The sequence below is a fragment of the Alligator mississippiensis genome, chromosome 15, assembly GCF_030867095.1.
Source record: "Alligator mississippiensis isolate rAllMis1 chromosome 15, rAllMis1, whole genome shotgun sequence".
Classification (NCBI taxonomy): Eukaryota; Metazoa; Chordata; order Crocodylia; family Alligatoridae; genus Alligator; species Alligator mississippiensis.
The window spans coordinates 10,481,616-10,622,573 of record NC_081838.1 but is presented as its reverse complement, the minus strand read 5'-3'; the positions used below and the strand labels follow the sequence as shown (position 1 = coordinate 10,622,573).

Genomic DNA, 140,958 nt, shown 5'->3' with positions numbered 1-140,958 from the left:
GCAGCATAGGAGAACCTGGTCAACCCAGGACCTGCAGAGTCACAGCACGCTCAGTGGAGGGATGCAGGCCAGGGGCAGAGGGAGCCAAGGGGGTGCTTTCCAGTCTCTTCCCCACACAAATGGGCCCCAGCATCAAGTTAACTCTAACATCAAGTCTATGAAATGATGAAACTCCTCCCCAAGTGGGAGGAGTACAGGAGGGTGGCCAGCAGCTCTGCAGGGCCCCTTTTATCTTTAGTGGGATTGACCCTGACCCTTTAGTACAGGGGTGTCCAACCTTTTTGAACGTGGGGCCGGATCACAAACTTTTTATCACCCAGTGGGCCGGCGAGCCATATTCAAAGACCTCACAGGAAGCGGTATCACATCAGAAAGAGATGTCACGTGACCTTTGACGCCAATGAAGTTGCAGTAAAATGACAATGAAATGGGTCTGGAAATGTGGTTTAAAATCCAAAATAAAAACAATGTAAAAGCAAGAATGAAATAATACCAAACACTTGACTAAAAATAAACACTTTCGCTTCTACTCACTTCTCAATGAATGAAAGAAGCATAATGCAAGTCGACAGATCAAATGTGGAAAAGAGATCAGCCAGAGTGGAAACTAATCAAAGCAACCAAATATGGGCATTTTTGAGAATAATCTTCAAGATTTACTTTTACTGGGGGACATGGGGGACATTGTTACAACAGGAATGATTCAGGCAAAAAAAAAGACAGGTTTTGCCTTTCGTTGGACATAAGTCGAGCAGTTCCTCAACAACATAGGATTGTTTGGTTCCTCCTCGTGCAGAGATTGCCAGTTGAGCTGTATCACTCACCTCTGTGCTTTCGTCAACCCCCAAGCTGCAAAACTGACAGGCAGGCACTGAGTCTTTTCATCAGTGAATCGTGAATGTTTGATGCCATGTCGTCTACTCCTCTAGCAACTGTCTGATGCGAAAGGCTGATATTCTCCACCATTGACTGTTTATCAGGGAATACCTCGGATGTAAATATGCCCAAGCAATCTTTCACAAATTCTCCATCAGACAGTGGTTTCCCTCTCTTAGCTATTGCCTCGGATATCAAGAAACTAAATTAATTTTTAGTCACAGAAAAACTAGTTTGGCAGAGACAGGTGAAGTTACAAACAACTCACCAGTTCAAAATCACCGTTTGATTACTATGTAATAATACTGTGGTATCAATATGGACCCTCACCCATCAGGTATAGTCATAATATGTAAGGTACAGCCTGACATGTGCAGGTGCTGCCATCATACGCCAAGTGCAACCTCAAATGCCGATGGGGAGTCAGGGCAGGACTTAGTAGTTAGTTAGGGGTCAGAAGGGACCTGAATAGATCATCTAGTCTAACCCCCCAAGTGGGACTTAACCCACTCCTTAACGTACATCTTGAATTTTGATTTCAACCAAGCTAGAACTCTGCCAGCCTGCAGAGAGCTCTTTGCACAACAGCAAAATCCATGGGTTTCTCCAGGAAAATGAGAAATCCACAGTTTCCTCTGGCAAAAGGAAATGTCCATGATTTTCTCCATTTTTCCTTGGGAAACGGAAAACCCGGATCCCAGCTGATCAGTTAATGTTTCAATGGGACAACCTGTTTCCATCTATCAAACCCTGTTCCTGTTCAGAGAGAGTTCCCTCTAAACTCTCCGCAGGGCCCTTAGGCTGCCAGCCTCCAACATTTTCCTCTCCATCCCAGCATGCTCAAGGTCTCACTGACTTCCCTAACCAAGGTGGATATATTTTGAAAAGCTCTCTTCGCAGTACAAGGGGGCTACATGCAAAACAGGGAAGGAGAGTGGACACCTTGGCTAGGTACAGATATTCAAAAAGCCCAAGGCGGAATTAATCTAAGTTATGTGGTTTTCTGTAAGTGGCAACATTTACATTGGTAGCCAAAAGAACACACATTTGCCCTTTGGTTGGGGGGCCAATCTTAAACCTGGTTCTGCCATTTTTACTTGTCTATGCATGCCAAACTTTTGTTCTGTTCTAAGTATAAACTGTTTTATTATGCTGAATTTCTGTTCTGTTATGGGCATACACTGGTTTCCAATCACTTACACTGGTACGAGTGTAATGTCTGTATTGTGTTGCTGGCCTTTTTCTGCTCTATATCCTTGCTGTTCTCTTTTGAGAGTAGATTGCACAGTTGAGTAGATGCGGAAGAGCTCTGCCTCCTTGAACAGTCCCAATCAGTTCCTTTGTGCAGGGGCTGAAGTGGGCAAGCAATCAACAAAAGTGATTTCCCTTGCTAAAAATCTGTTAGAGGGCTGTAGTTTCTCACTGGTTTCAGCTCCAGCCAAAATTTTTCCACCGCTATCATGAGAATGGGCAACTCTGAGTATCTGAACCAAAAGAGATTGTGGCATTAAAAGGTAGGAATGTACCTAATGAAAAAGACAGGAGAAAATAAACAAGAAAGGAGAAAGAACTGAAAATGCCTGAGTATGTTGTCCCTGGGCCCACCCAAGGTACTTTTCTGAAATCCAATAGGAATTAGTGTATCATTAAAAAAAAAATTAACAAAAATAATCTAAACTATTTCTACATAGGGTGACCATATATCCTGGATTGACTGAGACAGTCCCACATGTTATAGGCTGTCTCAGTGTCCCAGCCACTGGAGAAAACTTAAGCAAAAGTACCAGATTGATGGGAATCTGGGAGCTGGGGGGTTGTGTGTGTGTGCATGTATGTGCATGTGTGTGCTTCCAAGCACATATGTGTTGCAGCACACAGAGCCAAAGCAGCTGTTGGGATGTGCTGGGAAGCATGGTACTTTTGTCACTGGAGCAAAGGGCTGTGGGCTGGGGTGGGGACTGGGGTGCTGGCCAGGCTGGGGATGCTGCATGTGCTCTGTCTGGATGTAGAGCGCCTCTGGGCTGGGCTCCTCTTGCCTCCCGCCCAGCCCAGCTCTGGCACCCGTGTGCCCCACAGACCCGGCCCGGCCCCAAGGTACCTCCAGCTCTGCACAGGAACTTACCTGGTGCCTCCATCCACCATGCATGTGGGCAGGGCACAGGCCATGCTGCAGCTCCCCTGCTGCACACCAGGGGCAAGGGGCAGAGCCAGAGGAGAAGTCGCAGGTGCTGTCCCCAGCTTGTCCAGTCAGGTGCGGCTGGGGCAGCCCCGCGCCGCGCAGCCCTCGGGGCAGTGGAGGCAGGACCCGGATCATGTGGTGAGTCTGGCTCTGTGGGGATAAGCAGCTCCCCTCCCCTCACTGCCGGCCAGGGCCCGCAAGCCAGCCCTGCCTGCCTTGCCTCGCCACCGCCACCGTGGAGCACGGGGCAGGCGACAGGACTCCTCCCTCGCCTGTCCCAAGCGAGGGACCTCAGGCCAAAGAAAACGGCTTGGTGGGCAGCGTGTTGGACAAGCCTCTTTTAGTAGAAGAGTATGGGAACAAGGTCTTTGATTTGAGAGTGAAATAGTCTCACTGATCATTTCATTCCATTCACACCCCCCCTTAAACAAACTTCAGTGCAACAAGCTCAGTCCCTGACCGAGGTGGTTGGAGGGGCCAGAGGTACTGGGGGGAGTCTTCATTCCTCCTTTCCTCTTCCCATCACTGCTCCTGTTCCTGAGGGGCGACAAGGCGTGCGCATCAGCCTGGCCCTCTCTGATGCCAAAGCTGTGGGTGACCAGGCCCCAGCAACAGAGGGTTGGGGAAGGTGGGGCAGCAAATGCAGCAAGTCACCTGCACCAACAAAGTCACTTTCCGCTCTTCCAGTTTTGTCTTCCTGCTCTTCCAGATCTACGGTCCGGTCTCCTTGCACCTCTAGCTCAGGGGAGGAGCGAGGGGGGTGGTGAAAGGGGCAGCAGGTACAGTCAAGGGCTGGGCTCTGAGAGTAGGTGAGACCTGAGTGTGCTTGTGTTGCTGGAGGAAAGGCCAGAGGCTGCAGGAGGCACAGGGGTCCAGGGACAGGGTTGTTACTGGAACAGTGGAGATGGCAAGGTGTATGGGAAGATGTACCTCTGCTTCGCCACCTCCCTGCCTTTCCATCCCTCCTCCTCCACTTCCAATGCTTCATAACCTTGCTCTCCTGCTTCCAAAGACAGTCATGGGCCTGCTCTTCTACTCCACCTTTTACTCCATCCTCTACCCGCCGGCCTCGTCTCCCTGCTCTTCCACATCCATGGCAATCGCTATCACTGCCACGCAGCCAGGTTCCCAGGGCTCTGCTAGCAAATGGCTTTCCCCACTGGCAGCTGGCAGGTTTGGACTTGCAGGTCTGCACTCTGGATGAGCCTCAGCATCCTCTTCCCAGGAACCCGGAGGAGCCTTGGTTTCAGCCATGCAAGCCAGCCTGGGAATTTGTTAGTCTATAAGGTGCCACTGCCTTTTGCCTGACTTCAGACAAGCACTGCTGACAACCTCTCTGATATCACAGAAGCATAGAAAGGGCAGAGAGGGACCTCAAGTGCTGTGGGAGGTGGGAAGGGGTAAGATGGGTCAAAGTTTGGGCTCAGGGGGTGTTACCAAGCAAGAGGGGACCATGCCGGTCTCAACTGCAACCTCTGGTGCTGTGACAACGCTGGCTAAGCTGAGTCGGTATTAATTGCTCAGAAGGCCTGTGTAACACAACACCTTTACCGACTGTTCAGGGCTTGGTTTGAGTAGTGACATTGCATATGTGTTCAGCAAATCAGGATTTGAAATGGCAACAGGTCTCACCAATCGTTTCACTCTATTCACACCACCCCTTACACAAAATTTAGTATAACAAGCTCAGTCCCTAATGGAGCTGGTTGGTGGAGGGGCCACAGGTACTGAGGGGAGTCTTCCCTCCACCATTCTTCTTCCCATCACTGCTCCTGTTCCTGAGAAGGGGACAAGGGGTGCTCATCACCCTGGGCTGCTTTGGACGCAGGAGCTGCAGGTGACCAGGCCCCCAGCAACACAAAGCTGCTCGGTGGGGACTCATGAAGTTGTTCCCACTGAGGGAACAAATGCAACAACTCACCTGCGCCAGCACAGTCATATCCGGCTCCCCCAGCTTTGGCTCCCTGCTATTCCACCTCCACAATCCGGTCTCCTTGCACCTCTAGCTCAGGGGAGGAGCGAGGGGGTGGTGAAAGGGGCAGCAGGTACAGTCAAGGGCTGGGCTCGGAGAATAGGTGAGACCTGAGTGTGCTTGCACTGCTGGGGGAAGGGGCCAGAGGCTGCGGGAGGCACAGGAGCCCAAGGGAGGGGTTGTTACTGGAACAGTGGAGATGGCGAGGTGTATGGGAAGATGTACCTCTGCTTCGCCACCTCCCTGCCTTGGCATCCCTCCTCCTCCACTTCCAGTCCTTCGTAACCTTGCTCTCCTGCTTCCAAAGACAGTCATGGGCCTGCTCTTCTACTCCACCTTTTACTCCATCCTCTACCCGCCGACCTCGTCTCCCTGCTCTTCCACATCCATGGCAATCGCTATCACTGTCACGCAGCCGGGTTCCCAGTGCTCTGCCAGCAAATGGCTTTCCCCACTGGCAGCTGGCAGGTTTGGACTTGCAGGTCTGTGCTATGGATGAGCCTCAGCATCCTCTTGCCAGGAACCCGGAGGAGCCTTGGTTTCCGCCATGCAAGCCAGCCTGGGAAATACAGGAAGATAGGACCTGTTGGTAGCCTGACAACAGCTCCTCCTGCAGGCACCCACCTCCTGTGGCTCAGGACCAGTTACCAATTAGCAATGCTGCTTCCCCTTGGCTGCTCCGAGGGCACTCCCCACCCCCTGGGCTCAGAGAGCTGCCATCCAGCCTCCTCACCACCTCTTCACTCTCCTCTGCACCCCGAGCCAAACTCTGCACCCCAACAGCCTTACTTCCCTGGAGGCAGATTAATGCACAGGCCCATGGGTCCCAGGACCAAGAAACCCTGCCAATCAGGGGCCCCCTGGGTTGCCAGGGGCAGCACGGCCCGTGCAGGCATCCTGCCTGCAAGCATCTCGGGTGGGTAGCACATGCCTCCTGCCCTCTGGTCGGGCCAGGGCCAGGGCAGGTGCAAGGCTCCCTGTGGGCAATGGCTGCTTTCTGGAGCCATCTGCAGCCAGGAGACCTCATGGGTAGCCCCACTCCCCCTCCTCCCTCATCTGTGGGTAGTTGCCGGCTCCAGCGCCGCTGGGATAGGACAGGGTGGGACAGTCGGTGCCATAGCGTGGCATGGGACCCACATCTCCCCCCAGGCCAACCCCAGCTCCAGCCCCGGCTCACAGCACTGGGGGACCGCAGCCCTGGCTGCATGATGACCGCTGCATGGAGAGGCCAGGCCGGGGCCACCTTCATCTCAGCGGTGCTCGTGGACACATGGATGAGGCCAGGCGGGCCCAGCCCCAGCCCTCTCATGGGGGCAGAGGGAACCTGCCCTCACCTGGTGGGGGGCCTCCAATTTTCTGTTGGCTCAGGGCCCCGTTACATTTTACTCTGCCACTGGCGCAGACCCAGACAGTGCCCAGCCTACAGACAGAGATGTCACACATGCCTGACACTAGGGGTAAATCATTTGGCCAGAGTCTGTCTGTGTGTTCCAGGAAAGAAACAAGTTGGATGGCAACTTGGGTACCAGCAACCATGAGATGACTGAGTTCAGGATCCTGAGGCAAGAAAGGATGGAGAGCAGCAGAGTATGGACCCTGGACTTAAGAATCGCAGACTTTGACTCCATCAGGGAACTGACGGGCCAGATTCCCTGGGAAGCCAGACCGAGGGGGAGAGGAGTCCAGGACAGCTGCCTGTACTTTAAAGAAACCTCACTGAGGATGCATGAACAAACCATCCCGATCTGCAGGAAGACTAGCAAGTATGGCCGAGGGCAGCTTGGCTTACCAGGGAGCTCTTCAGGAACCTAAAACACAAAAAGGAAGCTTACGTGTGGAAACTTGGACAAATAATTAGGGAGGAGTATAAGAGTATGCTTCAGGCATACAGGGATGAAATCATGGGGCAGGAATGTGCATTTCCCTGGGGACAAATAACAGCATATCATTTTTTCTGGCATGGGTTTTTTAGACACCGGGATTTCCCGGTATCTAATTTTGGCTCTGCACTGCCAATATTCAACACCGCAAAGGGAATCACAAGTCCCATGTGCATTTCGTGGTACCTGAAAAAGCTTTGAGGGGCCGCAGACCACATGTTCCCACTTGTGGGGATGCAGCCAAGAAGGCCAAAAGACAACTGGAGTTCCAGCTAGCAAGAGGTGTGAAGGGTAAATCAGAAGAAGTGGGGGTGCCTTACTGAATGGGAAAGGCAACCTAGTGACAGCTGATGCAGAAAACGCTGAAGTACTCAATGCCTTTTTCACCTCAGTCTTCACAGGCAAGGTCAGCTCCCACACTAATGCACCCGGCAGCAGAGAACAGCTGGAGTCAGGCCACAGCTGGAGTACTGCATCCAGTTTTGAGCACTGCACTTCAGGAGGGATGTGGATGGCCTGGAAGGGGTTCAGAGGAGGGCCACTGGTCTGATTAAAGGCCTACAGAAAAAACCCTATGTGGACCCATTGGGAGACATGAACCTCTTCAGCTTCTGCAAAGGGAGGCTGAGAGGTGATCTCATGGCCGCCTACAAATTCATTGCAGGGGCCAGCAAGAAATAGGGCATACAATGTTTACCAGGGTGCCTGTCGGGGTAACTAGAAATAACAGCCACAAACTGGAAGAGAACAAATTCAGATTGGAGATCAGGAAAAAATTCTTTATGATGAGAGTTGCCAAAATATGGAATATGCTTCCAAGGGAGGTGGCGCTGTCCCCTTCCTTGGAGGTATTTAAAAGGAGATTGGACAGACACCTGGCTGGGGTCAGCTGACCCCGGCACTCATTCCTGCCCAGGGCAGGGGGCCAGACTCAGTGATCTAACAGGTCCCTTCCGACCCTAACAACTATGAAACAGGTTAACAACTATTCAGAAAAGCTGGACAGTATAAGTCCATGTGGCTGAATGGGATGCACCCAAAGGTGCTGAGGGTGTTGGCTGATGGGATTGCAGAGCCAGTAGGCATCATCTTTGAAAACTCATGATGATCGGGAGACATCCCAGACAATTGGAAAAGGGAAATCTTAGTGCCCATCTTCAAGAAAGAAAAGAAGGAGGATCCAGGGAACTACAGACTACAGCCTCACCTCAGTCCCAAGAAAAATCATGGAGCAGGTCCTCAAGCAATCCATTTCTAAGCACTTGGAGAAGAAGGTGATTAGGAACAGTCAGCATGGATTCGCCAAGGGCCTATGAATGCCTGGCCAACCTGACTGCCTTCTACAATGAGATGACTGGCTCTGTGGATGAGGGAAGAGCACTGGACATGATACACCTTGATTCAGCAAGGCTTTTGATATGGTCTCTCACAACATTCATGCAAGCAAGCTAGGAAGAAGGGGTAGATGAAGGACTATAAGGTAGATACAATACTGGCTTGATTGTCGGGCTCAGAAGTTAGTAGTCAATGGCCTGATGTTTAGCTGGCAGCCAGTGTCAAGTGGAGTGCCCCAGGGGTCAGTCCTAGGGCTAGTTTTGCTCAATACCATCATCAATGACCTGGAAGATGGTATAGAGTGAGCCCTCAGCAAGTGTGCAGATGACACCAAGCTGGGGGGAGTAGTGGATGCACTGGAGGGGAGGGCTAGGACTCAGAGAGACCTTGACACATTGGAGGATTGGACCAAAAGAAATCTCATGAGGTTCAGTAAGGACAAGTGCAAAGTCCGGCACTTAGGACAGAACAATCCCATGCACCGGTGCAGCATGGGGGTGACTGGCTGGGCAGCAGCTCTGCAGAAAAGCACCTGCGGGTTACAGTGGACAAGAAGCTGAATATAAGCCAAAAGCGTGCGCTTGTTGCCAAGGCTAACAGCATCCTGGGCTGCATTAGTAGGAGCACTGCCAGCAAATTGAGGGAAGTGATTATTTCCCTCTATTTAGCCTTAGTGAAGTCACATTTGTAGTATTTATGTCCAGTTTTGCACCCCTTCTCCTCCCCCCCCCCACTACAGAAAGGATACAGACAAATTGGACAGAGTCCAGTGGAGGGAAATGAAAATGTTTGGGGCTGGGGCAAATGATGTATGAGAAGAGACTGAAGTAACTGGGCATATTTAGTCTGTAGAAGAGAAAACTGAGGGGGGATTTAATAGCAACCTTCAGCTACCAGAAGGGGGTTCCAAAGAAGATGAAGCTGGACACCTTCTCAGTGGTGGCAAATGACAGAGCATGGGGCAATGGTCTCAAGTTGCAGCAAGGGAAGTTTAGGTTGGATATTAGGAAGAATTTTCTCCCTAGGAGGGTAGGAAAGCACTGGAACAGGTTACCCAGAGAGGTTGTGGAGTCTCCATCCTTGGAGGCTTTTAGGACCTGGCTAGACAAAGCCTTGGGTGAGCTGATATAGTTGGGGCTGGTCCTGCTTTGAGCAAGGGGTTGGACCAGATGTGACCTCCTGAGGTCCTTTGCAACCCTCATTTTCTGCTTCTACCCCCACATTTCACTGCAGAAGGGACTAGCAGCACAGTCCATGGAAAAAGCTGCAACTACAATGTCTGTAGAGAAGAGGATTTCTTGCTAGGGATTTGCAAGAGGCAGACATCCCCAGGGACGGGACCCCTTCACTGAACACAACTGGAGATTTCATTACTTATATATTAGGTACTGTCGCATGGGTGAACGTAATTTCAGAGTTTACCATGAAGAGTTTAAATGGAAAATCTCCCCAGAGAGTTCAGGCAGGTAAACATTAAACCATACATTACAGACCTTACGGGAAAGTCTGGGCCTCTGAATTTGTTAGTCTATAAGGTGCCACTGCCTTTTGCCTGACTTCAGACAAGCACTGCTGACAACCTCTCTGATATCACAGAAGCATAGAAAGGGCAGAGAGGGACCTCAAGTGCTGTAGGGGGTGGGAAGGGGTAAGATGGGTCAAAGTTTGGGCTCAGGGGGGTGTTACCAAGCAAGAGGAGACCATGCCGGTCTCAACTGCAACCTCTGGTGCTGTGACAACGCTGGCTAAGCTCAGAAGGCCTGTGTAACACAACACCTTTACCGACTGTTCAGGGCTTGGTTTGAGTAGTGACATTGCTTATGTGTTCAACAAATCAGGATTTGAAATGGCAACAGGTCTCACCAATCGTTTCACTCTATTCACCCCACCCCTTACACAAAACTTAGTGTAACAAGCTCAGTCCCTAATGGAGCTGGTTGGTGGAGGGGCCACAGGAACTGGGGGGAGACTTCCCTCTACCTTTCTTCTTCCCATCACTGCTCCTGTTCCTGAGAAGGGGACAAGGGGTGCTCATCACCCTGGGCTGCTTTGGACGCAGGAGCTGCAGGTGACCAGGCCCCCAGCAACACAAAGCTGCTCGGTGGGGACTCATGAAGTTGTTCCCACTGAGGGAACAAATGCAACAACTCACCTGCGCCAGCACAGTCACAACCGGCTCCCCCAGCTTTGGCTCCCTGCTCTTCCACATCCACAGTCTGGTCTCCTTGCACCTCTAGCTCAGGGGAGGAGAGAGGGGGTGGTGAAAGGGGCAGCAGGTACAGTCAAGGGCTGGGCTCTGAGAATAGGTGAGACCTGAGTTTGCTTGTGCTGCTGGAGGAAGGGGCTGCGGGAGGCACAGGAGCCCAAGGGAGGGGTTGTTACTGGAACAGTGGAGATGGCGAGGTGTATGGGAAGATGTACCTCTGCTTCGCCACCTCCCTGCCTTGGCATCCCTCCTCCACTTCCAGCATGTCATAACCTTGCTCAGTCATGGGCCTGCTCCTCTACGGCATCTTGTACTGCATCCTCTACCCGCTGGCCTTGTCTCCCTGCTCCTCCACATCCATGGCAATCGCTATCACTGCCACGCAGCAGAGTTCCCAGCACTCTGCCAGCAAGTGGCTTTCCCCGCTGGCAGGTTCAGATTTGCAGGTCTGCGCTCTGGATGAGTCTCGTCCTCTTCCCAGGATCTTGGAGGAGCCTTGGTTTCAGCCATGCAGGCCAGCCTGGAAAGTACAGGAAGAGAGGAGCTGCAGGACCCTGGCAATAACTCCTTCTGCAGGCTGATCTCAGGATCAGCTCCCAATTAGCAATGCTGCTACCCCTTGGCTGCTCGGTGGAGAGTCCTCGTCCCCTTGTCACTCTCCTCTGCACCCCCTGAGCCAAACTCTGCCCCCCGACACCCTTGCTCCCCCCATGCCTTTTCCCCTTCTTGCACCTTGGACACCTTCCCTGCTGCACCTCACAGTGCATGTCCCGGCAGGGGACTGCCTGCCCCCTGCACCGCATGGCTCATCTTGTTGGCAGGGAGGGGAGGCAACAGCCATTTTGAGGAAGGGCCAAAGCTGTGAAATGTCTGCCTAGGGACAGGAGGGGAAAGTAAACCACCTCAAGTGCCTGGGGTCAGAATATAGTCGCAGGATTCGGAAATGTCGCTGCTCCTCCGCCTGCCCCAGCACCGTCTAGCGTGCCGCTGATCTCGTGGCCAGTCTCTTCTGGGCATCCTCCCCAGCCTGGCACGAGCACGCTAACCTGCTGCGGGTAAAACGGGGATGGGAGCACTTGCTGCTGCAAAGATGTTAAATGCACGTGATAGATCCAAGGAAAATGCCTCCAGCCTGCAGCTGCAGAGGAAAGCGCAAGCACCCACAGGATTCACCAGCTTGACAGTGGGCTAAACTTCCTTCCTGGCCCCAAACGTGGGGGCCGATCTGACCCTGAGTGTTACACTCAGTTGCAATTAAGAGGTGGCATGGATGCATGAATTGATTGTCAAGGCTATTCCTCAGACCCCAAATTTATGAATCCCTTAAGAAATGCTGTGCAAAACTCTCAACGGTTTGCAAACGTACCTGGTGCACCGACTCGGCTGGCCAGGCATTGTCACCGCAGTCACAGCGTCTTCTTTGCTGGCTTCCCAAGTGTTAAGCTTCTTCTGTAGCTGGTTATGTGTCCTATTCTTGCATGTGATTGACTAGCCTTCACTTCTGGGGGTGTCACAAGTTCTGGCCAATCCCCTCCACAAGCAGCTATCCCCCTGTTACTTTGTTACCCACAGTCTGTCTTTCAACTCTCCCTCTCATTGCTAGGTCACTTATGTAGGTCATCTAGGTAGGTCACCGCCATGCTGCTGTGTCCTTGCCCCATGTCTGGTGATGCCCTGGCCTGCACTGAGCGGTGGGACGGGACGGTCTAACCAGGATGCCTTGGTTTCAGCTGCAGCAGGAGTAAAGGCACGGCCCAAAGTCTTCCACCTTGGCTGCAAACACTAACCAATGCTGCTGAGAAAGGCAAAATATGGCAACAGAAAGAGGGAAAAAAAATTCTTCCCAGCCCCATGTGGCAACTAGCAAAGCCCGGAAGCAAGAGAAAAACCAAACCCCTCCATTGTGCTCTGCAGCCTGGGGGCAGCAAACCAATCCACACATCGCACTCCTCTTGCTTTCCCCTCCATAAACGTGTCCTCGCCCTTTAATCTTCTGTCCCTAAGAAAGCTGCAGAGCTGTTGCATGCTCTTCCTGCTGAGTTTTGTCCTCTCCAATATCTCCGCCTGCTCTGTGCTGCGGACTTATCCACCCTTGCAACAAAGCCATTACAAAACTATCATCTTCACCCGGTGACAATGCCCACCCCATACCATGAAGTCATGGGGAACCAGTCAGGGAGAAGTCTCTGGGCCCTGTTGCCAGGCCCAAGCTGTCTTCTGCCCCTGGGGTGAAAAGGGCATAGAGGTGTCCTGCCTATCAGACTATTTACAGCCAAGCCTGCTCAGGCTTATGTTCACTTAGGGCCTTTGTATGCACAGGTTATTTTTTCTGCTCCTTGTTTGGGGGACTATTTGATGTTCTTTTTACAGCTTTACAGCTTCATAACTCAGGGCGGTCTTCGGTCTGACAGCCGGCGGTGAAACTCGGCGTCTGGTGCTGGGGCTGCTGCGCTGCTCCGGACAGCTGGTGTTTGAGTTTGCTCAGAAAATAGAAAAAAATCAGGGGCCGCCACTCATGCTTGGGCGGCTGGGCGCCAAAGGACAATCAACTAATTACGTGGGACAAATAAAAAGAAAACAAGGTGTGCACGTGAGGGTCAAAGGGCCAAAACAAGTGCTCCCCCAGGGGACAGTGAGCAGAGCACCCCAGGCAGCACCCACCAGCTGACAAATTGCGGGAGCTCACCGGCGGCTACTGCCCAGTGGTACTGTGCTTGAAGACGGGCGCAAAGGACACCGAGGAAAAACGCCCCGAGGTGACCGGGAGCCTTCCCGGCCAGAGCCTCCCGCCTGGATAGCCAGATGACCAGCTTGGCCAGAGCCAGGAGGAGGTTAACCAGGAGGTCCCGGGCCTTGGTGGGGCGACGGATGGGGTGTGCATAAACTAAAAGTTGTGGACACGCTGGGTAGAGAAAGGAGGTCCAGATGAGTTTAAAAACGAAAGCAGGGAAACTTGGACAGGAATCCACATGGCAGAAGCAGCAGGTTTGAGAAAAGTAAAAGATGTAGGATGCTGCAGGGAATGGGGATGACTCTCCGAGGGTTGAAGTAGCATTCGGCAAAGTTAGCAGAGCAGGAGAGAGAAAAAAAAAGGAGTCCAAAGAAATAATACAGGCAGTGCCGCACTGGAAATCTGAAGTCTTGCTGGCAGTGCAGGAAGCTGTGCAGACACAGGATAAGTTACCAGAAGTGCAGGAACAGAACAAAAAGTTAGAAACAGCAGGCGAAAATTTGAAACAAGCTAAAGTGCTGCCCCCCCCCCAGCGTAAATCTGGAAAGACAACACCACACTCCAAGTGTTAACACAGCACTCAGAGCGTGGAGGCAGAAATGGAAGAAGGTGGCTCGAGCAAAATTAGAAGAAGGAACCTGGGATGATTGGGATTGGGACATATGGAGTGACCCAGACCAACCACCTCCGAATGCCTCATGGAAAAGACCTAGCGCCCTGCAACCACCACCGTACGAAAGCCAGGTTTCAACTACGCCCACACCAAACCTAGAACAATATCCATAAAGACAGGGGAGATAAAAAAACAGCTAGAAGAGGACGGTCCTGAGGAATCCACCCCTAATCACAACATCAATGACTCCCCTAGTTCTGATGCAATTCTCCATGGGATAGATGAGGGAGATCTCTGCATAAAAGAAACGGTGCAGTGACTGCAGCCACAAAATTCCCAGGGTTTACCCCCATCAAATCAGAGGGGGCACAATACAAAAATGGACAGGACAAGTAGACCTGCATCAGGACTTGATGCATTAAAGATTAATAAGATAACTGCTTTAACAAGCGCTGTAGAGCCCCACCGTCAGAGAACTGCAATGACTTTCTGATGTGGATACACAAGTGTTCTCAGTTACTGCAAGCAGTAGGTATCCCCCTGCATCTTGGGGCCAGAAGACTCCTACAGCCTGCTGGAGATCACTTAGAGCATCTTCCTCAGCTGGGCACAGTCATCCTCAGTCTCTTCCTGCTGGAAGCTGGCAGTGCCCCATGTCCACCAGAGAAGTGGTGGCTCTTTCTCCCTCTTAAGATCCTTTTCATGAGTCTGCATCTCATCCCCTTGCCCATCCATCCTGCAAAGGCTTCTGTCCTGGTAGATGCACCCCACACAGCCCTTGGCTCAAAGCGTGGCCGAGTCCTTCCCCAGCCCAATCTGCACCTGAGGAGAGAAGGTCTCAGGGCAGACCAAGAGCCAAGGACCCAGGGCAGACAGGGAGAAGGTCCCAGGATGGACAGAGAAAAGGAAAGGTCCCAGCGAGGACAGAGTAAGGTCTGAGTGAGGACAGAGAGACCTGGAGTGGCACACTGAAAACTTGGTTTTGAAGCAGTCTGGTGTGCTTTCGGAGAGGTGGCGGTGCTATGGATCACTGGGGAAGCCAGGGACTGCGAAGAGCCGGGGTGTCAATCCAGAGGCTGCCCCTTGTCAAGCTCTGCTGGGGCTGGCTGCAGGGGGTCCTCTCAGGAGAGGGAGACCGAATATGGCTGCTTCCTGGGGGGTCCCTAGGAAGAGCTTTTCTGTCCTCTGAATAGGGGCAGACTGATCCTTCCTCCCTTTTCTGTGACACAGAGCAATGAGGCCAGTAGGACAGACTGTGCAGGGAAGTGGTAGTATCACCGGTACTGGAGGTTTTCAAGAGGCGGCTGGATAAGCATTGGAGAGGGAGGGTATAAGAATCAGACTCCTGCATTCATGCAGGTGCTGTGCCAGGTGGCCATTGCTAGCTTTTATTTGTATAAAAAAAATCCTTAGAGCGTAGCATTGCAATCAAAGCTATGCAGCAGGGTCCAGCACTGGCATCTGACCGCAGCGATTGCAGTCTCTCACTCCGTGAAGTGTCACTTAATGCTGAAGTTCTGCACGCTCGCACCCACGTATATCCCCATCCTCCTCCTGCATGAGTCTCACCGCAATTGTTTCCTTATACCCTGTATAACCTCCAGTCTTCAGATTCTTCCATTCTCGGGGCTATGCTCCCGAACCACTCTAGTTTTTTTCACTTTGATGTACAACAATTGCTTATAACAGACCACACCAAATCTCTTGGCTTTTCCCATGAGCTTAAACCTGCTTGTCAAGTATAGTTGTTCCTTTATTTCTGCGTGAACGACAAGAAAACCATGAGCCAAATCAATGCTGTCCCCTCCCATGATTTATAATCAGGTCCCTTGAGGTCCCCATGTTCCTACTCTGGGAAGTCTTTAAAAAAGGGGCTGTCAAAAGTTTTGATGGTTCCTTGCAAACCTGTCGCACCCAGGGCAGCCAGCATCCCAAGGTTTCTGTATCTCCTGGACATGACTCCATCCATGGAGAAACTCTCTTGTCCTTAGGAGTTTGGGTTGTACCCATGTTGATCTAAGGACATAGGCAGACAAGCTTATCCTTAGGATGCATTCTTTCATGCATCTTTGACTGCTAATTTCCCATGTCTTCTTCACCGTGCCTTTTCTTTGTAGCAATTGGGTAGCTGGCCTGATCTGAGGGCTGCAAAGCTTTAGACCAAAGCCTCTGGCCTAGGTTGCCTGGGACCTGCACGGCCTCATTTATTTGGTGCTCCAGCACCTTCTGCTAGCATCCTTCCCGTGTCACATTCTGCAGTATGAAATACCTGCCCATATTAGCCAGAAACTTCTGCTTTGCGTTGCCCCTCCACAGATGTCTGCTAGCACCCCTCACTTTCCCCAGAGGAGCCTGCTAACGGAGCGTCCTGTTCTAGCTTGGGCTCTCTGCTCCGTTCCCCTTCCCTAACCCTTCCATTCATTTCCAGACTGTATGGAAATAAAAGTGAATCAAGTATTGCACAGGCCTTTGTACCTTCTAATTGTAATGTCTGTCTGCACCCTGAGAAGATGGGTGTCTCCATGGCCTGGAGACGTAACACCACTGGGTTTGGGGCTTCCCTGTGATTTGCTGAACAATACTTTTTTATTATTGTTTCGACCAGTTTTCCAGGAACAGAGGTGAGGATCACTGGTCTGTAGTTCTGTGTCCCCTCTTTTAAATATGGGAGCCACTTGGCAACCCTCCAGTCCTCTGGTACAGAGGTTGTTTTTCCTGCCCTATCTGCTGCTCTGCTTTCTGCTCCCTGCCCTTTCTGCCACTGAGCTGTGCCCCTCCAGAATCTGCTGTGCGCCATACATGAAGGCTGCCTGTGCTGCAGATTGGCCACCCTGCTCCAGGACCTCACTCACTGCTAGGCCTGCTGGGCTGGATGTTCACCCCCTCCCACCCCACCTCCCCTGCTGCCAGGGTCAAGGCCACGACACTTTGGCACCTGAGAGGTAATGGTTTTCTCTCCCTGGAGTGCTTGGCGCTGTGCTTGTGGACACCTTTGACCCACAGCAGTTATAGGCTGGTTCCTGGTCAGGAAGTTCAGGAAACAGTGCAATTGTCCCATGCATCTGCACCCAACCCAGTCCCTTCTTGTGGGACAGTCTGAGGTGTCTGAGGTGTGACGACTGGCTTGGATGCTTTGGCTTTGCAGTTTGCTGATGAGAAGTCACTCTTGGACACATGAAATCACTGAGTGATGAACATGGCTGTGAGCACGTGCAGGCCCTTGGATCCTTCTCTGCCCAGATTGAGCTGGGAGAAACATGCCATCCCCAGCCTGTAAGGCGGGCTAGCTAGGGCAGGTGGGCTGGGATCCGCCAGGCAGGGGGTGTGATGGAGCGTGCTTCCAGCAGCAAGAAGCCAGCAGGGAGCCCAGGCCCATGGCCATGTGGGGGAAGCCTAGGAGCAGGACCGAGGTAGCTCTGTGGCTTCACGGTAGCGGGGCAATCACCAAGCTCCTTTTCCTTACAGTTGCATGCTCTCAGGTTTGTCAGTGGACCAGATTGGTCCCTTCCAGGACCAAACATCGGCCACTTGGCTGCTTGCTGGACATGTGAAACTTGAATACTCTGAGCCTGTTGCCCACTGGAGTGCAGCTCTTCTCCGGGTTTTGGCTGTTTCTCCTCTTCGCCCTGTCTGACTGTGATAGGCCCTAGGGCCACCCTCCCCCCCAGCACTGAAAGAGTACAGCTTGGGCCCTTCTTGGGGAAGCCCAGAGCATGTGGAGCTTGGCATGCTGGGCAAGAGATGCTGAAGCCAGCTGAAAGAAAGCAACAAAATTGGGGCAGGGCTGCACATCTTGGGTGCTCACGGGGCCCCCGAATCTCTGGCTGCATGGACCCCAGCTCTCAGGGAGTTGGCGGACTATGTAGTGGGCTGTGACAGGGCAGGGGCTCCCAGGCTGACCCTGGCAGGTGCTGGGGAGTTGGGGTGCTCAGCACATAGGTCCCAACATGTTACCGTGAGATGGCCAATGTGTGAAACAAGCTGGTGGTCCTAGGAGATAAGCCTGCAGATCCCTGAACTAGGAACCACTGTGGGACTGAACAGAGCCCAGATATCAAACGCTGTTCCCTTCCCAGTCAGAACTGGACCAGTTAGTGAGGGGTGAGGGTCATCTCCCACATACACATCAGCCTCCAGACCTGCGTCCAACACAAACACCCACAGCACTTCTGTGCTGAACTTTTGAAGGAGGCTCTGGGGTGGGAATGACCAGAATGGCACAAATTGCACCGGAGGATTTCCCCTCCGTGGACACGTTAAACACGGATGATTCACAGCTGGGGAACTGTGCTGGTTATCACACAATCATAGAAAATGAGGGATGGACGGGACCTCAGGAGGTCACATCTACTCCAACCTCCTGCTCCAAGCAGGACCAGCCCCAACTACATCATCACAGCCTGTGGCAGAAAGCCACCTTTGTTTCTCCCCCAAATCTCTGCTCTGTGACAATTTGATTAGGATGGGCCCAGCAGAGGATACACACCTTACCCTATCTCTTTAGGTAACCTGAGCTGGATACATTCCTGAGGGAGGGGGAAACCTGCTCCCTCTGCCTATGACTGGCATTACATACCTGGGTGAGGGGCTTCCTTCCTGGTGGGCTAGAGTCTGCCCAGCAACTAGTGATGTATTTCAAATTGGTTGGCTGACAGCCAACAGGTGCTGGCCTCCACTGGACCAGGTAAATGAGGTCACAAGGGCTATATAAGTGAAGGACTGCCAGGAGGAGGGGGCAGCAGCCATGAGGGAGACTCAGAGACAGAGAAGAGCTGCACCATCTGAAACTTGCTCTCAGTCTCAAAACTCATGATCAAGGAACTGCCTGCCTCCAGAGGGGATCTCCAACAGCCTCTGGATGATACTTGTGAGTAAGCTACCTGAGATCTAACTAGATATATAGCTTGCAGTAACTCAGATGCATGATCAAAGGCTACCCCAGCCAGGGGAGTTTGCTCTATGGGATTTCTCTGATATTGCTCTACCCTGTACCCTATTCCAACCCTACCCTCTGTAACCAATAAAGTCCTCCTTTGTACCTAGTGTGGGAGACTTATTGGGAGCGGGTCTAGATTATGCCTTGGGTTCCCCTTGGTTCGGCTAAGGGAGACCGCTACTTGTGCTTCTGACTGAGGGAAGCATCCCAACTTCTTGAAGTGAATCAAGTACCCTTGAGGGCTACTAGGCCTGTGTTTCCCAGGGTGCGCAGAGCCAGAATCAGCCCAGAGCCCTGGGTGGTGGCAGTGGACCCCCCAGGCTAGCGGGTGTGCTCCAGGAAGGGGGTCGGCCAGATGTGAGGCACCCCCAGGGAGGCACTCGGAGCCTGGAAGGTGGTCAGGTGCAGTGTGGTGGGTGGCTCAACTCAGGAGCACCCCTACTGGCCCGCCACACAGCCAAGGCTGGGTCTTAAATAAATACCTCCAAGGATGGAGATTTCACCACCTAACCGAATGTTACTCTGCAGTAACGTCTCTACGGGATGCTTTTCCAGAAGTGAATTTCCCTTTGTAGAGCTGCCCTAATGCCCCATGGATAGTGAGCCTCTGTATAGCAACAGGTTCAAGGAGCTTTTCCACCACATCCTCTCTTCAGCCCCCTTCCTATCCTCTGGATACAAGAACAACCACCTTTTGGGCAAATGCCAGCCAAACCTTGGCAAGCTGCTTGTAGCTGAAGCTCAGAGCTTGATGGGGTAGTGACTGTGAAAAAAATACATCCCAGTCCTCTCTTTGGGTTTGTTGTTTTCCACCTTTTTATTTCTCTCTCTGCCCATGTGTCTATCAACCTGGTTGCAAGGAGGGGAGGATTCCCTCTTCATGTGTCCAGGTCCATGGTGTAACCTTCCCACCACTTACCTGGAGGGGCAACCCTAAGGCAGTGCTCACTCCTCAAGGTGAGGGCTGATGTTTTTCAAACTGACTGGGCAGCATCAGTGGTGCTTAGAAAATACCTGATTTTTGGTTGGGTCCAGGTGATGAGGTCAGAAAGGTTATTTAAAGGGTCCCTCTGTCTTAGGAGGGAGAGACAGCTTCCGATCACTGAATCAAGCTATGGGCCTCCAGAAGGATCTGGTTGTAGATGTGAGTAACTTACCTGAAACCTAGCTAGGAACGTAGATTTAAGCGCTCTAGTCACGTATCAAAAAGCTAACCAGCCTATACTGTTTTGCTCAAGGTGGTTTTCTTTCTATATTCTGTTGTTTCGTATCCCTTCCTCACCCTATCCCTTTCTGATCAATAAATCTAGCTGATCTAGCCTCACTGTGTGTGTTTAAGAGGGGAGGGACCTGCCTTGTTAGCTCACTTCCTTCAGCTAGCTAAGGCAGGCTCAGTTTTTTTACTTTCCTCCTGTACTGGAGGCTGCTTATGAAGGCTTCAGACTGATGGAAGCACCCCAAAATCCCACAGTGGGTTAGGCGACCCCAAAGTCTACAGGGTCTGTGTACCCAGGGCAGCACAGAGCCCTAATAAAGACCCAAGCCCAGGTGGTGGCAGCGGTTACCCCAGGCTTGCGAGTGGGATCCAGGGAGGGGGCTGGCTGGAAGGAGGCACCCCAGGGGAAACACTCAAAGTGTGTTTTTTGGTTGGGCGTATTGAGGTGGGTGGCTCATCACAGGAGTGTCCCCTAGTGGTCTGCCACAGTGACTGTGCCTTGTCCTTTTTTGGAGAAGATAAGTTGGGTACCTGCTGCCCTGTCCACAGGTAGGAGTCCCTGGGAAAGACCCCTTCTGCTTCAGCTCCAGGTTGGCTTGGCTACAGGCACAGAGGGGTGCAAGGCTTAAGCTGAGGCCTGGGATGGAGGCATCATATTCCCAATGCTGCTGTGGGGAGCAGCCATGCACTGGTGCTGTTATGGTGCTGCATTGCCTTTGGCTTATAAACCCCAGCCTGCCAGGCCAGTTCTCCACAGGGAGCGTGTCCAGATGTAAGTGTGTGTAGCCTGCTCATTGTGCCGGCAGAGCTGTGCCCTGGTGCCTTGTGCTCATGTAGCCGATTCCCTTCCCATGCACAAATTACCTATCCCAGCATAAGCACGTGTATAGCAGTTTAACTGTACCAGACCGAGGGGCCAGGCCAGTTGTGCAGGACGGTGCAGTCAGAGTGGTACAGTTTGTATATGTACCCCATGCTGACCTGGCTCTAACCAGAATCGCCCTCACTGGCGGTTTCAGGAAGAGGAGGGATAAGCATGTGTCTGGGATGGTTTCAGACCTCCAAGGCCTGCATTTGGGCAGCGGGTTGGACCAGATAACTGCTGACGTCTCTTCAAACCCTGGGGTTCTGTGACACTCATCACTGATGTACAGAGATTCATAGATTCATAGACACTAGGGCTGGAAAGGACCTCGGAAGATCATCGAATCCAGCCCCCTGCCCAAAGGACAGGAAGTCAGCTGGGGTCACAGGATCCCAGCAAGATAGACATCCAAATGTCTCTTGAAGGGGTTCAAAACAGGTGCTTGAACCACCTCCAGTGGCAGTCTATTCCAAACCTTGGGGGCTCAGACAGTAAAGAAGTTCTTCCTTATGTCCAGCCTGAAACGGTCATGGAGGAGTTTGTGACCGTTCGATCTTGTCATCCCTTGGGGTGCTCTGGTGAACAGACGTTCCCCCAGATCCTGATAAGCACCCCTGATAAACTTATAGGTGGCCACCAGATCACCCCTGAGCCTGCGCTTTTCCAGACTGAAGAGTCCCATAAAGAAGAACTGTATCGGATTTGCTCGTCACTACGCAAAGATCAATACAGCTCTCTGTACGGATATATCAAGGGTAAGCCAGCCCCTTTCATCTGGGCCTGCTGACATTGAGCCTATAGCACAGGAACGGAGTACCAGAAACCTCACCCACAAAGCACAATACCCAGAACGTCAAGAACGTGTAAAAAAATGCCTCAAGGATTGAGGGTCATACCCAGACAGTGGTGATGGACAGGTCGGTATTGACCTGGAAGGATGTGGGCAGTGGGGTCCCGCAGGGCTCAGTCCTTGGACCGATACTCTTCAATGTCTTCATCAGTGACTTGGACGAGGGAGTGAAGTGTACTCTGTCCAAGTTTGCAGATGATACAAAACTGTGGGGAGAAGTGGACACGCCGGAGGGCAGGGAACAGTTGCAGGCAGACCTGGACAGGTTGGACAAATGGGCAGGAAACAACAGAATGCAGTTTAACAAGGAGAAATGCAAAGTGCTGCACCTAGGGAGGAAAAATGTCCAGCATACCTACTGCCTAGGAAATGACCTGCTCGGCAGCACGGAAGCGGAAAGGGATCTCGGAGTCATAAAGGACTCCAAGATGAACATGAGTCGGCAGTGTGACGAGGTCATCAGCAAAGCTAACGGCACTTTATCGTGCATTAGTAGATGCATGACAAACAGAACCATGGAAGTGATACTTCCCCTCTATCGGGCACTGGTCAGACCGCAGTTGGAATACTGTGTCCAGTTTTGGGCACCTCACTTTAGGAGGGATGTGGATAACCTGGAGAGGGTCCAGAGAAGAGCCATTCGTATGGTTAAGGACTTGCAGGCCAAGCCATACAAGGAGAGACTGGGGCATCTGGACCTCTTCAGCCTCCGCCAGAGAAGGTTGAGAGGCGAACTTGTGGCTGCCTATAAGTTCATCACGGGGGCACAGAAGGGAATTGGTGAGGCTCTACTCACCATAGTGCCCCCGGGGGTTACAAGAAATAATGGCCATAAGCTAGCAGAGAGCAGATTTAGACTGGACATTAGGAAGAACTTCACAGTTGGAGTGGCCAAAATCTGGAATGGGCTCCCAAGGGATGTCGTGCTCTCCCCTACCCTGGGGGTCTTCAAGAGGAGGTTAGATGAGTATCTAGCTGGGGTCATCTAGACCCAACACTCTTTCCTGCCTATGCAGGGGGTCGGACTCAATGATCTATTGAGGTCCCTTCTGACCCTAACATCTATGAATCTATAAGGCAGACAAGAGCGCTGCCCATACCCATCACTGCAAGACAGGGAAGTACTGGTAGCTTGTTCAAATAGCTGCAGTTGCGGCCAGTGTCTCAAAGGGGAAAAAAACCCAGTAGCATTCAGGAGGGAAAAAATCCTTCCTGATCCGAGCTGGCAACCAGCAAACCCTGGGGCCCGGGAGTATCAGATGCCTCCGACACAACACAACCCGTGTCTTATCTCCATTGGGTGTTTGCACTGAGATAACTTGCTGCATGGAAAAACACCTCTTTGTGTGGTGAAGGCAGGCAGGGTGGCAGGAGTGAAAAGCACAGTTCTGTCCCTAAATGTGTGGTGCCTTATGTCAACTGAGAGTGCTGCTGCTTTGGTTAAACCGTACCACCATCTGCGAGGATGCCGTTCATTCACCATAGCTTTGGCTTGATTCTTTAGCAAGTACAACCTTAGCAAGGTCATTTCTGATACAAGTCTAGTTCTAATAGGATGAAGCTCCTCCACATATAGTGTCACAGTGGTTGAGCTATAGTATTTTGAAGAGCAATTTAAACTGGTGCAACCAGGGGTTTATAATCCTTTTTATTCGTTATTGATTTTCAAAAGCAACACAAATGCTAGAAATATATATATATATCAACTGCACGTCAGCCCTGAACTGCAGACATGTAGTCATCATCAGGAATCAATAAAGGGAAAAAAAGGAGCTTCCCTGGCAGTGTGCAAACTTGGGCCGGCGCAGCCCCGGCTGCGCAGCCAATTGTCGCCTGCCCTCTCAGCGGTGCATGCACAGAAGCATTACGGACAGACAGACAGACACGCAGACAGACAGACTAAAGCCTTTTATTATATTAGAATTGTCAAAGCAATTACCCCAGCAAAATGTGACTCTCTTCCATACCAGCTGCACCATCTCCCCATACCACGGTTTGACCTTTAGAGATGTCCCATTTTTCCTATGCCATTCTATAATCCTGCATTTCACTAGTAAAGCCTGCTATAACAGTGCAGTCTGGGGAGGTTTCCATTTGAACTCCTTAGATATATACCTAAAGATTGTACATGCTTGCCGTAAGCCTTGGCGTTGCATTCAAAATCATATTAACTGGTCATAATTTCTTTCGAAAAAGAACTGATAATAGAGTATGACCAAAATACATGACTGAGCATGTTCCTGGGATGGTAATTTATTCAATTAATATCTTATACCAGTAAGAATGCATAGTTTATTAGGCCAAGGATTTGTGACATAATCCTTATCTATAGATTTAATTTTTCTTAGTATTTTTTTCTGTATCCCATTTTATGTTTTTTTGTAGAAGAATAGGATATTACATACCCTCATAAGAAAATTGTAGTAGTTTCCCATATCCACACAGAGGAGGCAGTAGGCTCATAAGATCATAGGAAAGTCAGGTTGGAAGGAACCCCACCAGGTCATCTAGTCCAGCTCCCTGCTCAAGGCAGGATCATCCCTGACTATCCCAGCCAAGCCTCTCTCTAACCTGCTCTTGAAAACTGCCAGCAATGGAGACTCCACAATTTCTCTGGGTCTCCTGTTCCTCTGCTTGACCAGCCTCATAGTCAGAAAATTCCTCCTATTTCCAACCTAAATTTCCCCTGCTGAAGCTTAAGGCCATTGCTCCTGGTCTTGCCCCAAACAGTCACAGAGAAAAGCCTATCATTATCCTCTCTGTAATCACCCTTCAGGTATTTGAAGACTCTTATCAGATCTCCTCTCAGTCATCTTTTCTCCAGACCTATAACCTTCGTTCTTTTGGCCTTTCTTCACAAGTCTTGCCTTCCAGGGCTCTAATAATTTCTGTCATTCTGAGCTAGACTCTTTCTAAACTGTCCACATCCTTGTTAAAGCATGGTGCCCAAAATTGGATACCAGGACTCAAGGTGAGGCCCCACTAGTGCTGAACAAAGCAGAAAAATCACTTGCAAGTGACTCTCCTGTGAATACAACCCAGGATGCTGTTGGCTTTCTTTTTTTGCAAGAGCACATGGGTGGCTCATATGCAGCTTACGGTCCTCTGTAACCCCTCAGGCCCTTCTCTGCTGCACTACAGCCCGGACACTCGCTCCCCAGGCTGTCAGTGCAGCCTTGCTGAATCTCATCTGATTGCCTGTGCTTCATTTCTGCAGCTTCTTCAGGTCATCCTGGACCTAGCCCTGCTGTCCGGAGTATCTGCAGTTCCTGCATACTCTCTTCAGACCCTCACTCAGAGGCCTCCATCTCTGCAAACCAGGGGCTCCTTGATCTCCATGGTTTTTTGATAGCCCTTGACAAAGGAGGGGAGGGAGAGTTTCTCTCAGCTGCTCCACCTTGTGTGGGTTGGGGCATGGGCTTGAAGCTATTGCAAGCCATTCACCCTCCCAGCTTCACCCTGGCCGGGGCGAGGGGCCAGAAGCACTGTCAGGGAGAGGCAGGTTGGGGTGGGGGGCAAGTGACTGTGCAGGACTGAGCTCAGTGTACTGGCTTGCCAGACACCCGCACACATGTACACCCCGCATGCACATGCAACGGGGCCAGACAACAGCACGGAGCAAATCAGTCCCTCTCCCCTGGCATCAGCAGAGCCAGGACTGAGCTGTGTAAATCAGGGTTGATCAACACTCAAGAGCATGACCCCCACAAGAGACCCTTTAAGCCCCAGGAGGTACTGATTTGGGGCAGGTCCTGCCCCCAGGTGCTGGATGTTTCCCTATGGTGCTGCAGCCACCCTCTTGGGCAGTGCCAGTGACTGAATGGTGCCCTAAGCCCAGAGGCCAGGGCCAGTGCCCAGAGCACACTGCAGGGTTACTCCGGAGTGGCTTGCCACGTGGCTGCACTGTCTTGGGATAACACTTACCCCTGTCCGAGCAGCTCAGCTTGCCTGGGCTCGTGGCGGGCGATTGACTGACCATCTTCCCCAGGCAGTACCCTCATTGCAGACAAGCTCTTCCTCTCCTTCCCTCCCAGTCTGATTCTGTCACTGCCACCATGACCAGTTTAACCAGCATTCATGGCCCAGGTAGGACGCTTGGCCCAGATCCCCTTTCAACAGCAGACCACAGAGCTGGGTTAGGATCTGCCTGATGGAGCAGAGAGGAGGATGGACAGGTGGGGCTGGGATTGCGGGAAGCAGCCGGGCATGGGGGTCGCAGGTCCTGAACTGGCTGTTTGCAAGTGGAGAGGGAGGCTGGTGGGTCCAGACCCTGGTGCTAGGCTGGGGGACATCTCACCCCCACATTGGCCAGACAACAAGGTGGAGTAAATCAGTCGTCCCTCTATCTGCTTCATGACAGGGACACCCTTTGCATTGTGTATATCCAGCGCTTTGCTCACAGGGCCCCGATCCCTGACCTGGAGCTCGCAGTGGCTCCCCCTGAGCAACCTGCCATGGCACTGACATGGTGACATGGATTTTGAAGCAGCTCTTCAGCATCCCCCTTTCCTCCTCCCCCCACCCCGCTGCCTGTTCTCTGTATTTAATCAATATTTATTCAGTTATCAGGGCCTCCCGGATACAAGTGCTGGAGACTGCCCAGATCACAAAGCAGCGGGAGAGAAAAAAGCCTAGAACAAAGCAGGCCCCACGCAGCACCCTTCTGGCAGCGTGTAGCTGGAGTACGGTGCCGAGGCAGGCTGGGGTCAGGATTGGACCCTGCTGTGTCCTGCAGGTGCCCTGGCTTTGTGGTGTCCGGCTCCGTCTGTTTGCAGGGGAGGGTTGATGAGGCGCCTCGCTGATAATAAATCCTGCACAGAGACTTAGATGTGGGGGGAGAACGGGGTATTGCTGCCTCTGCCCCGGTGGAGCTTTGCATCTTCCCCCAGCTCTTCGACCCAAGCACCAGGCAGGAGGTGGGTGGCCTTGGGGAGTCGTAGCTGGTGCAGTTAAATAAGGGGTGAAGCCCTCCATCCCTTTCCTTACTGCTTCCCTACTTTCAAATGAGCTGTTTCGGGGGCCAGGACAGGGTATGGGGAAACTGAGTCACTGAGAGACAGAGCCAAAGCCAGGATCAAGGTGCTTGAGGATCAAATGCCATCTTGGGTGCCCTTAGCTCTGCTCCATCCCGGCCCTGGAGGTGCCCGACTCCCCTGATCCCCATGATCGGGGGGGGGGGCACTCAGAAGTGCCCCCTCCCCCAATACCTGTCCCTCCCCTGCCTACAATCCATGAGCATGGAGACTGAGCCTGGCTCTATAGCCTAGTGGTTGGGGTTGTTTGCAGGAGCAAGGAGAGGCTTGGCCTCCAGCCCCAGCTCTACAAATGCCTCCTGCTGTGTAAATGCATGAAGCATCCCGGGATCAGGACCAGGGCTCCAGTCTCCCCTCCCCACCCCAAACCCCAAGCAGCCTCCAGAGCCAGGCTAGTCACCCGGCTGACTTGGCTCTGAGGCCCAGCTCTTCTCATAGCCCCGGTGGCCCCAGGGATCCTGTCCGGAGGGGACTGGCCCTAGACAGGGAGGGAAAGGGAGTCTGCTCTTGCTCTGCAGGAAGGAGAAGCTCCCCCATGGCTACTGCTCCTCCTGGGAGAGGTAACAACAGGGCCTGCCCCACTCTGCTGTGCCCCCACCCCTGCCCTGCCCTGCCCTCGCAGGGGTCAGAGCGGACCGCAGGATCGGGGCCCAAGCTGTTTGGTGCCACAGCTCTAGCCCCTTCCCTCCCCCACTCCAGTGTGGGCTGTGGGGCTGGGAGCTTAGTGCCGGCCCCCCCCGCCACCACTCAGGTTGTTTTCCTGCAGTGGCACAAGCAAACACGCACGCACGCCCAGGACAGGCAGTGCCTGGCAGACGGGTTCAGCCTCCGCAGACATCGGCTGCCGGACCGGCTGGGACGGGGACGCTGGGTCCTGGGCATGTGGCAGTGACCGGAGCCCCGGGGGGAGCAGGGATGGGAAGCCACCGCATCCGGCAGGGGTGAGTGGTTGGGAACTGCTCCTACTCTGGGGAGCGGCGTGTCGGGGAACGACAGCCAAGGGGAACTTGCAGCCTGATCCTGCTTCAGCTGCCCCCACAAGCGGCAGAGGTTCATTGCAGGGAAGGGACTCACGCCCCATCCCACCACGGGTTGGGGATAGAAACCAGGCGTCGGGAGCCCCTTGCCACATGCCCACCCCAGAGCCAGGGGCTCCTTCCTACCTGGGTGTAACATCCGGACTCAGCTCAGGGGACAGCAGTAACTAACGGGAGGGATTTTCCCCACCAAGTGCTACGTTCTGGGTACTTCTCTGCATTCTGCTCTCTCCCCTTCTGGCAGGGGAGATGCTGCCATGGGTTTCCTTGGGCGAGCAGAGGATTCACAGCTAAAGGGTGTGTGTGGTGAGGCTGGGCCCCACACCACAGCTGGCAGCATAAATCAGCAGAGGGATTTCCCCCACTCAATCAGGGGTGGGATCTGCTCCTTCCCGGCCTCTGCACTGAGGGCCCTGGGAGCCTGGCTGCTCCCACCACCATGGCAGCCTTCTTCCTGCAGGGGTAAACCCACTGCCCTCCTCTTCCAGTTGTGTGGGGCAGGGATTAAAGTGACCACAGGGTAAGCAGATGGGGATGGGGCCTGTGATGTGGAAGAAACCCCCCCAACCCTCCCCACCACTCAGCACTGGGGGATTGTGAAGGGCCTTGCAAATGAGGTCAGTGCCCTGCTTTGAAAAAGGGAAACTGAGGCACATGTTCATCCACAGGCAGGAGCAGCATGGAGGACAGTGTAACCACTCCCCTCCCGAAGCCAAGAATAAAACCCAGGCATCTCGGCTCCCAGCCCTCCCTGCTCTGACCACTAGATCCCATTCCTTTCCTGGTTCCCAGCTCCCTTGCTCCAACAGCTGCAAGCCTCTTCCAGATCTGGCAGGTGGACCCTGGAGTCCTACCCCTGCTGCATCCTTGCTCAACAAGACCCGAAGTGGCACAGCCCCGCTTGCGAGGGGCACAGGCATATCAGACACCTCTGCCCCTAAATCTCCCCCTGGGAGCACCCCAGAGCTACACCAGGCTTTCTTATGCCCTGTTTCTTCCCTGTTCAACATGACTGTGAGCCCTGCTGCGCACCACCCCAGAGGTGGCTGCATTTTGAGGCTGAGCAAGGCTGCCTGAGGACAAGAGGGGCAGAGATTGCTTGCAGGCTGGGTGGGGCAGGGGTGGGGACGGGGACAAGGGATGTCCTTTATATCACTGAGGGACTCGGGCAGCTCTGGACTCACAGCCCAGGCCTCCAGGGTCAGGGGAAGAGCAGGGCAGCCGGGCTGTGTAAGCCAGACTATCAGTGAGCAATGGGTGGGAGCAAAACCAGCATACCAGGGCAGGGATCTGACCCTGGGTTTTGTGCCGGCACCCTCGGTACCGGGCTGGGGACCCATGGGTGGCTCTGCCCTGTGGGCCTGCATGGAGCTTGCCATCACTTCTCACTTTCCCATCCTGCAGCAGCCCAGGCGCAGCCAGGCCATGATGAGATCCCATGGACCCCCGCTTCTGCGGCATGGCTACCCCTGCCAATGTGTCCTGCAGACCGCAGTGCCCTGGCGGGGCTGACACCAGCGCTCCAGGGCCGAGCACAACCTACTTCGTGGTGGAGAGTGTGGCAGGGCTGCTGGCCATCGCAGGCAACGCCTTCATCTGTGCCGCCATCCTGCGGGACAGAAAGCTCCGTGCTGTGGTCACCTACCACTTCCTGGCGTCATTGGCTGCAGCCGATGCACTGGTGGGGGCCGTGGCCATCCCCTGCGCCCAGCTGTCGGCCGCAGGACTGCCACAGGGCCAGCCCCGGCTCTGCCTACTCATGCTGTGCACCCTGCTGGGGCTCACTCAGGCCTCGGTCTTCGGGCTGCTGGGTGTGGCCGTGGAGCGCTACGTGGCCATCCTGCAGCCCCTGCAGTACCCGGCGGTACTGAGCCCCCGCAATGCTCGCTGGGGCATTGCCGCCTCCTGGAGCCTGGCCATGGCCCTCGGGCTCCTGCCCCTGCTGGGCTGGCACAAGCCTCTGCTGCCTGATGGGCGCTGCCTCTTCAACGCCATCATCGAGGACACCTACATGGTCTACTTCAACTTCCTGGCCTGCATGCTGCTGCCACTGGTCGTCATGCTGGGGCTCTATGCCCGCATTTTCCTGGCCGCCCGCCGCCACATCCGCCAGGTGGCAGTGCGGGGGGTACCCGGGGGCGGGCGGGGCCGGGTGCTGCGCCGGGAGCTGCATGTGGCGGCCTCGCTCTTCCTGGTGCTGTGCTGTTTTGCACTGTGCTGGCTGCCCCTGCACGTGCTCAACACTATGACACTATTCTGCCCCTCCTGCCCCCTCCCTGGTCACCTGGTACTGGCTGCCATCGCGCTGTCCCATGCCAACTCGGCCCTCAACCCTGTGCTGTACGTCCTGCGCCTGCGCGCCTTCCGCCAGGCCTTTGAGGCTGCCTTGGCCTGCAGCTGGGCCCCCCCGGGCAGGGCCCTCTCCATGGGGCTGGTGCCTTCCAGTGGGCAGGGCCTAGGCAGCAGGAATGACTTGCTGCCTGGGAAGTGAGGGGAAGTGGGGCTAAGCCTGTCCTGGGGACCCCGGGAGGCTCTGCAGAGCTCGGTGGTCCTGCCACATCCCAGCGACGGGCCTTGGGAATCGGGGAATGGAGATTCACCAGCAGTGACCTGGAGTGGAGCTGGAAATGGACCCCAGGAGGCCTATGCCCCTTCCCAGGCCAGCTCTGGGAATGGAGTCCAGTGCCCCTCCTGTCTCCATGCATTAAAGGTAACACCTGCTGCATTTGGAGCTGCCTCTTCCTTGCAGGGAGATTTATGGTGGGGAAGCGGGTTGGCAGAGAGGCACTGGGGTACGAGCACGCGTGTGTGTGTGTGTGTGTGTGTGTGTGTGTGTGTGTGTGTGTGTGTGTGTGTTTGCACGTGTGTGTGGACATGTGCACACTTCTGTGGCCCAAACGCCCTGTGCACGGGTTGTACCAGGATCTGCGTGTGCCCATGCCCCATGCGACGGGCTGGTCAGTGCTTCCCTCTCACCTCTATGATGGGGCTTGGGGGAGGCAAGGGATGGCTCTTTTCTGTCTGCACAAGAGGTGGGAAGGGAGGCTCCAGTGGATCTTAATGCCCAGACCCTTGCCAGGCTCTGTGTTAATTGGGCACCCACTGCACATGCAATGCTCATTCCCCTACATCCAGGGATGCTGCGGTGCCTCCAGTGTACTGTGCTCCTGCATCTCCCTACCCCTCCCCTCCACGCTCCCCTGGCCTGAGCCCTGGGACCCTGATAGCACCCACTGTGGAGCTGGGGTCCAGGCCAGGACTCCTGCCCCAAGCCCTAACACCATGCCAGCTCATGGAGGGGGCACTGGCTGAGCCCCTGGGGGTGGCAGAGGGGCTTTGGGGAGGAAACCTGGCAGGGGCTGGGATAGGAGCCAGGGGGAAAGAAAGGGCTGGGGGAGGGGTCACAGGGATGGAAAGGAGGAGGTGTCCCTCCCATGCCCACAAGTTGGGCCCCTCCAACTCTCCCCGTGCCCAGCGCTTGGATTGTACTGCAGGGCTAGGCAGTGGGTACCAAGGCCTTGGACCACCCAGCCACGTGTCATGGACCAGGTTACAGGTAGGATGGAGTGGGGGGACTAGGGACAGGCCAGCCCTCTGCCCCCTCTCCCACCAGGAACCTGCCCCTGCCCTGCACTGCAGCAGTCCTGTCTACCATGCAATGAGTTTGACCAGTCTCAGCCCAGCAGGGCAGATGGAGACCTAAGTTGCGGCCAGGGGCACCGACTGCCAGGAGCCCCCATACACGTTGCTGGGAGATCCTGAGAAGAGCCCTACAGCCCAGAGCAGTGGGAACGGAGAGGACCACGCTCAGTGGCAGGAGAATGAAGCAGAGCTCCATCGCCAGCCTGGAAAGCTGGAGCAAGATCCTGGGGGGGCTGCTATGACAGACAGAGGAGTCCTGGGTGCCCAAGCAGGGAGTAGGGGCACAGCTGAGCCTGCAGTCCCCAGGTCTCAGCGCAGGGTGGAGGGTTCTGGCTCTCCCAGGCTCCTGGGCATTGCTGGTTGCCACATAGGGCCAGGAAGCAATTTCCCCACCTCCTGGTGCTGCCAGTGTTGGAGATTTTCACCTCTCTCAGCAGTGTTGGGTGTTGACTGCAGCCCAGGGACTTGGACTTGGACTGGGTGGTGTTGATTTTCCTGCTAGGACTAAACCCAGAGGTGTTGGTTAGAGGGATCAGAAAGGGACCCAGTCACGTGGAATTGGACTGGAGGTGTTCCTCTGCAGCGGGGGCACGGTACTCTGCTTGGGGTCTCCTGAATGTATTTAATAATGATGTCCTGTCCTTTCATGGGGTGATTCAAACCAGGAGTCTGCAGCGTAGGCCCTATGGGCCACATCCAGCCCACAAAGAGCTTCAGTCTGGCCTGCGACAGTCTGATTCAGTTGGCGATGGAGGCAATTTAAAGAGGCTGTGTTCAAGCAGTCACCTAAAGCCTCCTGCTCTGGGCCCTTGCTGTGGTGTGCACAAAGCAATAAAACGTGACTCCGTTTAGACTTCAGGACAGGCAGGACTTGCCCTGGATGAATCCATGCTGGCTGGATTTGATCCCCTTGTCTCTTCCAGGTGCTTACAGACAAGAGTGAGCTCCGGCTTCCTCTTGGGTGACAGAAATGACCTCAAATCCTGCTGGAGTGGCAGGGGCAGGATTCCTCCCATGGTAGGAGATCACAGGAGTCTCCAAGGGCCAGGCAGCCCCTCCTCTCTGAATGACAGGCAGGTGCCTAGAGCAGAGGTATCTCCCTGTCCTGCTCCTGACAGCAAAAGCAAAAGCCTGGCTGAGCTCAGCATCCAAGCTGCTGCCCAGTGGCTCTGGGAGCAGGTCTAAGGTCCCCCTGTGCCCACCTCAGCACAGCTTAGCTGCTCCCCAAGACCTTCAGGCAGTTCTTGGACCCAGAGTATTGCTGTCCCTGGAGGGGTTCTCCTCCTTCTGCCCATCTCCCCCAGTCATGGTCCCTCAGACTCTCTTCTATTCCTCGCTCTTTCCTTTCTCTTTGGTGCTTACAGCACAGGGCAGGAAGGCATCAGGCTCCTATTCTGGACGAGGGGGCTTACAGCCTGGGTCTCTTGCTTCTCTGATGAGTGCCCAAAGCCACTGGGCTGAAACAGGGCAGGGCCCCCCTGTCGTGGCTTCGGCTGGCTGTGACATATTGCTCTGGGATGCCCAGCCAGAGCTGTCTGGATGTGGTGGTCCCCCTTGCTGGGTGATGGGGCTGTGGGGCAGGGCCTGCCAGGGGGTCTGTGCCTCTACCTGCAGGGAGGTGCAGGTGCGGGGGTGCCTCCGAGCAGCAGCAGGAGCTGATCAGGCAGACCCCTCACCCTTGTCACTCAACAAGGGGTGGAGGGCAGCTCTGCTTGCTGTGCCCCCTTTCACTGGCACTGGGGTTGTTCGGGGCACCTGTGCGAGTGTCAGAAACATTAAAGGGAGAACCAGGCAGTGCTGTGTGGGGCTGGGGCTCTAGTTGTGCCCAGGACTTTCAGTGCTTTCAGGAGCACTGATTTCCTACCCTGGCAGCCCCTGCCAGCATCCTCCTTGTCCTGGTTGCTGCTGGTGGAGGTGGGGACAAGAGCTGCCTGCAAGCCTCCCTGACAGCTCATTTCTGGGTGCGAAGCCAGGGAGCCAGCTGCTCTCCCTGTTTCCTTCCTCTCGGCTGGATGAAGTTGTTGCTGTTTAAACTATAACCACTCTGTCTGAAACCAGCCATTTTTGTGGCAGATCAGCCAGACAAATTCATTTAACCCTAGCAGGTTATGTGTCGTGGCACCCCCCACACTCTCCTCCCCTGCGTATACCCCACAACCCATGTGATGACTGCAGTGACCAAATGCTACGGAGGAAGGCAAAACCCCCTGCAGTCCATACCAATCTGGCCATGGGGCCAAATTCCTTCCTAACCCCAGCTATAGTGATTGGTCTGACCATGAGCAGAGGGGAAAGACCCTTTGGCCAGGAACCTCCAGCTTTGGTCCCAGCAGGAGCATTGGCACAGCCCAGTCAAAATCCCCAGCCTTGGCTGTAGCCAGCACCCAACGCCCCAAGGAAGACTTAAAAACACCCTGACACGTGGAGCAGAAAAGGGAGGGGGAGCAACCAGCAAAGCCCAGAAGCCTTGGAAATCCCCAGAGTAGGACGATGTAAAGTGCTCGTCCACCTCCAGCGAACAGCAGTCTCCCCTACCTTTAACAATCAGCTCATGCTAACTAGCGAGGAGCATCCTGATGACTCTGAAACTCATGCTAAGCTGGGGACTGCTTACAAAAGTTAAAATACAAAATACCGATGCTTACTGCATAGTGTAAGAGGATGCGAGTTCACAGCTAGGCCATCTGAGAAGAAATAATGAGGTATCCCTTCCAGCTTATCTTACTATATTCATGACGATTTCAAGCAGGCTCCTAGATGTAACCATGTGAAATGTTTATCCTTGTTTAATTAGTATGGTAAATATTTCTCTTGCAACTAACTCATGTTATGTACTGGAAGAGTCATTCTCCATATGTGATAGAGGTCTCCTCCTGATTGATTTCTGTTCTGTCTAGTGGTTCCCTTGGTTTTCCAAGGATGCTCCCCAAAACCTTGTGTTTTTCTGGGTTGTTAATCAGTTCCTTGATATGTTCTAAACTTAGAAATGGATAACCTCGTTTCACCGGAGAAGGTCATTCATTCAAATTGGAACTTTCTGATAACCAATAATGAGCAGTTTGATTACAGGATTTTCCGGTCAAATACTGCTTGGGACTCGCTCTTGATTTACACAACTTCAAGAATGCTTTGAAGATGCTGAACCAAGGGTATAAAAAAAAAGTGGAACAGCTAACAGGATGTACTTCAGGACTGAAAGATCTCTCTGACAAGAACTGCTGCTGCGCCCCAGCCATCTCAAGAAGCCGGAAGAAACAGCTTATCTCTCTTGTCGCCTGTTTGGTGGGAAATCATCACTGTATAGCTAATCAGTGGACTTTGCTTTGCACTCATTTGACTTTGAATACTTGCAGTAAATAAAGCCTCTCTAGTCACTCATCGAATGAGGTGTCGTGTCAATCCCTTAGGCTAGTGCAGAATCCTAGGTTTTTTATTTGCTGACACATCCCCCATTGTTTCATTATCCAGCTAAATTCCTGTAAGAGGGGATGTTCACTGCCACAACTGGAAGATGTGATTTTTTGCAACATCAACCATTTGCTCTGTTTTAGAGCCCTGTTCCATTAATGGCTAAGAGCAAATGGCTGTAAACTACATCTCTGAAATTAAAAAAGCAACTACTTCTATCAGTGTGTTCCAGTTCCAGCATGTTCTCCTTCCCTGGGCACAAATATGACCAACAAAGCTCTCAGGGGGTGCATCTATATGTGAGATTTACTGTGCAATAGGCTAACTTGCTGCACAGTAAAGCGTTACTATCTACACATGTGCGGCAATTATGCCAGTGTAGACAAACATACTGTGCTGTTGGATAGTCCTGTCAGATACAAGTATTATCTGATGGCAGGGTAAATTATTGCGCTTAAATGCACATGTAGACGGTTGTGTCCAGATCAATTTACTCCAGCTCACACTGCACTGGAGTTTAAATAATCGCATTAATTGCACATGTAGACATGCCCAGGGAGTATCAATAGGCTTTTTTTTTCTCTGTTTAACTTGAAGCACCACCTAAAACATCATGTCCAATAAATCAAATTACTACTGCTGCTGTTTAAATATGTGCTTTATGTCTACAGCTTGTGGCGTACCAAATCTGACTGCTAATGCAAAAGGATGAAGGTTTATTTCCAGACTAATCTTTGACACATTAAAAGGTAAACTAGGATCTGTTCTATTCCAAAATGCTGTGAATTGCCACATATACAAAAATCTGTGGATTATGTCTGGCAGAAAACAGACCCATCACAAAACTAAGTTATTCTGGATGGTACCCAAATGTGGTGGCCAAAACCAGAGGGGTTTCTATCAAGAGCAATAAATATATGCTCTTGGAGACATTCAGGCCATTGTTTAGCAGTTAAGGTTAGCTAATGCAAAGCTTGCAAGTTTGCAACCTGCAAGTGGAATTTGTCTGTCACAATTTAACCACAGTATTGAATCTAACTGTTTGCACTGATCGTGGGCCCCAAAAATGAACAAACTACAAGATTAGCTGATCTGACAGGTTTTTTAAAGGTCAGCCATAACAAGATCTGACCACCTAATATAATTAGCACATTCCTAGGAATCCAAGGAATAAAAAACTAAGGGGTTGAGCTTGGGCAGGTAATGCTAATTTCAAGCCTTAAAGTAATGTGGTGTAATTTGCTTATTGGGTGAACCTGAGTTTGGCTGGTAAATTTTCATGATAATTTCTAAAACCCTTTGATCCCATAGGGTAACAGCTATAGGGCAAGATTGTGAGTGGCTTTAAAGCCAACAGATTAGAATAAGATAAGGCATAAAGGAACATGCATGTCAAGTGACCAGTTAGAAGGACGGGACAGAAGGACCATCACTGTACCAAGTCTGGACCCCAGACTCCCAGTGTGAGTGAGGACTGGATCCTGATAAGGGACCTTCCCGGTGACCCCTTAGACAGCATTGATTGGGGACGCCTGACTTCGCTGGAACAACTTGGTGCGCACCTGGCATAGAGGGACTGCCAATAAGTTGCCAACCCCATGTGGGAACTCTTGTCATTCTGCCTATCTGTTATTATCATTCACTATTTGCTTTTTATTACTGTACTATCTGTTTGTCGCATTAACCTTTCTGTTAACTGTTGTATGCTAAGCTATAAGTAAATTTCCCTATACTTCACTCCCGACTCACCTCCTTGATCCCAAACCCAGAAGCCTAACATCTGATACTCTCATAGCGCCTAGCCGGCCTGAGACACCCAAGGTCAGCAATACTGAAGCATGGAACGAAATGAGATGAGTAGAACACGTAAGGACTGTGGCAGTTTCACTCGCATCTCAGCAGTCAGTGGTCTCTCTTGAACTCCTGCACTGAACTGCCTCTGAAAAATCTCGTTTCTGACTGGCTCAGGGGACTAGACCTCTAAACTCGCTCCTGCTCTGGAACATGAAGCATAGGAGAGATCTCAAGTTAGTTCTGACTCAGGCTGCAGTCCTGCAAGGATTTATACAGTCTTAATGTTATGCACCGTGAGTAGTGCTACTACTCACAGCAAAGATGAACTTGAACATCATTGAAGGTTGGGGGCAAAGCCCTTCAGAATGACTGTGGTGGTTCAGAGACCTTGTTAGACTTGTGGACCCCCCATTAAACTCAAGACACCCTCTGAACATGCCTGATTTCAGTCGTCATGCTTTTTTTTTTACTACAAAAACGTCAGACAGCCATTCTTCTGTTGGAGAGAACTCAGAATGCCCACAACAGGGCTGAATATTTTTAACACTATGGAGTCCTATTGGAAACCTCTGCGCTTAATTTGGGAAGCATATTTGCACACCTAACAGTGCTAACATTGCGTGGCATCCTGTGGCACCCTTGAAAGGATCTCAAGGCACCCAGGATGCCACAGCACCCTAGTCGAGAATCATTGCTGTAAGGCCATAAGCTGAGTGGCTTGAATTGAGATTCGTTGCCCATGAGCATTGAACCTTATCACCCTGTGTATCAGAGTACAGCTCAATGAATATTCACCTCAAGAGAAATGGAAATGGGCATGGGCAAGGAGTCTTAGGTGATCCTTTGCAAACCAATGGGGGCAGGAAGCCCATCCCAATGATGGAGGAGTGGAGGGTACAGGGGAAGTGGGATCTGTCTCTCAACACAAGTCGTTATCTGGGATGAGTCATTAGCAGGATGCTGTCCCTTATCTGTCCCTTATCTTGAATGATTTGTGTATCCACAATATGCCAAGAATATTCCAAACTTTCTAGGTGACATGATTGCACCCCATGCAGCTCACAGGCTAATAGAAACTTTCCTTTGAATTCAAAGCAGCAGAAGACTGAAATGCTCCTCAGACAACAAGTGTCTCCAGCTTTCTGGAATGTCAGAGCACTTGCACACGTGACAGGGGTTTATTTCTCAGAGCTTCAGTCTATGCCCCCTAAATTGAAATGACGGGTTTTAATTTTTCCGTCACTGTGTACACGCAATCGCTCGGAAATCTCATAAAATGCTCAGCGCGCTGTTCACCATAAATTACTGCAGGAGGTGTCACATAACAACCTACCCCGTTGATCTTTTCTTGCTAAATTGCAGCAGGGGGTACTGAAACTGCCGCTGCCCACATGGAGCCCCACGCCCACCCCTAGGCACTGGCCCAGCTGGAGGGGAGGAGGTGCTCATTGCCCACCCCTGATGCCCATGGCCAGGCTGCCAACAACTGTGAGAAAACCCTTTGCCCCGGCACAGACTGACACCTCCTCCCTCCCCACCACCACAAAGCAAAGGAAAACCTTTAGAATTCAGCCATCTCCAGCTACCCTTCTTTCCTTTCCCACTCCCACTGCAGACAATGTACTTATGAGACAGACAGAACTGCTGCAACAATTTATTTTATTTTATTTATAGAAACACTCAAGGGTAACAGTTAACAGCTGAACATTTTAGCATAGTGGCCTACAGAGCACCCTTTTCATCTGCAGCCACCAAAATGTTTGCAGCCAGGCAATTCTGCACAATAGCTCCCTGACCACTGTTTTCTTGCTGATCTAAGGGGGCACCATGCATTGCCTGGCCACTTCTGTGTCTGGCCAATGCCTCCTTCACTTCCAGCAATTCCTCAGGCCAGGAGTCACTGAAAATCACCCCCTTGGTCTCGCTAATATTGTGGAGTATGCAGGTTGCCACAATGAAAGCGGTAATGTTTTCTGGCTCCACCTCGAGCCTGTAGTTCAGTGATCTCCATTGTGCTTCCAGATGCCCAAAGGTATATTCAACAGTCATATGGCATTTGCTGAGGTGGTAATTGTGGCATGCACATTAAGGGACGCTACTATGCAAAGCCACCTACCTTACTCTACCAGGCCCAAAACCTTGCTTTGGGAGTCTTCCTTGGGGAGCCTACAGCTGGCTGTCCCACTTCCTGGAGAACATCCGCAAGCCTGGGGTAACGCTGCCACCACCCAGACACTGGTCTCTTTGCAGGGCTCTTTGCAGCCCGGGGCGCACAGATCCTGTGAACCTTGGGGGTGCTTTGCTCACAGTAATATTTCTGGGTGCTTCTTTTAGCCTGAAGCATCCCAAGATTACAGAGATTGGATGCAGTGATCCTTTTAAGATGCGACTGGCCTAAACGTAAATCCTAACTCCTGGCAGGTATCCAAGTTTTTACTTAGACAAAATCACCAGGCAGCAGCCTGCAGTATTTGCTTGTAGCTTGCAAAATGCCTGCCAGAAGAATGAGAACCCTCCCCCCCCCGATTCCCCTGGGAATTTTATCTGGCCAGGTCACCAGATTGACCAGTCTGAACCAAGAAAAAAACAAGGAGAGAGAGGGGTCACTTGGGATAGTGAGGGTCAGAGAGAGGGGTAGGGGATTGCTTCACAGCAATTGAATGAGGACTTTTGCCACTCAGTAATTTGTCCTCCATATGGCTTCATGAGCCAGGGCAGGAAGGGGTAAGCTGTATCCGCTATGAAAAGCAGGGCATGGAGCCACCCTGGATCAGTACATCGGGGACCACAGGTGCATATTGTCCTTTCTCCATCATGCCAGGCTGCGGGCAGTTTTGAAAGACATGTGCATCATGAGTGCTGCCTGCCCAGCCTGTATAAATGTTAGTGAAGCATCCTTAGTGATCAGCTATAGCTCAGAAGATCACCGAGGCAAATCCCTGCCTGTTGATGACAACCATCTCTCTTGGGATGGGGATAGGACCAGGAGAGATGCACACATGCAGTTAGGGAGCCCCATTGCCTTGAAGCCTTCAACAACTTCCCTGGGGTTATGGAGGCAGATGGAAGTTGTTCACCGCAACATCCTGCAGCACTTGGCATACCTCATGTACTGCCTTCCCGGCCATGCAGGATGAAGGGTTTCTACAAATACATTAGCCACAAGATAAAGGTTAGGGAAAGTGTGGGCCCATTACTGAATGGGGGAGGCAACCTAGTGACAGCTGATGGGGAAAAGGCTGAAGTGCTCAGTGCCTTTTTCAGCTCAGTCTTCACAGGAAAAATCAGCTCTCAAACTACTGCAGTGGGCAGCATGGTTTGGGGAGAAGGTGAGCAGTCCTCGGTGCAGGTTAGGGACTATTTAGATAAGCTAAATAATGATTGCAGAGCTGCTGGTCATTATCTTTAAAAACTCATGGTGATCAGGGGAGGTCCTGGATGATAGGAAAAGGGCAAATATAGTGCCCATCTTTAAGAAAGGGAAGAAGGAGGATCCAGGGAACTACAGAGAAGTCAGCCTCACCTCAGTCCTGGGAAAAATAAGGGAGCAGGTCCTCAAGGAATCCATTTCTTGGAGGAGAAGAACGTGATTAGGACCAGTCAGCATGGATGCACCAAGGCAAGTCATGCCTGACCGACCTGATTGCCCAGGAAAGGCCGTCTCCCAGAGTGCTGAAACGTGCATGTTTGCATCATTTTGCATCACAGACCATAAGTGTCTATCAGTTAAACAAGCCTAGGTGGTCAGACAGCTCACGGGTGGATCCAGAGGCAAACACTTCCATATCTTTGCCCTTGCTGCCAAACTAGGGGGCAGGGGGAAGGCGTGAGCAGCAGCAGTGCTCACCCTGGGTTTCAGAGCCATGCAAAGGTCATGGTTCTGCAGGACCCATCTGATGAGCTGGTGGGCTGAGAGGGCTGTGCAGCACCTGCACGATGACAAAGTGAGGTGCAAGCAACCTAGATCCACCCCAGGACAGGTCTGGCAACTGAACCGCTCACTTTAAATTTCTCTGGGACTGGCTTGAAAGAAGCACTCCCAGGAAAGTAACCGACTCGCATTCACTAGTGCGTTGGCCAGTGTCCCGGTACAGTCAATAGCCGGCAGAAACTCTGGAAAAGTTCCTGTTCACTTTTTCATCCTGGATGCACAGAACGCCAATCTACTTGAGTGTGGATTTCACAGACTGTTGCTGATTGATGAGTTGAAAAGAGTAGAGGGTGGTCTTGTACTACTTGTAGAGATCTCACAGGACACAAAGATAAGGCCCATGGACACGCCATTGCTACAACAGTGGCTATGAAGAGATAAATCCTGTTTTACACCTCTGGAAGGCCTTCCTGGGACAAGCTCAGAGCACTCTACAAACGTGAATAAAGCCACACAAAGCCCTGTGATGTCATCCCACCCACTTCATTAGTAACAGCATCCTACCCACTTAAAATCTTCATTGAGAAGGATCTCAAAGCTCTACAGAAACACCCAGAGACTGAGCAGCTGAGTAACAAACAGCACTATTACATAGATGTTGTGAGGCGGAAGCACACCACATCCGCTGGATGACGATTGGAGTTTCAGGTGAACAGGAAGCCCACCTGGGATGTAGAGAGATCACCCCTCTCTTCCACGCAGTGTGAGGGGACCCCCGATAACACCGAGCAGACAGACCTTTAATAGTGCAACTCCTCTAGAGAGTCAGGGTTGAATTCTCCACTGTTTTTACCCCAGTACAACTATGGACCCTGCTGGAATTTCACGTACAAAACCCAGTAGAGTTCAGGACAGGATTATGCCTGGTTTATATGAGTTTTCTACACTGAGGAGTGCAATTTTTTTTTTTAGTTGAATCAGTACAATCCCTAACCTTGGCAATAGCTGTATTGATAAAACGTGTACTGATGATACACATTTGATATACATGTACTGTATAAGCCCAGTTCATTCCTATAAGCTCTACCAGCAGAAGAGATCTTTGCCGCATGCTAACTGCACCCATAACTCAGGTGCTGTATTGACTGGATAGATGGTACCATTTGCCAATATGCAGAATTAAATTAAGATTGGAGTGAAGTTGTAGGCATGATGGTTCAGGAAATAGCAAGAGCCAAGGCTTTTAATGTGATATCTTGTGATGCTGGACTATCTGTAGAGCTGGGAGAGCTGTTGGACAAGTTTGTGGACTGAAAAAGAGCACCTCATGCCTGAACCTTGCCAAATAGCTCTCCATACTATATAACTGGTCCATAAAAGATATCATCAGAAAGCCTTGTCTTTCTTTAGTTCGAGTAGCATTTACCCAACTGTGTGCACCAACCCTAGGGACTGCCATGTCCAGCAGCAAAGCACCTTCATCCTTCTGCCACTTTGAAGGTACCATATAGACAAACTGTCTCAGAGATGGCAAAGGTGCCCCTCTCACCTGCCTTCTCCCTGACTACAGACTGACACAGCTAACTGCTCCATCTGCCAGTTTTTTAAACTTTTTCTCTGCTGCCATTCTGGCAACAAGGGGCAGCACAGGGACACAGCAGTGGAGGAGTGGGCCAGCTGCTTCATTCAGACCCCTTGCATGATTCACAAGATAAACCCAGAGATTTGTGAGTTTATAGATGGTTACAAGGTCCCCCCTCAGCCTTCTCTTGTGAAGGCTGAACAGGTTCAGGTCCCGTAACCTCTCATTGCAGGGTCTGCCCTGCTGTCCCTGGATCGTGCAGGTGGCCCTCCTCTGGACCCTCTCCATGTTGTCCACATCCCTCCTGAAGTGCGGCGCCCAGACCAGGACACAGTACTCCAGCTGTGGCCTGACCAGTGTCGTGTAGAGGGGGAGGATCACCTCCTTGGCCCTGCTTGAGATGCACCTGTGGATGCACGATAAGGTCTGGTTAGCCCTGCCGACCGTGACCTCGCATTGTCGGCCCATGTTCATCTTGGGATCAATGATGACTCCAAGATCCCTTTCTGCCTCCGTGCTCTCAAGAAGGGAGTTTCCCATCTTACAAGTGTGCTGCTGGTTACTACTGCCCAAGTGCAGCACCCTGCACTTTTCAGTATTGAAATGCATCCTGTTTTTGTTAGCCCACCCCTGCAACCTATCCAGGTCTTTCTGCAGTTTTCCCTCCCTACTAGCATGCCCACCTCACCCCAAATTTTGGTATCATCAGCAAATTTGAACAGGTTGCTTTTCACCCCTTCGTCCAAATCGCTGATAAATTGAACAGCGTGGGCCCAAGGACCGAGCCCTGGGGGACTGCACTGCCCATTTCCCCCAGGTTGAATATGACCCATCCACCACCACCCTCTGAGTACGACCCTTCAGCCAATTCACAATCCATCTGACCGTGTAGGCATCGATGCCACAGTCACCTAGTTTTTTAATGAGGATGGGGTGGTCGACAGTGTCAAAGGCCTTGCTGAAGTCCAGAAAGACTACATCCATGGCAACACCTGCACCCAATGCTTTTGCGACCTGATCGTAAAAGGCAATCAGGTTGGTCTGACATGACCTGCCCCTAATGAAACCGTGCTGGTTGCCCCTGAGCATCATCCCCGATGCCGGCTCGTCACAGATGTGCTCCTTGATGATCTTCTCAAAGAGTTTCCCCAGGAAACTCTTCACTGCATCATCTTGCCTTAAACCACTAAGGGTCTAAGGTGGCAGGACCTCTGGGTATCCACTGCATACACAGGGAAGGTCAAGGGCTCACACACCCATTCTTAGTTTAACGTTCAGGCTAGTGACATTCTTTAAATCAGACCCTGTGGGACCTTACCATGAAGAGACAGCTTCTGCAGTGTTAGGAGGAAGATCTCACCATTTTCCAGTATCTCCTTGTGCATCTCATCAATCGTCTTTGCCTCCCTATTCCCACCTACCTACTTCATCATCCCAGCCAAGGAGGTGCAGGTGCTCTCTCCTCTCTTCCCAAACTTCTCCTGAGTTAGAAAATTTCCTCCTCTCTGAAGAAAATGTGGCTTCTGAAATGCTGGCTTCTGCAGACAGCCCTGCAGAAAGAAACAGCATTGCTAGACAGGCAGAGAAGTGGGAGCTGGCAGGAGCAGGGGCAGGACGGTTGGGACTGTCTCCAGCATCCCATTGTTGCTAAAGGACATGTCATAAAGGGAGTCCCATCCCTCTCGCTGGTGCTGCCCCAGCCTGGAGCAGGCAGTTGTTACAACGGCAGCATCAAGCAAGCTCTCTCCTTAGGGATGGATTTAAATATATCGTTCAGCATCTTGGAAACAAGGGTAAATTTGTATTTTCTTTCTCACTATGATCAGGTGAGTGCCCATAGCCTCCAGTTAACGTAATTTTAAGAACTGGCAGAGACATAATCTGTTTCTCACTTCTTGTGCTTCTTCATGTTCTCCAACCATGGATAGTGAAAACAGGCCCCATTTTCTCCTGAGAGCGGTGATGCGGCTGCCCAGCCGTGCACTCCTGGGTTCAGGTTTTACAGCATGCAATGGGGATTCCTCCCAGTTGAAATACTCCCTTTGTACAGATCCCCGTAACTGAAGTCTAGTTCAGCCAAGGCCATGATACTCCCCAAGCTCTTCAGCCAAAAATGAAAAGCACGTAATAAAGCAATGATTGCCTTGGGTTCCTCTTAGGAACACCCGAGCTATTGAAAAAAAGTCTTGGCCTGGACTTTCAGGAGCAACTAGTGATTTTAGGCCTCCACTTCTTCATGCCAACCTGGGGTACTGAGGAAGAGCCTAGTTTGCCAGGAAATACAGAGCCTTTGTCTTCTTACTCAAGCTCCACCAAGTCATTTGGAAATTGGGACATCGAAAGGCAACCCAAGTCACTCAACATCTGTGAAAGCTCAGATTTAAAGTTGTACATAGCCACCCAGCAAATCAGCAGTGGCACCAGGAGCGTCCCCTCCATAAAAGCCTCCAAAGGACGAAAGTATAGAAGAAATCAGGGGAAATATTTTCAGTCTTAACTTTCCCACTTGGAGCATTTGGAACCTGTTAGCAGGGGACCCCTTCCCCTATTACTTGGAGCAATTGGGGCTTGCAAGGAGACTGGCTGCAAAGAGCTGTGCTACCTGCACCTGCTGCCAGTAGAACAGGGGGTGGCTGAGCAGGGGGTTAGCAGCACCTGGGCCCTATTAACAGCAAGGCAAGCCCCGTGACCAGAGTGGGGGGAGAAGCAAGGACCATATAAGCCTGAGCCTGAAGCTCAAAGCTCAGACCCTGACAGCAGAAGGAGCTGTACAGTAGAGGTGTGGCATATGAATCATAGAAAATAAGGGTGGGAAGGGACCTCCGGAGGTCACATCTAGTCCAACTCCCTGATCAAAGCAGGACCAGCCCCAAATACATCATCCCAGCCAAGGCTTTGTCTGTCCGTGTCTTAAAAACTTTCAAGGATGGAGAAGTGGTGCGTTTTATTTCTGTTGCTTTTGGGGTTTATATTACACCAGAGGATCAGATTGTGGTGGTTGGGAAGAACTGGAGCCACATGGCAAGGTGCCTAGAAGACTCTGGGTTTCAAGCCCTGCAAAGGGCAGCTTTTAATACCCAAAAATCATCAGGCAAGTCAGTAGCATGCTGTTCTTTGCTGAGACTGTGAAACATTGAAATACAGATGGTGCCATCTAGTGGGTTTTCCAGTTTGTTGTCATGCTCTGCTAATTAAGCTCTTTTCCTGAACTCCTTGGGCTGGGCACAGATGCACGGGACAACGGCACCGTTCCCCAAACTCCCTGACTGGGAACCAGCTGATAACTGCTGAGGGTCAGAGGTGTGCACAAGCACAGCGCTGAATGCTTCAGGGAGAACAGCCACCTCTCAGACGCTGAAGTGCCGTGGCCTTGATCCTGGTGGCATCGGGGGGTGGGGAAGTGAGCATCCAGCCCAGCAGCCCTGGCAGTAAGTGAGGCCCTGGAGCAGGTGGCCAACCTGCAGCAGAGGTGCCACGAGTGGCACCGGCAGCCTCTGTGTAGCACGCACAGCAGATTTTGGAGGGGCAGGCAACTCAGGGGCAGAAAGGGCAGGGAGCAGAAAGCAGAGCAGCAGATAGTATGGAGGCTGTTTTTCCTGCCCCAGAGGCCTGGAGGGTTGCCATGTGACTCCCACATTTCAGAGAGGCTCTAGAGGGGACACGAGGAACTACAGACCACTGATCCAAACCTCTGTTCCTGGGAATCTGATAGAAAAAGTCATAATAAAGTATTGTTCAGCAAACTACTGGGAAGCCCCAATCCCATTGCTGTTAAGGCTCCAGGCCATGAGGACACCCTTTTTCTCAGGGTGTGGACAGACACCACAATTAGAAGGCACAAAGGCAAATGAAGCACTTTTTATTCACTTTTATATTCAAGCCTTCTGCATACAAGTGGAAGGGTCAGGGAAGGGGAACGGAAGAGGCTGCTGCTTTAGCGGGCTCTGCTCGGGAAGGTGAGGGAGAATAAGAGATGCTATGTGGAGGGGCAAAGCAATGCAGAAGCTTCTGGCTAATATGGGCAGGTATTTGATATGGGACACGGGAAGGATGCTAGCAGAAGGTGCTGGAGCACCAAAGAAATGAAGCTGTGCAGGTCCCAGGCAATCTGGACCAGAGGCTTTGGTCTAAAGCTTTGCAACCCTCAGATCAGGCCAGCTACCCAATTGCTACAAAGAAAAGGCACGGTGAAGAAGACATGGGAAATCAGCAGTCAAAGATGCATGTGTAAAAGTGCCCAGAAGTACTAGATTTAATGCGCATTACCCAAAATGCATTAATAAATGTATAGACATGCCCACTGTTCCTCAGCTTCCCTTTGTGCAAAACTGAAATAATGATACTGACCTTCCTCCATAAAACACGTGGGAATTTACTGGTTACCTAAAATGATCACTGGGATCCAGAGATGATGTTTCATGTTTCCCACCAGGTCCTGAATAAAGGAAAGATTATTCAGGCTGGAAGACAAGACAGGCAGGCTGGGCAAGATGTTGTGGTCATGTCCCTGCCCATTACACCAGACCTCCTTCCTTCTTTCCGCCTCGTGGCTTACTACCATGTGGGGCAGAAGGAGGTTGTGGTTGACTCAGTCTGGGTAGACATCAAGGACACCTGCATGGGAATGGTGGGTTGAGCCTTGCTCTATGTTATCAGTGCTTAGATAACATGAGGAATTCTGCTTGAGAGAGGAGAGCTGGTTTCCAGGCAAAGAAATGGCTTTGAAAGTGGAGTCGGGACTTGCAAAAAGCTGTCCTTGCAGAGGGCCAGGGTGAAGCAGCTAGTGCTCCACACATCACCACCCCAACCTGCCCTGCTCTAACTCTCTCACGTGGAAAGCATTGAGAGAGCATCGTGCAGAATAATAGGATCATAGGAAAGTAAGATAATCTAGTCCAGCTCCCTGCTTAAGGCAGGATCATCCCTGACTAAACCATCCCAGCCAAATGTCTGTCCAAGCGACTCTTGAAAGTGTTCAGGGATGGAGATTCCACAGTTTCTCTAGGTAGCTTGCTCTAGTGCTTGACCACCCTCATAGCCAGAAACTTCCTCCTAATTTCCAACTTAAATTTTCTCTGATGAAGCTTGAGGCTGTTGCTCCTAGTCCTGTCTCCCATGACCACAGATAAAAGCTTGTTTTGGGCACCAGCTGAGTGCCAGCCAGCCAAGTAATCCTGAGGCAGGCTGAGTACTACATGCTGCCCGTAGGTGGTGGGGATATCCACCTGGAATTGTCTAGAGATGCAGATGCCTGGTGTTTCTACCAGTGTGCCTTAATTGCAGCATCATGCGCCAGGGTATTTCATGTGTCACCTTCATACTGAATTGGAGCGGCCTTCCCCGGTGCACACACTGCATGGCGTCTTCTCCACACATGGACTTGTGTAAAGGCAAATGACACTGGTGAATGCATCATGCCTTTGCACCCCATGGGGCACAGCGGCCCCCAACACTTCTCTAAAAGAAGTAGGTCTCAAGCAACTGGCTGCAGAAAGCCAGAGCTCAGCAGCTGGTGCCTATTTCTGCATGGGCTTAACCAAAACTGTGCAGCCCAACGCTCTGAGCTCTAGGAGAAATCCAGCCCCTGAGCCTTTTTCTTTAAGGGGACCAGCCGAACTGGGCCGATCTCAAGTCTGTAGATTTGCCCATCCTCATTCTGACATCTCTGCATGGCAGCAGCAGGACACCAAAAACACTGCAGTCAGCTGGGAGTGCAGGGAAGAGAAGCGGGACTAGATCTGGAAACATATTGAAGTACCAGTGATTAGTAATGCCCTTGAGGATTATTGTTACTAGGGGGCCCAGGCATGGGCACCCATTGAAAGCCCACAAATACATAAAGCTCTGGCCCACGGTCTCCCTTCTTTTAGCCACCTCTAAGTGCAGCACCACCATGCATGGCTGCAGATGCCCCCTCCCTGCACCATTGCCTCTGCTCCCCAGCACTAGCAGCAGCCAAGGCCTGAGCTGCAATACTTGCCCCTTGCCCCGGCTCAAAGACCGAGGTGGCATGGCTAAGCTGCGAGGGCACTGGGCGAGGGGCCAGGAGTCTGGCAGCCCCTGCTCAGCAGTGCCGTGGTCTTGTGGCAGAGGCCCCATGATGCTGGCGGGTCACACGAGCCTCTCTGCATCCCAGTTCCTTGCATCTGAAGTGCCCTGCCGAGCCCTGGCAGAGCGCAGAGAGCAGCGGGGCCTGTGCGTGCGCGGCTCACTGGGCCGCCCTGGCCGAGTGTGAGGGCAACCTCAGGAGCCAATGGGCTCTCAGAACTCAAATGACCTGTGAGGAGGCAGAGGCTGAGGATTGGCTGAGAGGGCTCTGATGTCATAATGGTGACATAATGGTAACACTATGACATCAGAGCCCTCTCAGCCAATCCTCAGCCTCTGTCTCCACATAAGCCATTTGTGTTTTAAGAGCCAGGTGTCCCCCAGGGGGAGGCAGGCCGAGGCAGCCAGTGTGCGGAGGGTGCGAGGTAGACCCATTACAGGGACAGATCCTGTTCCCAGGGGAGCTGGAGCTGGGAGACCCACTGGGCCGCGCGGGACCAGCACTGCAGGGAGAAGGAGCCATCCCCTGGGGAAGGGAGCAGCAGGGGCCAGAGAAGAGCGATGGGGCTGGAGGGAGCTGGGGCAGAGGACCTGGAGCTGGAAGGATGGTGGGACTGGAGCCTGGAGCAGATGCTGGGGAAGGAGTGGATGCAAACAGGGCTCTTGCTCAATGACCTGAGGTGCTGAGCACCCTCAGACCCACGGGTTTGCTCAGGGCAGGGGCAGGCAATTATTTTGGGTGGAGGGCCACTTAACGAGTTTTGGTGAGCCATGGGTAGCCCCGCCCCTTGGCAGTTGCCCCGCCCCCTTGTCCCTATTGTGGGAGCAGAAGTCCCACTCCTAACCCCTGACCTTTGCCACCAGAAGTTCCTCCCCTTGCCCCCCCGCTCCCTATACTCCTTTTGCAGTGGGGAAGGGGGGTTGCCGTCTTGGAACCAGAAAAAAACCAGATCATACACTAGAAGTCAAACACCGACTAGAACATGTTTTAATTTTATTCCAAAAAATATTTTTGTCCTTGTTTGCATTCGCATACTGTATATAGAGGTGATTGCATAAGAACTCAAAAATAAATTCTTAGTTTTGTATATTGTGTGGTATGTGTATGTGTGGTGTAGGTGTATGGTGGGTGTGGGTGCAGGTGTATATGGGGTGTGTGTGTGCATGCCTGTATGGTAGGTGTGCGCATGTATGGTGGGTGTGTGTGTATGCATGTATGGTGGGTGTGTGCATGTATGTGGTGTAGTTTGTGAGGTGTGAGTGGTGGGTGTGTATGGGGGTGTGATTGTGCATCTCCCCATGTTATAGAAGAGTCCCAACATCTCAGCTCTACGCAGCAGGAGAATCGCTTTCTCAATAGGTGACTCCTGCTTAAAGCAATTGTAGACGCACATGAACAGACTAAAACCAACTGCTGATGAGGGAGGATGGTCTTGTAATAAAAGCAATGAACAAGGATTTGGGGTTGGGTTTCCGATCTCTCACCAGTTGCCTGTACAACCTTAGGAAAGCACTGCCTCTCAGCTCCCCACTGAAGTTCACTTAGGATGGGGAGATGCTCAGACCTTGTACAGCGAGGGGGGCCACGGAAGCAATGACAGAGGTTGCTTGTATTTCACCCATGGTATAAGTGCACAGGAACGGAACAAATCCAGAGCTGGGCAAATGTACTAGCAGCTTGTGTTCATCGTTCCCTAAGCCGCACCTGCACTATGCCATTCCCAAAACAGCTGCCTGTCTAGCAGTGTGCCCAAACCCTCCGAGCAAAAAATGGTGTAACTGAGCCCTTCCTTAAATGCAAGCTTTTATCTACATTATGAAGTTCATGACAAGGCACTTGCCCTCTGGTCAGCTTTGATTTTGCATTTTAACAATGTCACTTAGCTTGGCCTATGGATGCCTTGACTTGCCTCCCAGGGGATCCTGCCCACCAGTTCCCTAACTTTGTTGCAGAACTTTTCTGAAGACAAGTGTCTTTATTCTGCTGCTCCCCTTCCTCCCTCCCCTCGGGATCTTGAATGCTTATCATTTTGTGGTCGCTGTCACCCACGTTACCTTCCAGCTTCACATTCTCAACCCATTCCTCCCAGTTTGGGAGCAGTAAGTCAAGAAGAGCTTCCCCCCAGTTGGCCTCTCTACCCAGAATCTGCTGGGCTGCTGGTGCCCTGATGTGTTTCCCTCCCAGCAGATGCCCAAGTAATTAGAGATCCCCACTAGAGCCAGGTCCTATGATTTGGAAGTTTCCATGAATTGTTTAAAGGCTCTGTCCACCTCTTCCTCCTGGTTTGGGGGCTTGTAGCCAACATCCACCATGACAACCCAGCTGCTTCTCTCCTTTCTCCTCTGCTGCTTTTAGGCTGCCTGGAGTTAAGCAGCTACCAGGAGAGCTCAGAGCAGGGCTCTTCTCTGTTCGCTTGCTTGATCATTTGCTTTGTTGCACAAGCCTCCACGCTCTGCAAAGCCTCTGAAAGATGAGAGGCAGCCAAGGGGGGAAGGCTGGAAGAACCGCTGGAAGACAGTTAAGTGCTAACTTATTTAACTTGCTTTGTGTGTTTGCATCGCTAACAAGCCTGGGGTGGCCTCTGGGTATTATCCACTAGCCTGACTGCAGCAGAGGCAAGGGCCCTGAACAGTGAGTCCTTGGCCAAAGCCAGCAGCAAAAGTAAAACCGGTCAGCTCAACTAGCTTGACCAAACGTATCCTGCTGCGATCTGCCCAGACTCTGCCCATAGCAGCCTACAGAGGCCACAAAAGCCCTGAAAGCAGTGCCATTACTTGTTTTGTATGTCCAGCTTTCCCATGTATGCTGCCTTGCTTCTGTAGGCTAAAAGCAGTCGGCTTTCCAGGGTGTCCCAGGGGGACACAGAGGTCCCAGAACCCCCTCTTATGGTGGGACCCGAGGCTGGGGTGAGCTCCCAGAAGAATAAAAACAAAAGCCCTAAGAACGGGGCTTACTTACCTTCAACAGGAAAAGCTGCACCACACCGAGAAAAGCCGCTGACACGGTTCATCAGCCACTGTTATTTGCAGCTGGGAGCGGCACCAGCAGATGACGACATCATCAAAAACCACTGCCCAGTGGATTTAAAAGCCGGTGGTGGGGAAACAGCAGGGGTAACAGCTAAGCTTGGGACAGGAGACAAAGCTGCTTCCCGGGCTACTGGGTTGCAGAAGCAGCAGGGGACTGGATGGGGACTCACCAGAGGGGTCCCAGCTCCCCTGAAGGATAAATGCCCAGCTTGGCAGGGCAGCTGGGCCAAGGAGGACGGCATTGAGGGATCCCAATGACCACAGATGCTGGAGCTGTGAGTGGAGCAGGCTGAAGCCCGAACTCCTGCTGTTCCTTTTCTTTTCTTTGTTTTTCTGTTTTCTGTTAGTACCCTGAAGGGCACCAGAGCTGAACCAGGGAAGGCATCCCCAATTGACCCACAGAGTCAAGAAGAGGCGTGGAGGCAGCCCCATCTAACGTGATGTCCCAAAGATAAGGCTCAAGCAGACATTGGGACAAGACCGGTCCCACACCCGTAGACATCTGGGACAAAGAAAAACACTGAGGGTCGGGCGAAAGGGGGCAAAAGCAGGAGCTAACATCAAAGAGACAAGCTGGCGATCCATCACCTGGTCTTCCTGAAGGCTGGCATATGGCTGGGGTGTAGGGGAGGTGGTGCCCCAAGAACACCCGCAAGGGGCAGCGCCTGGTCCACGAGTTGCTGCAAGGGAGAGTCCCACTATTGAAAGGAAGATCAAGTCATGGCAGGTGAGTGTCGGGGCCTCCCTCGGGATTGAACGCAGCCCAACACCCAAGTCTCGGGGATATGCCCTGAGGCCTGAACTGGGCATGCGCTCTAAGGCTGCTAGAGAGCACCTATACCAAACCAGGCGGGTGCACAGGGGAAGAGGATGATTTTGTCAACCTGAAGGAAGAGTTCTAGTCCAATCCTTAAGCAGTCCTAGTCTGACTTGTAGTAAGAATCAAAGCTTTATAAAAACTGCTGTTTTTTAAACCACTCATGAGGCAGGGAGATGCAGGTTTTTGAAGAGGTGGGGAACAAGGATGAAGTGGCTCTTATGGGAGGGCACTCTTTTGAACGGGCTGGTGTGCACTATGGTGGGGAAAGTGTTTGTAGCTTGGGAAATTGCCTTTCCTTCCCCTACATCTGTAACACACTGGCAGGAAACTTACTTCTGTATTCGGGTACAGATCCTCTAATGGATCTACAATGGGCTCCACCTCCAGGGACAACCAAAGTGGCTCTTAACGGCCACCCTATGCCTGTTCTCCTACTCTGGTTTCCCCTCGCTGGCCTCCTCTCTCACCTGTCACATCCAGGCAATGTGATTCATAGGTTTGGGAGCCTGTCTTCAAGTACCTGGAGTCTGGCTTTTAGTGCCTTGCTGTGTGCTGCTCGTCATCACTTAGCAGCCATCTGCCACTATGATACTATGATCTAGTTCATCCTCACATCCTAATAGGAATAGGCCTCTTTCACTCTTGTCTTGACCTCCTGGACCTTCCAGGTTTTGGTTCCCCTCACTAAGGCTTTTGGCCCTAGCTGCCCACCGAGTCCAGGACCCTGGTAGAGCTCTGTAGGGGCCTTAGCTCCTCACAGTGCAGATCGTCTCCAAGGCACCCCCCACTTCTCTGCCCCCCTCTATTTCTGGGGACTTGGTTCAGGTGTCAGCCCCTCAGCCTCAGCTCCTCCTGTGCCTGCCTTTGGAGCACCAGCCCCTCTAGCTCTCCTCCTTCTGCCAGTCCCAGACCAGCTGTTTTTTGGGGCACCTACCCCTCCAGGCCCTTGCTTCTACCCATCTGCCCTTTGCAGGGCTTAAAACCCAGAGTGCCCTAGGCACCTTGTCATGTGGCCTCCAGTTCTTCCCAACCACCACAATCCTGTCCTCTGGTGTAACATGAACCCCAAACACCAATGGAAGCAAAACATACCACTTCTCCATCCTTGGAGATTTTTAAGACCTGACTAGACAAAGCCTTGGCTGGGAGGATCTAGTTGGAGCCGGTCCTGTTTTGAGCAGGGGGTTGGACTAGATGTGACCTCCTGAGCTCCCTTCCCACCCTCATTTGCTATGATCTTTTCATATGCCACAACCTACAAAACTCCTTCTGCTGTGAGGGCTTAAGCCTTGATCCCTAGGATCAGGCTTATATGGCCCCAGGATCAGGTTTATATGGCCCTTGCTTCTTTCCCTTCTGGTCACCTGACTTGCCTTGCTGTTAATAGGGCCCAGGTGCTGCTAATTCCCTACTGTTCTACTGGTAGCAGGTGCAGGTAGCATGGCTCTTTGCAGCTGGTTTCCTTGCAAGCCCCAATTGCTCCAAGTAATAGGGGAAGGGGTCCCCTGCTAACAGGTTCCAAATGCTCCAAGTGGGAAAGTTAAGACTGAAAATATTTCCCCTGATTTCTTCTATACTTTCGTCCTTTGGAGGCTTTTATGGAGGGGGAACTCCAAACTGTCCCTGGCGCTGCTACTGACTTGCTGTGTGACCATGTACAAATTTAAATCCAAGCTTTCTCAGATGATGAGTGACTTCGGTCGCCTTTAGGTGTCCCAATTTCCAAATGCCTTAGCAGAGCTCAAGTTAGAAGACAGAGGCTCAGTATCTCCTGGCAAACCAGACTCCTCCTCAGTACCCCAGGTTGGCATGAAGAAATGGAGGCCTAAAATCACTAGTTGCTCCTGAAAGTCCAGGCCAAGACTTTTTTTCAATAGCTCTGGTGTTCCTAAGAGGAACCCAAGGAAATCATTGCTTTATTAAGTGCTTTTCATTTTTGGCTGAAGACCTTAGGGAGTATCATGGCCTTGGCTGAACTAGACTTCAGCTACAGGAGTGTATACAAAGGGAGTATTTCAGCTGGGAGGAATCCCCATGATGTTCTGCAGAACTCAAGGCTTTAACAAACTGAAAAGCAGTAGACATATTTTTCTGCAACCTTTCTTAACTCATTTCTTTTAGGGTTTGTCCCTATAAACCCAGGAATGTAGGACTGTACAGCTGCAGCACAGCTTTCAGGCCTGTTTTCACCATTTGCGATAGGAAAATGTGAAGAACCACAAGAAGCGAAAGGCAGATTATATATCTATTCCCAGTGTTTAAAACTGCATTAACTGGAGGCTACGGGCACTCACTTGATCATAGCGAGAAAGGAAATATGGATAGACCTACATTTCCAAGATGCTGAACGATATATTAAAATCCATCCCTAAGGAGAGAGCTTGCTTGATGCTGCCGTTGTAACAACTGCCTGCTCCAGGCTGGGGCAGCACCAGCGAGAGGGATGGGACTCCCTTTATGACACGTCCTTTAGCAACAATGGGATCCTGGAGACAGTCCCAACCATCGTGCCCCTGCCAGGTCCCACTTCTCTGCCTGTCTAGCAATGGTGGCAGCTGTTTCTTTCTGCAGGGCTGTCTGCAGAAGCCAACTTCTCAGAAGCCAAATTTTCTTCAGAGGGGAGGAAATTTTCTAACTCAGGAGAAGTTTGGGAAGAGAGGAGAGATCAGCTGCACCTCCTTGGGGTAGGTGGAAAGGAGGCAAAGATGCTTGATGAGATGTACAAGGAGATACTGGAAAATGGTTAGATCTTCCTCCTAATGCTGTGGAAACTATCTCTTCATGGTAAGGTCCCACTGGGTCTGATCTAAAGAATTTAACTGGCCTGAACGTTAAACTAAGAATGGGTGAGTGAGCCCTTGGCCTTCCCTGTGTATACAGGGTCTCCATGAAGTCCTTGTGCACTTTTAAACTTTAATAACTTGCGTTGTAGGTATGATGGAAACAATCTGTGAATGGCATTTAGAGCAAATTTATTAAAACTTTTAGGACAACTAGAGTATACAATGCTAGACTTCACAAGTAATAATGAATTTATTCTTAAATAAGATGGAGCTCCGTGCCACTATGCTCTGAATGTACAACAGTTCCTAAATGATGTTTTCCAAGAAAAGTGGATAGGCAGAGGTGGACCAATTGCTTGGCCATCTTGTTCACCTGACCTGTCGCCATTGGACTTCTTTTTATGGGGACATGTTAAAAGCGTAGTTTACTTGTCAAAACCATGTTGTTTGGTGGAACGTAGGGCTAGGATCACCAATGCAGTTAGTGCAGTAACTCAGGAGCAACTGGGAAATGTTTTCAAGGAGTTGGAAGATTGGATTGAGCACTGTATCATGATGGATGGTGGTTATGTTAAAGTCTAGCATGGTATACTCTAGTTGTCCTAAACCTTTAATAAACTTTCTTTTAAATGTCCTTTACAGATTGTTTCTATCATACCTACAACCTAGGTTTTATTAAAGTTTTTAAAAGTGCACAAGGACTTTATGAAGACCCTGTATAGTGGAAACCCAGAGATCCTGCCACCTTAGTCCCTTTAGTGGTTTAAGGCAGAGAAGCTGCAGCGAGGACTCCTGGGTTCTGTTCCTAAATCTTCCATCCACCTCCTGTGCAGCTTTTGGAGAAAAGTCACTGGATTTCTGTTTGAAATCTCCAGGTGTATCTTGTGAATTGTGTGAGGGGTTTGCATAGCTAGCAGCACTGCTATTGAGCAGCACCCTAGTTACCAAGCACTAGTCTAGATTATGCCTTTAGCAGCAGCAGCAACAAGTGCAAATGAGAAAGTGGCCCACTCGTCCACTGCTGTGTCCATCCACTGTCTCTCGTTGCCAGAATGGCAGGAGAGGGAACGTCTAGGAAACTGGTGGATGGAGCAGTTAGCTGTGTCAGTCTGTAGTTGGGAGAAGGCAGGGGAGAGGGGCATCTTTGCTGTCTCTGATTCAGTTTGTCTATATGGTACCTTCAAAGTGGCAGAAGGATGAAGGTGCTGTGTTGCTGGACATGTCAGTCCCCAGGGCTGGTGCGCACAGTTGGATATATGCCACTTGAACTAGAGAGAGGCAAGACTTTTTGGTGATTTATTTTTTAAGGATTGGTGATATAGTTTGGAGAGCTGTTGGGCAAGGTACGGGCATGAGGTCCCCTTTCTCAGTCCACAAAGTTGTCCAACAGCTCTCCCAGCTCCACAGCTGGTTCAATGTCGCAGGTTATCACATTAAAAGCCTTGGCCCTTGCCATTTCCTGGACCATCATGGCTACAACCTCACTCCAACCCTACTTTAACTCTACTTATTTGCAAATGGTACCATCTATCCAGTCGATGCAGCACCTGAGTTGTGACTGCATTTGGCACGTGGCAAAGATCTCTTCTGCTGGTAGAGCTTTCAAGGCGTATTATTAGGCACCTTTCTATCAATACAGCTGTTGTCCATGCTAGAGATTGCACTGATTCAACCGGGGGGGGATTGCACTCAGTGAAATACCGAGTCGTGTCAAAAAAACCCACTTGCAAACCAAGTGTAATCCTGTCTTGTGCTCTATTGGGTTTTGTATGTGAAATTCCAGCAGGGTCCATAGTTGCACTGGTGTAAACCCAGTGGAGAATTCAACCCTGAATCTCTAGAGGAGTTGCAGTATTAAAGTTATGACTACTTGAGGTTATTGGGCCCAGCTCGCACTGCATGGAAGAGGGGAGGATCTCTCTACAGCCCTAGTTTTGCTTCCGGGTTACCTGAAACTCCTTCCATCATCCAGTGGATGTGTTCTTCCCCACTCACCCCCCGCAACATCTGTGTAATATTGCTGTTTGTTAGTCAGCTGCTGAATCTCAGGCTTTCTGTAGAGCTTTGAGATCCTTCTCAATGAAGATTTTAAATGGGTAGGCTGCTGTTACTAATTAAGTGGGCAGGATGACATCACAGGGTTTTATGTGGCTTCTTTATTCATGTTTGTAGGCAGACAAGGTTTTTATGGGTAAATGCAGTATCTTTTATTAGACCAACTAAATAGTTGGGAAAATTTGTTCTTTGCAAGCTTTTGGGCACAAACACCCATCTTCAGGCATGGGGAGAATCTGCTGGTGTAATGTGTATAGAATAGAAGCTAATATGCAAAATGCAGGTCTGTGAAAATGCAAATGCATGGCAGTAAGCATCAGAAGCTATGGGAGACAATAGGTGAGAGACAGGTAGGTGGGGCAGGGGAAGGGGGGAATATTCAACCAGTGATAGATTGTAGCTGGAAAAATACAGACAAGTTACCTGGCATTATCACGTGGCAGCCAGGTGCCATAAATCCAATGTCTATATTTAGTCCATGATTTTTTGTATCCAGTAGAGTTATGAAGTGAAGTTCGTAGGCTCGTCTATGAAAGGTGTTCTGTAAATTCCCTTTGACGATTAGAACTGAGAGATTGGAGAGCGTGGTCATCTTGTGAGAAGTGTGCACCCCCACACAGCTCATTGGGTATTTTTGTCTTTGATCTATTTTTTTGGTGTGCATTCATTCTGGTACACGGTTATTGTTTGGTTTCTCCTACATATTTTCCATCGGGGCATTTGGTGCACTGGATGAGCTTCATTACATTTCTGGAAGTGCAGGTGTAAGATCCAGGAATGGTGATGGTTTTGTCATGGGGTGTAGCTATCGTGGGGGTGGTGGAGATGTGTTGGCAGGCTTTAATATTTCTTGTCCTGGCATGGTCTGGATCCATTCAGTGTGCTTTGGGCCAGAGGAAGTTTGCTTCTTGTGATGAGGTTGGCAAGGTTTGGTGCTTGTTCAAAGGCTAGGATGGGTGGTTCTGGAAAGATCTCTTTCAAGATTTGGGTCTTCTAGTATGGGTTGCAATTTTTTGAGAATTTTCTGTATAGGTTCTGGGGAAGGATGGTATGTCATAACTAATAATGCACGATTTGTGGAGATTTTCTTTTTTTGTATTGCAGCAATTCTTTACGTGGTATCCGGGTGGCTCTTTCAAAAGTGCAATCTATCTCTGGAGGAGTGTCCTTGTTGAGTGAAAACCCTCTTGAGGTGTGCAAGGTGACGGTCCCGGGTATTCTCCTCAGTGCAAATTCGGTGGTATCGGAGAGCTTGGCTGTATATCACAGCTTCCTTTGTGTATTTAGGGTGATTGCTGGTTCTGTGTATGTATATATGTTGGTCCATTGGTTTCTTGTGTATGGTGGTTTGTATTTTACCATTCTGGATATTGATCGTAGTGTCTAAAAAGGAAATGTTGCTGTTGGAGTATTCAAGAGACAGTCTGATGGAGGGATGATGATTATTGAATTTGTGATGCAAGTCGATCAGAAACTGCAGCTTTTCAGTCCAAATAATGAAGAATTCATCTATATATCTTGGGTATAGCATGGGTTTGGTGCTCTGAGCTTTGCCAAGGAAAGTGTTCCAGGGGTGCAAAACAGAATTAATCTCCCCATAGCTATTGTTTTAGGGCTGCAGTGTTCATGGGCCTTGTCCTTGTGTCCTGTGACTTGATTTCCAAGTGGAGTCCCAGTCATTGCCCTGAACTTGATGACTATATCTCCAAGAGCTCTTGGACAACTGAGGGAGTGCAAGATTGGTGAGTTGAAAAGAGTAGAGGATGGACTCCCATATACAATCAGCAACAGTCTGTGAAATCCACACTCAAGTAGATTGGCGTTCTGTGCATCCAGGATGAAAAAGTGAACAGGAACTTTTCCAGAGTTCCTGCCGGCTATTGACAGCACCGGGACGCTGGCCAACGCACTATTGAATGCGAGTTGGTTACATTCCCAGGAGTGCTTCTTTCAAGCCAGCCCCAGAGAAGGTTACTGTGAGCAGTTCAGCTGGCTCCTTCAGACTGCCAGACCTGTCCTGGGGTGGATCTAGGTTGCTTGCACCTCACTTTGTCATCGTGCAGGTGCTGCACAGCCCTCTCAGCCCACCAGCTCATCAGGTGGGTCCTGCAGAAGCATGACTTTTGCATGGCTCTGAAACCCAGGGTGAGCACTGCTGCTGCTCACGCCTTCCCCCTGCCCCCTAGTTTGGCAGCAAGGGCAAAGATATGAAAGTGTTCACCTCTGGATCCACCTGTGAGCTGTCCGACCACCTGGGTTTGTTTAAGTGTTAGACACTTACAGTCTGTGATGCAAAATGCTGCAAGCAGGAAAGCCCTGCACGTTTCAGCACTCTTTACTGGGGGGCTTTTGAACTTCTGCTCTGCATCCTGCTGCTGCTGCCAATCATGGGATAGTTGCAGGTCCTTCCTCTCCCTCCTTTCTGACTAACTTCTGCTGTGAGGCTGACAGAGCAGTGCCTGTCAGTCCTGGCTGCAAGGCAGCTGGGGATCTACCTGGAGTGAGCAATGAGTCTTGCATTGCACTCTTGTTACTTTGTCCTCCCATCCTGCTTATCACACGCATTGCATTTAAACTTGGCAGCTTCCTTAAGTTCAGCACCGTGTTGGAGATGGGTACAGGGAGACGGCTCCTGAAGCAAAAGGCTTACCCAAGTCATGTGGATGGGAGAGGTGTTCTCCCTTTTTGACAGATGGGAATGGAGTCATGGAAAGACCAAGGCCTCGTCTGCACTAGAAAGCCTTTGCTCTTGTTGCTGCACTGACAAAACCCTCTGAATGTAGATGCCGTTGTGCTGGCCAAAAATCTCCTTTTGCAAGAAGGATTTTGCCAGGGTCACTGTGGTAAAGCTGCTTGTAATACTGGCGGCCAGAACTGGGAGGATGCTGCCCCAGTATGACACTGCTGTGGGCTTATATGGAGCACCATTAACAATTTACTGGGATCAGGGGCAGCTTTTTTTTTTTGTCCATCTGTGGCTGTTCTGGCATTTGGTAGCTACGTGATAAGCTCTGTTTTGTGGCTTGTCTAGGACATGAGGTAGCTTGAAGCTCTGTTATAAGACGCATTGCCCCACAAACCAACATGGTCAGCTGGACAAAACTTTCTAATGTACTCTGCCCCTGGGCTCAGATCCTCAAATGTCGTTAGAGCTGTAGTTCCCACTGCAATCGGAGTTCATGCATAGCGGTTTTGTAGGGTCTGGCCTCAAGTGACTTGCCTGGGAACACAGAAGAAGTCTGTGACACAGTCTGAAGCGGATCTGCCAAGTCCCCGACCAGTGTGTTTTTTCCTGAGTTCTGCCTACCGTGTCTTGTTATACGCTCTCTGGGCCGTGAGCCTTCGCAAAGGATGAACGTGAATGAAACAGAGCTTTGTACCAGGATTTTTGAGCAGCAACAGCAGCAGGGTTTTGTTTTACAAGTAGGAAGTGTTGCCTTTTCAGTTGTCTGTGGAGTCACCCGTGTTGCCAGTTGGCATTGCAGAGGCCTGAGATTTCAAGCCTGGGTAACTTCCCAAAAGCCCCACTGAACAATTTCAAGAGGAACTAGTTTTGGACAGAACGCTGCCCAGTCCCGTGACCAGAACTCTGTTTCCAAGGTAGGTACATCTGCCTCCCCTCCAGTTTGCTGAGCTGCTCATTAAGCTCAGCTTTCAGTTTGCTGCAGATGCATTAAGGTTTAACCCCTTGTAGGCAGAGCTGTTAAGGGAGACCATCTCCCTGTGTCTGGGAGTATTAAGCAGAGCGCTGAGAGAAGGTCTGCAGTTTTCTGGCATGTGTGCTGCATGGGAGACAGTCTCCATGAGTCCAGTCCCCTATAGACCTGTCAGCCCCCTATACAGTCCTGCCCCCCACCCCTTACAGATTTGCTAATTGGATTCTGCACTACCACAGCACTCATTTGGCATCAGTTATTTTTAAACTGAATGATCTCGTGACAGCCTTTGGATGTTTCAGTTCAGTTTTACTTGGTAACACAACCACAACTTGGAGCTGTTCTTGCATCACATAAATCCTGCTTGTTCCTTCTAGTAAGGCCTCTGGTATATAACTTGTATAGACCACTAGACAAGGAGGAAGTTCTGGATGAGGCTTTCTTCAAACAGCTAGCAGAAGACTCCCGATCATAGGCCCTGGTTCTTATGGGGGACTTCAATCACCCTGACATCTGCTGGGAGGGCAATACAGCAGTGTGCAGGCAATCCAGGTAGGTTTTGGAGAGTATTGGGGACAACTTTCTGGTGCAAATGCTGGAGCGGGCACCTAGGGGCCATGCTTTTCTTGACCTGCTGCTCACAAACAGGGAAGAATTGGTGGGAATGTAGGAGTGGATGACAACTTGGGCAGCAGTGATCATGAAATGTGTGAGTTCAGGATCCTGAGGAAAGGAAAGAAGGATGGAGAGCAGCAGAGTAAGGACTTTGCACTTCGGAAAAGCAGACTTCGACTCACTCAGGGAGCTCACGGGTGGGCTTCTCTGGGAAGCCAGACTGAGGGAGAGGAGTCCAGGAGAGCTGGCTGTACTTTAAAGAAGCCTGACCTGAGAGTGCAGGAACAAACCATCCCGATGTGCAGGAAGACTAGTAAGTATGGCAGAAGACCAGCTTGCTTAGCAGGGAACTCTTCAGTCAACTACATCACAAAAAAGAAGCTTATAAGAAGTTGGACAAATAACTGGGGAAGAATATAAGAGCATTGCTTGGGCATGCAGGCATGAAGTCAGGAAGGCCAAAGCACAATTGGAGTTGCAGCTAGCAAGGGATGGGGAGGGTAACAAGAAGGGTTTCTACAACTATCTCAGTAGCAAGAGGAGGACCAGGGAAAGTGTGGGGCCCTTACTGGATCGGGGAGGCAACCTTGTGGCAGAGGATGCAGAAAATGCTGAAGTGCTTGATGCCTTTTGCCTCAGTCTTCACAGGCAAGGTCAGCTCCCAGACTACTGCCCTGGGCAGCACAGTTTGGGGAGGAGGTGAGCAGCCCTCAGTGGTGAAAGAAGAGGTTAGGGAATACTTATAAAAGCTGGACAGTACAAGTCCATGGGGCTGGCTTGGGATGTACCCAAGGGTGCTGAGGGAGTTGGCTGATGTGATTGCAGAGCCATTGGCCCTTATCTTGGAAAACTCATGGCAATCAGGAGAGGTCCTGGATGATTGGAAAAGGACAAACATCATGCCCATATTTAAGAAAGGGAAGAAGGTGGATCCAGGGAATTAGAGATCAGTCAGCTTTACCTCAGTCCCTGGAAAAATCATGGAGCAGGTCCTCAAGAAATCCATTTCTAAGCACTTGGAGGAGAAGAAGGTGATTAGGAACAGTCGGCATGGATTCACCAGGGGCAAGTCATGCCTGACCAACCTGATTGCCTTCTTTGAGATGACTGGCTCTTTGAATGTGGGGAGACTGGTGGATATGGAGTACCTTGGGGTTTTGGGGGGTTTTTTTAAGCAAGAATTTGATACGGTCTCCCACGGCGTTCTCGCAGGCAAGCTAAGGAAACATGGGCTGAATGAATGGACTGTAAGGTGGAGAGAGAACTGGCTGGAGCATCGGGCTCTGAGAGTAGTAATCAATGGCTTGATGTCTAGTTGGCAGCTGGGATCAAGTGCAGTGCCACAGGGGTCGATCCTGGGGCTGGCTCTGTTCAAGATCTTCATTTAATGACCTGGAAGATGGCACAGATCGCACCCTCAGGAAGTCTGCAGATGATACCAAGCTGGGGGGAGTAGTAAAAACACTGGAGGGTAGGGCCAGGATTCAGAGTGACTTCAACAAATTAGAGGACTGGGCCAAAAGACATCTCCTGAGGTTCAACAAGGACAAGTGCAAAGTCCTGCACTTAGGATGGAGCAATCCCATGCACCGGTGCAGGCTGGGGGCTGACTGGCTGGGCAGCAGCTCTGCAGAAAAGGACCTGGGGCTTACGGGTGAATATGAGCCAACAGTGTGCCCTTGTTGCCAAGAAGGCTAATAATGAAGTACTGGGCTGCACTGATAGGTGAGTTGCCAGTAGATCCAGGGAAGTGATTTTTTTTTCCCTCGCCCCCACCTCCCCACCTATTCAGCACTGTCCAGTTTTGGGCCCCCACTACAGGAAGGATGTGGACAAATTGCAGAGAGTCCAGTGGTGGAAAAGAAAAATGGCTTGGGTGCTGGGGCACAAGACTTATGAGGAGAGACTGAGGGAAGTGGGCTTATTTAGTCAAGAGAAGAGAAGACTGAGAGGGGATTGAACAGCAGCCTTTGGCTTCCTGAAGGTGGGTTTGAAAGAAGATGAAGCTGGACTGGTCTCAGTGGGGGCAAATGACAGAACAAGGAGCAGTAGTCTGAAGTTGCAGTCAGGGAAGTTAAAGGTAGATATTAAGAAGAATTTTCTCACTCGGAGGGTGGTGAAGCACTGGAACAGGTTACCCAGAGGCAGTGAAATCTCCATCTTTGGAGGCTTTTAAGACCTGGCTTGACAAACCTTGGCCGGGACGATGTAGTTGGGGCTGGTCCTGCTCTGAGCAGGGGGTTGGACTAGATGTGACCTCCTGGGTCCCTTCCAGCCCTCACTTGATGATTCTCTGATCCTGCTGGGACAGCCTCTGGTTTTGAGACCTGGCTCTTCTTAGTCGCTGGCTTTCCTGTGATCCCTAGTGCACTTTGATCCCCTCGGACTATTCCTTTCTCTCTGTCCTCCCCGGGACTCTTTCTGCACTACCCAGCCCTCTTAAGGCCTCTCTCTTTCTCCTCAGGCCCAGTCAGCCACCCTTGTAACAAAACCATTACAAAACTACGGTTCACCCAGTGACAACGCTCTCACCATACCATGAAACATGAAGTCATGGGGAACCAGGGAGGGAGATGTCTCTGGACCCCACTGCAAGGCCCAGACTGCCCTCTGCCCCTGGGGTGAAAAGGGCATCGAGGTGTCCTGCCTATCAGACTAGTTGCAGCCAAGACCACTTGCACTAGTGTCCACTTAGGCACTTATGGGCAATCCTATTCCACCTTGCTAGAGTCCCTGGAAAACCAATAATGAATCTCTTTTGTAATGTGCTTTCATCTGAGCTTTAAGACTGAGTCACCAGAAAAGGTGAGGAGGAGGAGACGCATCCATCTTGACCATTAAAGGCTTTCTGGGACTTGAGCAGAGTGGGATAATTTTTAGGCACCGCATTGTGGGACCCAGGGGGTCCAGAACAGGTGGAACAGCAGTGTGAGGCTATGGGTTAAATTATCAGGGGCAGATGATAGGTGCTGAAACCAAGCTATTTATTGCGGTGAATCTACATCGCAACATATGAAACCGTAATGAATCCTTTGAATCGGCAGCCTTATCTTTTCAGAAGGACTGGCCCACGCATATTCTACTAGCATCAAGCAGACTGATTGACAGGTTTAAATACAGATTAGGAACCAGATCTTCAACCTATCTGCCCACACTTGTAATCCCAGAGCTCTGGGTGATCTTGGAGACTGGTGCACAAGAGGCAGGAGAAAGGGCACTGGTATCCCTGTGACCAAAGCAAGGGCTTTGACATGGGGGAGCCATCCAAGTCTCAGAGCCCTGTTATGCAAGGTGCTGCGCAGAGGGCACAAACAGTGATGGCAGCACTGAAAGCTGCAAAGCTTGGGAACAACTCAGTCCAATTTTAGGACATAAAGAGCATTAGGAACTAAGGAACATGGGGCTGGAAGGGCCTCCTGGGCCAGTGAGTCCAGTCCCTTGCATTGGCAGGCAGCTGTGAATCCAACGACTGATCACTCCTTTACCTTCCTGCCCTCAGTTACAAGGAGGAACAGCAGCAGCTTGGCACACATCATAGCCAGGGAGACCAAGGCACTGCCAGTGTCCTGCCACTACCACAGCAGGGAAGGAGTTGGGTCACTCACGCTCAGAAGGCCGTAGGACAAGGACCGTCCCCCATGCTGCAGAACAAGGTGCACTCAAGCAGAGTGACCCTGAGCAGAAGAGCAAGGCCCTCTAGCCTGGACCCTCTGGGATCCACTTTATTGTCTTTTCATTTTTGCCCCCAACAAGCCAGAAAACACCCCTGGCCAAACCATTCCCAGAAAATGAAGGGAAGTTCCAGCCCAGCCCATGTAACCTTAACTCTGCCCCCCGGAGCTGGACTCACCCCCAGGAGTGGTTGGCGATGGTGGGGCAGTCCTGAGCTCTGAGGCAGAGACGGACGCATGAGTTTATTGAGGATCCCCCTGTTTTCTCGGGTCCCTCTGCATAATCCAAGGCTAGGCGCACACAGTAGGGGCTCCTGCCTCCCAGGGCTTATTCTTGCTCGTGCCATACCAGAGGTAGGGTTATTTCAGAGAGGAAAGACCACTCCAAGGAAAGCAGCATTGCCTCTAGCTCCTCTAAGTGTCATCAGTTTCTAGAAACTACAGGTTTTATTTCTCTCTGAATCACAGTAGAGTAAGAGTGATGTTGTAGCTGTGATGGTCCAGAAGTTAGGTGAGGGGCAAGGATTTCTTAGAGAGAAATCGATTTTTGGACCAGCTGTGTAGTTGGGATAAGGTTATACAAGCTTTCTTGCAGTTAAAAGCTATCTAACTTTATCCCAAGTATGTAGTTGATTCAATAAAAAAAAAAAAAAATCACTCTAGGAAATCCTTAGCTGAAGCATGTCGGGTCCTAGTTTCTGGGGGCTACAATAAACTAAGAGCCATTGTACAGAAGGAGCAAGGCTGATTCCCCGCATGTACAGACTGTAGCTGATCTGTATCAGCTGAATCCGCCTGCTTGAGCAAACGATGGACTGTGGGCTGAACTCCTCTTTGTGCTTATTGAATGATTGGAAAAATCCCCTTAGAGAGCGTGTCTTCGCTCCAGCTCTGGTGGGCACTGCAAAGCCTCACACTTCCCCCATTTCCTTCCTCCCTGGAGCATGGGTATAAAATCACCCCCTGTGTCCCCTCCCCAGCCAAAGGCACTCATCACCTCTCCTCGGGGTTGGCCACTCTCACCCAAATTCCCACTGGGAACACAACCCCCCCTCGGACCTGGGGGTTTCCTGCCCTCTCTGATAGCAGCAGCTTCTCCTTGCTTTGGAGGGAACCTGGCTTCCTGAGTCAGCCCTGCAGGAGGTTCGGGGGTGCCCACCCCACAGGCAGCCATGCCCCATGCTTGCCCTGCACCCCTGGGCTGGGGGCCCTGCATGCTGCTCCGTGGGCTGTTTCTGCACTGTGTGTTAGGCACTTGTTGGCTAAAGAGAAATGCCCCTGGAGCAGGGCTGGGAGCGCAGGGTGCTCCTCTCCCAGCTCGGCCATGGGGCTGGGAGGGCAGCAGTTCGGCCCCTGATGCCCAGAAGGGTCTCCTCTAGGCAGGTATAGCAGGGCTAGCGACTGTGCAGGCCAAGACACAGGCACCAAACAAAACAGAGATGTCAAGCGGCTGTGTGGTTGCTGGAGCAGGGGCTGCCTGCGCTGCTGCTTTGCAGTTTAGGCTTTGTCTGCACCTGACCAGGCTCTCTGGTCTCATGGAGGGAAGCACCAGGCAGAGTCCCTGGTTGGGAGCTCATGCCAGGCAAGTGCAAATGAGGAATTAACAATGGGGTGGGAGTGAGGGAGATGAGCAGCTGGAAGAAACCTCCATAGGGACTGGTGGATTTTCCTGCTGTGCAGTTAATCCTGCTTGCCTTTCTGACAGGCCTGCTCCATGTGTACAGAAGTGACAGCTCTGTGCAAGGGTCTGGGCTGTTATGCTGGAGATGGGACTGGCCGTTCTGACCTCAGCAGCCGTGAACCTATATGCATCCAGTGCTTGCAGCTTACAGCGATCTTGAACTTCCTTGTGCACTGCCATGCGTACAGGGTGGAGCGAACTGCAGGAGCAGGTGGGCAGAGCTGTCTCAGCAAGAGGAAGAGAGGGACGGACGTGCCCGTGCGAGTGCTGAGTTCTGCAGCCTGGGCCAGCGGCGGGTTCGCGGCACAGGGCTGTCTTCTTGTCAGGGACGCTGTCACAGTCAGGCCTCCTGCATCCTCACAGCAGCTCCACTGCCAGCCCTGTCCCTGCATGTGGCAGCCACGTGTTCTCCTGTAAAACTGTGCCACAAGGTACTCTGTGCGTGCAGACCAGCTCTGCCCTGGAGCACTGGCCTGTGCTCCCAAGCCTGGCCTGCACCTGATAATGCTCCTGGGCACGTGCTTCCAGAGTCAGGGCCCACGTGGCTCGTGAGCTCTGCCTCATCCTGCTCCTGCTCTGCCTAGCGATGTGTCCCGTGCCTCTTGCAGGTACCAAGGAGCCCCAGCTGGCTGCACCCATGCAGAGACCCAGAGGAGAGGGGAGACATCAGGTCCTTTGGGCAGCGCTGCAGAGGCCACAGTAACAGCTGGGCTGCCCCTGGAAGGAGCGGTCAACTGGTCTTGAAACTGTCAGCCACATGGGCAGATGAGCTAGCTCAATATGGAGTATCACAGATGCCCTGTGAGCCCATCACACCAGGACGTGACAGTCAGTTGTGGGGACGACGGAGCCCAGGGGCTGCAGAGAAGCAGCAAGAGACCAAACTGACTGTGTACAGGGCTCTGGTTTAGGGGTTAAGTCCCTGGCTTAGAGCCATTGATCCTCCTGCCCCAGTGTCCCAGAGCCATGGAGACCTCCAGGTGAGCCCCTGCATGGTGGGGCTGGAGCCTTTGCACCGGGGGCCGCTCTCCCCAGCCACAGCAGGGGCGCTGCCCCAGCCACATCTGAGCCACTGGGGGTGGCTGGGACACACGCATGCCTGTCACCCCATCCTTTCCCACCCCTCAGCAACAGCTGCCAAAGACACCCCCAGGGGCGCAGGGAGGCCAGTGGGGATCTGCTGGGGTCAGCTCAGCACGAGGCTCTCTCGGAGGGGAAGTGAGTGGGCTTTCTTTGTGCTCCCTCCACCTCTCGACAGAGCCCGTGCAAGGGTGGAGCTGGCCGGGCTCCTGAGCTATGAGGCTTTGTGCCAACGTCCCACCGAGGGGGTGGAGTGCTTCCCCTCTGGGTGTTTCGTTCAGGCTCCCTGCAGAGCCGGGTAGCGTCGTCCTGCAGCTCTTCTGCAAGGCGAGGAGTTCAGCTGCACTGCCTTGCTCGCACCCAGGGCAGTGATTCCCGGTGAAGGCCCAGGCTCCCTGCTGGCCCAAGCACAGTCGCTGCATCTATTGCACTCGGGGCACTCTTTCAGTCGCACGCACTCACATTTTCCAGCTATTTTCCCCAAACCCCATGGCTAGAAGTTGTCTTTAAAAAATAGTGGGTGGTGAGAGCATGTCCTTGACCTCCTGTGCCCTCCCAGCCTGGCCCCACGGGGCCTGTGCTCCAGCATGGAGCTGCCCAGTGTGCCCGCTCTGGGAGCACTGGGCATGAATTCACGCTCCCTCTCATGGTTCGGTTATTTTATTCTTCCCCTTTTCTCTGAAGGGTTGTAACATCCCAGGGATGTTGCAGCAGGGTGTCGAGGCAGCAGTGGCTCACAGCAGGCTCAGGGCCCCTGCACCCGTTCCTCTCTGGCAGGCAGCTTTGGGGGAACTGAGGGCCTCGGTCTGAAAGGCTGGAGAGCCGGAGTCCACTACTTAGAGCAGCTTGGGTGAGGAGACAGGCTTAGGCACAGCATTTCCTGGGCGTAGCCTCGCTGGAGCGTTCAGCAACGTATGCTGCTCACACAAAGGCTTTGCCAAAGCATTGGCCAGAGCAGGTCTCACCAGCAAACCTGACCGATGCATGAACACGTCACTTAAACAACACTTGGCAGGCTCACATGCCAAGACATGGGAGGGGAAGATGATGGTACAAGGTAGGATTATCCAGTACCAGGGTAATAAGGCTGGAGCGGGAACACCCAGGTCAGACGGTGCAAACAAGCCCACGGCACAGGACGGCACAAGATGCTCTAGATACAGAGGGAACACAACACGTCATTTGTTTTCATCGGTGCATAATAGGAGAATTGGAAAGCCGGGAAATGTTGTAGCAGCTTGGAGGAGCCTGCGTGGTGGTTTGCTGGACACACAAGTCCAGATGTCTTAGCTCTTGGTCTGATGCACTTGTTCGGCCAAAAGGTGTTAGGGCCGTGCTTGTAGACAATAAACCCAGCGAATCTTTGCCACCGAACCGAGCCTGTGGTCATTCTTTAAGACACGATGAGTGTTGGGATCCTTTGGCTCTGATTTTTTGGCACTGCAGTTCCTGAGACTTCAACACAGTAACACCTGATGAGGGCAACAGCAAGGACGACAGTGATAACCCCAGACTACACTGGTGACCCCGACCGCTGATTCGGTGAGTGGCAAACTGCCCTCTCGTAGGGTCACAACCTGTGATGGCAGAGAAGTAGGAGCTAAGGAATCCCCTTCTCCCCTCCTCATTATTCCTCCAGAGTTTGATGAATTGTTTGAAAAAGAGAATGGGGAAACTTGGACAGGCATTCACAAAGTGATGACAGAAGCAGCAGGTTTGAAAAATAGTAAAAGTAAGAAATGTAGGATGCTGCAGGGAAAGGGGATGGCTCTCTGGCGGCTGAAGCAGCAGTCTGCAAAGTTAGCAGAGCAGGAGAGAGAAAAAAGGAGTCCAAAGAAATAATACAGGCAGTGGAAATCTCCAGCCCTGCTGGCAGTGCAGGAAGCTGTGCAGACACATAAGTTACCAGAAGTGAACAAAAAAGTTAGAAATAGCCGCTGAAAATTTTAAACAAACTAAAGTGCCACCCCCCAGTGTAAATCTTGAAATACAACTGCACACGCCAAGTGTTTACGTAACACCTGGACTGTGGGGGCAGAAAAAGATGGAAAAAGATGGCTTTACACAATTAAAAGAAGAAACCTGGGATGATTGGGATTGGGGCATATGGACTGACCCAGACCAACCACCCCTAGATGCCACGTGGATAGGAGCTACTGCCCCACATCCACCACCATATGAAAGCCACTACGCCGTGCACCAAACCTAGAACAATATCCATAAAGACAGCTGGCCACTTCCACTTTTGCCGCTGGCTTTGGCTAAGGACCCTGGGCCCTTAGATAATACCCCGAGGTCACCCAGGGCTTGTTAGAAATGCAAAATGAGCAAACAAAGTTAAAGAAATAAATTGTCACTTAGCTCTTGGCTGTCTTCCTGTGGCTTTTCCCAGGCTTCACCTTCTGGTTGCCTCTTATCTTCCAGAGGCCTTGAAGAGCCTGCAGGCATGTGCCGGCAAAGCAAACAAAATACAAACAAGCGAGTGAACAGAGAAGCCCCACTCTCAGCCCCTCCAGTAGCTGCTTAACTCCTGGTAGCCCCAGGCTCGCAGCAGCCTGCTCCCTGCCAATGCATCCGCCCCTGAGGCTGCTTTAAGCTTCTTTTATTTTCCCCCTGCTGGTCTAGGTGGCTGGCTCATCCTCATTTCGCCATACCTGTGATAGCTCCCTTGCTGGGAAGCTCACTGTGTCCCAGAACCTGGATCTTCAGCCTTTGGTGAGTCCTTCCAGCTCTGCGGTGGGTGTGGGGAAGTGCTCTCAGGGTGTGGGGCTGTTCGGGCACCCCAACACCCATCCTAACAGGGCCCGGCCCAGTTACACACCTCTCACTTCTGGGTGCCAATCTGCCTTTCCTCCAGGTTGATGAGTCTGCCTCTTCACCCTTGTCTGAGAAAAAAATTGGCTTTGTGGTGTACACTCCCTGGCAGATGTGCTATAGAATAATTAAAAATGTTGGAAGCTTAGACTCCAGCACATTAGCCTCAGCTTTTCCAACTTTATTTAACTGTTCAATGGTGCATGATCCATCACCACTGTAAATGTATGGCCTGCCAGACAGTAATGGAAATTTTCTATTGCCCACTTCATTGCTAGGACTTCTTTCTCAATTCCAGCTGTGCGTTTCCAACTAAGGTTGGCCACTGGATGTTCCCCCATCACCTCTGGCTGGAACAACACTGCACCCAGTGCCATATTAGAGGCATCTATATATAATATAAATGGTTTGGTGAAGTCTGGCATGTACACCACTGGCTAGGTGCATAGAGCTTTTTTAACTCTTAGAAATGCCTGCTCTACCTCCGGTGTCCAGCTGATCCTTCTTGGGGCTTCATCCTTAGTTAGTTTTGACTGTGGTGTGCCAGTAGGAGGCATTCCTGTTCTGAGCCACCCACCTCACTGTGCCCCACCACCTGCCAGGCTCCAAGTGCCTCCCTGGGGGTGTCTCACATCTCGCTGACCCCCTTCCTGGAGCACACCTGCATGCCTGGGGGTACCGCTGCCACCACCAAGGGGATTTGGTCTGTCTTCAGCCCTCTGGGATACACAGCCCTGAGGGTGTTTAACCCACTGCGAATACTTGGAGTGCTTCCTCTACCTTGAAGCACAAAAAGTAGCCTCCCTTAGCCATCTGGACCAAGGGGGCACAAAGGCATGCCTTTCCCAACTAGTCTACCGCGCCTGGTACAGTGAAGAATTTTATTGGTTACAGAAGGAAGGCTTGGGGAGGGGTGCAGGATAGAGAAGTATTACCGAGTAACCCAGGGCAAATAGTGTGGCTAATAGCCTTTGATCATGCATCTACTTTACAGCAAGCTATACATCTAGAAAGGTTTCAGCAGTTTACTCACTTCAGCATCTTGAGAGAGAGAGAGATGTAGATGTTTCAGCTGCTGTGCGTGTCTTCGTCATGGCTGCTGCCCCTGGTCCTGGGCAGTCTTGGCTTATATAGGCCTTTTGACATCATCTACCTGATCCAATCCTGGCCAGGTGTAGTTGGACACCAGCCAAACAAGTTAAAAAGCATCACTGGTCAACTCAGAGATTGACATCTCTGGGGCCACTACCACTCTGCCATGAGGTCAGTGCTTAAAACAACAGATAGGTAGGGCCACCCCACCTCTCACCTGGTCCAAGTCATGTAGGCAGAGCTGGTTACGTAGCAACCAGAGTGATAGACAGGTAAGAAGACAATGACAAAGAGGGGGAAAAAAACTAGTAAAAGAGACATGGATGAGGCTGGGATGGAAATCCGTCACACTGACAATGGCGCGGTAATGTCTGAGAACATGGGCACCAGGCGTCGACAGTACTTGGCGAGTCCTAAAAATGACTGGGTTTTTTTGTCCACGGCATTGGGTACTCCTATAGGGCTTGAACCATTGGCAACGCATAGGGGGTGCACACAGGTGCACGTGTACCCTCTGAGATTGGCGGTGCACCCCCTGTGTCACAGGCCAGCTGGGCACTGCGAGCGTATCAATTTTATCACAGGCCAACTGGGCTGTTTGATCAGTTTTGGATCGAGGAGGCAAAAGTTGGGAGTGGAATAAAGGCAAATTTATTATAGTTTACACACACACAACAGATAACAGAAAGATAAATGCGAGAAGCAGATAAGGCAGTATAAAAGAGCTAACAGTAAATAATAACAACAGATAATAATAACAGATAGATAGATAGATCAATCTGTCACAGGCCAACTGGGCACTGCGAGGGTATTAGCCACACTGGGCTGTTCAAAACAACAGATGTCTACACACATGGGTTGGCAACTTATCGATAGTCCCTCAATGCCAGGGGCGCGCCAGGTGATTCCAGCGAAGTCAGGCGCCCCAGATCGATGCTGTCAGAGGGATTACTGGGGAAGTTCCCTTGATCAGGGTCCGATCCTCACTCACACCGGGAGTCTGGGGTCCGGGCGTGGAACAGAAATGACCGTTCTGTTCCCTCCTTCCTGATGCACGTGTTTTTTATACCTAGTCTTATGTTAATCTGTTGGCCTCAGGGCCACTCACAATGTTGCCCTATAGCTGTTACCCTATGGGATTGAAAGGTGTTAAAATGATCATACAAGGTTATTACCCAGACTGAGGTTTATCCAATAAGCAAATTATGATGCAGCACCTTTAGATTTGAAATGGACATCGCTCCGCCTAAATCCCAACCCCTTTTAGGCTTCATTGGAATATGCTTTCTTGGGATATGCTTTCCTGGAGTGTGTTGGGTGTGTCAAGCAGTTAGATCCAGGTTTTATCGCTAAGGCTGAACCCCGAGCAAAAAACCGTTAGGCCAGCTAATCTCACAGCTACAGCTTTGCCTATGGGGCCCAGCCAGTTCCATGAACAGTTAATTTATCATTTTGGATAAACTTATGACAGACAAGTTCCATTTGCAGTTTACAAACCTACAAGTTTATATTAACTAATATGACCTATTTAGGCAAAATACCAAATGCCTCCAAGAAGCACACATTATTGCTTATTAATCCCTCTGGTTCTGGCTGTCACACCCCTGCAATTGGCCGCTGCTGACACTGCCGCTGGTGCCTGTGGACAGTCGAAACTCCCCTATGCCCCCCACCTCCCCCTGCTGCCGACACCACTGGCGGGGTCTGTGGGTGGTTGCTGACCGCCAGTCGGTGCTCACCATTCCCCCACGCTGCCAACACCGCTGTGGTTGCCTGCAGGAGCTCCCAGGTTGCTGCTGCCACACCCCCGCCCACCACTGCCTGTGGGCTGTCACCGTGCCCCCCCAGTCTCTGGGGGTACACATTGTTCACGGCTTGACCCTTATCTATCAGTGGCTGGATTTGCCCTCCTCCTATGCAGAAGCTTAAGTACTGGATGTCTTTTTGACCTAGGGTGCATTTCTTTGGCTTTGCCATTAGCCCTGCAGATTGTAGCTCCTGGAGTATAGCAGTAAGGTCGTTTAGATGTTCCTCCCATTACTGTGATTAAACCACCACATCATCAATGTAGGCTGCTTCATAGTCCTGATATGGGGATAACACCTTGTCCATCAGTCTTTGAAATGTTGCAACAGCTCCATGCAGCCCAAAGGGCACATGCATGAACTTGTATAAGCCCCAAGGGGTGGCAAATGCAACTTTCTCCTGGGCATGCTCTTCCATTGGTATTTGCCAGTACCCTTTTGAAAGATCAAGGGTGGATATGAAGCATGCCCCCCTTATTTTCTCTAGATCTTCCACACGGGACATAGGGTACACATCAAAGCGGGCCATGTGATTAACTTTCCGGAAATCAATGCAGAGGTGCATGGTCTGATCCCTTTTGGGGACCACAGTGATGAGATTGTACCATTCACTCTGCAATTCCCTAATGACTTCATAGGCCAGCATCTGCTCCACCTCTGCTTGAACCGCCTCTTGTAATTTTTATGGGATCCTTCTCCAGCCGTCTTGGACCACCTGCCCTGGTGACATTTGTATCTGGTGCTCAATTAAGGCGGTAGTCCTTGGGCAAGTTGTGAGTAAGTGTGAGAAGGACTGCACTACCTACATTCACTGTCACTGCTGGAGTGCACTTAACTGCTTACCCAGCCATATGGCCTCTAGCCCGCCTGTCAGCCACGTCTGGGCCAAACTCTTGCTGCTCTGGGCCCATGACAATAAAGAGCGCTTCCCTAATGACTCATTTTTAAAGCAAATTTATATGATAAATTGGCCTAGTTTCTCACCTGCCATACCTCATAATCTACTGGACCGAGTCCGCGGATTATTTCATATGGCCCTTGCCACTGGGCTAGGAATTTAGATGTCTCTCTTTAGAGAGAGAGATTCCCCCAGGGGCTCTTCCTTCTTGGGTTTGAAAGTAGGCTTGGTCCCTTCAGCTAGCGTGCCTAGCAGCTCCCAGAGCCAGGGCTAGTCCTGTCCGATAAACAATGGGTAAGACAGATGTGTAGCCAGGCGTGCCAGCACCCAGTGGATGTGGCCTCCAATGGTGAGCTGGACCCAGGCCTGTTCAAACACTTGTGCTTTCCCACGCAGGCAGAGGAGCTTGGAGCGGTCTACAACGTGCGATAGACCACGTGATCACCTGCTGTCCCTCCATCCAGGCCTCCCCCATAATGTGGTTATTGCCTCCTGGATCCTCCACAGCCCCTTTGGGGCAGTATCCCCAAGTCCACACACCATGCCTCCCACTGGTGAAGGCTCACACCTCCTTGCTGCCTCCTCGTAATTCCCTGTCTGAGGAGAGCCCTGGAGACAATTTCAGGCATAACGCCCTGATTGCCCACACCGAAAACGTATAACATTAACACCTTGACTTGGCCCCTTCTCTTGGGTTTCTGTCCGCCTTTGGAGAACTGGGGTCCCCTTTTTAGGTGCGTGGCCTGCCTACCCCCTTGATAGTACATGTTCCCTCCTGGCGGCCAGAAAGTCTTCCATCAACCGCTTTGCCTCCCGCACTGGTTTTATCTGGTGCTGCTGGACCCAGGCCTTCACTCCCCCTTCCAGATAAACTGTTTCAGGACTACCCCCTTGACTACTGTCACCCCCTTCCTTTCCTGTGGCCTTAGCCAGTGCTGAGGGTCTGTGCTAATTGATGAGGGGTCATAGCTTCGGCCTTTTGTTTCTGGACTCGCTGCCTGTGAACTTCCTCTGTTACATCCAGCTGATGTAAAATAGCCCGTTTTACTTTATCATAGTCCTGGGCCTTGACTAAGGGCATTTTGCCATAAGACACCTGTGCTTCCCCCATCAGCAAGAGCCTAATCGTGGTGCCCAGGCATCTTTTGGCTACCGAGCCTGGTTAGCCATCCATTTGAAGGCTCTAAAGAAATCTTGGGGTCATCATCCTAGGTCATGTGGGGCACTGCCCCAGCTCCAGCTCCCCCCAAGAGATTCCCCACGGCAGCCTCTAGGCTCCGGGCTTTCACCCGCTACTATTCTTCCACCACCAACTGTAGCTGCTCGGTGCTTTTTACCCGCATTCGCAGCATCCCCGTCATCTGAGTTCCCTGCTGCTTTGCCTGCTCCTGGGCTGCTGCCTGCTGGTGGGCCGGGAGCTGCCATATCTCTTCCACTTTTTTTCTTTCCTTGCAAGCCTTCTTAGCAAACCTGCCTTGCCCTGCCCTTCGCAACCCACCACAAAAGAAGAACTTTCCTGTCCAGGGAACCAATTTGTAAGCTGCTAAGGGTAGCTTCTGGGCAGATCACAGCTAGGCAGAGCTGACCACTTGCACTGTTGCTGCTGGCTTTGATTAAGGACCCAGTATTCAGGGCCCTTGTCTCTGTTGAAGATAACACCCAGAGGGCACCCAGGGCTTGTTAGAAATGCAAAATGAGCAAACAAAGTTAAACAAATGAACTGTCACTTCACTCTTGGCTGTCTTCCTGCGGCTCTTCCCATGCTCTAACCACTCAGCTTTTGGGGTTAAAACACAGAAAGGTCCCATCCCCCTTGCCTCCTCTGGTACTTGAGACCTGCACGTGGTCCTTTTTGGCCAGTATACACACGTGCATTGCCACAAACATGCCAAGTGCCCCAAATGGGGGGGAGGGGGTCATTATTAGCTGTTTGAGAAGGCAAGTTGAGAACATGCTGTGGTCACAGGGCTCATGGAGGTCCCTGGGAGAGTGGCAGAGGGCCAGGAGGAGCTCAGAGGTTGTGAGGAGGAAGCCCTGGTAGATGGTGGTTTCTGGGTTGCATGTGGCACCTCACCTCAGCCTGGACGGGGTAGGGGGGTGGAGGAGATGTTGCCCAACTGGCTGCCACAGGATGGGCTCACAGGGTGCTTGCAAAGTTCTCATTGCCCATATTCGGTTGCCCCATCGGCCCGTGTGGCTGGCAGTTCGGAGGTCAGTTGACTGCTCCTTCTGTGGGCAACCCAGCCGTTACTGGGGCCCCTGCAGTGCTGCCCAATGGGCTTGACGTCTCTCCTCTCCTCTGCCTGCCGGCTCTCTGCATGGGACACGTCCGCTCTGTGACTGCATTGGCTCTGTCTCTGCAGCTGCCCTGAGCAGAGCCCTGTCCTGGGGTGGGAACATGTGCCTGGGAGGGCTCTCGGGGCTGAGCATGCTCTGCCCTTGGCTCCCTGCCCTGCTGAGAGCAGGCTGCTCTCACAGACAGGCTCGGCAGCCGGGAGCGGGGGGCTCTGGGTGGGGACGGACTCCCCACTGCCAGACAGACAGAACTAGGGGCTACAGCCCCCACCCCATAGACTCTGGCCTTGATGCTCTGCTTCAGGCTGGGATTGGGATTTCTACCCTGGTGGAGGTGGCTGGACCTAGGTCTTTTGCCCAAAGCCCAGGGCATGTGGTCTGGAGTGTGTGAGCTAGGGGACCTGGGATCTGGTTTCTGCTCTGCTGCCGCCCCACGTTGCCCCCTGATCCTGTCTGTGTCCTGCCTGGGCCTCTGCAGATGCATTTGTCTCACCAGCTGGACCAAAAGCAGGCTGGCACAGGGGCTGCATCTCACTTGCAGGACCCAGCGTAACGGGGCTGCTCCTGCCAAGGGAGGCCCATCCCAGCAGGGACCTGTGGGCCTAAAATCTATGTACTGTGGCCGTTGGGGGGCCCTAGTCCTTGTTAGGATGCCCAGTAATGCAGAATAACTTCCTCCAGCTTTCCCATGTCTCCCAGGTGGCTGAGCGCAGCTGCATCCACCCTCGGAGAGCCTGGAAAGCATCTCCGCACATGGCAGCAGCTCCCTCCCTGAGCCAGCACAGAGCAAATGGCCCAGAGAGCCGGAGACTCTCTTTCTTTGGGGTTTCAGCCCCACCAACCAATCCAGCTCCATGCAGGAGCTATGGGGTGACAGTCTCTGGCTTGTGTCACCCGAGAGATTGGCCAAGAGTGGTGTCTCCTGCCCCGAAAGCTCACATGCCATGATTGCTGGGGTATGAGAAGGTGCCCAAATTAGTTCTGTGTTCCTGGGCAAGGAGAAGGGTGGGAAGGTGCAGCAGTTCGAGGCGGGCTGTGCACAGCAGGCTCAGCGGTAGGTTCATCTCTGCTGAGGTCAGAATGGCCAGTCCTGTCTCCAGCAAGACCGCCCAGAGACCCACACCCAGTGTCCCACCATGGATCCTGTTGCTTCTGTATGGTTGGAGCAGGCCTTCCAGAAAGGGAGCTGTGCAGGGTGCAAAAATATCCAGCACACCTACTGGCTGGGGAGTGACCCTCGCAGAAGCACAGAAGTGGAAATGGACCTCGGAGTCATAGTGGACTCCAAGATGACCACGAGTCGTCAGTGTGATGAAGTCATCAGCAAAGCTAACCACACTTCATCATGTATCAGCAGATGCATGACAAATAGATCCAAGGCGGTGATACGTCCCCTCTATGTGGCACTGGTCAGACCGCAGTTGGAGTACTGCGTCCAGTTTTGGGCTCCACACTTCAAGAAGGATAGACTCGAGAGGGTCCAGGGGAGGGCCACTTGTATGGTCAGGGGCTAACAGGACAAGCCCTATGAGGAGAGACTGAGCGACCTGGACCTCTTCAGCCTCTGCAAGAGAAGGCTGAGAGGTGATCTTGTGACTGCCTACGAATTCATTAGGGGACACAGCAAGGGATCGGAGATGCTCTGTTCACCAGGGCGCCTCTTGGGGTAACAAGGAGCAATGGTCACAAACTGACAGAGAGCAGATTGAGGCGAGATATCAAGGAAAACTTCTTCACGGTAAGGGTGGGCAAAATTTGGAATGGGCTCCCAAGGGAGGTGGTGCTCTCCCCTACCTTGGGGGTCTTTAAGAGAAGGCTGGATAGGCATCTGCCTGGGATCCCTTAGCACTTCATCCGTGTGCCTCATCACCCATGCCCCCAACCCTGAGGCTACTTCTTTGTTTGCACTTGCCTGGCCAGTTTGCAGCCAGGGGCTTTCCTCTACGTGATCATCAAGAGCCTTGGCTGCCCCCTATAGAGGCACCTCAAGAAGCCTCTTGGGCTCCCTTGGTGACCTAACCTGACCAAGCCCTGTTGCTCTCCTGTGTGAGGCATTTCCTAGAGCCCAGGAGTCAGGGAGCTGGCTCCTTTCTGGGTCCACGGCAGCTCTGAGCCATGTGGGTCCCAGGCCAGTGTCCAATGTCCCTGTGTCAGCCTCAGCAGTGCCCAGAGAGAGTTGAAATCACTTCTCTGCTCTCTTCCCTGTGCAGGGTGAGTCAGTCCCCCCGCTTCTTCAGCACAAGCCCTGAGTGCCCAGCTCTCTCCCTGCGGGGCATGGCCCACCCATGCCCTTTGGAGAGGCAGGTGGCAGGATGGAGGAGCTCTGCAGAGCAAGAAGCTGGGGAAATGATGCAGACACGGTGCAGGGAGCCCTATGGAGCCTGCAGGATCATTGTCTGAAGGGCAGCAGAGCTGGCAAATGGAAGCAGGGGTGTTTTGTGAGAGGGGGCAAAGCAGAGGTGTGCCGTTCTCCCTGCTCACCGGCCTGAGTCCCTCCTGCGTTCCCCTGGCCTGCTCAGGCATCCCTAGGTGGTGCTCGGACCCTTGTCTGGAAGTGCTTAAACTCTGAATGTTCATTGACCGTGTCCATGGCATGTCCGCACACCCATGCCCTGCTGACACACCAGCCTCGTTCGTCCCCCAACTCGGCACTGATACCCCAAAGTCTCATGCGCCTGCCCACAGGGCTCTGACACCCTGACCTGCTGCTGTTTTGAGCTCCACCCCAGACACAAATCCCCCAACCTCCTGGATTCCTCTCACACGCCAGCTCCTTGCCACTTCACATGCCTGGAGGCGGCATGTCTGAGGGGTGCCTGTGCCAGCTTGGGGCAGGGAGGGCAGAGGGGAGAAATGCAGACTCTCTGCCCAGACTGGAGCCTGTGTATGATGCTGGGCTCTCTACACCAGCCTGTAGTGTAGGAAGCACAGAGGGGGAGAGGTGGCCCACAAATCCCTTTGGGGTGTTTTCAGCTGACAGAGAAGATGCCTGCATGGTGCGTACTCTGTGCTGGCCTGCGGTCATGATCCAAATGTGCATGCCCAGCTCTTCAGCCAGGACCTGTGCCCCACAGGGACCAGGCTGTGGGGGTAGGAGAGGACTGCGGCACCGGGAACTCCTGGCGGCGGTGGGGGGGGGTGAAACAGGAGCAGGAGGGAATGGGGAGTGGGGGACATGCAGCTCCCCACCAGAGAGGACAGGCCCAGTGCTGTGGAGAAGAAGGCATGGGGGGAACAGAAACTGAGGCATGGGGTCACCTTTGCTGGGTACAGGAGGCCAAGCACTTGCCAGGGGACTGTGGGTGTGATGCATGTTGGAAGTGTTGCCCTGGGGGGTCAGGCCAATGCTCAGGATCTCAATATTGCGCTGTTAGACAGGAGGGCATGGTGTACAATTGCACATGCACAGCCTCAAAAATCAATTAGGTGCATACACACACTCTAGGCACATACACATACTCTAGGTGTGGACATCCCTAACAGGCGTGCACACACACTCTACCAATTCAGGCACATACACAGCCAAAATTACCAGCCTAGGCACATGCACACCTATCACCAATTCAAGCACCTACACACACTATACAGACCAAAAGAAATTAGACCAGAATCAATTACCAATACCTGCGCACCCATTATACATACATGGATCACTAATTCGTATATCACACACACAGTGACATACATGTATATCAGTTCACATACATAGCACTCATCTACACATACACACAGGTGAGTTCCTAACCTGGGTGTTGTGGTGTGTATGTATGTGCTTGGTGTACTTGGGATACCTGGGGGAAGGTTAAGGTAAGAGAGAGAGTGAAAGTGTTGCTGGGACCAGGATTAGAACCGGTAGACTAGAGAGAGCTGGGCTGAGGGATTGAGGCTTAGGGTTACTTTAGGTTACTGCTGGTGGAGACCGAGACGAAAGTTGCTAGTGCTGGGATTAGAACCGGCAGACTGGAGGGTTAACTTAAGGTTAAATGAAAGCAGAAAGCTGGCAGAGTAAAGGAGTGATGCTAGGGAAAAGCCTGGAGCTGGAGCAAGGAAGCTATGGGGGAGCAGAAAACTGGGAGTGGGGCTGCAGGGGAAGGCTGGAGAACACAGAGAGAGAGAGTGAAAGAGAAGCAGAGAGAGATGGGGATCGGGGAGAGGTGGCAGGAGGCAAAAAGTGGCGGGAGTGAGGCTGAGAGCCTGCAGAAAGCAACGGGGCTAAGAGGCTGCAGAAGGGGAACAGGGAAGGGACAGAGAGGAGACAGAAAGCGGCAGGAGCGGCGCTGAGAGTAGAAAGGGCCAGAGAGGAACTGAGGTGGCAGGAAAGGGGAGACGGAATTGAGAGATCAGGAAAATGGGGGACTGGAGTCGAGAGAGAGACAGAGACCAGGATTTAAGATAGGGAAGGGACCGGGACTCAGTAAAACAAAACCCAACTCGGGGTTACAAATGACAGTGGTTTTATTAAGCAGGGGAGATGGTGACATGATTTCTTAGTGGTTCCTTTGCACACGCACATGCACGCGCTTGTGCACCCACCCACACACACACACACACACACACACACACACACACATACACTGGCAGCAGGGTTTAAAGAGGCTTGGTGCAGGAACTGAAATCCAGGAGGAGAGAGAGTCCAGATCGGAGGACGTAATGTGCAGGTGATATCTACCTATCCCAGGCTGAAAGTTGGTCCCTGATGGCCAGTTGGGGTCTCCTTCAGCTCGGTGTTGTCCAAAGGGGGTCGCCACAGGGCCTCTGGGGTGGATAGGCGATGTGACGTGGAGCTAGTCTGGTCCCGATGGAGAAGGCATCCCAAGGAATCAGTCTTCACTACCCCTTTTATGGGGCAGAATACCTCTGATTTCCAATGGGAGGGCCTGTCCAGGCAAGGGCAGTCCTGTCCCAGAGGGCTCCAGGTGTTTTTATTGAGCATGTGCAGCCTGGCACAATGCTGGGTTGCCTCATCTTTTCTTTCTTGAATGCTGAGGGTGGGTCCAAGGCCTGGGTCATTGGTCCAGGTATTGGTGTTGTTGGTTTGGTCATTCAGAGGGAGCTATTTTTAGACCTACTGCCATTGTCTCTCAAGCACCCTCATTCATCCCCATTCATCCAGGAACCAATTTACATAGGAGGGGTAGGTATGAGTCACAGGTTACAACACCAGGGGATGCAAGGTGGAGGCTTGACATGACTTATGCTAACTTACATATGCAGGCCTAAAACAGTAATCACACAATATAAAAGCAGTAAAAAATTAATACAAACATAATATTTATCACTTATAAAACAGTGGAGATCTATATCAAAATAGCAGGGCACTTGTTTGCAAAGAGGGGAGAGAAAAATAAAACTTACTACCTAAAATAAAATGCTAAAGTTTATCCTACATCTTAGCTTACTTATTATCTATAGGGAACAGAGAGGGAGAGGAAAAGTCAGAAATAGTTGGGAAAGGGAAGGGAATGCATATCTATCTATCTATCTATCTATCTATCTATCTATCTATCTATCTATCTATCTATCTATCTATCTATCTATCAAAAAGAAGAAGAGAAAAACAAAAGAAACTGGGGGTTATGTTACAGAAGCAACAAAATGTGTGGCTAGGAAGTACTTATTTGCCTAATAACGACATTGCCAGGGCCAGCCCCTGGGCAGGGCTGACCACCCCCATTCACCAAGCCTCAGGACGACACATGCTGTATTGGGAGTGCTTCTCACACCCCCGTCCCCACCGAGCCGCCTATAAAGGAGCGCTGGCAGGGCTCTGGGGCCACAGCTGCAGCCCTTCTCCACCCCAGCAGGTAGGCAGAGCTCAGCACGTTTACAGGGGGATGTGGAGGGCGGCTGGAGGGGGCTTTTCTTCTCCATCTCACATCTCATGTCTCTGTCTGTGAAAAGCATGTGGAAAGTGCAGTTTTGCTCTGGGAAGGATGGTCAGAGGGAAGGACCTGATCCAGACTGGCAAATGAGATGGGGCACAGGCTGAATCGTGGGGCCTCAGACCCTGCCCCCAGGTCCGAGGGGATTTCACAGACTGGCCAACCCTGAGAAGAGGTGACGAGTGCCTCTGGCTGGGGAGGAGGGGACACTTGGGGTGCTTTTGTACCCGTGCTCCAGGGAGGAAGGAAATGGGGGAAGTGTGAGGGGTTTGCAATGACTGTGAGAGATAAAGTGAAGAGGCGCTCTCCGAGGAGATTTTTCCAATCATTCAATAAGCACAAAGAGGAGTTAATCTTGTAGTCCATCATTTGCTCAGGCAGACGGATTCAGCTGATACAGATACATGCAGGGAATCAGCAGAGGAGCAAGGAGCTGGGTTTGCTCAGGCAAAGTCTTAGGGGCAGGGGGAGTGGGCGTTGGGGCTGAGCCGGAGAGGAGAGGAGGGGAGGGGGCCACGAGGCTGCTTTTGCTGTAGGAGCACAGACTCTGGCAGCACAATGCTGCCTCTCCCACTAAGTTGGCCCTTGGGATTGATGCCCTGCTCGCTCAGCCCGAGACACACTGCTGCCCCCCCCCCCGTACAATGGCTTTTATTTTGATGCAGTCCCCAAAGGCTGTGAGATGACGTGTTTCAGGTAGACCTAGGATCTGCAGTTTATAGAAATTGATGGCATGTAGAGGAGATATTGGTGATGCTGTTTTCCTTTGAGTGGTCTTTCTTCTCTGAAATTCCTGTGTTCATGGTATGGCATGAGCAGGGAGAAGTCGCGGGAGGCAGACGCCCCTGATGTGTGGGCACAGCCTTGCAATACACAGAGGGAGTTGGGAGAAGGGGGAGATCTTCGCTGTCCTCATGCCCACATGTCTGTCCCAGAGCTGAGGTATTCTGGCCTCACCATTGCCCCACACCCCTGGGAGCTCTTCCAGCTCCTGGGGGCAGAGTTAAGGTTACGTCGCAGGGCTGGACCCTCCCTTTATGTTGTGGTTCCTGTTAGTCCAGTGATTTGTAACCCTTTTAGACTTGAGGCCCCCTTTTGGAAAACACCAGTTCTTTGCTTTCACTCATTTTTTGACTATGGAAAAATAATAGAGCAACTCTTGTTACAAGAAACTCAGACAGACCCCAGCTGGGCAGTGTTTGTGACACTGTGGACTCCTACATGAGACATTTGGGTTTATCTTGTGAATCACGTGTAGATGTTTGCACACCTAGTAGTGCTTATATTGCATGGCACCATAGGGAATCCTTAAAAGGTCCCAGGCTGAGGAGCCCCAGGACACCCTGGTTGAAGATCCCTGGCATAGTCACTCCACAGCCAGGATGAGCATGAGACCCACTGGGCAACCCTGACTCAATATTAGGAGAGTGCAGGGGGAGAGGACGAGACAACAGAGCGGAGGTGGCAGACGGAGAGCAGAGAGTACGAGGAAACAGTGTGGGGTGTTGTTCCCATCAGGCGGCTGCACTTGCTTGCTCTCCAGACAGCGCAGGCCGAGTTCCCACAGCACCCAGAGCTGTGCTGTGTGGGTTGTGGGTGCAGAAAGGCACGGGGAGGGGCTGCCCTGGAGCGCGCCATAGGAGAAGCTGGTGCTTTTGTGTGATCTTTCTAGGATCATGTTGCCTGCCTCAGTTTCCCTGCCATGACTGCATGTGGTTATACAGTAGCAGGCAATGGGTTGCCTTTCCCCCTGGACTAGGGGAGTGTGAGAGGTGGGCTCTGAGGCCAGTGGGAAATGGGCTGCCAGGGTCTGAATCAGAGCGGTTCCCCTCCTGGAAGAACAGCTTGGGGGAGCACCAGTGATGGGTTTGAGGCCACTGGCCCTAGGAACAAGGACAAAATAGGCCAGGGGGAGGGAAGTTGTGGTTGAAAAGGGCAAGAGGGGAGATGTGTGGGGGGAACAGTGAAGACCTCAGCAGGGTCTGGTGGGGCCTGTCATTGACTGTCACGACTCTGCTCCAGTTCGGCTTGGCCTCGGCTCCAGGGTCTCCGTCAGCACAGCAACACCTGCTGTCCGGTGGAGAAAGGCTGCCTCCTTGCCCATGGGATCCTCTGCTCTCAATGCTTTCTTTGCAGAGTACAGGGCCTGCCAGGAGCTGGGCTAGTCTGAGACCCCACGAAGGTCCCTGTCGTATCAGGCACAGCTGCTGCACAATCGGTGACACTCCCTCCCTGGCACAGAGGCGCACGGAAGAGCCTGACGCGTTTGGCTTCCTCTGACACTCCGCACACTCCTGCTGGACCCACATGGCCACTTACAAAGTCCAAATCGTCACAGGCGATGTTCCCTTAGCAAATACAGTGAACTCAGTGGCCATCACCCTGGTGGGAACCCAAGGAGAGAGCAGCCAGGAGTGGCTAAACCTTGGTATCCGCAAGATAACCGTGAGCCTGGGGAGCAGCCTCTGCTGGGGGTTGGAGGGTGCAGGGGTGGAGGGTGCTACAGGGATGGGAAAGTAGAGGGCCTGGTAGACATCTGTCATGCTGCAGCTCAGCTGGATGTGACAGCTGGTCCCCTCTTCCTCCTGCCTACTTATCAGTATTTTTTTTTTGCAAAATTATTTATTTCTCTCTATATATATGAATAAAGCTACACATAGAGCTATAGCTTTACCTCTACCAACCTGTCTTGTGGCCACTGTGATTCACCTGACAGCCCAAAACACACCTTTACACTTATACCTTTCTCTTTCCTGTTGAAAAATGCACCGTGCATCTGCGCACCTGCGTTCCCACCCACCTGTTTGCCCATCATCATCACTGTCACTTTTGACCATCACACTTGCACAAACGACCACCTCAGTGCCCTTCTCCCTCCCCCTTCCCCACCTGTTTCCCAAGTCCTTTCACTCATCATTACATTCGTTGTCATGTCTGTCACCATCATAAGCAAAGATGTAGACACTGAGGCGATGCCCAGACAAACCCAGAGTGAAGCAGGGAGGGCAGCAGCAGCCCCAGCCATGTGGACCAGAGGCCACAGGGCCCCCGGGTGAGCCAGGCCAAGCCGAATGGCTCCTTTGGGAAGGATTCACCATGCCTGGACAGACTCAGCCTGTCCATTTAATCCCTCCCCTTTCCCTGGACATGTGGAGCAAACCCAGGTGTCCAGGAGAGGCTGGCGTGGCCCAGCTGAGCCCTCCGAGCTGGGGGAGCTGAACCACTTTGGCTTCTGCCCCCAGAACAAGGAGATCAAGTGTGATCGTGACCTGGGCCCCATCGTGTTGGTCCACGTGCAGAAGAAGCGGCTCTTCCTCGAGGATGCCTGGTTCTGCAACTTCATCCAGGTGACGGGGCCGGCGGGGGAGATCTACCGCTTCCCCTGCTACCAGTGGATCGAGGGGAACACGACCCTGCACCTCAGGGAAGGGAAAGGTAAGACCCCGCTTCTCCGGCCCACCTTGGGGGAGCCCTGGGATTTCAGGGAGAGCAGCTGCACCAGCTGCTGCGTAGCACCAGGTGCAAATGCCCTGGGACCAGGACTCCTCGCACGGCCAAATGCACCCTGGCACCACAGCCCCTGTCTCCTCTGCAGTCCGTGCCCTGCGGCCACCCACCAGGGCCTACCCTTGTGCAGAGCGGACGTGACCCAGTGGTCAACTCCACCATCTGGGGATGGGCACGGCTGGTTGATCTCTCTCTAGTGGGGCTCCCCAACCACAGAAAGACCCAGACCCTTCAGTGCTGCCCGGCCCCATGGCACGTTTGCTGACTCGGTTTCTTTTTCCTCCCTCTGCCAGGGAAAAAGTATTCAGATGACACAATTGAGTTTCTCAAAGAGCACCGGCGCCAAGAGCTGCAGAAGAAGCAGGAGAATTACCAGTGAGTGGGGCTGGCACAAATGGGGGGTCCTCACGCACTCGGCACAGCAGGGAAAGGGCCTCTGTCCCTCCTGCCAGCCCAGAGCAGACAGCCCGTCACACCTGCCATGTGCAGGGTGGGTCGGGCACGGCGCAGCAGCCTTTGCACAACGGTTGGCCTTAGAGCACCCCAGAGGTCCTTCCAGCCCTACCAGTCTGCAGCCCTGTGATTCCTCAGGCCCACAGTGCATCTGGGTTCCCAGTGGGAGGGGAGGCGAGAGCCGCCTTGCAGGGAGCCGTGGGAGCAGGGTGGCCGCGGCCCTCTGCGTGAGGCTTGCAAAGTCCTTTAGCAGAGAAAGGCTTCAGGAGAACCAGCAGCTGGATGCTAAAACCTGTGAGAGATGTTCAGATAGGAAGGAGACACTGGTTTTCATGCTGAGGGGGAGCATGGAGCATTGGACAAGCTGCCAGCTGGACTCTGCTTCTTGTGCCTTGTCTGTCTGTAGAGGCTGTTAGCTCAGAGATGCTATGGAGATGTACCGGGTAACATGGGGCTTCTGCAGGACATGCTTGGAAATCTGGTGGTTGCAGCGGATGACAAAGCTGACCTCTTTAACAAATTCTTTGCCTCCGTTTTTCTGAGCAGGGACCAGGACATCCCTCCCACTGGGCTCCCCGACAGACCCAGGGGAGGCGCAGCCAGGTCCAGGGTCAGAGAGGACCTAGTCAAGGAACTTCTGGTGGGTCTAGATGTGTTCAGATCAGCTGGTCCTGATAATCTCCACCCCAGGGTGCTGAGGGAATTGGCAGAGGTCATTGCGGGACCCCTGGCATGGCTTTACGAGCACTCGTGGTGCTCTGGCGAGGTGCCAGAGTCCTGGAAAAGGGCCAATGTGGTTCCCATTTTCAAAAAAGGAAGGAAGGAGGACTGAGGAAACTACAGACCCGTTAGTCTTACCTCCGTCCTGGGGAAGCTCTTTGAGAAAATTGTCCAGGAGCACAACTGCAAGGGACCAGCAGGGGAGATTATGCTTAGGGGCAGCCAACATGGGTTCATTAAGGGCAGGTCCTGTCAGACCAACCTGGTGGCCTTCTACGACCAGGTCACAAAATCCTTGGATGCAGGTGTCACGGTGGACGTAGTCTTTCTGGACTTCAGGAAGGCCTTCGACACTGTCTCTCACCCCGTTCTCATTGAAAAACTAGGGGACTGTGGCATCGACACCTACACAGTCAGACGGGTCACTAACTGGCTGGAGGGCCGCACACAGACAGTGGTGGTGGACGGGTCATTTTCTACCTCGAGGGACGTGGGCAGTGGGGTCCCCCAGGGCTTGGTCCTCAGGCCCGTGCTGTTCAACATCTTCATCAGCAACTTGGACAAGGGGGTGAAAAGCACCTTGTTCAAATTCGCGGATGACACTAAGATGTGGGGAGAGGTGGGCATGCTGGAGGAGAGGGACAGGCTACAATTAGATCTGGACAGGTTACAGGGGTGGGCAGATGAGAACAGGATGGGATTCAACACTGACAAGTGCAAGGTGCTGCACCTGGGGAGGAAGAACCTACATACCTACAGGCTGGGGAACTCCCTTCTCATCAGTGCAGAGGCAGAAAAGGATCTTGGAGTCATTGCTGATGCCAAAATGAACATGGGCCGCCAATGTGAGGACACGGTCAGGAAGGCCAACCGCACCTTGTCATGCATCCACAGATGCATCTCGAGCAGGTCCAAGGAGGTGATCCTCCCCCTCTACGCGACACTGGTCAGACCGCAGCTGGAGTACTGCGTCCAGTTCTGGGCGCCGCACTTCAGGAGGGATGTGGCCAGCATGGAGAGGGTTCAGAGGAGGGCCACCTGCATGATCAGGGGGCAGCAGGGCAGGCCCTACGAGCAGAGGCTACAGGACCTGAACCTGTTCAGCCTCCACAAGAGAAGGCTTAGAGGGGATCTAGTGGCCGTTTACAAACTGGCCAAGGGGGACCAGCAGGCAATGGGAGAGTCCCTGTTTCCCCAAGCTCTACCAGGAGTAACAAGGAACAATGGTCATAAGTTGCCTGAGAGTAGATTCAGACTAAATATCAGGAGGCGCTACTTCACAGTCAGGGCAGCTAGGATCTGGATCCAACTTCCAAGGGAAGCAGTGCTGGCTCCTACCCTGGGGGTCTTCAGAAGGAGGCTGGATAATCACCCAGCCGGGGTCATTTAACCCCAGTACTCTTTCCTGCCCATGGCAGGTGGTCGGACTTGATGATTTACTCAGGTCCCTTCCGACCCGACCAACTATGAAACTATGAGATTTATGACAGCCTACCTCCCTCCTGCCTGATGTTTACACCAGCCTCTCCAACTTCAACGGCTGGACCAGTCCTTCCCCCAGGCAGGGGCTGTCACTGCCCTCTGGAGCCCTGCCACAGCTGCTGCCATGCTGACACCCCCTGTCCCCTCTCTGCAGGTGGAAGGAATATGCCCCTGGCTGGCCCCGCTGTCTGAACGTGGGCAGCGTCGCAGAGCTGGACTCCAATGCCAGGTTCTCCAGCTTCCGACTCACCTCCTTTACAGGGATCCAGAAATTTGAGTAAGTGCTGGGAGCCCAAGGGGCCGGCTAGAGTGTGTCCAAGCGGAGCTCCGCGTCTGTCCAGGGGGAGAAGCAGGGAAGCCGGGGGGATAAGAGAGCAAACGAAGGAGTCAGGGATGGGGAGAGTGTGTAAAGAGAAGGGGCCAGATGACCACAATTGCTGGGGTCTCTCCCTGCTTCTCTCTCTGCACAGAAAGATACGGTTATCCCTGAAAGGATTTCTGACCCAGGCACGCTCCTGGAAAAACCTGGAAGAAATCCGGACCATATTCTCCCGGATCAACGGGCGAGAGATCGGTATGTGTTATCCCCCGCTGCAACACACAGCCCCATTACCAACACTGCACATTCCCCCACAGCAAGAAGAAAGCATCCTCCAGGCCTGGTCCTCTGTAACCACCAGTCCCCACAGCGCTGCCTGTCCTTGCACAGCCCATCCTCCCCTCCCACAACACCCAGCTAAGACCTGTACAGCAACAGCAGGAGACCAGCATCCCACCCCCCACACCTGACTGTGACCCACCAGCGACAGCCCAGTGCCCCCCACACACCCAACTTCTACCCACCAACAACCACCCAGTGCCTACCGCACATCCAACTGCAGCCCACTAGGAGCAGCTTAGCATCTTCCCCTTCAGCCAGACCCCTTTGTTCCCTGCCCCTGGCTGTTTTGGTGAAGAGGAACAGCTGGTATCAGCATTCAATATGGCTCGGACAACCTGCTTGTTCCTAAGGCATGTCCTGTTTCTCTGGCCCCAGCAGTATAAGCGGCTGGGAGACATGATCTTTGGTCGCATTTCCAGACCTGCCTGTGCAGCTACAGCTGGACTTCACCCAGAAAGCTCTCTCTCTTGGGCCACACAATGCAGCCTGTCCTGCATCCTACTTGCCTTGGACACAGGCTAAGAACAGACAACCACTTTGGCTAGCATCACCGGTTTTTGAGCTGCAGCAAATGAGCTCTTCCAGAGAGCCGAGCTCAGTGTCCCTCCTCAAGTATCTCTGAATTATTCAATTTAGCACTGGGCGCATTTACATAAGATGTTTACTGTGGGGCTGACTAATTAGCTCTGCAGTAAAGTCTCAGCATCTGCACAGGAGATGCTATTCAGCTGGAGTAAACTAATTTATTCTGGCACAGGACAGTACTTGTATATACAAGTAATGTATATGCAGAGTAATGTACTCATCAGCAGCTCCTGTGTAGATGCTGGCAGGGCTGGCTGGGGCACAAGCGTGCTTTAGTGTGGGGACTGCCTGCTGGCTAGCCCCACACTGCAGCACCCTTGTGCCCCAGCCAGCCCCTCCACAGCACATTGAGCCAGATTGGAGCAGCCCTGGGCTGGCCGGACGCCCCCACCCCGGGCCTCCTGCCAGCTGGGGCTGCTCCAACCCAGCTCAATGTGTTGTGGTCCCAAATACATGCAGAAACATGGCATTAAACTCCCATGTGATATGTGCTGGAGTTTACTGCTGTGTGCTAACAGCACGTGTAGACACTGCCTTAGAACCCTTATGGTTGATTCAATTTAATTGCCATTTAAGCCTGGTGTGTAAATGACTGGCCACACCTGTTTTGGTGTGAGTCACACCAAGGCCTAGTCAGGGCCGTGTCGAAGCAGCTGTCTGTTTTTAGCCACAGGCGCATGTACCTCCTAGCCCCTGCATTTGCACTCAGCCTAATTTTTGAGAGATGGCTTCCGTTGTTCCAGCTCACACTAAACAAAAGGGCATTGAAGTGCTCTTTCTGAGGGCCTGGAAACCAGCTATACAGTTGTTACATTTTGAAGCACTAACTTTGTAGCTGGTTGGCCCCTTTTATAGCTGGATGGACATTTTTATGGCATGATCATTACTATGCATGTGTGGCCAGTCCACGTTTATTGTGCCATTAACCACTTAATTGCGTCATAATTACTTTGCACGTGGGGCTGGTCTTACTTTGCACACATGATCGGCCTAAATTTATTGCATGATTAGGCAGTTAGTTGTGTAATATGTGCAATGTGTGGCAGGAGCCTGAAAGGAAGGAAGACCAGTCAGGTTTGAGGTGGGGCTGGGACTGCCCTGGTGGACGTTGTCAGAACGGCCACCCTCCTGGCCACCTTCCTAAAATCTTAATCAAGCAACAGCATGCTAACAAAGCTCCTGGGGGATGGAGACTGTCCCAGCAGGAGAAGGGCGACTTCAACTTTACTCATATCAAGAGTGCAAGCACTTCTCTTCTGCCTGCGCTGCTGGTGTGTTCCTGCTCCTCTTCAGAAAAAGGCAGGAGAAGCATTTCAGGGTATTACTGACCGCCTAAAGCAGAGCAAGCTATGTCCCAGGGAAACGGCAGGAGTGGGCTGGGGGCTGTGACCTTGTGTTAGAGGCAGGAGGGGGCTTTAGAATAAGAGCTTTGCGATGTCACACTTGACTTTGGACACGAGCTGTCTTTATGAGGCCTGAGCTAGACTGTAGGTTACTTTATGCTCCGTGGAAGCATCTACATAAGACATTTTCTGTGGAGCGGCCTAATTCACTCCCAGTAAAATGTCATCATCTACACGTGTGACCCTATTAGGTTGCAGTAGGCTAATAAACTCCGCTGAAGTGTAGTCTGGCTAAACACAAGTACTACCCTGCAGCAGCGTTGTTTTGTGCACGGCAGTGCTCATGTTGATGGTGACGGGGCTGGCTGGGGTACAAGGGTGCTTCAGTCTCTGGCTGGAGCGTGTCTGGGCAGGCAGGCTTGCCCCTGGGTCCTCTGCCAGCGGGGGCTGCTCCATCCGGGCTACACCTGCTGGGCATGAATAAACTCTGGAGCAATATACTTCCAGGGGTAAATTAATGCAGAGGTCTGCAGGGCCCAGACCTAGTGGCATTCAGGAGCCCCCTGGGACACCAGGGCCAGCACAGCTCAGGCAGGCATCCTGGCCATGGGCATCTGGGGCAGGCAGTGTGTGCTTCCTGTCCTCTGGCTGGGTCAAAACCAGAGGCTAGGGGCAGGTGTGGGGCTGTCTGTGTGTGGGTGGTGGTGGCTTCTGGGGCTGTCTTTTTCCAGGAGACCCCATGGGCAGCTCTGCTCCCTCCCCTCTCTCTGCCATCTGTGGGCAGCCACCAGCTCCAGTGCGGCTGGGACAGGACAGGATAGGACCACCGGGGCTGGCAGAGCGGTGGGTGAGCAGATGGGGGTGGCATAGAGCCCATGATCGCCACCCCCCCGCCCCAAGCTAGCCCCAGCCCTGGCCTGTGCCTCAGTGCTGGTGGACCACAGCCCCACCTGTGTGACACCCACTGGGTGAAGGGGCCGGTCCGGGTTGGAGCCAGGGCTGGCTTTACCGCAGCGGCACTTGCACCTGCTGGCTTACCCTGGCTGTGCCAAGCAAGATGGGCGGGCTGAGCTGCAGCCCACTGGTGGGCACAGAGAAAAACTCTCCTTGCCTGGTGTGGGGACTCTAGTTTTCTGTTTTCCCAGGGCCCCAGTAAAACTTAATCCAGCACTGTGTGCTCCAGAGTTTTTTACTCCTGGGCGCATGTTCAAACGATGCTCATGGGAGCAAAAAATCTGGAGCAATACGTTCTGGGGTTTATTCATGTATATTAATTGCATGCGTAGACACGTCCTGTGTATCCAGCATGGCCAGGGTCTGGATAGGTGGAAGGACGAAGAACTGAGTCTGTCGCCATGACCCTCGGGTAGGCCTCACAACTCTTTATTTCTTTACCTTTGAGGAAAGGATTGATTAGGGTGATATCTTTTATTGAACCAACTGCACAGAGGGGATAGAAGTTGACAGGCTTTTGAATGCAGGATGTTCTTTGTCAGATCTTTCTTTACCATTGATATTAGTGAGGGGATGGCTGTTGGCACAGGAGGTATGACCCAGATACCTTGTTCTGGGTGGACCCAAAACTCTCAGACTGACCACGACCTTTCCATTTGATAATAGGCAAAATATACTGATACACAGTGATAGCACATAAGAATACTGCAAACAATTCTATATCTACTAGTCCTAGAGCCGCACAGAGTCAAGGTATGTCCGGCCAGTACGTGAGCTTCCCTCTGAGGTTCTCTCTTGAATATCAGATGTCAACCCCCCCGCCCCATATCCCTCCCCCCCACAGTGGGGTGGGTGAGACAGGTATGCCTTCTGTCGACGGTAGCCTCCGGTTCCCCTCTTGGGGACCCTTTGCTGCTATAAAATTCCTCCTTTTGTATTCTTTTCTCCTCCTGTGATGATGACTCTTCATGTCTGGCCATCACTGATTGGTCTCTCTGTTGTCATCATACTGTCCACGTTTTGTCCTGCCAGCATATTCCTTTGTTTCAGAAACCCATCACATTCACACATCCTAATTTGGGCTTTCCTGCTCTTCTTCTAATTTGGTCTGATCCCCCCAAACCAGAAAGCCCAAGGGCCTTGCAGTTGGGCACTGTGACCCGGTGCCATCTTATTTTATGTTATGGAACAGTGTGGCGTTTGTCTTTAATTTCCCAGCCCTTGTGTCTACTCGCTGCTTGTCTGTATCAGACACGGCAGGCCTTGAAGAAGCTTTGTCACAGATCGGCCTTTCTGTGCAAACAGCATGCCTGGTTTCCACCAGGATCCCACAATTCTACTTCTTGATCCAGATCGTGGCATGAATTCTGGCAATTAATAAAGCTACATTACATTATTATTTCTACTATAAAGAGCATAAAAATACGTATCTAGCACAAGCAAAGGCGATGCTTCACATGATGCAACATTTTCTGTAGCCACTTTGCAGCTATCCCATAGCCTATTAAGAAGTTCTGCTTTACATTTCATTGTCCAGCATAGTTAATATCATTAACCACTTCGCAGCAATAGCATTGCACAGACACAGCCAATTCATAACACAGTTAAACCTGACTCTTTTCTGTATCAAACAAACTTCTTGATGCTGCAGTGGTGGTCCATATCCTGCAAAACACAAAGACACAAAGGGAGAGGCTGATCCCCCTTTAGGTTAATTCACACCACAGAATCACTGTTGGCACTGTGGCTGCCTTTGCCCTGCCCTCGCCATGCTGGAGCTCATTCAGAGATTCAACTCCTTGTTCCTTGCAGAGGCTGCTTTTTCAGCCGTCCTTTCTTCTCAGTGACTGGTACTCCAAGCACTCTGCCGCACACCTTCTGTCCTTGGCCTCCACCAAGGGTTTTTCTGTTGGCGTACGCTCCCCCTAGCCATCTCCCATCAAAGGGTGACCCACAAGGCAGTGGGAGCTAAGGTTTTCAGCACCCTATACTCACCTTCCCTTGGGGTGGCAACATGTGGCATTTGGTAGAGACTATCCCACCACAAGTAGCTCTACTACATTAAACAGTCCCAGGAGGGTGTAGTTTTCAGGTCTTACCCAGGACCAATCTCCAGGCTGTTCTGCCCTGATCATCTTCACCCCTCATGGGCACAGTCTCTCACTTCTGGGCTTCCTGGCCTCTTCTCAGGCTAGCTGAGATTTCGGGCTTCCAGCTCTCGCAGCCTTAGCAGTGGTCTCTTTCAGCCTTTTGACCTCTGTTGGCTCTGCCTCTGGATTGCCTGACCACTTGGTCTTTCAGGGCTCTTCCAGACCCCTTTGGGTTATGGGCTTGTGGGTCCCTTTGGTCTCCAGCTGTGTCCCCTGGACTTTGACCCCTCATTGGGTCCTGACCCTGCTCCTGAGCCAGTGAGACCATGGCACCTGGCCATGCTAATACTTGCCTCTCCTGGGCTGCATACCTCTCATCAGATCTTTCTCTCTTTCGCCTCCACTTTGAGCCTCTGGACCCATCTGGTCCCACTCCTAGCCCCTCCTGGACCACAGGTCACTGACTCTGCCTTACCCACTTTTCAGACTGCGAGTCCCTGGCTTCCCATGCTTTCACAAGCTTTTGCTGGGCTCTGCTCTTTGGTCCCCACTCTCAGTCCTTCTCTGGACGCTGTGGGTTTGTTCTCTCCAACCGTCTTTCTCTCTCTTTCAGTTCTCTGAAGTCTCCACACTCTTCCTTCTGGGTCTGAGCATTCATGCTATGGGTCTGCCTTAACTTCCAGCCGCTCTTTTCCTTGACAGACCTTATAAGTCTGGCACTGCTTTAAGCAGATCTTTTCTGGGATGCAGGCTTCACAATCTACACTGGCCTTGCTTCCCAACCCAGCAAAACTCTGTCTCTCTCTCTGACAGCAAAGCTCCTACCTCTGCACCCTATCACAAACCTGTCTCAGACACAGCAGGCCTTGAAGAAACTTTGTCACAGACTCTTTAGAAATCAGTTAATCCTTGCTGTTGGCCTGGACCATTATCCTAATGCGTATCTACTTGGCCTATCAGTCAATTCCCAACAGCAAACCTCTAAATACCATTTTCTAGCCATCAGTAGCATTGTCATAGAGACAGAGCCAGGCCCGTCCTCCTGTGCATGCATGGCGTGGTTTGTGTCCCACATTCCTCTGTGTTGGGAACATCGGCTAAGACATGTTGGTAGTTTTCTGTCAGCAGGGCAGTAGGCTTATAAATGATCAGAAAGCTATGGCTTCTTTGGGTGTGAACTGAAGTTGGCTGTGTATCTAATTCCTGAGCGCTGGTCTGAGTAGGTTTTGAATCACTATCTAATGTAAAATGCACACAGAGCTCTGGGGATAGGACCAGAGCCCAGGGCTCCCTCCCGTCCAAGGGGTTGCCATAACCAATAGGCTACCCCATCAGGCTCCTGGTGATTTCCTTTCCTACTGGCCTAATGACTTGCTTGCTCTTTGCTACTGGTGGCCCAGCTGCATCAGGAAGGGTGGGCAGTGCACCCCATCTGCTTTCTCGGCAGGCTGGTGGTCTGGGGACTCTCCTGGGAGGTAGGTTTGAACCCCCCCAGGGCAAGGAAAGCCTGGGACCCAGCTCTCTCTGTCCCCAGGGGAGGGCTCTAACCCCGAGGCTATCAGGGAGAAGCTGGGCATGGCCCCCATCCTGGCGTGAGAGCTAGCACTGTTGGCACTAGCTGGGCTTGCTGGCTGCATTCCCCTGGGGCTGGAGCTCCAGGACTTAGCGGGAGTTCTGGCACCTCCCGGCTCTGATCTGAACCTCCGTGGAGCTCACACGGGCATCAGGTGCCCGAGTGCTCTGGGCGTACACCTGGCGCGTGTGCCTGGAGATGCCGGTGCTGGGCCTAGGGAGCTGTGCATTGAGGTGCTGGGTGGAATACGTGGCTGTGGGTCCAGAGCCATTTGGCATCACTGTGTGACCGGGGGTGGCAAATTCTGCCCGTGTCCATTCAGATGTCAACTGCATCCATGTGACTCTGGCCCCTATATCTCCAGAGAGAGCCCACACTGCGTTTTGGCAGAGGCTCGGTCTGCCTGACTCATCCGGTTGCTGCGTGGTGTAGTGAATCCTCTCAGGCCAAAGCACAGTGCCTCTGGATTAATCAGGTCTACAGCGCTGGTGACAGGGCGAGCAGCATTTGGCTCCAGCCAGGTCGAAGACTTGATGTTTAGTTATTGTTTTCTAACCTCGTTGCAGCCTGGGAAGCCAAGACTCTTTCCACCTCAGGTCAGCAGGCAGAGGGCAGTTAAGCCAAGCATTAGAGGGCATGTTCTGGGACTGATGTGGTCTCACAGCCAGGGCCCTTTTATGGCTGGTCGGAGGCAAAACTCAAAACAGGGTACTGTAAAACCAGGGGGGTCCAGGCTAGACAGCCTTTGGGGCATGGATGATCCAGCTGCTTCCCTGATGTTGCAGTGGCAGCGCCCTTGTCTCCCCGGCCGTTACCTGTGCTGAGCTGCAGGGAGCTGCTGTCATTTTGGATGTTGCTTCTGGTCACTGAGGGTGAGGGGCGAAGTGGCTGTCTGGGGACCCCTTAGCTTGATGGCTGCCTGTGAATGCAGGGGGCTGGACTCACTGGCCCAGGAGGCCCTTCCAGCCCCATGTTCCTTAGTTCCTAATGCTATTTATGTCCTAATATTTGAGTTGTTTGTAAGCTTTGCATTTTTTAAAGCTGCCAACCACGCAGTTCAGGTCAAGCCTTAAGGGCCCAGGGGGTGGGTCAGCTTGTTAGGATGTGGCCACGTTTTAAGCTTGGTGACAGCCATGTGGAAGCAGAGGGGTTACTACAGAACTGCCCCGGGGCCAAGGCTGGTCCTCGCTGGAGAACTTCACCAGCTCAGCCGCGTTAGTTAAGAAATGATCTCTTTGCTGCTCGATTGTACTGCTCTGATGTGGCCAGTACAGGTGTCTTATACCCATTTACCTTGCTCTGCTCTTCCACTAGAAGTAAGTGACCCTGATAGAAACCATTGTGGTCACATGCATCAGTGCAGCACCCTTGCTGTTAGCCAGAACGCTCCACAAAAACATCCAAATCTTAAAAGCATCCTGGTATTGTACAGAAAGAGAGCCCAAAAAGGGACATAGAAAAAGGCAGCACCATTGCCTTGACTAGGGCCTGGGCCCAGTGCTCTCAGGTCCAAACAGGATATCACAGCCACAGGGATTAAATTACCCACAGCCACATGACTCAAATTCCCCCCAGCACAGGATCTTGGCCACTGGGACCTTAATGTGAGAAGGAAGCCCTGTGGGGAGGGCCCAGGGGCGTGTGCTAATGCTTGCTGTTCCTGTCCCAGTCCCAGAGTACGTGGCCGCCCACTGGAAAGAGGACACTTTCTTTGGGTACCAGTTTCTGAACGGAATCAACCCGGTGATGATCCAGAAATGCACGCAGTTGCCAGCCTACTTCCCTGTGACAGAGGAGATGGTAGCTGGAGCCCTAGGGGCTGGCACCAGCCTGAAGAGGGAACTACAGGTATGGCCTGATCCCAGCAGAGCCACTGGCTCCAAGGTCCTGCCAACCCTGGGCTCCTGGCTCCCAGCCCTATGATCCTTGGGGCAGGGCCTATGGCACCCCAGCCAGGCAGCACCTGCCCCAGGACACAGGCTCAGCACCCAGCGTGGCTTTCTCAGTCTGCCCATAACTGAGCGGCAGCAGGCCTACTGCCCCTGGAGCTGGTGTGAAGGGGTTGCAAGGCTCTCCTGCCTCACTCCACTGATGCTCCTGGTGCTCCCAGGAGAAGGTTAGAGCCCACTGCAGCCTCCTGGTGCCTTCTCCAAGAGCAGCCAGGACTTCTCTGGCTCACAAGTATGCTCTCCATTACACAGGATGGACACATCTTCCTGGTGGACTACAAGGACCTAGAAGACATTCCTACCCACACCATCCATGGGCGGCAGCAATACATTGCTGCCCCGCTGTGCCTGGTGCACCAGAACCAGGCTGGGGAGCTGCAGCCCATCGCCATCCAGGTAAGGGCAGACCCGCCTGGGGCTTAGGCCCACTCTGCTTGCCTTCTGCTGTGCTCAGGTTGCTGCTGGGCTGCATCCGGGTGTCTTGTCTCTGCTGATTTGCATGGGGGGCCAGAGCCTTGAAGGCCCCTCTCCTGGGACATCACTCCATAGTGCTCAGTACAGGAGCTGGCTGCCTGGAGGGTGAGGTCCTGCGCTGGGAAGGAGAAATCTGGGTTCCAGGTCTCAGCTCTGAACCGACCCCAGCAGGGCAGTTGTCTCTGTCAAGAGGACTTCAGCAGCTTCAGTTTTTCTTAAGTGGGGACAGGCAGGGGAAGGGGCCCTACTGCTCTCTTGTCAGATGCAGGAGAGAGATGAAAATCTCTCCATGCCGGAGAACCCCAGCCTGTGAGATCACCCACAGGGACAGAGCCTGCAACCTGGTCCCCAGCAGCCAAGCAGCATGCAGCACCTGGGGCATGGGACTGAGCCAGTGGAGAGGAGCGGACCAGAGCTGTGACCCAAGGCCAGCAGCCCCCACGAACGCTGCAGCCCTGGAGGCTAGCCTCCATCTCACAGCCCTGAGCTGGGACAGAGCCCAAGGGAAGGGCAGACCTGGACTCTGTCAATAAGAGCAGCCTGCAGCCTGGTGTGGGCAGTGCACTCCCGCTGTGCCCAGCCAGGCCCTTCTCCCAGGCTAGCAGCAGTGGCACAGGCGGACCTCAACACAGAAGGGGAAAGACCTGGGATGTCCAGGGCAGGGTGTCCTCCTATGCATGTCAGTGGCAGGACATCTCCCCTTTTACAGCTGAGCCAGACTCCGGGCCCCAAGAGTCCCATCTTCCTGCCCAGCGACTCCGAGTGGGACTGGATCCTGGCCAAGACCTGGGTCCGGAACAGCGAGTTCTACATCCACCAGATCATCACCCACCTGCTCAAGACCCATCTCTTTGCCGAGGTGTTTTCCATCGCCACCATTCGGCAGCTGCCCATGTGCCACCCCTTGTTCAAGGTGAGCGGGGAGAGGGGCTGGGGCAGGAAGCTTTCCCAGGAGCACTTCGCTGGGGCTCCAAGGCACCTCAGTCACTGGCAGGGCCACGTCACCTCTGTGCATCCCCTCGTGACATGGGACGTTGATCTCAGGCTCTGCCACTGCGTGCTTGACCCTTCAGCCAGGCCTTCAGGAGTCCCAGAGCTGCAAGGGGGCTGGCAGCTCATGCGTGTGTCCCTGCCCTCATGTCACAGAGCTCAGTCACCAAACAAAACATGGCCTGACCCCTGTCTCCCCTGCCGGCCTTGTCCCCACCTTAGGCTCCCACTGCTCTTCTGCAGGACACCTGGCCGGAAGGGTGGGGTCCCCGGCACCCTGGGCATGTTTCTGAAGCACGTTATATCCACTCACGGCCCATCTCCCAGGGTCCGGTATTTCCTACCCTCTCTCTGTCCCTCCTTTTCTGTGGGGGCAAAAGGGTGCCCCTGTCGGCTCTGCACTCCTGCTTTGTGGCAGCTGTCCAGACCCTCCACATGGAGCCTGATGCTTTCAGGTGCAAGGAGGCAGGTAGCTGAGCCCTCTGCCTACCATTAGCCTGTCGTGGGTCTGTGTGGGGTTCCCCCCCCAATCATGCCCGGAAGCAAACTGTGCCAGGTTGCTCAGGGAATCACGGCACTTGTGAAGTCACTCCCTGGCTTTGTGGCAGAAGCCACAGCAAAGTGATTCCCCACCATTTTCATCTAGAGACCTTCCCTGCTCCACTATAGCAGCCCCCACCCAACCATCCCTAAAGAGGTTCTTCTCTGCCTCCTCTGCACCAGCTCCCTGGGCTGTGTCACCACCTCAGCCCTCCTGGGCTGGTCCCCCCCAAGCTCCTGCTGGCTCTGGGGGGCACCTGTGCTGGGGACAGTGGGTGTCACATGCCAGGCTCTCAATGCAATGAGCTGTGAGCCCTGAAGCTGTGTCCCGCAGAGAGGGGCTGGCAACTGCTGCCTTGCTGGTACAACCACGGGTACAACCACGGGCCGTGTTACTCTCTGTTGCTTGGGCAGATAGGACTGGAAGCTTGAGCTTGTAGTAGGAGCTTTGAGCTCGTGGACAGCATGTTCTCCCTGACCCTGCCTGTACTTTTTCAGCTCCTGCTCCCTCACTACCGTTTCACGCTGCACATCAACACCCTGGCCAGAAGCGTTCTCATAAACCCAGAAGGCGTCATCATCAAGGTGAGGGTGCTGGGCCTCTGTTCAGCACAGCCTCTTGGCCAGCAGTGGCCAGCCATGGGCTCTAGGGGCTGTTCCTTGCACGAAGCAGGTGTCGGGGGAGGCCCCAGGTGCAGTTTGTGTGTTTCCCATCCCTGCCCGCTGTCATGGTGCAGATGGGGGAGGTGGAGGGAACCAGGGAGAAGGCAGAATCACAGGACAGATGCAGAGGGGAGAGGGAATGGGGCTGTTTAGTCTTGAGGAAACTCAGGAGTGAGGCAGTGAATGTGGGAAACTTATTCAATATATGCATTTATGTATTTATTCATATGCCACCCTTCCCAGCAGCAATTCAGGGCAGCAAAATAGCTTATAAAACCAGCAAACAAGAAAACACCACAGAACAAAACACCTTATGAAAGCCAATAGTGTATGAAAATGAATTACGTGCAACCCTCCCTTCCACCCCATACCATCCCAGCTAAATCCTTGTCTGAATAGAAAGAAGACCTTGTCTCTCAGAAGATGTCCAGGCTCAGGCTCTAGGGGCCTCAAGGGTCAGGGATTTCCAGAGCTGAGGGGCCACTATCATGGATAACCACCAAAGACAGCCTCCCATGTGCTTTCTTCCAAGTAGATTCAGTGCATTGATGGTAATGGTGAGAGGTTGCTCTTGGCTGACCTCAGGGATCACAATGGGGTGTATGGGAACAGGTGGTCCGTTAGGGATTTAGGGCCATTTAGGGCCTTATAGGGCAAAAGAGGACCTCAAACACTACTGGGAACCAATGCAGCTTCTGGAGCACTGGAGTTCTGTGCTCATGGTAACACCCCTGGCAGAAGGCAGGCTGCTGTGTTTTGCATGAGCTCTACCCCTCCAGAGCATCTCCAAGGGCAGCCCCACATAGAGTATACTTCAGGAGTCTAGCACCAATGAAGGTGGACAGTTCCCAGTCTGAAGGAAGGGTTGCAGCCACCTGGAGAGCCAGGTACAGCAGAGGATCTGGGAGCACTCCCCGGCTGCAAAGCTGTCTAACATGGGGAGGCCAAATCCCATCAGTGCCAGGTATCCCAGTGCCCTCAGGACTGCAAAGCACTATCATTTCTATCTCATCCAGTTTTGCCCTCATCCCATCCTCAGCTGCAGCCAGACAATGGGGGAAGACAGACTGTGAGGCCCAGGTTGGATGAGAAAGCGATGCTGATGGCCTGTCAGCTGCATGCTGATGGCACCTCACCCAGAGTCTTTGTGCAGTCTTGCCCTGTGTCTTCATGTGAATGTGGAGTAGGAGAGGCAATAGGATGAAGCTCTGGCTGACTACAGGGAAGGTCCCAAGAGGATGACAACAGCTTGCCCACGGCCACCCTCTGGGACCTGCCTGCTAGGAAAGAGCAGGACCAGTTCTTGAAAAGAGGAAAGTTATAACTGTTTGTAGCAGTGTACTCGATGTGCCTGCCACTTGAAGAGGTCAGATAACCCGTGAAGCCACAGGCAGGTGGGATCAGGCCCAGTCAGAGAGTCAGCTGACCCAGGGGCCAGCAGGTGAGGCTAGGCCTGATCAAGGGAATCACCTGACTGCATAAGGTGATGATGGGGAACTGGAAAGCCTCAGCTGCTGCTGCCTTGTGGGCTACTCTGCAGAGGGGGAAGGCTAGGGGAGCACACTCTGACAGACAAGCACTAGGCAAAGACAACCATGCGGACCACAGGGGTTTGAGAAGCCCAGTGATGGGCCAGGGAGGACAAGGACCATGTGAGTCCAGAAGCCCAGTGAGGGGCCAGGCAAGACTGGGAGTTCATGGGTCCAGAGGTCCAGTGGGCTGTATGGATCTGAGGGGCCTGAACCACATAGTGAGGCACACTGAGGGACCTAAGAGGACAACAAGGCTCAGCAAGGGTCCTGAGCAGTGTAGGGTCGGCTGGGTCCAAAGGCCTGGAGAGCAGTTGGGAAAGTTAAGAATAAACAGGGTGTAAGACAAGAGACCAAGACAGGAGCTGACAGCCCAAAGACAGGAAGAGAGGTGGGAAGGTCCTGTGAAGGGCTGTATCAGCACTTGGTAGAACATCTGTAAGGATGCCATCTGCAAGGCATGGGACATGGTGTAGGTGAGGAACGGAGCGATGTGATTGGCCCATAAGGCTAGGATCACAAGTCATGTGGTCATTGTTGTAAGATCAGGGCAGCCTCCCACAATATTAACATCAAGGCATGGCAGTCAAGAGCAGGCCTGCCTGCCTTTAGAACAGGGTATTTAAAAAACAAAAAATTGGGTGCCCTGTTACACTGTTCTTTCTGTTCACCGGGCACTGGGGGAAATGGCTCCAGAATGGCAGCAAAGGTGACTTCAGGCAGGCGATAACAAAAATTTCTAACTATGCAGGAAGTTGCACATGGAACTGGGCTATGCAGGAGGCTGCAGCCTCTGTCTTGGTAAGGCTTTTAAGGGCAAGTGACACCATTACCTGCCGGGAAGGGTCCAGGCATCTCTCTGCCTGTCTCAGAACTAGGCTTCTCTGACGGCGTAGCCAGAGAGCAGTCCCTAAGGCCCCAGGAGACCAGTGGGTCTAGCCCTTGTGAAGGGCGCTATGAGGAAGCCAGTGGCTGTTCTCTTGAACGTGTGGCCAGCACATCTCAGACACAGAGGCCTCTTAGATCTCCAAATTGTGGTGGTGGCCTATGGGCAGCTTCTCAGTCTGGGCCATGCTGGTGCCCCTGGGTCACCTGTACACAGCCTGCTCTGTGGTGGCCAGTTTATGTAGCTCAGACAGCTTGGGCCCAGTTCTGCCCATGTGCAGAGGTGGGACAGAGCTCCGCAGTGCCCCAGAGACCAGGCATCTCCGAGGTGCTTGGAAGGGCCCCAGCACAATCTGCCCTTCTGTTCCCATGGGCAGCCTCTGTTTTTCAGAGCTCAGGATTCTCTCACGAAGGGATGGTGCTGCTACTGAGCAAGACCTTGGAGCAGGTGACCTACGACTCTCTCTGCCTTCCTGATAATATCCAGGCCCGAGGGGTCTCCTCCATCCCCAACTACCTCTACAGAGACGATGGGCTGAAGATCTGGGAAGCTATAAAGAGGTGAAGCCCCAGACAAGGGGAAGGTCATGGGGAGGGGCATGGGATGGGGATGGTCACGGGGAAGGCATGAGAGGCACAGGAGTCTGTGGAGAACGCTTGGGATGAAGTCCCTATAGCAGGGTGCCTGGGAAAGTTTCCTGTGCCAGGGGATGCTGCTGTTTAGGGGCTGGCTTGAATACCAACTTGGACTCCAGCAGAGAGGCAAGAATAAGGGGCAGGGATCAGAGCACCTGGTACCATAAACTAACGTAGGCACTGCCTCGGAAAGGGGACCCAGGTCTGTCCCAGGGGGCTGGGGGTGCCCAGAGCCAGATGCATGAGGCAGACGAGATGCAGCAGCCCTGCACTGCTGAGCAGGGGCCCTGGCCCTGCTGGACACTCCTGTCTGAAGCTGCTTGCCAAGTACCGTGCTGGCCAGGGCAGGGAGGAGTAGAAGTGCCCCAGCCCTGTCACCTGCTGGCTCCCTGCAGGGCTGGTCTGGGCAGTGGGAAGTGCTCAGAGATGGGGCCTTTGCTGGATGGTGCATGGCCTCATGGGAGCCCATCTCCATCTCCTGTCTCCCTTGTGTCCCATCCAGCTTCGTTTCTGGCATTGTGGCATTCTACTACCCGAGCGATGACGCGGTGCAGGGCGACCCTGAGCTGCAGGCCTGGATGAACGAGATTTTCGTTAATGGGTTCCTGTCCAGAGCATCTTCTGGTACTGTCCTCTCCCCGAGCCCACCCTGTGGCCCCCTGAGCCATGGCAGGCAGGTCACTTGGGGTAGCAGTGCCTCTTCTGGATTGGTCATTGAGTACCCGGGCCCATGCTAAGGACGGGGGCCAGCACTGTCTGCCCCAAGCAGCCCTTTGCAGATGATAGAGGCCACTCCATGCAGGGTCTTCATGCATCCTTCCCAGCATGGGTAAGGCCTTGCTCACCTGTGCGTGCAGCCCCTGTGGAGCTGGCCCTGTCCTGCCCTTCCTGCCCAGGGGCTGGCTCAGGAAAGCCAATGTGGGGCTGCACACATGAGATGGGTGCCCTCAGCACAGTCCGGGCCTGCATGTTCCCTGTTGCCCCCCCATAGGCATCCCCTCCTCCCTGAGGACCGTCGCAGAGCTGCGTCGCTTCCTCACCATGGTGATCTTCACCTGCTCAGCCCAGCACGCATCTGTCAACAACGGGCAGGTAGGGAGACCCTGTGTCCCAGGGGCAGTGGGGAGCCCTGACACCCCCGCTTCTCCTGTTCCAGGGAGGGACGCCTCTTCCGGCACACCCTGTCCTTCCCCTGGCCTGGAAAGGAGACAACTGTAGCCCCAAGCTCCTTGTCAGCTCAGGGCTGGGAGCACCTCTACCCCTGCCCCATGCTGGGAAGAAGCTCTGCATCCCTTCACCCCCTTGCACCTCTTCTCCCCCCGTGGAGGGAGAGGGTTCTGGTCCTAGTGGGGAAGGGGGAGTCTGGTCCCCTGCACCCCTGCTCTCTTCAGGATGGGCATTGCTGTTTCCTGCCCTTCTCCCACCCTGGCACCAGGCTGCAGCTTTTGCCTCCACACCCTGGCCTGCCTGGACTCTCCACATCTCCTGGGATGCCCCCCAGTCATGGTCCCTGGAGAGGGCTACTCTCCACCGTGAATTCTCCCCCTCTGTTGAAGAACATGCCCTGGACTGGATGTGGGGCATGGTCTCCTGCTGGGACCATGGCCTTGACGCTGCAGGGGCATGCTCCTTTGAAGCAGCCAGAGGAACCTGCCTTGCCATGGCCTCATCCCAGTGCAGGCAGAGGCACCAGCTGACAGGGTCCCAGCAGCAGCCTGTGAGCCTAGAGTGCAGGCACAGTGATGCCTTCTGCCACACAATTACTTTCAGGACACATGGAGCCCTGTCCTGAGGGCCCCTGCCACCTCCTCTCTGCTGGAGCCACAGAGCATTTTTTAGGGGAAGCTGGGGAACTTGCCTCTAGGGTGCTGACCCAGGGGATGGGTGTCCATGGGAGAGTCCCCTCAGAGCAGCACCCCAGTCTCCAGATGGCTCTGATCTCTGGTGTCATGGCCTGCAGTATGACATCGGTGCCTGGGTTCCCAACTACTCCTCAAGCATGCGGCGCCCTCCGCCTGAGGTCAAAGGTAGGACCTCGCAGCAGGACTTACTGGACTGCATCCCCGAGGTGGACACCTCGGCCACCAACCAGGCAGCCCTGCTGCTGCTGAGCAGCCGCGTTAAGGACATGGTGAGTGTGTGGGGTGCGGCAGGACAGACACTGGGCAGAGCTGGGGGTGCTGCACAGGGCAGCAGGCGGCACCTCAGTGACCTCCACCCAGGCTCAGCCTGTGGGAGGAGGAGGCAGGTCTGGTGACTGGAGCTGGGCACGGCTGGTGCTGGAGGGGTGCTAGCACCAAGACATAACGGGGCTGTGGGGTGGGGCTCGGGGCCTGCTAAGAATGGGTAGCAGCCTGGTGCCCATCAGAGGGGCCCTGAGCCTGGACACTGGGCCTCTCTCCCACTCTCTCCAGAGGCTCCTGGGCGACTACCGTGAGGAGCACTTCACAGAGCAGGAGCCGAAGCGGCTCATCAGGGCCTTCCAGCGGGACCTGAAGGAGATTGCAGATGACATCGAGTTGAGGAACCAGATGGTCGAGCTGCCGTACAACTACATGAACCCCCAGGAGATGGAGAACAGTGTCTCCATCTGATCCAGCCAGGGCCCAGCACCCTGGCCCACCAGAGTCCCAGCCCCGAGGTCCCATCAGTGACCTCCCATCTAGCTCCCCATGGGGAGTAGGGCATGACTTCCCACCCCCTGTTTCCCATCACTAACCCCCAATTTCCCCAGTAGTCCCAGTGCCTTCATTGCTTAGCCCAGGCTTCTGCATTGGTGGCCAAGCACCCTTGGTGTGGCTCTGATCTGCCCCAGTTCCCTCGCTGGGCTCAGGGCAGCCTCTCACTGGTGGACTTGCCTGCTCTCATCAATACAACACTCCATTCTGCTGTCCAGTCTCCTACCTGTGGAGGTACCTGTGTCCCAGTTACACACCAATCCTCTTGCCAGGTACTAATCCATGACTGGCACTTCCACCAGACTCTTTAACCTCCACTTTTCACTCTGTCTCTCTTCCCATCAGAGGCAGAAACCTTGGTCGCTGATGGCCAGCAGCCAGGTGCTCACCTGGAGCCTTGGTCTGCCAAGAACCTCTTTCAGGGAATACCCTTCACTGGTCCAGTGTCCCATGACATTTGCTCATCACATCAGGCCTTGAGCGGTCTCTTGATCTCCATTCTCTTGTCGTGCCTTCCCCCTGCATCTTGAGGCCAGAAGAATCCTACAGCCTGCTGGAGATCACTTAGAGCATCTTCCTCAGCTGGGCACAGTCATCCTCATGAGGTCCCTGCTGGAAGCTGGCAGTGCCCCATGTCCACAAGAAGTCCCCTTTCCCCCTCTCAAGATCCTTTTCAGCCTCATGTGTGCATCTCATCCCCTTGCCCATCCATCCTGCAAAGCCTTCTGTCCTGGTAGATGCACCCCACACAGCCGTTTGGCTCAAAGCGTGGCCCAGGCCTTCCCCAGCCCAATCTGCACCTGAGGAGAGAAGGTCTCAGGGCAGACCAAGAGGCAAGGACCCAGGACACACGGAGAAGGTCCCAGGATGGACAGAGAAAAGGAAAGGTCCCAGCAAGGACAGAGTAAGGTCTGAGTGAGGACAGAGAGACCTGGAGTGGCACACTAAAGACTTGGTTTTGAAGCAGTCTGGTGTGCTTTTGGAGAGGTGGCGGTGCTATGGATCACTGGGGAAGCCAGGGACTGAGAAGAGCCGGGGTGTCAATCCAGAGGCTGCCCCTTGTCAAGCTCTGCTGGGGCTGGCTGCAGGGGGTCCTCTCGGGAGAGGGAGACCGAATATGGCTGCTTCCTGGGGGGTCCCTAGGAAGAGCTTTTCTGTCCTCTGAATAGGGGCAGACTGATCCTTCCTCCCTTTTCTGTGACGCAGAGCAATGAGGCCAGTAGGACAGACTGTGCAGGGAAGTGGTAGTATCACCGGTACTGGAGGTTTTCAAGACGCGGCTGGATAAGCATTGGAGAAAAAGGGCACGAAAATCAGACTCCTGCATTCATGCAGGTGCTGTGCCAGGTGGCCATTGCTAGCTTTTATCTGTATGAAAAAAATTCTTAGAGCATAACATTGCAACCAAAGCTATGCAGCAGGGTCCAGCACTGGCATCTGACCGCAGCGATTGCAGTCTCTCACTCCGTGAAGTGTCACTTAATGCTGAAGTTCTGCACGCTCGCACCCACGTATATCCCCATCCTCCTCCTGCTTGAGTCTCACCGCAATTGTTTCCTTATACCCTGTATAACCTCCAGTCTTCAGATTCTTCCATTCTCGGGGCTATGCTCCCGAACCACTCTAGTTTTTTTCACTTTGATGTACAACAATTGCTTATAACAGGCCACGCCAAATCTCTTGCCTTTTCCCATGAGCTTAAACCTCCTTGACGAGTATAGTTGTTCCTTTATTTCTGTGTGAATGACAAGAAAACCATGAGCCAAATCAATGCTGTCCCCTCCCATGATTTATAATCAGGTCCCTTGAGGTCCCCATGTTCCTACTCTGGGAAGTCTTTAAAAAAGGGGTTGTCAAAAGTTTTGATGGTTCCTTGCAAACCTGTCGCACCCAGGGCAGCCAGCGCCCCAAGGTTTCTGTATCTCCTGGACATGACTCCATCCATGGAGAAACTCTCTTGTCCTTAGGATGCATTCTTTCCTGCATCTTTGACTGCTGATTTCCCATGTCTTCTTCACCGTGCCTTTTCTTTGTAGCAATTGGGTAGCTGGCCTGATCTGAGGGTTGCAAAGCTTTAGACCAAAGCCTCTGGTCCAGATTGCCTGGGACCTGCACAACTTCATTTCTTTGGTGCTCCAGCACCTTCTGCTAGCATCCTTCCCGTGTCCCGTATCAAATACCTGCCCATATTAGCCAGAAGCTTCTGCATTGCTTTGCCCCTCCACATAGCACCTCTTATTGTCCCTCACCTTCCCGAGCAGAGCCCGCTAAAGCAGCGGCCTCTTCCGTTCCCCTTCCCTGACCCTTCCACTTGTATGCAGAAGGCTTGAATATAAAAGTGAATAAAAAGTGCTTCATTTGCCTTTGTGCCTTCTAATTGTGGTGTCTGTCCACACCCTGAGAAAAAGGGTGTCCTCATGGCCTGGAGCCTTAACAGCAATGGGATTGGGGCTTCCCAGTAGTTTGCTGAACAATACTTTATTATGACTTTTTCTATCAGATTTCCAGGAACAGAGGTTTGGATCAGTGGTCTGTAGTTCCTCCTGTCCCCTCTAGAGCCTCTCTGAAATGTGGGAGTCACATGGCAACCCTCCAGGCCTCTGGGGCAGGAAAAACAGCCTCCATACTATCTGCTGCTCTGCTTTCTGCTCCCTGCCCTTTCTGCCCCTGAGCTGCCTGCCCCTCCAAAATCTGCTGTGCGTGCTACACAGAGGCTGCCGGTGCCACTCGTGGCACCTCTGCTGCAGGTTGGCCACCTGCTCCAGGGCCTCACTTACTGCCAGGGCTGCTGGGCTGGATGCTCACTTCCCCACCCCCCGATGCCACCAGGATCAAGGCCACGGCACTTCAGCGTCTGAGAGGTGGCTGTTCTCCCTGAAGCATTCAGCGCTGTGCTTGTGCACACCTCTGACCCTCAGCAGTTATCAGCTGGTTCCCAGTCAGGGAGTTTGGGGAACGGTGCCGTTGTTCCGTGCATCTGTGCCCGACCCAAGGAGTTCAGGAAAAGAGCTTAATTAGCAGAGCATGACAACAAACTGGAAAACCCACTAGATGGCACCATCTGTATTTCAATGTTTCACAGTCTCAGCAAAGAACAGTATGCTACTGACTTGCCTGATGATTTTTGGGTATTAAAAGCTGCCCTTTGCAGGGCTTGAAACCCAGAGTCTTCTAGGCATCTTGCCATGTGGCTCCAGTTCTTCCCAACCACCACAATCTGATCCTCTGGTGTAATATAAACCCCAAAAGCAACAGAAATAAAACGCACCACTTCTCCATCCTTGAAGGTTTTTAAGACACGGACAGACAAAGCCTTGGCTGGGATGATGTATTTGGGGCTGGTCCTGCTTTGATCAGGGAGTTGGACTAGATGTGACCTCCGGAGGTCCCTTCCCACCCTTATTTTCTATGATTCATATGCCACACCTCTACTCTACAGCTCCTTCTGCTGTCAGGGTCTGAGCTTTGAGCTCCAGGCTCAGGCTTATACGGTCCTTGCTTCTCCCCCCACTCTGGTCACGGGGCTTGCCTTGCTGTTAATAGGGCCCAGGTGCTGCTAACCCCCTGCTCAGCCACCCCCTGTTCTACTGGCAGCAGGTGCAGGTAGCACAGCTCTTTGCAGCCAGTCTCCTTGCAAGCCCCAATTGCTCCAAGTAATAGGGGAAGGGGTCCCCTGCTAACAGGTTCCAAATGCTCCAAGTGGGAAAGTTAAGACTGAAAATATTTCCCCTGATTTCTTCTATACTTTCGTCCTTTGGAGGCTTTTATGGAGGGGACGCTCCTGGTGCCGCTGCTGATTTGCTGGGTGGCTATGTACAACTTTAAATCTGAGCTTTCACAGATGTTGAGTGACTTGGGTTGCCTTTCGATGTCCCAATTTCCAAATGACTTGGTGGAGCTTGAGTAAGAAGACAGAGGCTCTGTATCTCCTGGCAAACTAGGCTCTTCCTCAGTACCCCAGGTTGGCATGAAGAAGTGGAGGCCTAAAATCACTAGTTACTTCTGAAAGTCCAGGCCAAGTCTTTTTTTCAATAGCTCTGGTGTTCCTAAGAGGAACCCAAGGAAATCATTGCTTTATTAAGTGCTTTTCATTTTTGGCTGAAGAGCTTGGGGAGTATCATGGCCTTGGCTGAACTAGACTTCAGTTACGGGGATCTGTACAAAGGGAGTATTTCAACTGGGAGGAATCCCCATTGCATGCTGTAAAACCTGAACCCAGGAGTGCACGGCTGGGCAGCCGCATCACCGCTCTCAGGAGAAAATGGGGCCTGTTTTCACTATCCATGTTTGGAGAACATGAAGAAGCACAAGAAGTAAAAAACAGATTATGTCTCTGCCAGTTCTTAAAATTGCGTTATCTGGAGGCTATGGGCACTCACCTGATCATAGTGAGAAAGAAAATACAAATTTACCCTTGTTTCCAAGATGCTGAACGATATATTTAAATCCATCCCTAAGGAGAGAGCTTGCTTGATGCTGCCGTTGTAACAACTGCCTGCTCCAGGCTGGGGCAGCACCAGCGAGAGGGATGGGACTCCCTTTATGACATGTCCTTTAGCAACAATGGGATGCTGGAGACAGTCCCAACCATCCTGCCCCTGCTCCTGCCAGCTCCCACTTCTCTGCCTGTCTAGCAATGCTGTTTCTTTCTGCACGGCTGTCTGCAGAAGCCAGCATTTCAGAAGCCACATTTTCTTCAGAGAGGAGGAAATTTTCTAACTCAGGAGAAGTTTGGGAAGAGAGGAGAGAGCACCTGCTCCTCCTTGGCTGGGATGATGTAGTAGGTAGGTGGGAATAGGGAGGCAAAGATGATTGATGAGATGCACAAGGAGATACTGGAAAATGGTGAGATCGTCCTCCTAACACTGCAGAAGCTGTCTCTTCATGGTAAGGTCCCACAGGGTCTGATTTAAAGAATGTCACTAGCCTGAACGTTAAACTAAGAATGGGTGTGTGAGCCCTTGACCTTCCCTGTGTATGCAATGGATACCCAGAGGTCCTGCCACCTTAAACCCTTAGTGGTTTAAGGCAAGATGATGCAGTGAAGAGTTTCCTGGGGAAACTCTTTGAGAAGATCATCAAGGAGCACATCTGTGACGAGCCGGCATCGGGGATGATGCTCAGGGGCAACCAGCACGGTTTCATTAGGGGCAGGTCATGTCAAACCAACCTGATTGCCTTCTACGATCAGGTCACAAAAGCATTGGGTGCAGGTGTTGCCATGGATGTAGTCTTTCTGGACTTCAGCAAGGCCTTTGACACTGTTGACCACCCCATCCTCATTAAAAAACTAGGTGACTGTGGCATTGATGCCTACACAGTCAGATGGATTGTGAATTGGCTGAAGGGTCGTACTCAGAGGGTGGTGGTGGATGGGTCATATTCAACCTGGGGGAAGTGGGCAGCGCAGTCCCCCAGGGCTCGGTCCTTGGGCCCGCACTGTTCAATTTCTTTATTAGCGATTTGGACGAAGGGGTGAAAAGCAACCTGTTCAAATTTGCTGATGATACCAAAATTTGGGGTGAGGTGGGCATGCTAGTAGGGAGGGAAAACTGCAGAAAGACCTGGATAGGTTGCAGGGGTGGGCTAACAAAAACACCAGAGGATCAGATTGTGGTGGTTGGGAAGAACTGGAGCCACATGGCAAGGTGCCTAGAAGACTCTGGGTTTCAAGCCCTGCAAAGGGCAGCTTTTAATACCCAAAAATCATCAGGCAAGTCAGTAGCATGCTGTTCTTTGCTGAGACTGTGAAACATTGAAATACAGATGGTGCCATCTAGTGGGTTTTCCAGTTTGTTGTCATGCTCTGCTAATTAAGCTCTTTTCCTGAACTCCTTGGGTCGGGCACAGATGCACGGGACAACGGCACCGTTCCCCAAACTCCCTGACTGGGAACCAGCTGATAACTGCTGAGGGTCAGAGGTGTGCACAAGCACAGCGCTGAATGCTTCAGGGAGAACAGCCACCTCTCAGACGCTGAAGTGCCGTGGCCTTGATCCTGGTGGCATCGGGGGGTGGGGAAGTGAGCATCCAGCCCAGCAGCCCTGGCAGTAAGTGAGGCCCTGGAGCAGGTGGCCAACCTGCAGCAGAGGTGCCACGAGTGGCACCGGCAGCCTCTGTGTAGCACGCACAGCAGATTTTGGAGGGGCAGGCAGCTCAGGGGCAGAAAGGGCAGGGAGCAGAAAGCAGAGCAGCAGATAGTATGGAGGCTGTTTTTCCTGCCCCAGAGGCCTGGAGGGTTGCCATGTGACTCCCACATTTCAGAGAGGCTCTAGAGGGGACACAAGGAACTACAGACCACTGATCCAAACCTCTGTTCCTGGGAATCTGATAGAAAAAGTCATAATAAAGTATTGTTCAGCAAACTACTGGGAAGCCCCAATCCCATTGCTGTTAAGGCTCCAGGCCATGAGGACACCCTTTTTCTCAGGGTGTGGACAGACACCACAATTAGAAGGCACAAAGGCAAATGAAGCACTTTTTATTCACTTTTATATTCAAGCCTTCTGCATACAGGTGGAAGGGTCAGGGAAGGGGAACGGAAGAGGCCGCTGCTTTAGCGGGCTCTGCTCAGGAAGGTGAGGGACAATAAGAGGTGCTATGTGGAGGGGCAAAGCAATGCAGAAGCTTCTGGCTAATATGGGCAGGTATTTGATACGGGACATGGGAAGGATGCTAGCAGAAGGTGCTGGAGCACCAAAGAAATGAAGTTGTGCAGGTCCCAGGCAATCTGGACCAGAGGCTTTGGTCTAAAGCTTTGCAACCCTCAGATCAGGCCAGCTACCCAATTGCTACAAAGAAAAGGCACGGTGAAGAAGACATGGGAAATCAGCAGTCAAAGATGCAGGAAAGAATGCATCCTAAGGACAAGAGAGTTTCTCCATGGATGGAGTCATGTCCAGGAGATACAGAAACCTTGGGGCGCTGGCTGCCCTGGGTGCGACAGGTTTGCAAGGAACCATCAAAACTTTTGACAACCCCTTTTTTAAAGACTTCCCAGAGTAGGAACATGGGGACCTCAAGGGACCTGATTATAAATCATGGGAGGGGACAGCATTGATTTGGCTCATGGTTTTCTTGTCATTCACACAGAAATAAAGGAACAACTATACTCGTCAAGGAGGTTTAAGCTCATGGGAAAAGGCAAGAGATTTGGCGTGGCCTGTTATAAGCAATTGTTGTACATCAAAGTGAAAAAAACTAGAGTGGTTCGGGAGCATAGCCCCGAGAATGGAAGAATCTGAAGACTGGAGGTTATACAGGGTATAAGGAAACAATTGCGGTGAGACTCATGCAGGAGGAGGATGGGGATATACGTGGGTGCGAGCGTGCAGAACTTCAGCATTAAGTGACACTTCACGGAGTGAGAGACTGCAATCGCTGCGGTCAGATGCCAGTGCTGGACCCTGCTGCATAGCTTTGGTTGCAATGTTATGCTCTAAGAATTTTTTTCATACAGATAAAAGCTAGCAATGGCCACCTGGCACAGCACCTGCATGAATGCAGGAGTCTGATTTTCGTGCCCTTTTTCTCCAATGCTTATCCAGCCGCGTCTTGAAAACCTCCAGTACCGGTGATACTACCACTTCCCTGCACAGTCTGTCCTACTGGCCTCATTGCTCTGCGTCACAGAAAAGGGAGGAAGGATCAGTCTGCCCCTATTCAGAGGACAGAAAAGCTCTTCCTAGGGACCCCCCAGGAAGCAGCCATATTCGGTCTCCCTCTCCCGAGAGGACCCCCTGCAGCCAGCCCCAGCAGAGCTTGACAAGGGGCAGCCTCTGGATTGACACCCCGGCTCTTCTCAGTCCCTGGCTTCCCCAGTGATCCATAGCACCGCCACCTCTCCAAAAGCACACCAGACTGCTTCAAAACCAAGTCTTTAGTGTGCCACTCCAGGTCTCTCTGTCCTCACTCAGACCTTACTCTGTCCTTGCTGGGACCTTTCCTTTTCTCTGTCCATCCTGGGACCTTCTCCGTGTGTCCTGGGTCCTTGCCTCTTGGTCTGCCCTGAGACCTTCTCTCCTCAGGTGCAGATTGGGCTGGGGAAGGCCTGGGCCACGCTTTGAGCCAAACGGCTGTGTGGGGTGCATCTACCAGGACAGAAGGCTTTGCAGGATGGATGGGCAAGGGGATGAGATGCACACATGAGGCTGAAAAGGATCTTGAGAGGGGGAAAGGGGACTTCTTGTGGACATGGGGCACTGCCAGCTTCCAGCAGGGACCTCATGAGGATGACTGTGCCCAGCTGAGGAAGATGCTCTAAGTGATCTCCAGCAGGCTGTAGGATTCTTCTGGCCTCAAGATGCAGGGGGAAGGCACGACAAGAGAATGGAGATCAAGAGACCGCTCAAGGCCTGATGTGATGAGCAAATGTCATGGGACACTGGACCAGTGAAGGGTATTCCCTGAAAGAGGTTCTTGGCAGACCAAGGCTCCAGGTGAGCACCTGGCTGCTGGCCATCAGCGACCAAGGTTTCTGCCTCTGATGGGAAGAGAGACAGAGTGAAAAGTGGAGGTTAAAGAGTCTGGTGGAAGTGCCAGTCATGGATTAGTACCTGGCAAGAGGATTGGTGTGTAACTGGGACACAGGTACCTCCACAGGTAGGAGACTGGACAGCAGAATGGAGTGTTGTATTGATGAGAGCAGGCAAGTCCACCAGTGAGAGGCTGCCCTGAGCCCAGCGAGGGAACTGGGGCAGATCAGAGCCACACCAAGGGTGCTTGGCCACCAATGCAGAAGCCTGGGCTAAGCAATGAAGGCACTGGGACTACTGGGGAAATTGGGGGTTAGTGATGGGAAACAGGGGGTGGGAAGTCATGCCCTACTCCCCATGGGGAGCTAGATGGGAGGTCACTGATGGGACCTCAGGGCTGGGACTCTGGTGGGCCAGGGTGCTGGGCCCTGGCTGGATCAGATGGAGACACTGTTCTCCATCTCCTGGGGGTTCATGTAGTTGTACGGCAGCTCGACCATCTGGTTCCTCAACTCGATGTCATCTGCAATCTCCTTCAGGTCCCGCTGGAAGGCCCTGATGAGCCGCTTCGGCTCCTGCTCTGTGAAGTGCTCCTCACGGTAGTCGCCCAGGAGCCTCTGGAGAGAGTGGGAGAGAGGGCCAGTGTCCAGGCTCAGGGCCCCTCTGATGGGCACCAGGCTGCTACCCATTCTTAGCAGGCCCCGAGCCCCACCCCACAGCCCCGTTATGTCTTGGTGCTAGCACCCCTCCAGCACCAGCCGTGCCCAGCTCCAGTCACCAGACCTGCCTCCTCCTCCCACAGGCTGAGCCTGGGTGGAGGTCACTGAGGTGCCGCCTGCTGCCCTGTGCAGCACCCCCAGCTCTGCCCAGTGTCTGTCCTGCCGCACCCCACACACTCACCATGTCCTTAACGCGGCTGCTCAGCAGCAGCAGGGCTGCCTGGCTGGTGGCCGAGGTGTCCACCTCGGGGATGCAGTCCAGTAAGTCCTGCTGCGAGGTCCTACCTTTGACCTCAGGCGGAGGGCGCCGCATGCTTGAGGAGTAGTTGGGAACCCAGGCACCGATGTCATACTGCAGGCCATGACACCAGAGATCAGAGCCATCTGGAGACTGGGGTGCTGCTCTGAGGGGACTCTCCCATGGACACCCATCCCCTGGGTCAGCACCCTAGAGGCAAGTTCCCCAGCTTCCCCTAAAAAATGCTCTGTGGCTCCAGCAGAGAGGAGGTGGCAGGGGCCCTCAGGACAGGGCTCCATGTGTCCTGAAAGTAATTGTGTGGCAGAAGGCATCACTGTGCCTGCACTCTAGGCTCACAGGCTGCTGCTGGGACCCTGTCAGCTGGTGCCTCTGCCTGCACTGGGATGAGGCCATGGCAAGGCAGGTTCCTCTGGCTGCTTCAAAGGAGCATGCCCCTGCAGCGTCAAGGCCATGGTCCCAGCAGGAGACCATGCCCCACATCCAGTCCAGGGCATGTTCTTCAACAGAGGGGGAGAATTCACGGTGGAGAGTAGCCCTCTCCAGGGACCATGACTGGGGGGCATCCCAGGAGACGTGGAGAGTCCAGGCAGGCCAAGGTGTGGAGGCAAAAGCTGCAGCCTGGTGCCAGGGTGGGAGAAGGGCAGGAAATAGCAATGCCCATCCTGAAGAGAGCAGGGGTGCAGGGGACCAGACTCCCCCTTCCCCACTAGGACCAGAACCCTCTCCCTCCACGGGGGGAGAAGAGGTGCAAGGGGGTGAAGGGGTGCAGAGCTTCTTCCCAGCATGGGGCAGGGGTAGAGGTGCTCCCAGCCCTGAGCTGACAAGGAGCTTGGGGCTACAGTTGTCTCCTTTCCAGGCCAGGGGAAGGACAGGGTGTGCCGGAAGAGGCGTCCCTCCCTGGAACAGGAGAAGCGGGGGTGTCAGGGCTCCCCACTGCCCCTGGGACACAGGGTCTCCCTACCTGCCCGTTGTTGACAGATGCGTGCTGGGCTGAGCAGGTGAAGATCACCATGGTGAGGAAGCGACGCAGCTCTGCGACGGTCCTCAGGGAGGAGGGGATGCCTATGGGGGGGCAACAGGGAACATGCAGGCCCGGACTGTGCTGAGGGCACCCATCTCATGTGTGCAGCCCCACATTGGCTTTCCTGAGCCAGCCCCTGGGCAGGAAGGGCAGGACAGGGCCAGCTCCACAGGGGCTGCACGCACAGGTGAGCAAGGCCTTACCCATGCTGGGAAGGATGCATGAAGACCCTGCATGGAGTGGCCTCTATCATCTGCAAAGGGCTGCTTGGGGCAGACAGTGCTGGCCCCCGTCCTTAGCATGGGCCCGGGTACTCAATGACCAATCCAGAAGAGGCACTGCTACCCCAAGTGACCTGCCTGCCATGGCTCAGGGGGCCACAGGGTGGGCTCGGGGAGAGGACAGTACCAGAAGATGCTCTGGACAGGAACCCATTAACGAAAATCTCGTTCATCCAGGCCTGCAGCTCAGGGTCGCCCTGCACCGCGTCATCGCTCGGGTAGTAGAATGCCACAATGCCAGAAACGAAGCTGGATGGGACACAAGGGAGACAGGAGATGGAGATGGGCTCCCATGAGGCCATGCACCATCCAGCAAAGGCCCCATCTCTGAGCACTTCCCACTGCCCAGACCAGCCCTGCAGGGAGCCAGCAGGTGACAGGGCTGGGGCACTTCTACTCCTCCCTGCCCTGGCCAGCACGGTACTTGGCAAGCAGCTTCAGACAGGAGTGTCCAGCAGGGCCAGGGCCCCTGCTCAGCAGTGCAGGGCTGCTGCATCTCGTCTGCCTCATGCATCTGGCTCTGGGCACCCCCAGCCCCCTGGGACAGACCTGGGTCCCCTTTCCGAGGCAGTGCCTACGTTAGTTTATGGTACCAGGTGCTCTGATCCCTGCCCCTTATTCTTGCCTCTCTGCTGGAGTCCAAGTTGGTATTCAAGCCAGCCCCTAAACAGCAGCATCCCCTGGCACAACTTACCCAGGCACCCTGCTATATGGACTTCATCCCAAGCATTCTCCACAGACTCCTGTGCGCCTCATGCCCTCCCCGTGAACATCCCCATCCCATGCCCCTCCCCATGACCTTCCCCTTGTCTGGGGCTTCACCTCTTTATAGCTTCCCAGATCTTCAGCCCATCGTCTCTGTAGAGGTAGTTGGGGATGGAGGAGACCCCTCGGGCCTGGATATTATCAGGAAGGCAGAGAGAGTCGTAGGTCACCTGCTCCAAGGTCTTGCTCAGTAGCAGCACCAACCCTTCGTGAGAGGATGCTGAGCTCTGAAAAACAGAGGCTGCCCATGGGAACAGAAGGGCAGATTGTGCTGGGGCCCTTCCAAGCACCTCGGAGGTGCCTGGTCTCTGGGGCACTGCAGAGCTCTGTCCCACCTCTGCACATGGGCAGAACTGGGCCCAAGCTGTCTGAGCTACATAAACTGGCCACCACAGAGCAGGCTGTGTACAGGTGACCCAGGGGCACCAGCATGGCCCAGACTGAGAAGCTGCCCATAGGCCACCACCACAATTTGGAGATCTAAGAGGCCTCTGTGTCTGAGATGTGCTGGCCACACGTTCAAGAGAATAGCCACTGGCTTCCTCATAGCGCCCTTCACAAGGGCTAGACCCACTGGTCTCCTGGGGCCTTAGGGACTGCTCTCTGGCTACGCCGTCAGAGAAGCCTAGTTCTGAGACAGGCAGAGAGATGCCTGGACCCTTCCTGGCAGGTAATGGTGTCACTTGCCCTTAAAAGCCTTACCAAGACAGAGGCTGCAGCCTCCTGCATAGCCCAGTTCCATGTGCAACTTCCTGCATAGTTAGAAATTTTTGTTATCGCCTGCCTGAAGTCACCTTTGCTGCCATTCTGGAGCCATTTCCCCCAGTGCCCGGTGAACAGAAAGAACAGTGTAACAGGGCACCCAATTTTTTGTTTTTTAAATACCCTGTTCTAAAGGCAGGCAGGCCTGCTCTTGACTGCCATGCCTTGATGTTAATATTGTGGGAGGCTGCCCTGATCTTACAAGAATGACCACATGACTTGTGATCCTAGCCTTATGGGCCAATCACATCGCTCCGTTCCTCACCTACACCATGTCCCATGCCTTGCAGATGGCATCCTTACAGATGTTCTACCAAGTGCTGATACAGCCCTTCACAGGACCTTCCCACCTCTCTGCCTGTCTTTGGGCTGTCAGCTCCTGTCTTGGTCTCTTGTCTTACACCCTGTTTATTCTTAACTTTCCCAACTGCTCTCCAGGCCTTTGGACCCAGCCGACCCTACACTGCTCAGGACCCTTGCTGAGCCATGCTGTCCTCTTAGGTCCCTCAGTGTGCCTCACTATGTGGTTCAGGCCCCTCAGATCCATACAGCCCACTGGACCTCTGGACCCATGCACTCCCAGTCTTGCCTGGCCCCTCACTGGGCTTCTGGACTCACATGGTCCTTGTCCTCCCTGGCCCATCACTGGGCTTCTCAAACCCCTGTGGTCCGCATGGTTGTCTTTGCCTAGTGCTTGTCTGTCAGAGTGTGCTCCCCTAGCCTTCCCCCTCTGCAGAGTAGCCCACAAGGCAGCAGCAGCTGAGGCTTTCCAGTTCCCCATCATCACCTTATGCAGTCAGGTGATTCCCTTGATCAGGCCTAGCCTCACCTGCTGGCCCCTGGGTCAGCTGACTCTCTGACTGGGCCTGACCCCACCTGCCTGTGGCTTCATGGGTTATCTGACCTCTTCAAGTGGCAGGCACATCGAGTACACTGCCACAAACAGTTATAACTTTCCTCTTTTCAAGAACTGGTCCTGCTCTTTCCTAGCAGGCAGGTCCCAGAGGGTGGCCGTGGGCAAGCTGTTGTCATCCTCTTGGGACCTTCCCTGTAGTCAGCCAGAGCTTCATCCTATTGCCTCTCCTACTCCACATTCACATGAAGACACAGGGCAAGACTGCACAAAGACTCTGGGTGAGGTGCCATCAGCATGCAGCTGACAGGCCATCAGCATCGCTTTCTCATCCAACCTGGGCCTCACAGTCTGTCTTCCCCCATTGTCTGGCTGCAGCTGAGGATGGGATGAGGGCAAAACTGGATGAGATAGAAATGATAGTGCTTTGCAGTCCTGAGGGCACTGGGATACCTGGCACTGATGGGATTTGGCCTCCCCATGTTAGACAGCTTTGCAGCCGGGGAGTGCTCCCAGATCCTCTGCTGTACCTGGCTCTCCAGGTGGCTGCAACCCTTCCTTCAGACTGGGAACTGTCCACCTTCATTGGTGCTAGACTCCTGAAGTATACTCTATGTGGGGCTGCCCTTGGAGATGCTCTGGAGGGGTAGAGCTCATGCAAAACACAGCAGCCTGCCTTCTGCCAGGGGTGTTACCATGAGCACAGAACTCCAGTGCTCCAGAAGCTGCATTGGTTCCCAGTAGTGTTTGAGGTCCTCTTTTGCCCTATAAGGCCCTAAATGGCCCTAAATCCCTAACGGACCACCTGTTCCCATACACCCCATTGTGATCCCTGAGGTCAGCCAAGAGCAACCTCTCACCATTACCATCAATGCACTGAATCTACTTGGAAGAAAGCACATGGGAGGCTGTCTTTGGTGGTTATCCATGATAGTGGCCCCTCAGCTCTGGAAATCCCTGACCCTTGAGGCCCCTAGAGCCTGAGCCTGGACATCTTCTGAGAGACAAGGTCTTCTTTCTATTCAGACAAGGATTTAGCTGGGATGGTATGGGGTGGAAGGGAGGGTTGCACGTAATTCATTTTCATACACTATTGGCTTTCATAAGGTGTTTTGTTCTGTGGTGTTTTCTTGTTTGCTGGTTTTATAAGCTATTTTGCTGCCCTGAATTGCTGCTGGGAAGGGTGGCATATGAATAAATACATAAATGCATATATTGAATAAGTTTCCCACATTCACTGCCTCACTCCTGAGTTTCCTCAAGACTAAACAGCCCCATTCCCTCTCCCCTCTGCATCTGTCCTGTGATTCTGCCTTCTCCCTGGTTCCCTCCACCTCCCCCATCTGCACCATGACAGCGGGCAGGGATGGGAAACACACAAACTGCACCTGGGGCCTCCCCCGACACCTGCTTCGTGCAAGGAACAGCCCCTAGAGCCCATGGCTGGCCACTGCTGGCCAAGAGGCTGTGCTGAACAGAGGCCCAGCACCCTCACCTTGATGATGACGCCTTCTGGGTTTATGAGAACGCTTCTGGCCAGGGTGTTGATGTGCAGCGTGAAACGGTAGTGAGGGAGCAGGAGCTGAAAAAGTACAGGCAGGGTCAGGGAGAACATGCTGTCCACGAGCTCAAAGCTCCTACTACAAGCTCAAGCTTCCAGTCCCATCTGCCCAAGCAACAGAGAGTAACACGGCCCGTGGTTGTACCCGTGGTTGTACCAGCAAGGCAGCAGTTGCCAGCCCCTCTCTGCGGGACACAGCTTCAGGGCTCACAGCTCATTGCATTGAGAGCCTGGCATGTGACACCCACTGTCCCCAGCACAGGTGCCCCCCAGAGCCAGCAGGAGCTTGGGGGGGACCAGCCCAGGAGGGCTGAGGTGGTGACACAGCCCAGGGAGCTGGTGCAGAGGAGGCAGAGAAGAACCTCTTTAGGGATGGTTGGGTGGGGGCTGCTATAGTGGAGCAGGGAAGGTCTCTAGATGAAAATGGTGGGGAATCACTTTGCTGTGGCTTCTGCCACAAAGCCAGGGAGTGACTTCACAAGTGCCGTGATTCCCTGAGCAACCTGGCACAGTTTGCTTCCGGGCATGATTGGGGGGGGAACCCCACACAGACCCACGACAGGCTAATGGTAGGCAGAGGGCTCAGCTACCTGCCTCCTTGCACCTGAAAGCATCAGGCTCCATGTGGAGGGTCTGGACAGCTGCCACAAAGCAGGAGTGCAGAGCCGACAGGGGCACCCTTTTGCCCCCACAGAAAAGGAGGGACAGAGAGAGGGTAGGAAATACCGGACCCTGGGAGATGGGCCGTGAGTGGATATAACGTGCTTCAGAAACATGCCCAGGGTGCCGGGGACCCCACCCTTCCGGCCAGGTGTCCTGCAGAAGAGCAGTGGGAGCCTAAGGTGGGGACAAGGCCGGCAGGGGAGACAGGGGTCAGGCCATGTTTTGTTTGGTGACTGAGCTCTGTGACATGAGGGCAGGGACACACGCATGAGCTGCCAGCCCCCTTGCAGCTCTGGGACTCCTGAAGGCCTGGCTGAAGGGTCAAGCACGCAGTGGCAGAGCCTGAGATCAACGTCCCATGTCACGAGGGGATGCACAGAGGTGACGTGGCCCTGCCAGTGACTGAGGTGCCTTGGAGCCCCAGCGAAGTGCTCCTGGGAAAGCTTCCTGCCCCAGCCCCTCTCCCCGCTCACCTTGAACAAGGGGTGGCACATGGGCAGCTGCCGAATGGTGGCGATGGAAAACACCTCGGCAAAGAGATGGGTCTTGAGCAGGTGGGTGATGATCTGGTGGATGTAGAACTCGCTGTTCCGGACCCAGGTCTTGGCCAGGATCCAGTCCCACTCGGAGTCGCTGGGCAGGAAGATGGGACTCTTGGGGCCCGGAGTCTGGCTCAGCTGTAAAAGGGGAGATGTCCTGCCACTGACATGCATAGGAGGACACCCTGCCCTGGACATCCCAGGTCTTTCCCCTTCTGTGTTGAGGTCCGCCTGTGCCACTGCTGCTAGCCTGGGAGAAGGGCCTGGCTGGGCACAGCGGGAGTGCACTGCCCACACCAGGCTGCAGGCTGCTCTTATTGACAGAGTCCAGGTCTGCCCTTCCCTTGGGCTCTGTCCCAGCTCAGGGCTGTGAGATGGAGGCTAGCCTCCAGGGCTGCAGCGTTCGTGGGGGCTGCTGGCCTTGGGTCACAGCTCTGGTCCGCTCCTCTCCACTGGCTCAGTCCCATGCCCCAGGTGCTGCATGCTGCTTGGCTGCTGGGGACCAGGTTGCAGGCTCTGTCCCTGTGGGTGATCTCACAGGCTGGGGTTCTCTGGCATGGAGAGATTTTCATCTCTCTCCTGCATCTGACAAGAGAGCAGTAGGGCCCCTTCCCCTGCCTGTCCCCACTTAAGAAAAACTGAAGCTGCTGAAGTCCTCTTGACAGAGACAACTGCCCTGCTGGGGTCGGTTCAGAGCTGAGACCTGGAACCCAGATTTCTCCTTCCCAGCGCAGGACCTCACCCTCCAGGCAGCCAGCTCCTGTACTGAGCACTATGGAGTGATGTCCCAGGAGAGGGGCCTTCAAGGCTCTGGCCCCCCATGCAAATCAGCAGAGACAAGACACCCGGATGTAGCCCAGCAGCAACCTGAGCACAGCAGAAGGCAAGCAGAGTGGGCCTAAGCCCCAGGCGGGTCTGCCCTTACCTGGATGGCGATGGGCTGCAGCTCCCCAGCCTGGTTCTGGTGCACCAGGCACAGCGGGGCAGCAATGTATTGCTGCCGCCCATGGATGGTGTGGGTAGGAATGTCTTCTAGGTCCTTGTAGTCCACCAGGAAGATGTGTCCATCCTGTGTAATGGAGAGCATACTTGTGAGCCAGAGAAGTCCTGGCTGCTCTTGGAGAAGGCACCAGGAGGCTGCAGTGGGCTCTAACCTTCTCCTGGGAGCACCAGGAGCATCAGTGGAGTGAGGCAGGAGAGCCTTGCAACCCCTTCACACCAGCTCCAGGGGCAGTAGGCCTGCTGCCGCTCAGTTATGGGCAGACTGAGAAAGCCACGCTGGGTGCTGAGCCTGTGTCCTGGGGCAGGTGCTGCCTGGCTGGGGTGCCATAGGCCCTGCCCCAAGGATCATAGGGCTGGGAGCCAGGAGCCCAGGGTTGGCAGGACCTTGGAGCCAGTGGCTCTGCTGGGATCAGGCCATACCTGTAGTTCCCTCTTCAGGCTGGTGCCAGCCCCTAGGGCTCCAGCTACCATCTCCTCTGTCACAGGGAAGTAGGCTGGCAACTGCGTGCATTTCTGGATCATCACCGGGTTGATTCCGTTCAGAAACTGGTACCCAAAGAAAGTGTCCTCTTTCCAGTGGGCGGCCACGTACTCTGGGACTGGGACAGGAACAGCAAGCATTAGCACACGCCCCTGGGCCCTCCCCACAGGGCTTCCTTCTCACATTAAGGTCCCAGTGGCCAAGATCCTGTGCTGGGGGGAATTTGAGTCATGTGGCTGTGGGTAATTTAATCCCTGTGGCTGTGATATCCTGTTTGGACCTGAGAGCACTGGGCCCAGGCCCTAGTCAAGGCAATGGTGCTGCCTTTTTCTATGTCCCTTTTTGGGCTCTCTTTCTGTACAATACCAGGATGCTTTTAAGATTTGGATGTTTTTGTGGAGCATTCTGGCTAACAGCAAGGGTGCTGCACTGATGCATGTGACCACAATGGTTTCTATCAGGGTCACTTACTTCTAGTGGAAGAGCAGAGCAAGGTAAATGGGTATAAGACACCTGTACTGGCCACATCAGAGCAGTACAATCGAGCAGCAAAGAGATCATTTCTTAACTAACGCGGCTGAGCTGGTGAAGTTCTCCAGCAAGGACCAGCCTTGGCCCCGGGGCAGTTCTGGAGTAACCCCTCTGCTTCCACATGGCTGTCACCAAGCTTAAAACGTGGCCACATCCTAACAAGCTGACCCACCCCCTGGGCCCTTAAGGCTTGACCTGAACTGCGTGGTTGGCAGCTTTAAAAAATGCAAAGCTTACAAACAACTCAAATATTAGGACATAAATAGCATTAGGAACTAAGGAACATGGGGCTGGAAGGGCCTCCTGGGCCAGTGAGTCCAGCCCCCTGCATTCACAGGCAGCCATCAAGCTAAGGGGTCCCCAGACAGCCACTTCGTCCCTCACCCTCAGTGACCAGAAGCAACATCCAAAATGACAGCAGCTCCCTGCAGCTCAGCACAGGTAACGGCCGGGGAGACAAGGGCGCTGCCACTGCAACAGCAGGGAAGCAGCTGGATCATCCATGCCCCGAAGGCTGTCTAGCCTGGACCCCCCTGGTTTTACAGTACCCTGTTTTGAGTTTTGCCTCCGACCAGCCATAAAAGGGCCCTGGCTGTGAGACCACATCAGTCCCAGAACATGCCCTCTAATGCTTGGCTTAACTGCCCTCTGCCTGCTGACCTGAGGTGGAAAGAGTCTTGGCTTCCCAGGCTGCAACGAGGTTAGAAACCAATAACTAAACATCAAGTCTTCGACCTGGCTGGAGCCAAATGCTGCTCGCCCTGTCACCAGCGCTGTAGACCTGATTAATCCAGAGGCACTGTGCTTTGGCCTGAGAGGATTCACTACACCACGCAGCAACCGGATGAGTCAGGCAGACCAAGCCTCTGCCAAAACGCAGTGTGGGCTCTCTCTGGAGATATAGGGGCCAGAGTCACATGGATGCAGTTGACATCTGAATGGACACGGGCAGAATTTGCCACCCCCGGTCACACAGTGATGCCAAATGGCTCTGGACCCACAGCCACGTATTCCACCCAGCACCTCAATGCACAGCTCCCTAGGCCCAGCACCGGCATCTCCAGGCACACGCGCCAGGTGTACGCCCAGAGCACTCGGGCACCTGATGCCCGTGTGAGCTCCACGGAGGTTCAGATCAGAGCCGGGAGGTGCCAGAACTCCCGCTAAGTCCTGGAGCTCCAGCCCCAGGGGAATGCAGCCAGCAAGCCCAGCTAGTGCCAACAGTGCTAGCTCTCACGCCAGGATGGGGGCCATGCCCAGCTTCTCCCTGATAGCCTCGGGGTTAGAGCCCTCCCCTGGGGACAGAGAGAGCTGGGTCCCAGGCTTTCCTTGCCCTGGGGGGGTTCAAACCTACCTCCCAGGAGAGTCCCCAGACCACCAGCCTGCCGAGAAAGCAGATGGGGTGCACTGCCCACCCTTCCTGATGCAGCTGGGCCACCAGTAGCAAAGAGCAAGCAAGTCATTAGGCCAGTAGGAAAGGAAATCACCAGGAGCCTGATGGGGTAGCCTATTGGTTATGGCAACCCCTTGGACGGGAGGGAGCCCTGGGCTCTGGTCCTGTCCCCAGAGCTCTGTGTGCATTTTACATTAGACAGTGATTCAAAACCTACTCAGACCAGCGCTCAGGAATTAGATACACAGCCAACTTCAGTTCACACCCAAAGAAGCCATAGCTTTCTGATCATTTATAAGCCTACTGCCCTGCTGACAGAAAACTACCAACATGTCTTAGCCGATGTTCCCAACACAGAGGAATGTGGGACACAAACCACGCCATGCATGCACAGGAGGACGGGCCTGGCTCTGTCTCTATGACAATGCTACTGATGGCTAGAAAATGGTATTTAGAGGTTTGCTGTTGGGAATTGACTGATAGGCCAAGTAGATACGCATTAGGATAATGGTCCAGGCCAACAGCAAGGATTAACTGATTTCTAAAGAGTCTGTGACAAAGTTTCTTCAAGGCCTGCTGTGTCTGAGACAGGTTTGTGATAGGGTGCAGAGGTAGGAGCTTTGCTGTCAGAGAGAGAGACAGAGTTTTGCTGGGTTGGGAAGCAAGGCCAGTGTAGATTGTGAAGCCTGCATCCCAGAAAAGATCTGCTTAAAGCAGTGCCAGACTTATAAGGTCTGTCAAGGAAAAGAGCGGCTGGAAGTTAAGGCAGACCCATAGCATGAATGCTCAGACCCAGAAGGAAGAGTGTGGAGACTTCAGAGAACTGAAAGAGAGAGAAAGACGGTTGGAGAGAACAAACCCACAGCGTCCAGAGAAGGACTGAGAGTGGGGACCAAAGAGCAGAGCCCAGCAAAAGCTTGTGAAAGCATGGGAAGCCAGGGACTCGCAGTCTGAAAAGTGGGTAAGGCAGAGTCAGTGACCTGTGGTCCAGGAGGGGCTAGGAGTGGGACCAGATGGGTCCAGAGGCTCAAAGTGGAGGCGAAAGAGAGAAAGATCTGATGAGAGGTATGCAGCCCAGGAGAGGCAAGTATTAGCATGGCCAGGTGCCATGGTCTCACTGGCTCAGGAGCAGGGTCAGGACCCAATGAGGGGTCAAAGTCCAGGGGACACAGCTGGAGACCAAAGAGACCCACAAGCCCATAACCCAAAGGGGTCTGGAAGAGCCCTGAAAGACCAAGTGGTCAGGCAATCCAGAGGCAGAGCCAACAGAGGTCAAAAGGCTGAAAGAGACCACTGCTAAGGCTGCAAGAGCTGGAAGCCCGAAATCTCAGCTAGCCTGAGAAGAGGCCAGGAAGCCCAGAAGTGAGAGACTGTGCCCATGAGGGGTGAAGATGATCAGGGCAGAACAGCCTGGAGATTGGTCCTGGGTAAGACCTGAAAACTACACCCTCCTGGGACTGTTTAATGTAGTAGAGCTACTTGTGGTGGGATAGTCTCTACAAAATGCCACATGTTGCCACCCCAAGGGAAGGTGAGTATAGGGTGCTGAAAACCTTAGCTCCCACTGCCTTGTGGGTCACCCTTTGATGGGAGATGGCTAGGGGGAGCGTACGCCAACAGAAAAACCCTTGGTGGAGGCCAAGGACAGAAGGTGTGCGGCAGAGTGCTTGGAGTACCAGTCACTGAGAAGAAAGGACGGCTGAAAAAGCAGCCTCTGCAAGGAACAAGGAGTTGAATCTCTGAATGAGCTCCAGCATGGCGAGGGCAGGGCAAAGGCAGCCACAGTGCCAACAGTGATTCTGTGGTGTGAATTAACCTAAAGGGGGATCAGCCTCTCCCTTTGTGTCTTTGTGTTTTGCAGGATATGGACCACCACTGCAGCATCAAGAAGTTTGTTTGATACAGAAAAGAGTCAGGTTTAACTGTGTTATGAATTGGCTGTGTCTGTGCAATGCTATTGCTGCGAAGTGGTTAATGATATTAACTATGCTGGACAATGAAATGTAAAGCAGAACTTCTTAATAGGCTATGGGATAGCTGCAAAGTGGCTACAGAAAATGTTGCATCATGTGAAGCATCGCCTTTGCTTGTGCTAGATACGTATTTTTATGCTCTTTATAGTAGAAATAATAATGTAATGTAGCTTTATTAATTGCCAGAATTCATGCCACGATCTGGATCAAGAAGTAGAATTGTGGGATCCTGGTGGAAACCAGGCATGCTGTTTGCACAGAAAGGCCGATCTGTGACAAAGCTTCTTCAAGGCCTGCCGTGTCTGATACAGACAAGCAGCGAGTAGACACAAGGGCTGGGAAATTAAAGACAAACGCCACACTGTTCCATAACATAAAATAAGATGGCACCAGGTCACAGTGCCCAACTGCACAGCCCTTGGGCTTTCTGGTTTGGGGGGATCAGACCAAATTAGAAGAAGAGCAGGAAAGCCCAAATTAGGATGTGTGAATGTGATGGGTTTCTGAAACAAAGGAATATGCTGGCAGGACAAAACGTGGACAGTATGATGACAACAGAGAGACCAATCAGTGATGGCCAGACATGAAGAGTCATCATCACAGGAGGAGAAAAGAATACAAAAGGAGGAATTTTATAGCAGCAAAGGGTCCCCAAGAGGGGAACCGGAGGCTACCGTCGACAGAAGGCATACCTGTCTCACCCACCCCACTGTGGGGGGGAGGGATATGGGGCGGGGGGGTTGACATCTGATATTCAAGAGAGAACCTCAGAGGGAAGCTCACGTACTGGCCGGACATACCTTGACTCTGTGCGGCTCTAGGACTAGTAGATATAGAATTGTTTGCAGTATTCTTATGTGCTATCACTGTGTATCAGTATATTTTGCCTATTATCAAATGGAAAGGTCGTGGTCAGTCTGAGAGTTTTGGGTCCACCCAGAACAAGGTATCTGGGTCATACCTCCTGTGCCAACAGCCATCCCCTCACTAATATCAATGGTAAAGAAAGATCTGACAAAGAACATCCTGCATTCAAAAGCCTGTCAACTTCTATCCCCTCTGTGCAGTTGGTTCAATAAAAGATATCACCCTAAGCAATCCTTTCCTCAAAGGTAAAGAAATAAAGAGTTGTGAGGCCTACCCGAGGGTCATGGCGACAGACTCAGTTCTTCGTCCTTCCACCTATCCAGACCCTGGCCATGCTGGATACACAGGACGTGTCTACGCATGCAATTAATATACATGAATAAACCCCAGAACGTATTGCTCCAGATTTTTTGCTCCCATGAGCATCGTTTGAACATGCGCCCAGGAGTAAAAAACTGTGGAGCACACAGTGCTGGATTAAGTTTTACTGGGCCCTGGGAAAACAGAAAACTAGAGTCCCCACACCAGGCAAGGAGAGTTTTTCGCTGTGCCCACCAGTGGGCTGCAGCTCAGCCCGCCCATCTTGCTTGGCACAGCCAGGGTAAGCCAGCAGGTGCAAGTGCCGCTGCGGTAAAGCCAGCCCTGGCTCCAACCCGGACCGGCCCCTTCACCCAGTGGGTGTCACACAGGTGGGGCTGTGGTCCACCAGCACTGAGGCACAGGCCAGGGCTGGGGCTAGCTTGGGGCGGGGGGGTGGCGATCATGGGCTCTATGCCACCCCCATCTGCTCACCCACCGCTCTGCCAGCCCCGGTGGTCCCATCCTGTCCTGTCCCAGCCGCACTGGAGCTGGTGGCTGCCCACAGATGGCAGAGAGAGGGGAGGGAGCAGAGCTGCCCATGGGGTCTCCTGGAAAAAGACAGCCCCAGAAGCCACCACCACCCACACACAGACAGCCCCACACCTGCCCCTAGCCTCTGGTTTTGACCCAGCCAGAGGACAGGAAGCACACACTGCCTGCCCCAGATGCCCATGGCCAGGATGCCTGCCTGAGCTGTGCTGGCCCTGGTGTCCCAGGGGGCTCCTGAATGCCACTAGGTCTGGGCCCTGCAGACCTCTGCATTAATTTACCCCTGGAAGTATATTGCTCCAGAGTTTATTCATGCCCAGCAGGTGTAGCCCGGATGGAGCAGCCCCCGCTGGCAGAGGACCCGGGGGCAAGCCTGCCTGCCCAGACACGCTCCAGCCAGAGACTGAAGCACCCTTGTACCCCAGCCAGCCCCGTCACCATCAACATGAGCACTGCCGTGCACAAAACAACGCTGCTGCAGGGTAGTACTTGTGTTTAGCCAGACTACACTTCAGCGGAGTTTATTAGCCTACTGCAACCTAATAGGGTCACACGTGTAGATTATGACATTTTACTGGGAGTGAATTAGGCCGCTCCACAGAAAATGTCTTATGTAGATGCTTCCACAGAGCATAAAGTAACCTACAGTCTAGCTCAGGCCTCATAAAGACAGCTCGTGTCCAAAGTCAAGTGTGACATCGCAAAGCTCTTATTCTAAAGCCCCCTCCTGCCTCTAACACAAGGTTACAGCCCCCAGCCCACTCCTGCCGTTTCCCTGGGACATAGCTTGCTCTGCTTTAGGCGGTCAGTAATACCCTGAAATGCTTCTCCTGCCTTTTTCTGAAGAGGAGCAGGAACACACCAGCAGCGCAGGCAGAAGAGAAGTGCTTGCACTCTCGATATGAGTAAAGTTGAAGTCGCCCTTCTCCTGCTGGGACAGTCTCCATCCCCCAGGAGCTTTGTTAGCATGCTGTTGCTTGATTAAGATTTTAGGAAGGTGGCCAGGAGGGTGGCCGTTCTGACAACGTCCACCAGGGCAGTCCCAGCCCCACCTCAAACCTGACTGGTCTTCCTTCCTTTCAGGCTCCTGCCACACATTGCACATATTACACAACTAACTGCCTAATCATGCAATAAATTTAGGCCGATCACGTGTGCAAAGTAAGACCAGCCCCACATGCAAAGTAATTATGACGCAATTAAGTGGTTAATGGCACAATAAACGTGGACTGGCCACACATGCATAGTAATGATCATGCCATAAAAATGTCCATCCAGCTATAAAAGGGGCCAACCAGCTACAAAGTTAGTGCTTCAAAATGTAACAACTGTATAGCTGGTTTCCAGGCCCTCAGAAAGAGCACTTCAATGCCCTTTTGTTTAGTGTGAGCTGGAACAACGGAAGCCATCTCTCAAAAATTAGGCTGAGTGCAAATGCAGGGGCTAGGAGGTACATGCGCCTGTGGCTAAAAACAGACAGCTGCTTCGACACGGCCCTGACTAGGCCTTGGTGTGACTCACACCAAAACAGGTGCGGCCAGTCATTTACACACCAGGCTTAAATGGCAATTAAATTGAATCAACCATAACGGTTCTAAGGCAGTGTCTACACGTGCTGTTAGCACACAGCAACAAACTCCAGCACATACCACATGGGAGTTTAATGCCATGTTTCTGCATGTATTTGGGACCACAACACATTGAGCTGGGTTGGAGCAGCCCCAGCTGGCAGGAGGCCCGGGGTGGGGGCGGCCGGCCAGCCCAGGGCTGCTCCAATCTGGCTCAATGTGCTGTGGAGGGGCTGGCTGGGGCACAAGGGTGCTGCAGTGTGGGGCTAGCCAGCAGGCAGTCCCCACACTAAAGCACGCTTGTGCCCCAGCCAGCCCTGCCAGCATCTACACAGGAGCTGCTGATGAGTACATTACTCTGCATATACATTACTTGTATATACAAGTACTGTCCTGTGCCAGAATAAATTAGTTTACTCCAGCTGAATAGCATCTCCTGTGCAGATGCTGAGACTTTACTGCAGAGCTAATTAGTCAGCCCCACAGTAAACATCTTATGTAAATGCGCCCAGTGCTAAATTAAATAATTCAGAGATACTTGAGGAGGGACACTGAGCTCGGCTCTCTGGAAGAGCTCATTTGCTGCAGCTCAAAAACCGGTGATGCTAGCCAAAGTGGTTGTCTGTTCTTAGCCTGTCTCCAAAGCAAGTAGGATGCAGGACAGGCTGCATTGTGTGGCCCAAGAGAGAGAGCTTTCTGGGTGAAGTCCAGCTGTAGCTGCACAGGCAGGTCTGGAAATGCGACCAAAGATCATGTCTCCCAGCCGCTTATACTGCTGGGGCCAGAGAAACAGGACATGCCTTAGGAACAAGCAGGTTGTCCGAGCCATATTGAATGCTGATACCAGCTGTTCCTCTTCACCAAAACAGCCAGGGGCAGGGAACAAAGGGGTCTGGGTGAAGGGGAAGATGCTAAGCTGCTCCTGGTGGGCTGCAGTTGGATGTGCGGTAGGCACTGGGTGGTTGTTGGTGGGTAGAAGTTGGGTGTGTGGGGGGCACTGGGCTGTCGCTGGTGGGTCACAGTCAGGTGTGGGGGGTGGGATGCTGGTCTCCTGCTGTTGCTGTACAGGTCTTAGCTGGGTTTTGTGGGAGGGGAGGCTAGGTTATTATACCCAGTGTGCAGTTAAGGACACTGAATTTTGGGTTGATGGGCTGTGCAAGGACAGGCAGCGCTGTGGGGACTGGTGGTTACAGAGGACCAGGCCTGGAGGATGCTTTCTTCTTGCTGTGGGGGAATGTGCAGTGTTGGTAATGGGGCTGTGTGTTGCAGCGGGGGATAACACATACCGATCTCTCGCCCGTTGATCCGGGAGAATATGGTCCGGATTTCTTCCAGGTTTTTCCAGGAGCGTGCCTGGGTCAGAAATCCTTTCAGGGATAACCGTATCTTTCTGTGCAGAGAGAGAAGCAGGGAGAGACCCCAGCAATTGTGGTCATCTGGCCCCTTCTCTTTACACACTCTCCCCATCCCTGACTCCTTCGTTTGCTCTCTTATCCCCCCGGCTTCCCTGCTTCTCCCCCTGGACAGACGCGGAGCTCCGCTTGGACACACTATAGCCGGCCCCTTGGGCTCCCAGCACTTACTCAAATTTCTGGATCCCTGTAAAGGAGGTGAGTCGGAAGCTGGAGAACCTGGCATTGGAGTCCAGCTCTGCGACGCTGCCCACGTTCAGACAGCGGGGCCAGCCAGGGGCATATTCCTTCCACCTGCAGAGAGGGGACAGGGGGTGTCAGCATGGCAGCAGCTGTGGCAGGGCTCCAGAGGGCAGTGACAGCCCCTGCCTGGGGGAAGGACTGGTCCAGCCATTGAAGTTGGAGAGGCTGGTGTAAACATCAGGCAGGAGGGAGGTAGGCCGTCATAAATCTCATAGTTTCATAGTTGGTCGGGTCGGAAGGGACCTGAGCAGATCATCAAGTCTGACCCCCCTGCCATGGGCAGGAAAGAGTGCTAGGGTCAAATGACCCCGGCTGGGTGATTATCCAAGACCCCCCAGGGTAGAAGCCAGCACCGCTTCCCTTGGAAGTTGGTTCCAGATCCTAGCTGCCCTGACTGTGAAGTAGCGCCTCCTGATGTCTAGTCTGAATCTACTCTCGGTCAAGTTATGGCCGTTATTCCTTGTCAATCTCGGTAGTGCTCGGGGAAACAGGGACTCTCCCATTGCCTGCTGGTCCCCCTTGGCCAGTTTGTAGATGGCCACCAGATCCCCTCTAAGCCTTCTGTTGTGGAGGCTGAACAGGTTCAGGTCCCATAGCCTTTGCTCGTAGGGCCTGCCCCGCTGCCCCTTGACCATGCGAGTGGCCCTCCTCTGGACCCTCTCCATGCTGGCCACATCCCTCCTGAAGTGCGGCGCCCAGTACTGGATGCAGTACTCCAACTGCGCCCTGACCAGTGTTGCATAGAGGGGGAGGATCACCTCCTTGGACCTGCTCGAGATGCATCTGTGGATGCATGACAAGGTACGGTTGGCCTTCCTGACTGTGTCCTCACACTGGCTGCCCATGTTCATCTTGGCATCAGCAATGACTCCAAGATCCAATTTTGCCTCTGTGCTGACGAGAAGGGAGTTCCCCAGCCTGTAGATATGCTGCTGGTTCTTCCTCCCCAGGTGCAGCACCTTGCACTTGTCAGTGTTGAACCCATCCTGTTCTCATCCTCCCGCCCCTGCAACCTGTCCATATCTAGTTGCAGCCTGTCCCTCTCCTCCAGCATGCCCACCTCTCCCCACATCTTAGTGTCATCCGCGAATTTGAACAAGGTGCTTTTCAACCCCTCATCCAAGTCGCTGATAAAGATGTTGAACAGTGCAGGCCTGAAGACCAAGCCCTGGGGGACCCCACTGCCCACATCCCTCCAGGTCTAAAATGACCCACCCACCACCACTCTCTGGGTGCGGCCCTCCAGCCGGTTAGTGACCCATCTGACTGTGAAGGCATCAATGCCACGGTCGCCTAATTTTTTTATGAGAATGGGGTGAGAGACAGTGTTGAAGGCCTTCCTAAAGACCAGAAAGACTATGTCCACTGCTACCCCTGCATCTGAGGATTTTGTGACCTGGTTGTAGAAGGTCACCAGGTTGGTCTGACAGGACCTGCCTTGAATGAACCCATGTTGGTTGCCCCTAAGCATAACCTGCCCTGCTGGCCCCTCGCAGTTGTGCTCCTGGATAATTTTCTCAAAGAGCATCCCCAGGACCGAGGTAAGACTAATGGGCCTGTAGTTTCCTGAGTCCTCCTTCCTCCCTTTATTGAAAATGGGGGCCACATTGGCCCTCTTCCAGTCATCCGGCAGCTGGCCAGAGCACCACGAGTGCTCGTAAAGCCATGCCAGGGGTCCCGCAATGACCTCTGCCAATTCCCTCAGCACCCTGGGGTGGAGATTATCAGGACCAGCTGATCTGAACACATCTAGACCCACCAGAAGTTCCCTGACTAGGTCCTCTCTGACCCTGGGCCTGGCTGCGCCTCCCCTGGGTCTGTCGGGGAGCCCAGTGGGAGGGATGTCCTGGTCCCTGCTCAGAAAAACGGAGGCAAAGAATTTGTTAAAGAGGTCAGCTTTGTCATCCGCTGCAACCACCAGATTTCCAAGCATGTCCTGCAGAAGCCCCATGTTACCCGGTACATCTCCATAGCATCTCTGAGCTAACAGCCTCTACAGACAGACAAGGCACAAGAAGCAGAGTCCAGCTGGCAGCTTGTCCAATGCTCCATGCTCCCCCTCAGCATGAAAACCAGTGTCTCCTTCCTATCTGAACATCTCTCACAGGTTTTAGCATCCAGCTGCTGGTTCCCCTGAAGCCTTTCTCTGCTAAAGGACTTTGCAAGCCTCACGCAGAGGGCCGCGGCCACCCTGCTCCCACGGCTCCCTGCAAGGCGGCTCTCGCCTCCCCTCCCACTGGGAACCCAGATGCACTGTGGGCCTGAGGAATCACAGGGCTGCAGACTGGTAGGGCTGGAAGGACCTCTGGGGTGCTCTAAGGCCAACCGTTGTGCAAAGGCTACTGCGCCGTGCCCGACCCACCCTGCACATGGCAGGTGAGACGGGCTGTCTGCTCTGGGCTGGCAGGAGGGACAGAGGCCCTTTCCCTGCTGTGCCGAGTGCGTGAGGACCCCCCATTTGTGCCAGCCCCACTCACTGGTAATTCTCCTGCTTCTTCTGCAGCTCTTGGCGCCGGTGCTCTTTGAGAAACTCAATTGTGTCATCTGAATACTTTTTCCCTGGCAGAGGGAGGAAAAAGAAACCGAGTCAGCAAACGTGCCATGGGGCCGGGCAGCACTGAAGGGTCTGGGTCTTTCTGTGGTTGGGGAGCCCCACTAGAGAGAGATCAACCAGCCGTGCCCATCCCCAGATGGTGGAGTTGACCACTGGGTCACGTCCGCTCTGCACAAGGGTAGGCCCTGGTGGGTGGCCGCAGGGCACGGACTGCAGAGGAGACAGGGGCTGTGGTGCCAGGGTGCATTTGGCCGTGCGAGGAGTCCTGGTCCCAGGGCATTTGCACCTGGTGCTACGCAGCAGCTGGTGCAGCTGCTCTCCCTGAAATCCCAGGGCTCCCCCAAGGTGGGCCGGAGAAGCGGGGTCTTACCTTTCCCTTCCCTGAGGTGCAGGGTCGTGTTCCCCTCGATCCACTGGTAGCAGGGGAAGCGGTAGATCTCCCCCGCCGGCCCCGTCACCTGGATGAAGTTGCAGAACCAGGCATCCTCGAGGAAGAGCCGCTTCTTCTGCACGTGGACCAACACGATGGGGCCCAGGTCACGATCACACTTGATCTCCTTGTTCTGGGGGCAGAAGCCAAAGTGGTTCAGCTCCCCCAGCTCGGAGGGCTCAGCTGGGCCACGCCAGCCTCTCCTGGACACCTGGGTTTGCTCCACATGTCCAGGGAAAGGGGAGGGATTAAATGGACAGGCTGAGTCTGTCCAGGCATGGTGAATCCTTCCCAAAGGAGCCATTCGGCTTGGCCTGGCTCACCCGAGGGCCCTGTGGCCTCTGGTCCACATGGCTGGGGCTGCTGCTGCCCTCCCTGCTTCACTCTGGGTTTGTCTGGGCATCGCCTCAGTGTCTACATCTTTGCTTATGATGGTGACAGACATGACAACAAATGTAATGATGAGTGAAAGGACTTGGGAAACAGGTGGGGAAGGGGGAGGGAGAAGGGCACTGAGGTGGTCGTTTGTGCAAGTGTGATGGTTAAAAGTGACAGTGATGATGATGGGCAAACAGGTGGGTGGGAACGCAGGTGCGCAGATGCACGGTGCATTTTTCAACAGGAAAGAGAAAGGTATAAGTGTAAAGGTGTGTTTTGGGCTGTCAGGTGAATCACAGTGGCCACAAGACAGGTTGGTAGAGGTAAAGCTATAGCTCTATGTGTAGCTTTATTCATATATATAGAGAGAAATAAATAATTTTGCAAAAAAAAAAATACTGATAAGTAGGCAGGAGGAAGAGGGGACCAGCTGTCACATCCAGCTGAGCTGCAGCATGACAGATGTCTACCAGGCCCTCTACTTTCCCATCCCTGTAGCACCCTCCACCCCTGCACCCTCCAACCCCCAGCAGAGGCTGCTCCCCAGGCTCACGGTTATCTTGCGGATACCAAGGTTCAGCCACTCCTGGCTGCTCTCTCCTTGGGTTCCCACCAGGGTGATGGCCACTGAGTTCACTGTATTTGCTAAGGGAACATCGCCTGTGACGATTTGGACTTTGTAAGTGGCCATGTGGGTCCAGCAGGAGTGTGCGGAGTGTCAGAGGAAGCCAAACGCGTCAGGCTCTTCCGTGCGCCTCTGTGCCAGGGAGGGAGTGTCACCGATTGTGCAGCAGCTGTGCCTGATACGACAGGGACCTTCGTGGGGTCTCAGACTAGCCCAGCTCCTGGCAGGCCCTGTACTCTGCAAAGAAAGCATTGAGAGCAGAGGATCCCATGGGCAAGGAGGCAGCCTTTCTCCACCGGACAGCAGGTGTTGCTGTGCTGACGGAGACCCTGGAGCCGAGGCCAAGCCGAACTGGAGCAGAGTCGTGACAGTCAATGACAGGCCCCACCAGACCCTGCTGAGGTCTTCACTGTTCCCCCCACACATCTCCCCTCTTGCCCTTTTCAACCACAACTTCCCTCCCCCTGGCCTATTTTGTCCTTGTTCCTAGGGCCAGTGGCCTCAAACCCATCACTGGTGCTCCCCCAAGCTGTTCTTCCAGGAGGGGAACCGCTCTGATTCAGACCCTGGCAGCCCATTTCCCACTGGCCTCAGAGCCCACCTCTCACACTCCCCTAGTCCAGGGGGAAAGGCAACCCATTGCCTGCTACTGTATAACCACATGCAGTCATGGCAGGGAAACTGAGGCAGGCAACATGATCCTAGAAAGATCACACAAAAGCACCAGCTTCTCCTATGGCGCGCTCCAGGGCAGCCCCTCCCCGTGCCTTTCTGCACCCACAACCCACACAGCACAGCTCTGGGTGCTGTGGGAACTCGGCCTGCGCTGTCTGGAGAGCAAGCAAGTGCAGCCGCCTGATGGGAACAACACCCCACACTGTTTCCTCGTACTCTCTGCTCTCCGTCTGCCACCTCCGCTCTGTTGTCTCGTCCTCTCCCCCTGCACTCTCCTAATATTGAGTCAGGGTTGCCCAGTGGGTCTCATGCTCATCCTGGCTGTGGAGTGACTATGCCAGGGATCTTCAACCAGGGTGTCCTGGGGCTCCTCAGCCTGGGACCTTTTAAGGATTCCCTATGGTGCCATGCAATATAAGCACTACTAGGTGTGCAAACATCTACACGTGATTCACAAGATAAACCCAAATGTCTCATGTAGGAGTCCACAGTGTCACAAACACTGCCCAGCTGGGGTCTGTCTGAGTTTCTTGTAACAAGAGTTGCTCTATTATTTTTCCATAGTCAAAAAATGAGTGAAAGCAAAGAACTGGTGTTTTCCAAAAGGGGGCCTCAAGTCTAAAAGGGTTACAAATCACTGGACTAACAGGAGCCACAACATAAAGGGAGGGTCCAGCCCTGCGACGTAACCTTAACTCTGCCCCCAGGAGCTGGAAGAGCTCCCAGGGGTGTGGGGCAATGGTGAGGCCAGAATACCTCAGCTCTGGGACAGACATGTGGGCATGAGGACAGCGAAGATCTCCCCCTTCTCCCAACTCCCTCTGTGTCTTGCAAGGCTGTGCCCACACATCAGGGGCGTCTGCCTCCCGCGACTTCTCCCTGCTCATGCCATACCATGAACACAGGAATTTCAGAGAAGAAAGAGCACTCAAAGGAAAACAGCATCACCAATATCTCCTCTACATGCCATCAATTTCTATAAACTGCAGATCCTAGGTCTACCTGAAACACGTCATCTCACAGCCTTTGGGGACTGCATCAAAATAAAAGCCATTGTATTGGGGGGGAGGGGGGGGGGCAGCAGTGTGTCTCGGGCTGAGCGAGCAGGGCATCAATCCCAAGGGCCAACTTAGTGGGAGAGGCAGCATTGTGCTGCCAGAGTCTGTGCTCCTACAGCAAAAGCAGCCTCGTGGCCCCCTCCCCTCCTCTCCTCTCCGGCTCAGCCCCAACGCCCACTCCCCCTGCCCCTAAGACTTTGCCTGAGCAAACCCAGCTCCTTGCTCCTCTGCTGATTCCCTGCATGTATCTGTATCAGCTGAATCCGTCTGCCTGAGCAAATGATGGACTACAAGTTATCTCCTCTTTGTGCTTATTGAATGATTGGAAAAATCACCTCGGAGAGCGCCTCTTCACTTTATCTCTCACAGTCATTGCAAACCCCTCACACTTCCCCCATTTCCTTCCTCCCTGGAGCACGGGTACAAAAGCACCCCAAGTGCTCCCCAGCCAGAGGCACTCGTCACCTCTTCTCAGGGTTGGCCAGTCTCCCAAATTCACACCGGGGCTGTGAAATCCCCTCGGACCTGGGGGTTTCCTGCCGTCTCTGACAGCAGCAGCTTCTCCTTGCTTTGGAGGGAACCTGGCATCCAGAGTCAGCCCTGCAGGAGGTTCAGGGGTGCCCACCCCACAGGCAGCCATGCCCCATGCTCACCCTGTACCCGCAGCGCCCCCAGGCCAGGGACCCTGCCTGTCACTCCCTGCTCACTATGTTGTTCCCATGCTGTGCCTTAGACCGTGGTCGGCTGAGAAAGAGAAATGCCCCTGGAGCAAGGCTGGGTGCACAGGGTGCTTCTCGCCTGGCTTAGCCATGGGGCTGTGCAGGCAGCTTCTTGCTGGCCCCACTCTGCCTGCCTCATGCCTCTTAAATTTGTGACCAAGCAGGGGCCGGCTTCAGCTGGAGAGTGGAGGGTGCCCCCAGTGTCTCCTCGCCCCCTGCCCAGTGGCTGGGGCCCTGTGTGGACAGGACAGAGCTGGGGGTTGAACCCTCAGGCTGGCATAGCCTAGAGTCAGGTCTCACCCTGCCTGTGTCAGCTCTCTCCAGAGCCTGTCTCTAACAGGCAGGTGCCGGCAGCTCATCCTGCTTCTGGCTGTGAGTGACCAGAGCTGCTGTGCTCTTCCCTGTATGCAGCACTGCTGGGGGAATTAGGGGTGCTCAGAGCACGCCCAGGGGACTGGGTCACTGAGGCACTGCTGTGGAGGGTACTGCAGCCCCATGGCAGTGCCGTTCTGGATCATCGGGCTGGGTGGGCACCAGTTAGGCCCCTGCTGTTCAGAGGGGTGTGCTGTGGGCAGGTGCAGAGGTCTTAGCTTCGGCACTTGTGCAGGCCAAGACAGAGGCCGCGAATGAAACAGGTGTCAAGTAGCTGTGTAGCTGCTGGAGCTGGGGCTACCTGTGCTGCTCTTTGCCAGGCTCTGTCTGCACTGAGCAGTCAGAGTTTACCCCAGCCACAGCCTATCAACCCAGGTCCGCTGGCACGTCTGCCCTGGGCTTAACCCCAGGCTCCAGAGATCAAGGGGTTCACAACATCCCCGCAGGCTGAGCCTGGGGAGGCCTCCCAGGTTTGGCACACGCCATGGTGAGGCACAGATGGGTGGGAACCATCAGCCCCCAACAGGATCTGCCACCGCAGGGCAGGCAGGGTCTGAGGCCCCACGATTCAGCCTGTGCCCCATCTCATTTGCCAGTCTGGATCAGGTCCTTCCCTCTGACCATCCTTCCCAGAGCAAAACTGCACTTTCCACATGCTTTTCACAGACAGAGACATGAGATGTGAGATGGAGAAGAAAAGCCCCCTCCAGCCGCCCTCCACATCCCCCTGTAAACGTGCTGAGCTCTGCCTACCTGCTGGGGTGGAGAAGGGCTGCAGCTGTGGCCCCAGAGCCCTGCCAGCGCTCCTTTATAGGCGGCTCGGTGGGGACGGGGGTGTGAGAAGCACTCCCAATACAGCACGTGTCGTCCTGAGGCTTGGTGAATGGGGGTGGTCAGCCCTGCCCAGGGGCTGGCCCTGGCAATGTCGTTATTAGGCAAATAAGTACTTCCTAGCCACACATTTTGTTGCTTCTGTAACATAACCCCCAGTTTCTTTTGTTTTTCTCTTCTTCTTTTTGATAGATAGATAGATAGATAGATAGATAGATAGATAGATAGATAGATAGATAGATAGATAGATAGATATGCATTCCCTTCCCTTTCCCAACTATTTCTGACTTTTCCTCTCCCTCTCTGTTCCCTATAGATAATAAGTAAGCTAAGATGTAGGATAAACTTTAGCATTTTATTTTAGGTAGTAAGTTTTATTTTTCTCGCCCTTCTTTGCAAACAAGTGCCCTGCTATTTTGATATAGATCTCCACTGTTTTATAAGTGATAAATATTATGTTTGTATTAATTTTTTACTGCTTTTATATTGTGTGATTACTGTTTTAGGCCTGCATATGTAAGTTAGCATAAGTCATGTCAAGCCTCCACCTTGCATCCCCTGATGTTGTAACCTATGACTCATACCTACCCCTCCTATGTAAATTGGTTCCTGGATGAATGGGGATGAATGAGGGTGCTTGAGAGACAAAGGCAGTAGGTCTAAAAATAGCTCCCTCTGAATGACCAAACCATCAACACCAATACCTGGACCAATGACCCAGGCCTTGGACCCACCCTCAGCATTCAAGAAACAAAAGATGAGGCAACCCAGCATTGTGCCAGGCTGCACATGCTCAATAAAAACACCTGGAGCCCTCTGGGACAGGACTGCCCTTGCCTGGACAGGCCCTCCCATTGGAAATCAGAGGTATTCTGCCCCATAAAAGGGGTAGTGAAGACTGACTCCTTGGGATGCCCTCTCCATCTGGACCAGACTAGCTCCACGTCACATCGCCTATCCACCCCAGAGGCCCTGCTGGCAACCCCCTCTGGACAACACCGAGCTGAAGGAGACCCCAAATGGCCATCGAGGACCAACTTTCAGCCTGGGATAGGTAGATATCACCTGCACATTACCTACTCCAATCTGGACTCTCTCTCCTCCCGGACTTCAGTCCCTGCACCAAGCCTCTTTAAC

General features: G+C 53.1%; 3 protein-coding genes and 1 long non-coding RNA gene across 5 annotated transcripts; 3 read left to right on the top strand and 1 right to left on the bottom strand.

Moving 5' to 3' along the window:
• The first annotated feature begins 29,188 nt into the window (after positions 1–29,188).
• LOC102559764 (adenosine receptor A2a-like) lies at positions 29,189–30,220 on the top strand. Its single transcript, XM_059719056.1, has one exon. The coding sequence runs from the start codon at positions 29,189–29,191 to the stop codon at positions 30,218–30,220; it is 1,032 nt and encodes a 343-aa protein (XP_059575039.1).
• Positions 30,221–50,622: 20,402 nt separating this feature from the next.
• On the top strand, positions 50,623–68,839 carry LOC132245679 (uncharacterized). Of its 2 annotated transcripts, none has more exons than XR_009457381.1 (2): positions 50,623–51,831; positions 66,410–68,839. It is a non-coding gene; the product is annotated as an uncharacterized LOC132245679 (long non-coding RNA). The 2 variants fall into 2 exon arrangements; XR_009457382.1 differs by lacking the exon at positions 50,623–51,831 and adding an exon at positions 60,503–60,970.
• A 13,237-nt stretch (positions 68,840–82,076) lies between these two features.
• On the top strand, positions 82,077–108,325 carry LOC132243170 (hydroperoxide isomerase ALOXE3-like). The gene is made up of 15 exons (XM_059718177.1): positions 82,077–82,173; positions 84,388–84,696; positions 85,494–85,686; positions 86,052–86,133; positions 88,568–88,690; positions 88,884–88,987; positions 97,289–97,467; positions 97,821–97,964; positions 98,752–98,955; positions 100,071–100,157; positions 103,041–103,210; positions 103,788–103,909; positions 104,277–104,377; positions 105,246–105,416; positions 105,700–108,325. The coding sequence occupies exons 2-15, from the start codon at positions 84,559–84,561 to the stop codon at positions 105,877–105,879; spliced, it is 1,998 nt and encodes a 665-aa protein (XP_059574160.1). The 5' UTR covers positions 82,077–82,173; positions 84,388–84,558; the 3' UTR covers positions 105,880–108,325.
• Positions 108,326–112,428: 4,103 nt separating this feature from the next.
• On the bottom strand, positions 112,429–139,840 carry LOC102564354 (hydroperoxide isomerase ALOXE3). Its single transcript, XM_014606909.3, has 15 exons — positions 139,744–139,840; positions 136,095–136,403; positions 135,104–135,296; positions 134,657–134,738; positions 132,108–132,230; positions 131,811–131,914; positions 123,283–123,461; positions 122,786–122,929; positions 121,795–121,998; positions 120,593–120,679; positions 117,540–117,709; positions 116,845–116,966; positions 116,377–116,477; positions 115,338–115,508; positions 112,429–115,054 (listed from the first exon to the last, which is right to left on the bottom strand). The coding sequence occupies exons 2-15, from the start codon at positions 136,230–136,232 to the stop codon at positions 114,875–114,877; spliced, it is 1,998 nt and encodes a 665-aa protein (XP_014462395.2). The 5' UTR covers positions 136,233–136,403; positions 139,744–139,840; the 3' UTR covers positions 112,429–114,874.
• Between the last annotated feature and the right edge of the window lie 1,118 nt (positions 139,841–140,958).

Excerpts from the sequence above, each read along its gene's own strand:
- LOC102559764 (XM_059719056.1), top strand. The coding sequence starts at position 29,189 with ATGGCTACCCCTGCCAATGTGTCCTGCAGACCGCAGTGCCCTGGCGGG.
- LOC132243170 (XM_059718177.1), top strand. The coding sequence starts at position 84,559 with ATGGCCACTTACAAAGTCCAAATCGTCACAGGCGATGTTCCCTTAGCA. Across the intron at positions 88,691-88,883 it reads ACAGGGATCCAGAAATTTGA|AAAGATACGGTTATCCCTGA; the intron begins GTAAGTGCTGGG and ends CTCTCTGCACAG. Across the intron at positions 88,988-97,288 it reads GATCAACGGGCGAGAGATCG|TCCCAGAGTACGTGGCCGCC; the intron begins GTATGTGTTATC and ends TTCCTGTCCCAG.
- LOC102564354 (XM_014606909.3), bottom strand. The coding sequence starts at position 136,232 with ATGGCCACTTACAAAGTCCAAATCGTCACAGGCGATGTTCCCTTAGCA. Across the intron at positions 135,297-136,094 it reads TTGGTATCCGCAAGATAACC|AACAAGGAGATCAAGTGTGA; the intron begins GTGAGCCTGGGG and ends TTCTGCCCCCAG. Across the intron at positions 115,055-115,337 it reads GCAGCCGCGTTAAGGACATG|AGGCTCCTGGGCGACTACCG; the intron begins GTGAGTGTGTGG and ends CACTCTCTCCAG.